This window comes from Staurois parvus, unplaced genomic scaffold, assembly GCF_062004578.1.
Source record: "Staurois parvus isolate SC_StPar_1 unplaced genomic scaffold, SC_StPar_1.0 ptg000023l, whole genome shotgun sequence".
Lineage (NCBI taxonomy): Eukaryota > Metazoa > Chordata > Amphibia > Anura > Ranidae > Staurois > Staurois parvus.
In genome coordinates this window covers 4,024,373-4,168,551 of record NW_028317819.1, presented here as the reverse complement: position 1 = coordinate 4,168,551, position 144,179 = coordinate 4,024,373, and the positions used below count along the sequence as shown (strand labels likewise).

At 42.7% G+C, this 144,179-nt stretch overlaps 2 protein-coding genes across 5 annotated transcripts; one reads left to right on the top strand and one right to left on the bottom strand.

Annotated features, from left to right (window-relative positions):
* Positions 1-32,527: 32,527 nt before the first annotated feature.
* CSRNP2 (cysteine and serine rich nuclear protein 2) lies at positions 32,528-109,860 on the top strand. Of its 2 annotated transcripts, none has more exons than XM_089692878.1 (5): positions 32,528-32,851; positions 84,214-84,388; positions 89,793-90,052; positions 93,180-93,476; positions 99,616-109,860. In XM_089692878.1, the coding sequence occupies exons 2-5, from the start codon at positions 84,229-84,231 to the stop codon at positions 100,450-100,452; spliced, it is 1,554 nt and encodes a 517-aa protein (XP_089549004.1). In that variant the 5' UTR covers positions 32,528-32,851; positions 84,214-84,228; the 3' UTR covers positions 100,453-109,860. The 2 variants fall into 2 exon arrangements, with proteins under 2 accessions (XP_089549004.1, XP_089548997.1); XM_089692871.1 differs by lacking the exon at positions 32,528-32,851 and adding an exon at positions 66,032-66,152.
* A 5,413-nt stretch (positions 109,861-115,273) lies between these two features.
* Positions 115,274-139,924, bottom strand: LETMD1 (LETM1 domain containing 1). 3 transcript variants are annotated; one of them, XM_089692851.1, is made up of 9 exons: positions 139,794-139,924; positions 134,352-134,503; positions 133,869-133,984; positions 133,071-133,153; positions 127,898-128,084; positions 126,737-126,838; positions 125,016-125,168; positions 121,031-121,127; positions 115,274-119,531 (listed from the first exon to the last, which is right to left on the bottom strand). In XM_089692851.1, the coding sequence occupies exons 1-9, from the start codon at positions 139,856-139,858 to the stop codon at positions 119,458-119,460; spliced, it is 1,029 nt and encodes a 342-aa protein (XP_089548977.1). In that variant the 5' UTR covers positions 139,859-139,924; the 3' UTR covers positions 115,274-119,457. The 3 variants fall into 3 exon arrangements, with proteins under 3 accessions (XP_089548977.1, XP_089548985.1, XP_089548969.1); XM_089692859.1 differs by lacking the exon at positions 139,794-139,924 and adding an exon at positions 134,895-135,075; XM_089692843.1 differs by lacking the exon at positions 139,794-139,924 and adding an exon at positions 134,639-134,769.
* Between the last annotated feature and the right edge of the window lie 4,255 nt (positions 139,925-144,179).

Here is a 144,179-nt window from a genome sequence, read left to right as displayed (position 1 = left end):
CGTGAACATTTTGCCTGTTGGGCCATACTGCCTGCAAATTCAACAGAGACCTACACTAGTAAGGAATATAGCCCAGGAGCACTATAAGCATTGGCAGCTTGTATACTTCTGATGTGATGGGTTAACTTTAAAATATAACTCCAGTTGTTTATATGAAAAACATAGTGATCTTTTTATTAAATTGTGAGCTACATTTATTGTAGACCTTGTATGTGTAGGCCTTTCCAACATACTTTTTACAGGGTAAGTTTAGGTATGGTTATTTTTTACCTAGTTACATTGGTCCAGCTTGGATCTATGTATATGCCATATTTGTGGGATCCACATGGAAGCTGGAAATTATTTTAGTAGGCACGTATTACAATGACCTCCAATAGCTGAGTCCTGTGCTCAGTTGCTGCTTACTGAACACAAGAGGTTGCTTGCTCAGGATGGGTGCTGTTCAGAGAACACTGCATTTTCATTATTGGTGCAAAGTGTTTTCTGATTGGACAAGGAGGAGATTGTGACATCACCAACTCTCCTTTCCACCTTTTCCAGTCAGAAAATGCAAAGTATTCCCTGAATTGAGTTTGGGCTGAGCGGGTGCACACCTGTTTTTATGATGCAGCAGGGCAGCTGCTTGACGCAGGACCTGTAAGCTAGTGCAGATCGCTGTAGTAGTGCTGTCTACTACAGTGATTTACAGCATCCATGACAATCCTACAGATGTATACCATACATACTAGCTTTGGCCCATGCTGTTTGTATGTGAAAATTGCTATACCGACACTTCAGCTATGAAGAAGTAGGCGTCTTTGCCTTCCCTGCTTTCTCATGACCTGTATGACAACCTGCAGCTTAAAGTCCTCTTGTGAATGCAATCTGTATGCAAGTATCTCCCAAAAGCAGAATCATTGCAGAGGATGCTTGTAATTTGATATACAGTGCCTTGAAAAAGTATTCATACCCCTTGACATTTTCCACATTGTCATGTTACAACCAGAAACGTAAATGTTTTATTGGGATTTTATGTGATGGATCAACACAAAATGGCACATAATTGTCAAGTGGGAGGAAAATTAAAAATTGTTTTTACAAAAATCTGAAAACTGGCGTGCATTTGTATTCAGCCGCCCTGCGTCAATACTTTTGTAGAACCACCTTTCGCTGAAATTACACCTGCAAGTCTTTTGGTTATGTCTCTACCAGCTTTGCACAGCTAGAGAGTGAAATTTTTGCCCATTCTTCTTTGCAAAAGAGCTCAAGCTTTGTTAGATTGGATGGAGATAGTCTGTGAACAGCAATTTTCAAATCATGCCACACAGATTCTTGATTGGAATTAGGACTTTGATTGGGCCATTCTTACACATGAATATGTTTTGATCTAAACCATTCCATTTTAGCTCTGGCTGTATGTTTAGGGTCATTGTCCTGCTGGAAGGTGAACCTCTGTCCTAGTTTAAAGTCTTTTGCAGACTCTTAAGAGGTTTTCTTCTAAGATTGCCCTGTATTTGGTTCCATCCATCTTCCCATCAACTCTGACCAGAGTCCTTGCTTAATAAAAGCATCACTACAACATGATGCTGCCACCACTATGTTTCACGGTGGGGATGGTGTGTTCAGGGTGATGTACAGTGTTAGTTTTCTGCCACACATAGCGTTTTGCTTTTAAGCCAAATAGTTCCATTTTGGTCTCATTTGACCAGAGCACCTTCCACATGTTGCTGTGTCCCCCCACATGGCTTCTCGCAAACTGCAAATGGGACATCTTATGGCTTTCTTCTTGCCACTCTTCCATAAAGGCCAGATTTGTGGAGTGCATGACTAATATTTGTCCTGTGGACAGATTTTCTCACATGAGCTTTGGATCTTTGCAGTTCTTCCAGAGTTACCGTGGGCCTCTTGGCTGCTTCTTTGATTAATGCTCTCCTTTCTCGGCCTGTCAATTTAGGTGGTCGGCCATGTCTTGGTACGTTTGCAGTTGTGCCATACTTTTTCCAATTTCAGATGATGGATTGAACAGTGCTTAGTGAGATGTTCAAAGCTTGGGATATGTTTTTTTTTTATAACCTAACCCTGCTTTAAAGTTCTCCACCTCTTTATCCCTGACCTGTCTGGTGTGTTCCTTGGCCTTCATGATGCTGTTTGTTTACGATTGTTCTCTAATGAACCTCTGAGGGCTTCACAGAACAGCTGTATTTATACTGAGATTAAATTACACATAGGTGGACTAATTTACAAATTAGGGGACTTCTGAAGGCAGTTGGTTCCACTAGATTTTTGTTAGGGATATCAGAGTAAAGGGGATTGAATCTAAATGCAGGCCACATTTTCTGAGATTTATTTGTAAAAAAAAATTTGAAAACTGTTTAATTTTCCTTCCACTTCGCAATTGTGCCCCTTTTGTGTTGATCTATCACATAAAACTTACGTTTTTGGTTAGAACATGACAAAATGTGGAAAATTTCAAGGGGTATGAATACTTTTTTCAAAGCACTGTAAATCTCTGCTGATATCTTCAAGTAGGCAGGCAATCCAGGAGTCAGGATATCGGGGAATTTATAGAAGAAAATGTGAAAATGGACTTTCTGGGCACAGAAGCTTGGTACACAAGACAGTAAAATCAATGTTCCTTTATTCAAAGGAACATCATATCTAAAAAGTATCTAAGATGTTGTACAATTCAGCCACAGTGAATATCCCAAAACCCACCAGTCGCAATGATGGCAATCAATCGTTACAGTGTAGAGAATACCAACCGAATAATCCTGTAGAGGGGTAAGGGACATTCAGATAATGTAGGTAATGCCGACATGTTTCGCGACGACAGTCACTTCCTCAGTGGCTAGTAATATTTAGAAAAAATACATATACTTAGACAACAAGGATACATATCAAAATAACACAATATAATATAACATTTAGCACTTACAAAATAGACCAATATGTACAGGGCAATAGTGGACTCCTCGAGACGCTGGGGAGGGGGCCTCCTCTTGGGGCAAGGCGGGGAGAAGGAACTCCAGAGGTCAGGTATGAGGGTTCAAGGACACACAGGGCAGGCAGGGGACCCACAGGTATCCTCAAGGGGCGGAAATCCCACATATTGGAAAAGAGGAACCGAAAATGCCTAAGAAAAGACATATACATAGACGGAGAACGGCCTTCTGAGCAATAACACTTGCTACATTGAAGCCTAGCTTTCCAAGAAGTATTTCACCTTATAATATGGTAGGACTGACATACATGTGTTCCTTCACCGGAAAGTGGGAGATAACCACATCAACTTGCAATCCAAAAGAAGGGCTTGTCACCAAAAAGAGAACAGAAAGGGGGGGCCTGTAAGCCTATAAACGGCAAAATATATAATCACCTCATTAATTTAAATGTCCCCCAAGATTGTGATCTAAAATAACATTCCTCTCAATAAGGGGTAACCTACTGGTCAAAACAATTTGTATGACCACAGCCAAAGGCCATTAGATTAAAATGGGGTCCGAAGAGGCCATAACCAGGTCCACACCATACAATTAGATCCCACACTAGCGTTCCATTGCCACGTAGCATAGGTAGGCCTGTAGGCCTAGAAAGGGAGACAGTTAAAATGTCCATGTTAGTAATAGTATCCCATAAAGAAAGATGAGGCAAAAGCCTCCCCACAGTTGGAAATTACGTACCAGTAATTAGTGATAAAAGCCAAAAGTGGGGCCACCATCAAAGGCTGCTGTACCTCCAGGAGTCACAAGGAGCCAACAGCCAGCCGGTGTTGTTAAATACAGGAAATCGGAAGTCCTGCACACAAAGTACTGTTGCTGTGGTTACATGGAAGAGTATTTTAAACTTTGATATCCTTTAATTCCCCCCCCCCCCCCCCCAAATGCTTTTTCCTTTTCACAGATGGAGAATAAAAAAGACACAGTGGCAGTATTGGGGAAAGCTGCTAAAGAAATTTCTTCCCCAGATTGCTGCTATATTGAAGAGGGAGTTTCATGCAACATGGTTGCTGGTGCTGTCCGCAAACGCCTTGGCATCATGCAGCTTGATTCACCTGTGTCTTGCCATGCTTCTTGGGTACAAAAGGACCTTCAAGCATTACTTTCCCTGTTTTTGAACAGATATAATGTGCAATGTATGACAACTGGATCACTGCAGAAAAATGTTCAATCCTTCCAAAATCTTTGCCAATATCTATCCAATGGAGAAGGCTCATAAAAAAGCTGCTTATTACTGTGCTTGATCCTGCTGTGTCAGTCTTCAACATCTCGTGGTACCTACTGAAATTGTTTACTGTTTCAAAGATTCTGCAGATATAAAGTTTGGGATGCTATTAATGGCTCCCTTTTTTCTTTTGCAGGCCCAGCCTGCAACCAGCTCTCTGCAATTTCTGTATGTCAAACTGCAGCTAACTGAACTAGGGCAATGAACAACTTACATGACCTTGTTTTTCAGGATTGTGCTTTAAATGAGCAATTACAGTAATAACCAATCTCTAAAACAGCCCTAATCTCAATTCACATGTGCAGAATCTTGTGGTTTAAAGACTGGAGAGCGGAAGCTGCCAGTTTAAAAAAATAAATAAAGTGCCTCACAAGTATACCTTTTCAAGATAGACTATCTGTTTAGACAGACATGTGACCAATTTCATAAAGATGTCACAGAAGGGAATGTTTTACTTCCACAGCAGAAGGTCCCAAAACCTGCTTCAGGAGCCTCTACCTTTGAAAAACACAGAGCACATAATTGCTCTACCCAGGTTTCAGCTTCCTAACTTAAGTTCAGCCCTTACTTTCAGCTCAAGCCACAAAGCCCAGTAAGTCTTCCCCAGAGCCCTTTTTCCTGATGAAGGGGTGCCCACACTCCTAAGAGTGGGAAGGAATCTGTTACTGTTTGATTCCTTTTGGGTCACAGACATGTGAGTCCAATCGGTTATTTCAAGGGAGTACAAAACAGAGTTCAGAACTCCCACCCCATCACTGCTTTATTCAATCAAATCATCCTAAAACTGTTCAAGGACAATCAGATTTGCAAAATTCTTCGAACAACCTTATGCCCCAGGAAATAGTTATAGCAGTACCTCCACAAGACCAGTTAAATAGATTATATTTAAACCTGATCATGGTATCAAAGCCCAACTGGGATATTAAAAACTTGGACTTAAAATGCCTACACAAATACCTTCAAATTCGCAAATTTTGCATGTAATCCACAAGACTGAGACAAGGGAAATACATGGCATCTGTAGACCTCCAAGATGCCTCTACATGTTCGAATTTTTCCACCTCATCAATGCTTTCAGCGCTTCAGTGACAGTCACTTCCAGTTTGTCGCACTACCCTCCGACCTGTCCTCTGCTCCCAGCACCTCTTCTTGCTCTTCTCAAAAATCGGGGTATCCAGATCACAGGTTATGTGGACAACCATCCTGTTGTTGGCAAATATTCACAGGACAATGCTGATGCTCCAGGCTTTTGGTTGTGTGATCAATTTAAGCAAATCTTCTCTCCAGCCTTCCCTTCACCTGGAATACTTGAATCTGGTCCTGGACACATCCCAAGCAAAGGTTTTCCTTCAAGAAAAGAATTCTTTCAGCCCCTGCTTGAGAACTGAGGTCAAAGAGACATCCCACAACAAAGTTCTTCATAAGAGTTCTAGGCCTTATGGTAGCCTCCTTTTTGAGGCTGTACCAATTTCGTTCAAGAAGTCTCCCACACATTGAGTTGATGTGCAACAAGGAAGTTCATCCTTCTCTAACACTGAAAAATAACAGATGCCAGTCTTTCAGGCTTCGGAATCGTGTCACTGTCCAGATATCCCGATCAATGTCCTGGAGCTCAGAAAAGTTCAGATTGCTCTGCAACACTTTGCCCACCTTCCGTGTGGACAATCTGGGTGCAGTCAGACAATACCACTGCTGTGGCTTATGCACTGCTCAAAAAAAATTAAAGGAATACTTTGAAAACATCAGATCTCAATGGGGATAAATGCTTTATATCTATACTGATCTGGACTGGGTAATGTGTTAGGAACATAAGGATGCCCCACTGTTTGATGGAAATGAAAATTATCAACCTACAGAGGACTGAATTCAAAGACGCCCCAAAAATCAAAGTGAAAAAATGATGCAGCAGGCTAGTTCATTTTGCTGAAATTTTGTTGCATCAACTCAAAATGGTACTCAGTAGTTTGTATGGCGCCATGCGCTTGTATGCATGCCTGACAACATCAGGGCATGCTCCTAATGAGACGGTGGATGGTGTCTTGGGTTATTTCCTTCCAGATCTGGACTAGGGCATCACTGAACTCCTGGTCAGTTTGTGGTGCAACCTGGTGACGTCTGATGGACCTAAGCATGATATACTAGAGCTGTTTTATTTTATTTAGGTCAGGCAAGTGTGGGGGCCATTCAATGGTATCAATTCCTTCATCCTCCATGCCTGCATACTCGCGCCACATGAGACCGGGCATTGTCGTGAACCAGGAGGAACCCAGAACCCACTACACCAGTGTAGTGTCTGACAATGGATCCAAGGATTTCATCCCAATACCTAATGGCAGTGAGGGTACCATTGTCTACCCTGTAGAGGTCTGTGCGTCCCTCCATGGATATGCCTCCGAAGACCATCACTGACCCACCATCAAAACGGTTATGTTGTACAATATTACAGGCAGCATAACATTCTCTATGGCTTCTCCGGACCCTTTCATGTCTCCTCACGTGAACCTGCTCTCATCTGAAAAGCACAGGGCACCAGTGCCGGACCCACCAATCCTGGTGTTCATTGGCAAATTCCAATCGAGCTCTATGGTGTCAGGCAGTAAGCACAGAGCTCACTAGGGGACGTCAGGCCCTCTCGCCACCCTCTTTCTGATTGGTCACAGAAATTCACACCAGTGGCCTGCTGGAGGTAATTTTGTAGGGCTCTGGCAGTGCTTGTGTTCTTTCTTGCACAAAGGAGCATATACCGGTCCTTCTGTTGGGTTAAGGACCTTCTACGGCCCTGTCCAGCTCTTTCAGAGTAACTGCCTGTCTCCTGGAATCTCCTCCATGCTCTTGAGACTGCTGGGAGACGCAGGAAACCTGGCAATGGAACGTATTGATGTGCCATCCTGGAGGAGTTGGATTGCCTGGGCAACCTCTGTAGGGTTCAGGTATCGCCTCATGCTACCAGGAGTGACACTGACCCTAGCCAAATGCAAAACTAGTGATAACAGTCAGAAATGAGGAGTAGGGAAAAAAATGTCAGTGGCCTCCACCTGTAAAACTATTCCTGTTTTGGGGATAGTCTCATTGTTGCTCATCTAGTGCACCTTTTGTTAATTTAACATCAAAGCAGCTGAAACTGATTAACAATTTAACTGACCAGATCAATATTTCAGGAGTTTAATTGACTTCATGCTATACGCTAATTAAAAAGTGTTCCTTTAATTTTTTTTGAGCCTGTGTATTAACCACCAAGGTGGCCCCAGGAGTCTTGCAGGCTCGAAAAAATTAAACCAGATTATTATTATACAGGATTTATATAGCGCTAAAAAGGTTTGCTCAGTGCTGTACATTATAGTGGGGGACAGAACATGAGACAATACAGCAAAAAACAATACATGAGGGGTTCAAGGGCCCTGCTCTTTCGAGCTTACAATCTAGGAGATAATCATATGTATGGAAACTCGCTGTCCAGAAATCCCTGCAGTTCACAGGAGTGGAAAAATAGAAAGTCAGCTACTACAAACATCTGTATCAAGAGGAATGGGCCTTTCACCTATCTGATATATCAGAAATGGGGGACTCCAGATGTACACCAAACTACCTCTGTTGCCAGGACAAGGATTCTGCAGTACTAGCCTCAGATGCCTTGATAATTCCCTGGTCTCAGTTCAGGCTAATCTATGCATTCCCACCAGTAAAAATTATGCCTTGTCTGCTCAAAAAATTAGAGTAAGAGGAAAATGGTGATTCTTACTGCAAAGAACTGGCCCAGAAGAACCTGGTACAAACATACCCAAACTTCTAGCAGTTGACCCCTGGCCTCTTCTTCACAGGCCAAATCTTCAATCCTAGGCCACCCTATTTCATCCTGATTCTTAGTCTCAGTATGACTGCTGAAGCCCAGGTCTTACAAGATAGAGAGGTTTTACTCTGTTATTCCTTCTTTGCTAACAGCAAGAAAATCCACTCCCAGAAAGATATGTTACCCAAAAGTCCTTCTTTCTTGTGAATTGAGGAAGTTCAGTCCCAGAGATTACTCTTTACCTTAATTAGGTCTTTACCTTGTCCATCCTCTTTCAAAGACCTCTAGCTTTGCTCGCCATTGTATAAATGTTTCTCGAAAGCATTTTTGAAGACAGCAGTTTGAGAGAAGCTCCTCTTCCTTTTTCTTCCCAGGAGACACTACACCTGTCCAGTTTTTAAAATGCTTCCAGCCAGACCCTTCATTATTTATTTTAGCATTTCCTTTCCATTTTTTTTCTTTTTTTTTTTTGTAAGTTGACCACTCCAACGTTCCCTCTGACAAGTGGTAGGGAAGAGCAGCCTGGCCCTGTTTTAATTGCTGGTGTTTGTTTCCCACATGGTTTTTGGTGGTCACAGACCTGTTTCGGACTCAAGGGTAGAATCCAGATCCCTAGGAACTGAGCCCAGTGTCTGAACACTGAAGCGGAGGCCAATGCTGGAACTTGTTCCGACACATTGCTTCAGCAACTTGCCTAGCAGGGGCGTTCTGGTGTTGGCACCAGTGACACCTGCCTGCAATATTTAACGTGACGGACAGAGGGCAGATTGTCAGTGATTCTGGAGGGGGGGCAGATTATATATCCTGCCCCCTTCTAGCATAAGTCCTCTCCCCTCCCAAAGTGCCCCCTGGCACATACAGTATCCTCTTCTCGTCGTCGTCCCCCCCTCCCTCAAAATCAGAGATGCTGGCTGCTACTACAGAGGAATCATGGCATCTGGGACCCCAGACAACTCACTAGAGATTTGGAGCAATTGCCCCAGGTGCTCACACTAGTGCCCCCTGCCTGGCAAGTTTCCCACACCACTTGGGGGCTGCAAAATGCACCATCGCCTGTTTAGATAGCAATTCTTACATTGGCCCTGGTGTTGTCTTGCTTTTAGCTGATGAAAGTAAAAACGATTGAATTTTTTTTTTTTTAGCTACGATCTGAACTGTGGTCATCCACCTTTACTCGTTATAACAGCTGGTTTCACCAAGTGGAGCACTGTGGTGGCACAGAGCAGTAGTTTTGCAGAATCTGATAGCTGGACCCTGAGTTTTATGTGTTGCAGAAGCCTGAAAGAAAAGTAAACCACATTCTCTGGTGGTTAAGTGGAAGCGTGCTGCTTGCAAAATAACTTTAAAGGAATCCTGGAGCAAACCCTTTTGTTGTACTTACCTTTGCAGGTCAAGTTAGGGAAGAATATTTTGGCTCATTGTAGTGATCTTGTTTCTTCTGTCAAGCAAGAGTTAACTGTTACTTTTCAGGCATTTGATCTCTAGTATTCCAGTTCATCAGTTGGCCACCCTTTTTACCAGTTCAGGGGGCTTGCTAGAGTGGGAGGAGGAAGGCACACCAGTAGCCTTTTCCCTAGCCAGATTCAGGTGAGGAAGAGCTAGAGGGGGATAAGGGTTCCTTGGAATACAAGTTAACACTGGAGGATGTTGACAAGCTCCTTTTTAAGACAATTTACACCACATTGGGGATTCAGGAAGAAAAGCTGCTTTCTCTTCGTAATCTGATGTACTAAGCGTTGGATGAGCAGAATGGTAGAGCGTTGTGGTGCACAAGGTTCTTATGGATTCTCTTAAAAGAGTGGTGGATCCAGAGAGAAAACTTTTTTTTTTTTTTTACCAGGTCCCTGAAACACAGGTTTTTATTTGATGACTATTTAGCTTTGGTATGGAACAAAAGTCCAAAGCTAGATGTAGCCTTCTCGTAGGTCTACAAAAGCACAAATGTATCTTTTGAAGATATAAGGGCACTTAAGGATGCAAAAGAGAAAAGGATGGATGGATTCCTTATTGAAAAGAGCTTGGGAATCAACTTTTTTTTTAACCTTAAACTAGCCACAATTACTACAGCTGTTGTAAGGGCTCGTTCACACTTGACTGTTTTTCCAACTCTTGCCAAACGCCCCTATAGCATTTGACAAGGGTTGGTCCAGTGTTTGCGGAGCGTTGTTAATGTCCCACAAACGCCGCATGTGCGGTTCAGCGGCATTTGCCGAGCGTTAAAAATGCCCCACAAACGCCTGTAATGAACCTTGAATGATGTTAACACTCCGCAAACTCCCCGCAACCGTGTCACAACCGCACCGGAAATGCTAGAGGCGAGTCAGGAGGCTTCAAGTCCTCCTGACTCGACCAGAGGTGTCCGTTTTGCCGCGATGCATTGCGACGCTAACGCTCCCGTTTGAACAGCACTATGTGCTGCAATATGCAGAATTTTCCCAGGCGTTTGGGAAACTGTAAAAACGCTTCCCAAACGCCTGCCTGCCTCTTGCTAACAAGGTTACTGTGAACGTAGCCTTAGGTACATGGAGTACTGGCTTTCTAAGCTGAGAATACGCATTGAGGGGAGGATTCTATCTTCATTCCCAACACTCATGAGTTATATTGCAAATGCCTCAGCAGAGTCAGTTCGCATATCAGCAAGGTCATCCACTCTAATTCAGCCCGTAGGGTCTCTGTAGTTAGACCTGGTGGGAGGGTTCAGCATCTAAAGTCAAATTATGTGGGATTCCCTTCTCTGACAACATTCTCTTTGGGCCGAAGTTAGAGGCGGTCTTTGACCGTACAGAGGACAAGAAGAAAGCTTTTCTACTTGGGTGAAAGACTGGGACTCTTGGTAAAAGCAATTTTCTTCCTCCAAAAGCAGCTTCAGACCAATACAAAGGGTAGTTAGAAAAAGGCTATGGAAAGGTAATGGAAGGGTCTTTTTCCAATCATCCTGACCAAACTCCAAAAGTGATGGTGTCCCAGCGGAGGGGGTGATTGGGGTTCTTCCTCCCACAGGGGACCCCAGTGACTTCCAATCCCTTTTATTTTTGGGACCTTCGAGAGATTACAAGCTGTTTTTTTCTAAGAAGCCTAGGGAATACTTCTGGTCATGGAGCTTCCAAGAGATCCAGAGTAATCTGTGGCCATGAAGAGAGGGGAGACGAGATCAGCACTGTGCACAGCTTCATCTCTCCTCCCCTTGCTTCCTCTTCACATAGGGTCTCGAACAGCAGCAGGAACAATTGGCTCTTCCTGCTGTCAATGACTGAAGAGAAAGTAGAGGGGTGGGGGTTAAGTCCTTCTGTGTGTATGTCTAATGGAGCGCAGCTCTGTAGACACACAGGTCGGGAGTGAGCATGCAACGCTTGTCCCCATAGCAAACGGCTTGCTATGTGGACACACAAAGAAGAGGAGAAGTCATGGTTGCTTAATGGGGGACCCAAGAAGAGAAGGATCAGGGCCACTCTGTGTAATACATGTTTGCCTTTAGTAACACTTTAACCAGAAGGGACAAGTATTTTGTAATTTCCAGCTTCAGTCTAATATAAACAGACCATTACTAGCTAATGAAAGCATCAGATTAAACTGGTCTTGGTTGGATCTGATGAAGGGAAGAGGAGAGATCTGTCACTGCTCCAGCTATCGCAAATAATGTTAAAAATAAAAAATGTAAATTAAAACTAAAGTGACCCTGTCTTTGCAAATACATACAGCTTCAGAACCTCTTCACTGCACTCCAATATTATGCAGTTCCTAACTATATAAATTTTGAGAGCCTCTATAGTAGGAAAACATGTATCATAATGGATAGACTGAGGGCAGGTGTGCCTAAGGGAGCTCACCCCAGTCATATCGAGTGCGACTTTGCATTTGAAAATTGTATGCCAAGTTTCACCCTATTGTCCGCTATTAGAGCGGTCATATCGGTGCGGTTCCAACTTAATCGGAGCTGCACCGATTTCTAAAGTAGTGCATGCATTACTTTTGGTGAGATTTGCATAGACATCTGTGTCCGATGTCTTGCAAATCGCACCTAGAATCAGCAAGTCAAAACGCTGCAAGATGGATATACCCATCTGGAAAGCCACATCCAGACGTTGACTGCACCTATCACCAACTCCCAGGGCCCGGCCTCCCCTGCCCCATCCGGGGAATCTCCAGGACCATCCACAGGAGCTTTAGCCGCACTGCCTACTTCCGAACCCCGCGTTCCGTTACCAGAACGCTTCCGCGGGGACCGAGCACGTTTCAGGGCCTTCCGGAACGCATGCCTCCTCTATTTCAACCTGCAGCCACGCACGTTTTCCATGGAGTCAGTCAAGGTGGGATTCATAGTATCCCTGCTCCAGGATGAACCCCAGGATTGGGCTCACTGATTGATGGAGAACCACGATCCCCACCTAGAAACAGTAACAGATTTTTTTGAGGCGATGGCCATACTTGGATGACCCGCAGCGGGCAGCCTCCGCAGAACCAGCCCTATACTCCCTTAGACAGGGCCGCAGGGCAGTGGAGGAATATGCGTCGGAATTTAGATGGTGGATGGGAGATACCCGGTGGAACGCCGCCGCCCTACGCCACCAACTTTGCGTAGGGCTCTCCGAAGCTCTTAAAGACGAGCTAGTCCAAGTAGGTCTACCCGAGTCCTTGGAGGATCTTATTGCCTTGGCCATTCAGATAGACCGCAGGCTGCGGGAACGCAGGTTTGAAAGAACCAGCCAGGGTCAGAGAACAACATGGGCACCTTTCCGGGAGCAGTCCAACTTACGCTAGAGGGGAACTGGACTCCAGAACCTGTGGTTACCCACGAGCCCATGCAGCTGGGACTGGCTCGGTCATCCCTATCGCCCGAGGAACGCCAGAGGAGACGGTCAAAAAACCTCTGCCTGTATTGTGGAGAAGCCGGTCACATGGTGCGTTCCTGTCCGCTAAAAGCGAGTAAGTCTGCCTCTATTTTTTCTTCTATATCTGCTGAAAATATTAAACAGTCCAGTCACTTAGCCATACCTATTTCCTTCCAGCTCCCAGGAAGAACCGTGGAGGTGACGGCTATAATTGATTTCAGAGCATGCAGTTGCTTCGTGGACTTAAACTTTGCCCATCAAAAAAAATTCCCCTCTAGACTAGAGAACAGGGCCTTAACATATTTTTGGCCGACGGATCACGAATTAAGTCGGGGTTGGTGGATCAGGAGACTCCTCCTATTTCTACTACGGTAGTGGGTCATCATCGGGAGTTCCTCCGACTAGACGCTATAGCCTCCCCTCTTTTCCCAGTCATTCTGGGGCTTCCTTGGTTGCGGGCCCATAACCCCCATATTGATTGGGAAACCGGTTCCGTTCAGTTCCTATTCCCATATTGTGAGGAACGCTGCAGCTCAGCTCCCCAATTCCTCTTATGTTCAGATGGAGACTCCCATCTAAGGCAGGTCGTCCCTTCGGCCTACCACAGTTTCCTGGATGTCTTCAGCAAATGGGGGGCAGACGTCCTGCCTCCACACCGAAGATATGACTGCCCCATTGACCACCTACCTGGCTCAGAGATTCCGTTCGGTCGAATTTTTCCCCTGTCAGAGTTAGAATTAGGAGATTTCAAGGAGTACATTGACGAGAACCTCCAAAAGGGGTTCATCCGCCCCTCCACTTCTCCAGCAGGGGCCGGAATCTTCTTTGTAGAAAAGAAGGATAAGTCCCTAAGACCCTGCATTGATTATCACGAGCTAAACAAGGTCACGATAAAAAATCGTTATCCACTGCCCCTGGTCCCTGAACTCTTCCAGAGACTGAAATCTGCAGCCATTTTTACAAAGCTAGATTTGAGGGGTGCATATAATCTGGTCCGTATAAGGGAGGGGGATGAGTGGAAAACGGCATTTCGTACTCTATTTGGCCATTTCGAGTATTTGGTCATGCCATTCGGACTCTGCAATGCCCTGGCCACGTTCCAACATTTCATTAATGATGCATTCAGAGACTATTGATATTTTCGTGGTTGTCTATTTGGACGACATATTAATATTCTCTTCCTCACTCGAAGCTCATAGGGGTCATGTGACAAGTGTATTGGAACGATTACGCCAACATGGTCTGTATGCCAAAGCTGACAAGTGCAGCTTCGAGCAGCAGTATTGCATTCCTGGGACTGATCATCTCCACCACGGGGGGTCGCGATGGATCCTCAGAAGGTCTCGGCGATCTTGGATTGGCCAGTACCCATGGATAAGAAAGGCATACAATGCTTTATTGGGTTTGCTAACTTTTATAGAAAGTTTATCAGGAACTTCTCTGGTCTGGTCTCCCCCATTACCCCGTTGACCAAACAAGGGGTCCGCTTCAAATGGACGCCCGAGGCTCAGGCAGCATTCGAGTTTCTAAAGAAGTTATTTACCACCGCTCCCAACCTCCGTCATCCTGATTCCTCTCTGCCTTATGTCCTGGAAGTAGATGCCTCAGAAAATGCAGTAGGGGCCATCCTGTCCCAGAGAAAGGGCACCAAGGAACTTCTACACCCAGTGGCGTTCTTTTCGAGGAAACTTTCACCGGCAGAAAGGAACTACGACATTGGAGACTGAGAACTGTATAAAGACTGCATTAGAGGAGTGGAGATACCTGCTAGAAGGAGCCACACATCCTATTCTGATCTTTACCGACCACAAGAATCTAGAGTATTTGAGAACAGCAAAACGCTTACGACCACGCCAAGCGAGGTGGGCACTCTTTTTCTCCCAATTCTCCTTCCACATTACGTACAGACCAGGCTCCAAAAACACGAAGCCCAACGCCCTCTCACGCATGTTTGAGGATCCTGAGGAAGTTCCAAAGCCAGATACCATCTTGTCCTCAGGGAACTTTCTTGCCCTCCAGATGGATCCTTGCATCCCTGGGTATGCCAACCCTACCTGGGGTGTCCTTCCAGAGCAAGGGAGGACTCGTATGGAAGAAAGGACTAATCGTGGTTCCAGAAGAGGTCTGAACATTGGCCACCAATGATCACAAATGACCCACTTTCTACCCTTGAAGAATACGCCAACAGCTCTTGAAACTGCGCAAATCTTTATACGAGAAGTAGTGACGCTGTACGGAGTCCCGGAAGACATCGTCGCGGATCGAGGAGTCCAGTTTACCTCGAAGTTCTGGAGAGCATTATGTGAAGCATTGGGTATCAAATTGTCCCTCTCCTCCGCTTACCACCCACAGACTAATGGACAGACAGAGAGGACAAACCAAACACTGGAACAGTATTTGAGATACTACACGTCCTTCCTGCAGGATGATTGGCTGGCATTCCTACCGCTGGCAGAATTCGCCTACAATAACGCGAACCATTCAGCCATGGGGCAATCTCCATTCCTTGCAAACTATGGGTTCCATCTGTCAGGAGCCATCGCGACGCATGGGTCTACACATGCGTAGGTGTCTGCCGAGACATATAGGTGGCAGGGCACTAGGACCCAGCCGCACCTATCTGGACAGTACTAGGCAGGTACTGGGACCCAGGCTACGCCTGTCAGGTGCAGGGCAGGCTATTTAAACTAGCCCTGCACAGACACTTGTTGCCGAATGGTCTTTGTATCCTGTTACCTGTGTGTGAGTACTTATGATCTGGATTGTTTTGACCTTGTTGCCTTCTCCCGTCCTGACCCCTTGGCTTGCCTGACTCTGCTCCTGGATGTTCCCGTTTAGATGTGACCTCCTGGTATTGACCCTGCGTGTGACCCGACTATCCTTTGCCTACCGTTTTGTACCTTACCGATCCGCTAGTTACCGACCCGGCCTGCATGACTCTGATTTAGCTCATCCATCCACCCACCCCGCAGGGATCACTAGGCTCCCTTACATCACACTCCTAGCTCTCTGGAGCCCCTGTTAGACTCCTCTACCCCTGTTGGAGATACCTGGTAGTTGCGACCTGGTACCGGAGCGCTCCAAGTCCATCCCCACCATCAGGGGCCCTGGTGAACAAGTGCTCCGGTGCTTAGACTCCGCACTCTGGGGAGGCTCTACCGGGGGACTGATAGAGGTGCTGTCAGGCGGTCCCTTACAGTACCATTCGGCCATGACTGAGTCTGGAGGGTCGCCTTCTCCATGGGATGAGATGTGCCGACATTTGTCCATACTGACCCAGGCAGTAACTAACCTGCAGGACAAGTGTAGTCGGTTAGAAAATCGATTTGACACCCTAACGGTGTCTGGAGTGTCCCTTCAGAGTCAGGCCTCCGCTATTGACACTAGGGTGGTTTCTGAATCTCCCAGTGGGGCTGTGGCTGCAGCTCCACCAGCCGAACCCCGCGTTCCCATGCCTGAATGTTTTCAGGGAGATCGAGCACGTTTTAGAACGTTCAAAAACGCATGCTACTTGTATTTTGAACTGCAACCACGTGCGTTTACCACAGAGTCGGTCAAGGTGGGATTTGTAATTCCTCTACTACAGGACAAGCCCCAGGACTGGGCCCTTAGACTAAGGGAAACGCAGGACCCTCAGTTACAGGGCCTAAAAGATGAGTTAGCCCGGGTTGGCCTCCCCGGGTCTCTAAAGGAGTTGATCGACCTGGCGATTCAGATTGATCGCAGGTTAAGGGAACGCCGGCCTGAGAGGACAGGTCAAGGCCAGGGTCAAGGAGCTACCTGGATACCCCCCAAAGGCACAGGTCATTCCGTCCCTGCTACTGTTCCACCAATTGTCTCCACTGATGTGCCAGAACCGATGCAGCTGGGTTTGGCGCGGCAGACCCTTACTCCAGAAGAACGCCAGAGACGGCGGGCCAAGAACCTGTGTTTCTATTGCGGGGAAGCTGGACATGCAGTGCGAAACTGCCCAGTGAAGACATGCAACTCTCGATCTTCGGTTCCTGTTTCTTTGAGTAATATAAGTCAGTCCAATTACTTAGCGGTACCACTTTTGTTTCAGCTGCCAGAGAAAACCATGGTAACCACTGCAATCATTGATTCGGGGGCCTGCAGTTGCTTCCTGGACCTTGACTTTGCCCGCCAGCAGGAGATACCATTACAGGCCAGGAAATGGGGGCTCAATTTGTTCTTGGCTGATGGTTCCCAAATAAAATCAGGTTTAGTGGACCAAGAGACCCCTCCCATACTCACCACCATAATGGGCTCCCTTCGGGAATTACTACACTTTGACGCCATTTCATCACCCCTTTTTCCAGTGATCCTGGGGCTTCCGTGGCTGCAGGCCCACAACCCCCAGATCGACTGGAAAACCGGGTCCCTTAGTTTTTCTTCAGACTATTGTCAGAAAAACTGCCAGGCCTCTGGGCCCCGGGCCCCCAGATCCTCTTATGTGCAGAAGAGGACGCTAACCTAAAACAGATTGTACCAACCGTATATCATGAATATTTAGACGTGTTCAGTAGACGAGGGGCTGATACACTACCACCACATCGACCATATGATTGTCCCATTGACTTATTGCCAGGTTCTGAGATTCCTTTTGGCCGTATCTTCCCGCTATCTGAAAAAGAATTAGGGGTACTGAAGGACTATATTGAGGAGAACCTCCAGAAAAAGTTTATTCGCCCTTCCACATCTCTGGCAGGGGCGGGTATCTTCTTTGTGGAGAAGAAAGATAAAACCTTGAGACCCTGTATTGACTATAGGGAATTAAATCGGGTGACCATAAAGAACCGCTACCCTCTACCTTTGGTCCCAGAGTTATTCCAAAGTCTGGGGACAGCGGTCTGCTTTACGAAGCTGGATCTGCATGGGGCATACAATCTGGTCCGTGTCAGGCTCCGCCCAACGGGATCTCTAGTGGTCCACGGCACGGGGTTTCCCAGGACGCGGAGTCTAAGTCCCAGTCTGCCTTTTCACCAGGGCCCCTGATGGTGGGGATGGACTTGGTGCAAGACTGAAACCAGGTCGCGTCCCTGGGCACCCCCGGCGGCGGCAGAGGGGTCCCGCTGAGGGTATGTGCCCGGGTTGAGCCTGCTGTGAAGGGGACGACAGATCCCGATCCGAGCGGGATGGATGGGATGACAGATCCCGATCCGAGCGGGATGGATGGGATGACAGATCCCGATCTGAGCGGGATGGATGGGATGACAGATCCCGATTCGAGCGGGATGGATGGGTAACTATCAGGAGTAGGCGAGGTCAGACTAGCCGGGTCAGTATTGTGCGGGCAGCGTGGTACAGGGGGAGTAAGCGGAGAATGGTCGGGGTCACAAGCCAGGTTCAGCAGGTAGCGGGCAGCGTGGTACAGAGGGTCAGGCAGAGGGATGGTCAGGAACGAGCCGGGGTCAGAGCAGGAGAAGGTCAGCATAAACAGAACAGGCAGAGTTTGGCAACAAGGAAGCGTACTTACAGGACAGGAACAAGACCTTGCGGCAACTTGGAGATGCACAGGGCAGCTTTAAATAGAGCGCCCTGCTCTCCCATTGGTGCGGCCGCGATCGCTACTGCGCATGCGCGGCCGCCGCGATCGCCGAGGACTCTGCGCTCGCGGCTGGGACGGATCGGCGGTCTGCGCATGCGCGCGCCGCCGAGGACCCGGGATCCCTGACATTGCCCCCCCCTATGGGCAACCTCCGGATGCCCAACCGACCCCTACTCAACGGCTGATTCCGAAAAAATTCCCGCACAAGCCTTGGGCCGGCTCCCATGAATTTTCCTCCGCCCATATCCTTTCCATTTAACCAGAAACTGAGTTTGGCCTCCCCTCTTCCTGCAATCTAAGATAGCTTCGACTTCAAATTCCTCCTCCCCATCCACGTCTACTGCCTCCGGTGGTTTAGACCTTCGATCCGGGAAGGGGTCTGGAGTTGCTGGTTTCAACAGGGACACATGGAAGACCGGATGAACCTTCATAGATTCGGGCAGTGCCAGCTCGTATGCCACCTCGTTGATCTTACGTTTGACCCGGAAAGGCCCCCAAGAACTTGGGAGCCAATTTCTTCGTAGGGCAGGACATTTTTAAATTTGCGGTGGACAACCAAACCTGGTCCTCTGGCCACAAACTCAATTCCCCTCTTCTTTTCCTATCAAACGCACTCTTATTGTCATCCTGGGCCTTTGCCATTGCTTCCTGCAATACCTTGCTATTGGTTGACAGAAAGGTCAACATATCCTGCGTGGCTGGGACTGCGACCTCCGGGATTAGATCTGGCAGGAATACAGGGTGGAACCCATAGTTCGCAAAAAACGGGGACTGTCTAGTAGCAGAGTTTATAGGGGTGTGTACTTGTGAGCTACTATGGTGACATAAAAGTGCTTGCAATTAATTATTTAAAATATAATGGTGCATCAACACATAAAACACATACTCAAATAAATGTGTGTAAATAAGCAAAATAAAGTATTATTTGTGTCGCGCGCCTCAAAATATAATTTGGTGATATATGATGTGTTGTAAAATATAATAAATTAGATAAATAAATATAAATGAAAATAAATGAATTTTATCTCATAATAATATAACTTAAATTAAATCATGCCCAGTGCTGCAAATTAATAATAAATAACTAAAAATAATGTGTTTGATATTATAAAATATATGGTATAATGTGCCTCAAATCAAGTGAATCAAAGAAAAGCCTCTTTGTTCAAACCATAATAGAAAAAAATATGAAATGTGCAAAAATTGTGCATGTGCAAAATGTGCAAATATTGCCCAAAACAGTGAAAAATATATATATGATAAAGTGCAATGCTTAATTATATCTAAAAAAATATATAATGATGCAAAACTGTGCAATTAATATATAGTAATCACTACACTTGTGCAACCTGAAGCGGTGATTAGGACTATATACTTCTAATCCTTATTTGAAATAAGATAAAACGTCCCAATTCATGCAGATGTATGGAAAGTCTATTGTTGTTATAGTAGACTGCGGTGTTGCTTTCCTTCCACTAGATGGCCTCCCAGTTCCTTCCGAATTGTGAGGGCTGGATGGATAGGTATGGATATCTCCCCTCGTGTAGTGTGGGGTCTATCCCTTATCACCTCTTCCTCCCCTTTTGGTCCTCCGTTTTAGGCCATGAAAGAGAAAAGAGATCCCCACATGGTGCTTATATCTTTCAAAAAGGTTTTAATGCGTCTCCTGACAAGTTCAAACTCACATTTCCAAAATCAATACAGAGCGTTTGTTAATATGTGTGCCCTCGCACAAAGACAGTACTCGCCGTTCCGCTAGTTGTGGCGTCGTGACGTCAGAGCCCCTCCCCTACGAGGGGAGATATCCATACCTATCCATCCAGCCCTCACAATTCGGAAGGAACTGGGAGGCCATCTAGTGGAAGGAAAGCAACACCGCAGTCTACTATAACAACAATAGACTTTCCATACATCTGCATGAATTGGGACGTTTTATCTTATTTCAAATAAGGATTAGAAGTATATAGTCCTAATCACCGCTTCAGGTTTCACAAGTGTAGTGATTACTATATATTAATTGCACAGTTTTGCATCATTATATATTTTTTTAGATATAATTAAGCATTGCACTTTATCATATATATATTTTTCACTGTTTTGGGCAATATTTGCACATTTTGCACATGCACAATTTTTGCACATTTCATATTTTTTTCTATTATGGTTTGAACAAAGAGGCTTTTCTTTGATTCACTTGATTTGAGGCACATTATACCATATATTTTATAATATCAAACACATTATTTTTAGTTATTTATTATTAATTTGCAGCACTGGGCATGATTTAATTTAAGTTATATTATTATGAGATAATATTCATTTATTTTCATTTATATTTATTTATCTAATTTATTATATTTTACAACACATCATATATCACCAAATTCTAGTAGCAGAGTGACGTGCATTATTATATGCGAATTCCGCAAGCGGCAGGAGAGTAACCCAGTCATCTTGGAGGAAGGTGGTATAGCACCTGAGGTACTGCTCTAGGGTCTGGTTTGTACGCTCCGTCTGGCCATTGGTCTGTGGGTGATAAGCTGAGGAGAACGATAACTTAATTCCCAGGGTTTCACATAGAGCTTTCCAGAACCTGGACGTAAACTGAACCCCTCTGTCAGATACAATGTCCCTGGGAATTCCGTGGAGTCTTACCACTTCCTTAATAAACACGCGTGCTGTCTCAAGGGCCGTAGGTGTGTCCTTTAGAGGTACAAAATGAGCCATTTTGGACAGGCGGTCTACAATCACGAAGATTGCTGTGTGGTCCTGGGAGGGTGGAAGTTCCACGATAAAGTCAATGGAAATCATGGTCCATGGCCTGTCGGGTATGGGTAATGGGCACAAGAGACCCCAAGCTTTATTCCTAGTGGGTTTGTTTCTCTGACAAACGGGACAGGTCTTTATGTAGGTTTCGCACTCTCTGGCCATATTAGGCCACCAGAACGTACGCTGCAGCAGCTCCAAGGTCTTACGTACCCCAAAGTGCCCGGCCAGTGGGTGATCGTGGCAGTATCCTAATACCAATGTACGGGCCTCCTCAGGAACCACAATCTGATCCTCCTTCCAAAAAAGTCCTTCCCGATTTAGTAAGGGGACACCAGGTGGACCTTGCATTCCTACGGACGCGGTCTGCAGTTGAGAATGGAGCTCCGATTGGAGAACTAAGAAATTTCCTGGGGACAGGATAGTGTCTGGCTTGGGATTCGCTTCGGGATCCCCAAACATGCGGGAGAGCGCATCTGGTTTTGTGTTCTTAGACCCTGGCCTATAGGTTATATGGAAAAAGAACCGTGAAAAGAACAGCGCCCACCTGGCTTGACGTGGCCTCAGACGTTTAGCTGTCCTCAGATACTAGGTTCTTATGATCCGTAAAAATCAATATTGGGTGTACCACCCCCTCTAACAAGTATCTCCATTCCTCTAGTGCCACCTTAATCGCCAAGAGCTCCCGATCCCCGATATCATAATTCCTTTCCGCAGGAGTTAGTTTCCTGGAGAAGAAAGCCACCGGGTGCATGAGTTCTTTGATGCCCTTCCTCTGGGACAGGATCGCCCCGACCGCATTCTCGGATGCGTCCACCTCCAAGATATATGGCAAGGACGAATCAGGGTGGCTCAGAATAGGAGCTGCCGTAAACAATTCCTTTAAGGCTTCGAAAGCCCTCTGTGCCTCAGGTGTCCATTGGAAGCGAACCCCCTGCCTGGTCAGCTGGGTGATAGGGGACACTAGGCCCGAAAAGTTCTTAATGAACTTTCTGTAGAAGTTCGCAAAGCCGATGAAGCGTTGGACTGCTTTCTTATCGGTGGGGGCTGGCCAATCTAAAATGGCCGAAACCTTTTGGGGATCCATGGCTATTCCCGTGGGAGAGATGGTTAGACCCAGAAACGAAATGCTACTCTGTTCAAAGCAGCACTTGTCTGCCTTGGCATATAAGCTGTGTTGGCGGAGCCGTTCTAACGCGCCTCACGTGACCTCTATGGTCCTCCAAGGTTGGGGAAAAGACAAGGATGTCGTCCAGGTATACGATGACGAAGATATCTAGGTAGTCCCTGAACACATCGTTTATGAAATGTTGGAAGGTGGCAGGGGCGTTGCGTAGGCCGAAGGGCATAACCAAATATTCAAAGTGTCCGAATCTGGTACGGAATGCTGTCTTCCACTTGTCCCCCTCTCTGATACGAACTAAATTATAGGCAACTCTCAAGTCTAGTTTAGTGAGGACAGATGCTGACTTCAGCCTCTGAAAAAGCTCGGGGACTAGTGGTAGCGGGTAACGGTTCTTTACTGTGACCTTATTCAAGTCCCGGTAATCTACGCAGGGCCGGAGGGACTTGTCCTTTTTCTCCACAAAGAAAATGCCCGCCCCGGCTGGTGACGTGGAGGGTCTAATAAACCCCTTATGGAGGTTTTCATCGATATATTCTTTTAGTACCCCTAACTCCCGCTCGGATAAGGGGAATATCCGCCCAAATGGGATTTCCGACCCTGGGAGGAGATCAATTGGGCAGTCATAAGCTCGGTGCGGGGGGAGAGTGTCCGCCCCCCGCTTGCTAAACACATCCAAAAAACTATGGTAGACTGGCGGAATGACTTGTGCCAGCTCCGCATCTGTCTCTAGACACAACAAAGTCGGTGGAATCGGGGAGATCTTAGGGAGGCAATGCTGCTGGCAGTATGGGGAGAGGAACTGCATAGAACCCGCCTTCCAGTCCACCTGGGGATTATGGGCTCGTAACCACGGGAGCCCCAAAATAATTGGAAATAGTGGGGATGCTATGGCGTCCAACCGAAGGAGTTCTTCATGATGGGTCGATACGGTAGTACGGATAGGTGGGGTCTCGTGGTCCACCACCCCTGACTTAATACGTGATCCATCTGCTAGAAAAATATTCAATCCCACCTCCTTGGTTTGTAGGGGAATTTGTTGCTGAACTGCAAAGTCTAAATCTATGAAGCAACTACACGCCCCAGAATCCACAATAGCCGTGGTCACCACTGTTCTCCCCGGCAGCTGAAGTGACACAGGTACCGCTAGATAATTAGTGTTGCCCACACTGTTAGAAGTGACTGTAGAGAAAACAGCAGAACACTTACCCCTCTTGGCTGGACAGGTACGTACCACATGGCCTGCTCCCCCACAGTAGAGGCAGAGATGGTTGGTAAGACGCCTCTGGCGTTCCTCAGGCGTAAGTGTCGGCCGGATCCTTCCCGATGGCCCGATCTCGGGTGTATCCATAGCATCCTGATTCTGGCTTGCCGGCTGTAACTGGGTTGAGGCCTGAGGGGGTGTTCCAGTAGATCCTTGTCCTTGGTTGCATCTTTCCTGCCTGCGCTCCCGCAACCGGCGGTCAATTCGAATAGTCAAAGCTATCAAGGCCTCCAAAGTGCTAGGTATGTCTATTCGGGCCAATTCGTCCTTCAGGGATTCAGCTAACCCTACGCGGAACTGGTGGTGCAGAGCCGCCTCGTTCCATTGGCAGTCACTATGCCAATGCCTGAATTTGGCGGCATAGTCCTCCACTGTCCGGTGACCCTACCTGAGTGTATATAGGGCCCTCTCAGCCGTTGCGGTGCGCAGCGGGTCGTCATACAAGAGGGCCATAGCCTCAAAAAATACCGTCACTGACTTCAACAGTGGGTCTCGCTTCTCTCTGAGCCGGTGGGCCCAGTCTTGGGGTCCCCCCTGTAGTAGGGAAATAATGAACCCTACCCTCACCGATTCGGAGGAAAAGGTCTGAGGCTGGAGGTCAAAGTATAGCTGACAGGAGTTACGAAAGGCCCTGAATCTACTTCGGTCTTCGGAAAAAAGTTCCGGTGTGGGGACACGGGGTTCTGGTGCGGGTAACAACCCCGGAGTCTCCCTAGTGGGTTCCCCAGACCCCCTGGTAGAGGTAGCTAAGGTCTGCATGCGACTGTCCAATACCGTATAACCTTCCTGTAGGCCCCTAATTCCCAGTGTAAGGGTCTCCATCTGTTGGCAGATGTCGTCCAGAGGGGAAGTTCCCCTTCCAGGCTCAGTCATGGCCGCAAGGTACTGTCAGGCTCCGCCCAACGGGATCTCTAGTGGTCCACGGCACGGGGTTTCCCAGGACGCGGAGTCTAAGTCCCAGTCTGCCTTTTCACCAGGGCCCCTGATGGTGGGGATGGACTTGGTGCAAGACTGAAACCAGGTCGCGTCCCTGGGCACCCCCGGCGGCGGCGGCAGAGGGGTCCTGCTGAGGGTATGTGCCCGGGTTGAGCCTGCTGTGAAGGGGACGACAGATCCCGATCCGCGCGGGATGGACGGGATGACAGATCCCGATCCGAGCGGGATGGATGGGCAACTATCAGGAGTAGGCGAGGTCAGACTAGCTGGGTCAGTATTGTGCGGGCAGCGTGGTACAGGGGGAGTAAGCGGAGAATGGTCGGGGTCACAAGCCAGGTTCAGCAGGTAGCGGGCAGCGTGGTACAGAGGGTCAGGCAGAGGGATGGTGAGGAACGAGCCGGGGTCAGAGCAGGAGAAGGTCAGCATAAACAGAACAGGCAGAGTTTGGCAACAAGGAAGCGTACTTACAGGACAGGAACAAGACCTTGCGGCAACTTGGAGATGCACAGGGCAGCTTTAAATAGAGCGCCCTGCTCTCCCATTGGTGCGGCCGCGATCGCTACTGCGCATGCGCGGCCGCCGCGATCGCCGAGGACTCTGCGCTCGCCGGCTGGGACGGATCGGCGGTCTGCGCATGCGCGCGCTGCCGAGGACCCGGGATCCCTGACAGTCCGCATCCGGGAGGGGCATGAATGAAAAACAGCTTTCTGTACTCTATTTGGGCACTTCGAGTACCTGGTCATGCCATTTGGACTTTGCAGTGCCCCAGCCACGTTCCAACACTTTATAAATGACGTGTTGTGTGATTTCTTGGACATTTTCGTTATCGTCTACCTAGACAAAATTCTGATCTTTTCTCCATCTCTAGATGTCCACAGAAACCACGTAATCAAGGTTCTGGAACGGCTGCACCTGAACGGCCTATATGCCAAGGCCGAAAAATGCAGCTTTGAGCAGCAAAGCATTGCATTTTTAGGAGTGATTATCTCCACTGCAGGGATCGCAATGGATCCCCAAAAGATCTCAGCAATTCTTGATTGGCCAATTCCAGCCGATAAGAAAGGCGTCCAAAGGTTCATTGGATTTGCCAATTTTTACCATAAATTCATCAGGAATTTTTCAGGTCTGGTTTCCCCCATAATGCAGTTAACCAAGTCAGGAAATCGCTTCAAGTGGACACCAGGAGCTCAAGAAGCATTTGAGACTCTGAAGCGACTGTTCACCACCGCTCCCATTTTGGGCCACCCGGATACGGCTCTGCCTTTTGTGCTAGACGTAGACGCATCCGAAAACGTGGTTGGATCCATCCTCTCCCAAAGAAAGGGTCCCAAGGAACATCTACACCCAGTGGCGTTCTTTTCCAGAAAACTAACCCCGGCAGAACGCAATTATGACATCGGGGACCGGGAACTATTGGCCATCAAGACGGCATTGGCAGAATGGAGATATTTACTGGAAGGAGCTGCTCACCCAATCCTGATCTTCACAGACCACAAGAACCTTGAGTACTTGAAAACAGCTAAACGCTTAAGACCACGCCAAGCCAGGTGGGCCCTGTTTTTCTCGCGGTTCACCTTTCACATTACATATAGGCCCGGTTCAAAGAATACAAAGCTTGACGCCCTGTCTCGCATGTTTGAGGACCCTGAGGAGGAACTCAAACCGGATACCATCCTGTCTGCTGGAAATTTTTTGGCTCTGCAAACGGAACTAAGGGCTAGGTTGCAGGACGCATCTGAAACTTGTTCCACAATGCCAGACTTGCCACTCTCCTGCCAGGAAGGGTTAATACGGAAAGAAGGACTGATTGTGGTTCCAAAGGAGGTGCAGACACAGGTGTTAGGGCACTGCCATGATCACCCCATGGCAGGGCACTTCGGAACGGCAAAGACTCTGGAGTTACTCAAACGCACCTTTTGGTGGCCTAAGATGAACGAGGATTGCAAAAGATACGTGGAATCTTGCGAGATCTGCCAGAGGAATAAACCGACCAGAAACGAGGCCTGGGGGCTGCTACGCCCACTACCCATTCCTACACGATGCTGGCAAAAAATTGCCATGGATTTTATAGTGGAGCTACCCCCATCCCAGGGCCATATGGCAATTTGTGTTATCGTGGACAGATTGTCAAAAATGGCCCACTTCATACCGCTAAGGGGGACCCCTTCAGCAGAAGAAACGGCCAGGATCTTCATCAAAGAAGTAGTTAGACTACATGGGGTTCCTGAAGATGTGGTATCTGACCGTGGGGTGCAATTCACCTCAAGATTCTGGAGAACCCTGTGCAAAGCTCTGGACATTAAGCTTTCGCTTTCCTCCGCCTTCCATCCTCAGACGAACGGGCAGACAGAGAGAACCAATCAGACGCTGGAACAATACCTGAGGTGCTATACATCTTTTGTACAGGACGACTGGCTGACACTCTTACCCATGGCGGAATTCGCATTCAATAACGCGAATCACTCGGCTACAGGGCAGTCTCCGTTTTTTTTTCAAATTACGGGTTCCATCCCACGTTCATGCCTGACCTGTTGGCAGAAAGTACGGTGCCAGCCACTCAAAGCATGTTGGAGTTCTTCTCGGACAACAACAAACGGCTACAAGAAGCTATGACGAAAGCCCAGGAAGACAACAAGGAAGCATTCGATAAGAAACGAAGGGGAGACTTAATTTTGCAGCCCGGAGACAAGGTCTGGTTGGCAACAACTAACCTGAAACTACAGTGTCCGTCCAAGAAATTAGGACTAAAATTCTTAGGTCCCTTCCCGGTGACACGCATGATTAACAAGGTTGCTTATGAGCTGATCCTTCCTGAAACCTTTAGGATCCATCCTGTGTTTTACGTATCCTTGTTGAAACCAGTAGCCACAGACCCATTTCCAGATCGAGAAGCCAGACCCCCAAAGGCTATTACAGTAGGGGATCAGGAAGAGTTTGAGGTGGAAGCAATCCTGAACTGTCGTAGAAGGGGGGGCCAGACCCAAGTCCTGATTAAGTGGAAAGGTTATGGTCCTGAGGAAAATTCTTGGGAACCTTTTCAAAATGTTCATGCTCCTAGACTTATGCGGGAATTCGTGCGTGGTCACCCGCAGTGGAGAGATCAATTGGGCACCCGGAGGGTACCCATAGGGGGGGGGCAATGTCAGGAACCATCGCGATGCATGGGTCTACACATGCGTAGGTGTCTGCCGAGACGTATAGGTGGCAGGGCACTAGGACCCAGGCGCACCCGTCGTCTGGACAGTACTAGGCAGGCACTGGGACCCAGGCTACGCCTGTCAGGTGCAGGGCAGGCTATTTAAACTAGCCCTGCACAGACACTTGTCGCCGAATGATCTTTGTATCCTGTTACCTGTGTGTGAGTACTTCTGATCTGGATTGTTTTGACCTTGTTGCCTTCTCCCATCCTGACCCCTTGGCTTGCCTGACTCTGCTCCTGGATGTTCCCGTTTAGATGTGACCTCCTGGTATTGACCCTGCGTGTGACCCGACTATCCTTTGCCTACTGTTTTGTACCTTACCGATCCGCTAGTTACCGACCCGGCCTGCATGACTCTGATTTAGCGCATCCACCCACCCACCCCGCAGGGATCATTAGGCTCCCTTACATCAGACTCCTAGCTCTCTGGAGCCCCTGTCAGACTCCTCTACCCCTGTTGGAGATACCTGGTAGTTGCGACCTGGTACCGGAGCGCTCCAAGTCCACATCCCCACCATCAGGGGCCCTGGTGAACAAGTGCTCCGGTGCTTAGACTCCGCACTCTGGGGAGGCTCTACCGGGGGACTGATAGAGGTGCTGTCAGGCGGTCCCTTACACCATCCCACATTCCTGCCCGATCTGGTTGCCAAAAGTTCAGTCCCTGCCACTCAAAGCACGGCTTATCCGGGAGTTCTATCGTAGTCACCCACGGTGGAGAGTTCAGTTGGGCACCAGAATTCTTGCTGTTTCTTAGGTGTTCAAATACTTATGTTCAGCAGTGCAAGACAAATAAATTCTTTAAAAATCATACAATGTGATTTCCTGAAATTTGTTTTTAAATTCTGTCTCTCAGAGTGGGAATGCGCCTACGATGCAAATTTCAGACCCCTCCATGATTTCTAAGTGGGAGAACTTGCAAAATCGCAGGGTGTTCTAATAATTCTGTCCCTCACTGTATCTACATGGGAGACACATCTTGCTGCTACACCGGACCCACTCCAAGAAAAGGTAAGTTGTAAAGAAAGTTGACAATTACCGCAAGATGGATCGGATCTGCGGATTGAGCATAATGTATCGGAGTCCAATCCATTATGCTCAATCCGCAGACTGATCCATTCTGCGGGGATCGTCGGAGGGGGTGTCACCAAGTGTTACCGCAGCGGGTGACACCAACCCTAGGGACGCCTCTGTCGCTTGGTCCCCACAAACAAATCTGGTGTTAGGTTATTCCCACCTGTGTAGCCTAGGCATTAATTTTATATTGTTCTATGATGGTACACAGAACAAGCAAAAGATCAGATCCAGTCTGTTTAATGATCAGTTGTCCCAGAAATCTCAGTCCACACGACTGCCCCTCATGGTCAGATCCTTGCGATCAGTTTGTTTGCACATGGCAACAGGTCTCCCCAGCTTGGGTTCAAGACACAGCAACAATCTCTGTGGCTCAGTCTCTCTCTAAAGTTCTTGCAGATGTAAGGGTGTGACGCATGGATTAATTCTAGTGTGTAATGTTAAACTGCACTATGCTCTTTGGTCAGTAGATGGCAGCACAGTACAAGAATCAATTTTGTAGTGACTTTTGCTAAGACAAGATAAACACTTATTTACCCTATAAAGTTTAATGAATACTAATTTAGGGGCTGAGTAGGACCCTCAGAAGGGTCATAGTGAACTGTAAATGCAGGTTTGAGGCTGCAATTAAATGACTTACTGCATCACAAACTCTATGGGAAGGGGAGGAGTTCCTGTGCTGAGGAGGAAGTGGAGTTTGGGTCTGGCTCATGGATGCTGAGAACGTCTGGAGAATCTGTGTGGGGCCTGGAAGAGGATTTATGGCTAACAGAGGAATCTGGCGAGGGCACCTAAGGAAGATCCACAACGAGGCCAGGAAATAAGTAACTGTATGGTCCGGGGCTGGAGTGGGTCAGGAGAAAGCACCAAGAGCCTGCCAGGGAACCGTAAGTGGGGCTTTGCCGCAGCACATCGCACCACACGTGTTCAGTGACATTTTGGATATACCAGAAAGTTACAAGAGACACACTCCACTTTCCTTTGGATTACAAATAGTATTGCGCAATACTTAGGGTGCACCCCAACGTTACACCTTGCTCAGGAACATTCAGGCGCAGCCAGGCTGCTTTCTGGACATGGGGGAAAGTCCACAAGTATGGGGTTAGTGTTAGACAGTATTATTCTTACTGTATGGTTATGCGCTGTTATCATTCTGTTCACGTATGCTCAACTACATGATCACTATAACTGTTCAGTAAATGTAATTGTTTTAAAAGAACCGCTGTCTGTGTGGCATCATGTACCCTCTGAATCTGTGGGCCCAGCCCTCGGCTTTCCTTCACAGGCTCTGTCCTCATGGATGCAAGACACAGACCTCACCACAGTTCTGTCTCTGTTCACTCCCCACGCTAGTCTACCTGCGATCAGCTAATTTTGCCTGGGAAAAACACTATCTTTCCTCCTCTGTGTGCAGGGAATTGTGTGCCTGTAGCTCTGCTGCCATTAGTCTCCATTCACTTGTATGGAGCAGTGCCCCTTTAAGGACTATTTATCTCATGAGCCACTGCTGCACAGCAAGTCCTATCTCTGATATTCCCATTGGCTCAAGCTCATTGCCAGGAGAGGGTGGGATTTCAGAGAGCCTATTCTGCTCACACAGTAGGGAAGCTAAGGGTGAGAGGCAGCTGCTGCAGCCGAATGATGATAGGGAGAAGGAAGTGAAAGGAGAGCGGCACATGCAGTCAGCAGCACAGCCCACTACACCTTCAATGAACACAAGACAACTCGAATTTCACAAAAAGTTCCCTTAGCCTGATTTACATTTGTAAGTATGGCAAGCCATAGATTATGTGATTGGTTTGAGGAAAGACAATTGTTTGATTCACCTATCCACACAGGAACCTTCCCTGCCAGAAGAACACAAGGCTCACTGCTGGCGGCTATAGCTGCATGCAAAAAATCCAAAAGGGTGCTTGCACTGAAGCCAATCAATGGATTGACTCCAGTATAAATAGCCTGCCCATAGATGGATTGAATCTTGGCCATTCCCTGCTGAACCAGCCAAGGTTAGATCCATCTATGGCAGGGTTATGACTAAAGCTTTCCTGGTCAAACTTCTCTGCTAGGTCACAGAGGTACACTTACTTTTGCTCGCCTGTGACGCAGAATCAGCCGATGAAAGCCCACTGTTAGCTGATGTCACAGAGCAGCTTCAGCCTCTGGAATGTTCCTGACCATATGTTGGGATATACCTAGCGGCCTGATTGACACTTGGGTCACAGCTTGGGCCAAAGTCAGCTGTGCCTGTCCCACTACAGTTACACTGGAGGGGCAGAGTGGAGAACAATGACCAATAGTCACTGTTCTGTGCTCCAATTAGACTGAGAACTGAGTGATCAACTGTCATGGGATTGCTCATTTCACAGAGATGTGGGACAGCTGCAGCCTCATACTGATACTGCACCCCAACCTCTCCTTCAAAGTGGTTGTAAAGCTTTTATTAAAATAACAAAAATGTATATACTTTCCTGCTCTGCGTAATGGTTTTGCTCAGAGCAGCCCCAATCCTCTTCTCGAGTCTCCCACTTGTGCTACTGGCCCCTCTCCCGTCTAGTGCCCCCGGAGCAAGCTGCTTGCTTCGGAGGCACTTGTGTGCAGTATATGAGACACAAAGAGCATGGCTTAACCTTACCCCCTTCTGTGATTGACAGCAAATTTTAAAACACTTCCTGTGCTTTATTGTGGATGATAAGGGATAGAGCCTCCGCTGTCTGGGATCCAAACCGGCTTACACGCTTGGAAGGTAAATCCTCTTAGTCAGAGCCAAAAAATGGCTGTGAAGAAGAGAGCTTGCCCTTGAAACGTGTAAGCTGATTTGGATCCTTGATGTCATCTCTCTGGCGTTGGCAGACCCTGGGCCTGACGAGTTGTGAACCTGCCTTGTTTGTATGTTTTTAATGAAGTATCCATGGGATAATGCAGTAGGCTGGAGTACCCTCTTTTTGTGTTTTTGCTGTGATTGACAGCAACAGGAACCAATGGAGGAGAGGGAGAGTTGGGAGAGCCAAGGCTCTTGTGTATAGTGCTGGATGGAGATGGGGCATAGGGAAGTATTGGGAGGGCAGCAGCATCCAGCAGGTTTTTCCCCTTCATACTAAGAACACGTGAAACACCTCCAGACTTTCCATATTGGCTGCTCATTAGACGTTTAGTGAGGGCATGGCTCAGCCAATGACAGTGCAGAGCAGCCTTCTTCTCCTGCCATTCTATCCTTGTTCTCTCCTTCGCCTACAATCCATCTCTCTGGGCTGATAGGAGGGGAAAATTCAAGCCTTCTCTTATTGCAACCAATCACAATTCACGTCTGATACACCCATACCATGGAAGGACAGCCCTGATTGGGTTATTTCGGGTAATCATTTCACTTTTGTTTCCATCCCCCCCCCCCTTGAATCATTGTCTCACTAAGAAAACAAAAGCATCAAATCCCCCCTGACCACAGCCAGGACCTCAAAGATCGCGAGACTTCCCGGCCATGGCTACGCCCCTGTACAGTACAATGACGGTGATCCCCGAGTCCTGGTCGGGTCAGAGCCGTACTCCAGGCGGACTCCATCCCTCGTGCCACCCCACCATGTCACTTCATCACACCCAGACCGTCCTCGACCCCGCCCACACACTGCACCATCTCCCATCATGCCCCGTGTCCGGGGGCGGACTACATTTCCCGACAGCCCACATGGCTCCAGTGACGTCACAATGCCTATAAGTGGTTACATTGTAGCGAGCTCAACCCATTGTTACCGATGTATGGAGCCGGGGCGGACAGGGCTGGACGTGGCTGCTCTCCCCCATTGAGCTCAGTGTCCCCCAGGCAGTAATCATCCCCCGCCCTGTACTGTGTGTGTCCGAGCAGATCGAGGAGGACATGAGCCCGATCTGACCCCCCATGTCATTGATGTGGCCGATCGCGTCTCCCTTCCGCCCCGGCTTCGATCAGGATCGTTGTTGACCAATGCTCCATCCGTGCTCACCCAGTCATCGCCGCCGCCTGCCCACCGACACCCCCCTACACACAGCCTGGTGACACCCACAGCTCGGACTCGCCCTGCACTAAGGCGATCTGTACGTCTGGGGCCCCATCGGAGAGGCAGCCTGGGAGGAGGACTCCCCATCCTCGCGGACACAGTACGTATGGTGAATGTGGATGAGCTGTGCTGACACTGGATGGACATTTAAATCCCCAGCTTGGGAGGATGGCCTCTCCTCCAATACACCATCCATGGCTGGTCATGGGGCCCAGGCTGCTGGGGAGATCCCATCCTCCCCTACACGAACCCATCTCCCTCCATAGACCGATCATAATACATTTCTATGGTATGATATAGGGGGGATCATGTGTTCATGTAGTCATCCCATAATAGTCTGCTGGAGGCTCCTTGTATTGGTGTACACAGAGCCTGCCTGGCCTCAGCTTTGTTTCTGTATTATTGTCCTGATCACAGATCTGTGCTAATGGCAGGCCTGCCTGAGTGTCAGCTGCTGCAGAACCTCTTTTTACTGCCCGTCATCTGAACTTCTATCTACTGGATTCCCAATAGGAGACATTCACATCACTGCACAGACCTGTGTCATGTCATCATCAGTCAAGTCATGGTGAGCCCTGTCATTACAATGACACTGAGCTGCAGGGGATCCCCCCACCATCTCCCCCAGTTACTGGAGTTGAATGTAGTTCTATGATATGTCATGGACTGGAGGGAGGATATGGGGGGGGGGGGATTGTGGATGGATAGCGGGGCTCCTGGAACACCAGGGGGGGAAGGATTCTGTGCCGGACTGACATGGGTGACTCCCTTTTTATTGTTGAAATAATGATTTATTGTTAGCTTACCTTGTAATTACCTACTGGACAGGAATGAGAGCGCCTTTCCAACTGCATGACTGGTTAGGCAATGTCACAAAGTTTATATATATATACCTACCTATGTCTTTAAAAATGATTGCTGAAGTGGAGGAATGTGAGAGTCATACCTTAGATGGGAATTATTTGATTCGGGGTTCCTCCTAAGTACAGAGTCACTTTTCCATCTTTATAGAAAAAGAAAAATATCCTTCTTGGTATTGTGTAGTAATTGGCTGCTGAATAAGAATGAAAAATCCCATCTGTTTGACTGTTTTCCATGTTTTAAACAAGTTTTTAGTATATACAGTGGACAGGCTATACAAATAAATATGTGGGTATAAAATGTACTGCTTGCTTATTTTGTACTTGCCTATTAGACAAAAATAAAAGCTGTACTGAAATTTAAAGTGGAACATCACTGCATTGGACCACCACAAACCAAAAAAACACTGTTTAATTCATTTGTAATATTCAAAGGAAACCCCTCCGTCCATCCATGTCGCCATGCTTTATTTTACGGAGAAATCACTTTGAAAAATACCCCTGGCATTTTTGGCCATGGCCATCTTCAGTAAGGGCAGATGATTCATAAGGCATTTACTTCCTGGAATCCATCTGCCCTTAGCTCAGGCATACATGCAGCAGGGTGTACTTAGCTGAGAAACCCTTCCTCCCCTCCTGAAGACTCCTGGGATATATGATATACTTTCCTATCTATTTACTAATGCTAGCAGCATAATGATTAAAATAGTCAATGATGATTGACAGAGTGAAGTTCCACTTTGTAAGGTTTGGTATACAGATCTGATGCATGGATCAAATTAGATATGGGGCAGATATAAGATAACATACTTGTGTATAAAAGTAGGATCAATGTATGTCTCTGACAACTGGCCACTAACACCAATGATCTTTTAGGTATCCCAATGACCACTAATGTACAGGGCATTTTCCTCACTGATCACCAATGTACAGGGCATTCTTCCCACTGAACTCCAATGTGAGGAGCATTCTTCCCACTGACCTCCAATGTGAGGAGCATTTTTCCCACTGACCTCCATTGTGAGGAGCATTTTTCCCACTGACCTCCATTGTGAGGAGCATTCTTCCCACTGACCTCCAATGTGAGGAGCATTCTTCCCACTGTCTTCCATTGTGAGGAGCATTCTTCCCACTGACCTCTATTCTGAGGAGCATTCTTCCCTCTGACCTCTATTCTGAGGAGCATTCTTCCCACTGACCTCTATTGTGAGGAGCATTCTTCCCACTGGTCATCAATATGAGGAGCATTCTTCCCACTGGTCATCAATATGAGGAGCAATCTTCCCAAGGACCACCAATGTGAGGAGCATTCTTCCCACTGACCTCCAACATGAGGAGCATTCTTCCCACTGACCTCCAACATGAGGAGCATTCTTCCCACTGACCTCCAACATGAGGAGCATTCTTCCCACTGAGATCCAACATGAGGAGCATTCTTCCCACTGAGATCCAACATGAGGAGCATTCTTCCCACTGATCACCAATATGAGAAGCATTCTTCACACTGACCACCAATATGAAGAGCATTCATCCCACTGACCACCAATATGAGGAGCATTCTTCCCACTGACCACCAATATGAGGATTATTCTTCCCACTGACCACCAATATGAGGAGCATTCTTCCCACTGACCACCAATATGAGGAGCATTCTTCCCTCTGACCACCAATATGAGGGGTATTCTTCCCACTGACCACCAATATGAGGAGCATTCTTCCCACTGACCACCAATATGAGGAGCATTCTTCGCCACCGATCACCAATATGAGGAGCATTCTTCCCACTGACCTCCAATGTAAGGAGTAATCTCCCAAATGACCTTCAATGAAAGGAGCATTTCACCCACTGATACCATTGTACGAAGTATGCAACCAATGTGTGTAGGTGTATTTTTTTTACTCCAAACCTTTAACTTGTCATTTGCTATCGTTTCTCTTCATGGACTATTGGAGTTTTTGCTTTGTAAGGCCTAGTAGCAAAATGGCTACACTCCCAGCGCTGACATGGGTCCTTATCAAGACTGTATCCTCATAGCTGTTCTTTTTTAATCTGGTTGTTCTTGTAAATAAATGTCCATATGAATATTTTAGGTCTTTTTAAATTCACCAAATCCCCCTCCAAATTTGTAACCGCAATTAGTACTGGTTTCTGCTTGACCAGTGGTCCTTGTCAAATGTGGCCTCAAATCATATTACTCCGGAATTTAGGATATTTCTGGGACAGATGCCAAGACTTAAATGTATAGGATGTGACATTTTCTTTGCCACCATGTGTCTCCAGTAAATGTTTCTTTGTAAATTTTGCAACATTGTGGAGAATAAAGATGAAAATGTTTCAGTATTTATTTGGAGTGGCATTTTCTTGTAATTCTTGCTGCTGCTGTTTAGTGTAAGATGTTTTGAAATATCCAGAGTGCCCATTGGGATTGTCTAAATTTTGCATGTTGCCTTAGAGGAATTGCAGCAACAGATGGATGTACAAAATAAATGTAACATCTCACCAGCAAATACTCGGCACTCTGAGCGTATAATGGGCTCGAAATTATAGTCGTCATAGCTAACTCTGTAATTCTCCATTAGCGACAAGCAAAGCAGTTATGGGCATCAAGAGGCTGTACTAATATTCATGACCAGGATAGGTATTATGCTCACAGATGGTATTTTTTTTACAACCCTGCTTTACCAAATCTGAAAAGTTCATGTTATGTGTGGGTGTCTGTAACCTATAAAGCAGAGCTGTGGGTAAATAGATACATTATATTGCCAAAAGTATTGGTACGCCTGCCTTTACATGCACATGAACTTTAATGGCATCCCAGTCTTAGTGAGGTCAGGCACTGATGTCGGACGAGAAGGTCTGGCTGGCAGTCTCCACTCTAATTCATCCCAAAGGTGTTCTATCAGGTTGAGGTCAGGACTCTGTGCAGGCCAGTTCCTCCACCCCAAACTCACTCATCCATGTCTTTATGGACCTTGCTTTGTGCACTGGTGCGCAGTCATGTTGGAACAGGAAGGGCCATCCCCAAACTGTTCCCACAAAGTTGGGAGCATGAAATTGTCCAAAATATCTTGGTATGCTGAAGCCTTAAGATTTTCCTTCACTGGAACTAAGGGGCCAAGCCCAACCCCTGAAAAACAACCCCACACCAAAATCCCCCCTCCAACAAACTTTACGCTTGGCACAATGCAGTCAGGCAAGTACCGTTCTCCTGGCAATCAACAAACCCAGACTCGTCCATCGGACTGCCAGACAGAGAAGCGTGATTCATCACTCCAGAGAACACGACTCCACTGCTCTGGAGTCCAGTGGTGGCGTGCTTTACACCACTGCATCCAACGCTTTGCATTGCACTTGGTGATGTAAGGCTTGGATGCAGCTGCTGGGCCATAGAAACCCATTCCATGAAGCTCTCTACGCACTGTTCTTGTGCTAATGTTAAGGCCACACGAAGTTTGGAGGTCTTTAGCCATTGACTCTGCAGGCAGTTGGTGACTTCTGTGCGCTTCAGCATGCACTGACCCCGCTCTGTCATTTTACGTGGCCTACCACTTTGTGGCTCAGTTGCTGCTGTTCCCAGTTGCATCCACTTTGTTATAATTTGTTATAATATTTAGTATCAAGAAAATGTCACGGATGGACTTATTGCACAGGTGGCAACCTATCACAGTATCACGCTTGATTTCACTGAGCTTCTGAGAGCGACCCATTCTTTCAAAAATGTTTGTAGAAGCAGTCTGCATGCCTAGGTGCTTGATTTTATACACCTGTAGCCATGGAGGTGATTGGAACACCTGAATCCAATGATTTGGAGGGCTGGCCCAATACTTTGGGCAATATACAGGTGAAACTCGAAAAATTAGAATATCGTGCAAAAGTTCATTTATTTCAGTAATGCAACTTGAAAGGTGAAACTAATATATAAGATAGACTCATTACATGCAAAGCAAGATAGTTCAAGCCGTGATTTGTCATAATTGTGATGATTATGGCTTACAGCTCATGAAAACCCCAAATCCACAATCTCAGAAAATTAGAATATTAAATGCAATCAATAAAACAAGGATTGTACATAGAACAATATCAGACCTCTGAAAAGTATAAGCATGCATATGTACTCAGTACTTGGTTTGGGCTCCTTTTGTAGAAATTACTGCCTCAATGCGGCGTGGCATGGAAGCTATCAGCCTGTGGCACTGCTGAGGTGTTATGGAAGACCAGGATGCTTCAATAGCAGCCTTCAGCTCTTCTGCATTGTTCGGTCTCATGTCTCTCATCTTTCTCTTGGCAATGCCCCATAGATTCTCTATGGGGTTCAGGTCAGGCGAGTTTTTTGGCCAATCAAGCACAGTAATCCCACGGTCCTTGAACCAGGTTTTGGTGCTTTTGGCAGTGTGGGCAGGTGCCAAGTCCTGCTGGAAAATGAAGTCAGCATCCCCATAAAGCTTGTCTGCGGAAGAAAGCATGAAGTGCTCCAAAATCTCCTGGCAGACGGCTGCGTTGACCCTGGACTTAATGAAGCACAGTGGACCAACACCCTCAGATGACATGGCTCCTCAAATCAACACAGAGTGTGGAAACTTCACACTGGACTTCAAGCATCTTGCAGTGTCCTTGGTTTCCAAATGAGATGCAAAAGTTGCTGTCATCAGAAAAGAGGACTTTGGACCACTGAGCAACAGACCAGGTCTCTTTTTCTTTAGCCCAGGTAAGATGCTTCTGACATTGTTTGTTCAGGAGCAGCTTGACAAGAGGAATTTGACATTTGAAGCCCATGCCATGTCCAGGATCCATCTGTGTGTGGTGGCTCTTGATGCACTGACTCCAGCCTCAGTCCACTCCTTGTTAAAGTCCCCAACACTTTTGAATGGCCTTTTCCTGACAATCCTCTCCAAGCTGCGGTCATCCCTGCTGCTTGTGCACCTTTTTCTTCCACGCTTTTCCCTTCCACATAACTTTCTATTAATGTGCTTTGATACAGCACTTTGGGAACATCCAACTTCTTTTTCAATTACCTTTTGAGGCTTTCCCTCCTTATGGAGGGTGTCAATGATGGTTTTCTGCACAACTGTCAGGTCAGCAGTCTTTCCCATGATTGTGATTCCTACTGAACCAGACTGAGAGACCATTTAAAGGCTCAGGAACCCTTTTCAGGTGTTATGGCTTAATTATCTGATTAGAGTGGGACACTTTGAGCCTAGAATATTGCACCTTTTCACAATATTCTAATTTTCTGAGATTGTGGATTTGGGGTTTTCATGAGCTGTAAGCCATAATCATCACAATTATGACAAATCACGGCTTGAACTATCTTGCTTTTCATGTAATGAGCCTATCTTATATATTAGTTTCACCTTTTAAGTTGCATTACTGAAATAAATTAACTTTTGCACGATGTTCTAATTTTTCGAGTTTCACCTGTAGTGTATATTCACATTTGACATACATTTGTGTGGACTGTCTTTCTCTTTGATCTCGGGTACCATGCCATTAAATATAACTAGGTACCGGACCTAACTGGTGGCAGGGCCTAGTGGTGCCTGCATTTATGTTTTTAAAGGAAAACTTCAATTACACTGAAATTGTGGTGGGGTAGCACAGTAGCTAAGTGGTCCGCCTAGCAGCACTAAGGTAATCTGTTCAAATTCCAACCATGGCACTACCTGCCTGGAGCTTGCATGTTCTCCCTTGGCCTGCATGGGTTTCCTCTGGGTGCTCTGGTTTCCTCCCACACATACACATACTAGGGCCAATTTAGACAGGAGCCAATTTCTGTGGGACTTTTACCCTGGAGGACATTGACGGCGCCTGGTGGGTGCTGTGTTGTTTTAAGGATGCTTTATGGTGTGCCAGGAAGCGCCTCATCCACCAGCGGAAGAGGATGTCCTTTGAGGTCTTTCGCAGACTGATCCTCAGTCTGCTCAGAGACTATAACTTGATGGACTTTGAGGAAGAGGACGTCTGAGGGTCTCCCCTTCCCCCTACTCTCCCTTGCGTGTCTTTGTCCTTTCAATAAATCTCTGGGCCTGTGAACTCTGTCCCCTTTCCCTCTGCCCTCCTTCCTACCCCCCCCCCCCCAACACACCTGATGCTTGTTTGAATTTTTTATTCTGTAATGTTTCTGCATGTTATAATTATGTGGCGGTGCCTCTGGTGGAACCTAAGAGGGCCACAAACAGTCTCGGGGTAAGCAGCGTCATGCATTGCGTGATGCTCTGGGGAATTTGTCTGCCGTGCACATCACGTTAGGCATCATACCGTTGAGTGAATGTATTTATTGTATGATTGGAACTGTATTGTCATGTGGTGTATTAATCGCTGTGTCGCAGTACAGGGTGAGATGTACCCCAACTAAAGTATCTTGTTTTTTTATACTTATGTAAAAAATAAAGTGTATTTTTCAACAAAAAAAAAAGAAATGTGTATTTATGAATGTGAGTTAGGGACTTTAGATTGTAATCTCCTTGAGGGCAGGGACTGATAGGAATATACGATATATATGTAAAGCATTCTGTAAATTGACAATGCTGAAATAAATTGTCCTTCAAATTCCTCCCTTCCCTATCCTCAATATAGTGAAATACCTACCTTCAACCCCAATATCATCACTGTACAGTTCTGTCCAGCTTTTGCACTAAAGTCCTGGATATGCTCTTCACCTTCTGCTCATGTGCACTAAGGCTTGGTCTGTTCTGCTGTGTTGGATGGCATTGTCTGCTTTGAGTATGGCCCAACCTTAGGATTGAACTGAGAGAGAAATTGTTATTTAAATGTCATATTTTGCATCCCAGAAGTCCCAAATGCTGAGATTAACTAGTGGATTAATAATATAAGTCCCTAGCCTTGGCGTTATACATGTGATCAGCTAAGACCCACCTCTATGACAGTTCGGTTTGAGGGCTAACTGGATCTTGCCAAGTGGTGGCTCATACCTTCTCACACCTTCCAATTGGCCCATCACTATTATGGATGGCCAGAAGGAAGGTGTAAGGTGCTGGGGGCGCGCAGGAGGGCACGTTCTGTGAGGATGTCATATGACGCCCTCCCAGATCTTGCCAACCGCGCTGTAGCTGTCATTCGGCTATAGCACAGTTGGCAAGTGGTTAATGACTTTTAGTATAGTCGTTAGACTGGCTTTTTACAAGTGTTAAAAACGCTCCCCAAATGCCTTATGTGTAGTGTTGAAGCTTTTTACAAGCGTTAAAACCACACCACAAACTAAGTAAAGTGTAATGTTATTAAAGCTCCGCAACCACACTGCAAATGCCCCACAATTGCCTACCAGTGCGTTTGAGGAACGTCACCATAGACTTGAATGAGAGGTGTTGAAAGGCTTCAAAGTCCTGCTGACTCGACATGAGACTTCAGTTTTCAAGCAACGCTTCATGCTTTGATAATGTGCTGTCCAGAGCATCATTTGCATAGGCATTTAAGGAGCCTTAAAAATGCCCCTCAAACACCTGCTTTCAGTGCCAGTGTGAACTGGGCCTAAAGGATAGGAGGGTTTTGCTCCTCTTAAGACAGATTCAGGTACTTGCTATGTTGTTTTTTTAAATATATTTTTTGTTACTTTGCTGATATGAACTCTGACTAAGCCCATAAGGGTGAAACGTCATGGGGGGTGGCCTCCTGGCGGGGATGAACTAGGTTGCTTTTATGGACTAAAAAAAATTGATTGAGCCGAGTGATATCAGAGTGCAGCTTCTCCTTTTCTACATGTTATGGCTATTTAAACATTTCCTAATTGGATTGGTGGGCCTAAACAGGAATGGAAATACTCAGAAATTGCAAAATTGTGTTTTGTGGTTTTTTTACAAGGTCTAACAGCTGTTGTTCATAAATACTGGCAGGACCTGAGATTCTCTGACTTGCGTAGTTTCAGCTCTTCTAGCTGCATAGCCCGGTGGTCATAGGTTTACCACACCTTCCTCTTAGGCTTAGTACACATTAGCATTGAAAGCAGGCATTTGTGGGCGTTTTTAATGCTTTTCAAAGGCCTATGAAAATGATACACATGGCAGCACACAGTGCTGTTCACACTGAAGCATTAGCATTGTGTCAAAATTGATGCCTCATCATGTCCAGTCAGGAGGAGTTTGAAGCCTTTCAACGCCTCCCATTCAAGTCTATGGTGATGCTCCTCAAACGCCTTGCAGGTGTTTGCGAGGCGTTAATACCATTAACTTCATTATAGGTGTTTGTGGTGCGGTTTTAACGCTTGAAAAATGCCTCAAAACCATGCATAGGGCATTTGGGGAACATTTTTTACACTTGTAAAATGCCTGTCAAATGCTATAGGGGCGTTTGGGAAGAAGTCAAGTGTAAATAGGCCCTTAGTATGTCCATATTATTGTAAAAGGGGCAGAAACACTATCATTGCACAGAACAGTGTTCCCCCTCCCCCCAGTTGTGCCATATGTTTTCTCTTCTAATTTGATAGATTGCTGCAGTTTTTTAAAACCCAAAATAAATGGTTTATAAAAGATTGGGAGGAACAGATAATTAGGGAGGCATTGAACCACCTTATTGCACACTATTTCTGGAAAAGAATGAAAGTGGTACCAAAAGCCCCGTACACACAATGGGGATATTGGACAAACAATCGTCTCGTTTTTTTTTGTTTGTTTTTTTGCATGCTATTTTCATATGGAAAGAGAAGAGGTTACTAAAATTCTTATACAACAGAATACAAAATTAAAAGTGTAAATTAATGTATTTGTATTGTATTTTCAGATGAAAACTGTACTGCTTAAACAAAAATCGAACAATCTGGTATCATATGAGAAAAATTTCATGCTTGTCCCGTCAAATAATATGGAATGAAAGCTGTGTACTAACGATCAGATTATCGTGCGATCGCTTCGAAAGCGGGATTTTTTTTGTACGATTTTCCGATCGTGTGTACTAGACTTAAAGAGAACTTATGAAGGAATGCCTACATCGCTTTTGTCAGATCTCAGCACCATCCTCATCACCTCCCAATTATTCAGAGTAGGAGACTAGGCAAGATGGCATGTGGATATTAAGAATGCATAATGCAAAAGGTAACAGTAGCACGGATTAGCTAGCATGCATACATAAGTCATTTTACATTTCTGAGAAAAGGCTGCAAACAGGAAGGTTCAGCTACAGTGTGAGTTTATGTACATTTTACTTTATAAAAATTTGGACAGATTGGATGATTTAATGTATGAGTTGCTTACAAGAGAAATGAGCGTACAGCAATTATGTTTGATTCCCAATGGCCTTGTCCAGTGATTATTGTTTTCATTCTGATAAGCCGAAAATGGAGGTGGCTCTCCCACTTCCCTCCCTCTGTTCGTGGTTGCAGAAGGCTGGGTGACGCTGATGCCAGAGAGTGTGGCAAGGTCATGGTTGCATGTGTGATTGCCCTCTCAGGTCTATGGACAGTATTGGCATCAAATACTTTCATGCCACAGAGACCACCTGCACACCATTCTTATAGTCATGGAATAAATATGTTGGCTGCCATTGCAGTCGTGCTTTTGAGTCCTCATGCAAACTGGACGTTTTTAACCCCTTCACGCTGGCTGCACGCGAATTTGTGGCCTCCCGGTGTCTGGGCCTAGACGCCGATCCGCCGCACATTTGCTCTCATGTAACAAAAAACATATGTGCTGAGAGTGCGCGCCCTGCATGCTCCCAGCACACATGTGCGGTACTCACGGAAAGGTCCCGGTCCTCTCTTTCGATCATGTGACCGGACGTGACGTCACAGCGTGACGTGAAGGGGTTAAAGCTGCTGTTTTTTACTTTTTTTTTCTACAGCTAGTAAACCCCCCAGCATGTTATCCTATGTGTCCATGCACACATAGACTGTAATCAATGTTTTTTGGCAGGGACTTTTTTTGGCTGTAAAAAAAAACCCAGGACTAGTTTGTTTTTGGAGGAGTCTTTTAGCTGTAAAAATGCTCTAATGCTGAAAAATGCGGTAAAACGCCGCAACCGACTTTTTGGACGTCCCCCCCCCCCCCCCATTTTTTTTTTGTAAAAAAAAAAACTCTAAAAATGCAATGATGCTAAACATAGCAAAACGCCGCTAGACGCTAATGCAGAAATGCTTCAAAAAGCTGAGAAACTCACATTTTTTATGTAACTTACACAGCTAACGTTACCAGTGTTATCAAAACACCCCGTGTGCATGGAGCCTGCAATTGCTAGATGTTATGGTTTTGATACTTTTTGTTGTTGACCCTGACAACATACATATGAGAATCGAAGTTGGAGAAACGTTGTCTTCCTATTCTGGTTTAGTGACTCTAAATATTGAGTCTAGTGGATTATCATGACAGCCAGGCCACTAGCATTTTCAGCAGAATAAGGTCAGCAATCACTGCCTCTTTCTTTCTCTGATGGGTGGTTTGGGGACACTAGAAAGGCCATATATGAGCCAATATGTTCAACCAATTAGCCTGTTAATATTCCTGCTCAGATATCGACCTTATCAAAATATATGTACTTGGTGCTGCCTTACAATCCACCTTCTGTTTGTATAAATATGTAGAGCGCAATGTTCAGTCATTTTTTTAACACCCATAAATCTAAAAATAAAAAAAGTGCTACAATACACCTCCCTCCTATACAAAAACGAACGGTTTTCTTCAAAATGGAACGCACACACTACTAATACACATGATTATACAAAAAAACTCAAAAATTGCACAGAAAAATAACATGTGGCACTACAATACACCTCCCTTTAAAATTACCCTAAAGTGTTTCAAAGTTCATAGAACTGTTCCCCTCTGCTTAATTACTAATCACACCAATGCAAGGAAAATGCACATTCTTCTACACATCTTTTATTTTTATATTTAGGTTTTTTTAATGTTAAAAACGGCTGAACACTCTACATATTTATACAAACTAAAGGTGAATTGTAGCACAGCACCAAGTTCATATATTATTTTTAACTTGTGCCCCTAATTTAGGGGGATACAGGCGGTGCTTTTGCTGCTATATTTACAACATCCACCAGCTTATATTTCCATAGTGTGGTAATTTTTATAATAAAGATCAGGCTTGTCATACTGGAAGGTGCTGTAGTACATAACATGATTGGCTACTACAGTAAATGCTGCTCTTATGCCATCCTTCCTTTTAATATATACAGTACTAAAACCTCCCACAGAACCCAGCCCCACTATGTACTGTAAGCACCTGGTACCCTGCAAAACACATGGTTCTTCTGGCAATGCAGCAATGGGTGCCTAAGTCCTCATGCACACTGGACATTTTTACAGCAGCTGTTTTTGGCTTTTGGCATTTTTTTCTACAGCCAGTAAACTCCCCAGCATGTTATCCTATATGTCCATGCACACATAGATTGTAATCAGCATTTTTTGGTCAGGGCGTTATTTGGCTGGAAAAAAAACCCAGGACTAGTGGGATTCTAGAGGAGTTTTTTAGCTGTAAAAACGTTCTAACGCTGAAAAACACAGTAAAACGCAGCAAGCTGGCGTTTTTGGGCGTTTACACAGCTAATATTACCAGCGTTATTAAACGCCCAAGTGCATGGAGCCTATGTGGGCACAGTGCTGTCACAAGAAAGGGGGTCAATTAGAAGCATAACATTTTTAGGCAAAGTTGATTGTTGCCCATCTTCTCATTAACCGTTGAGAAGGAAGACGTAACTATAAATATATAGACTTGGCTATCACTATGGATAGTTCTGTAGCCCAATCTCCCGTATGTATGTCCAGCTTTAGTTACAATTGTTGTTGCTTGTGGCAGTTTCTTAGCAACTTATGTGTGAAAATGAACTTTTTTTTGTTTGTTTTGTATTGTTTTGTTTTAAACTGCTTCAACAATAAAATTGGTAGTTAAAGGATGAGACTAGAAAATTAGTTCATCAAACGTTTTCTAATTTATTTTTAAATGTTAAATGCTGAGCACAGAGAAACTCTAGAGCAGTGGTTCTCAACCTATCTAATGCCGCGACCCCTTAATACAGTTCCTCATGTTGTGCTGACCCCCAACCATAAAATTATTTTCGTTGCTACTTCATAACTGTAATTTTGCAGTGGGAGGAATAGTGTCCCATCACTGATGTCAATGGGAGGAATAGTGCCCCATCATTGGTGTCAGTGGGAGGAATAGTGCCCCATCATAGGTGTCAGTGGGAGGAATAGTGCCCCATCATAGGTGTCAGTGGGAGGAATAGTGCCCCATCATTGGTGTCAGTGGGAGGAATAGTGCCCCATCATTGGTGTCAGTAGGAGGAATAGAGCCCCATCATTGGTGTCAGTGGGGGGAATAGTGCCCCATCATTGGTGTCAGTGGGAGGAATAGTGCCCCATCATAGGTGTCAGTGGGAGGAATAGTGCCCCATCATAGGTGTCAGTGGGAGGAATAGTGCCCCATCATTGGTGTCAGTGGGAGGAATAGTGCCCCATCATTGGTGTCAGTAGGAGGAATAGAGCCCCATCATTGGTGTCAGTGGGGGGAATAGTGCCCCATCATTGGTGTCAGTGGGAGGAATAGTGCCCCATCACTGGTGTCAGTGGGAGGAATAGTGTCCCATCACTGGTGTCAGTGGGAGGAATAGTGTCCCATCACTGGTATCAGTGGGAGGAATAGTGCCCCAACACTGGTATCAGTGGGAGGAATAGTGCCCCATCATTGGTATCAGTGGGAGGAATAGTGCCCCATCATTGGTATCAGTGGAAAGAATAGTGCCCCAACACTGGTGTCAGTGGGAGGAATAGTGCCCCATCATTGGTATCAGTGGGAGGAATAGTGCCCCATCATTGGTATCAGTGGGAGGAATAGTGCCCCATCATTGGTATCAGTGGGAGGAATAGTGCCCCATCATTGGTGTCAGTGGGAGGAATAGTGCCCCATCAATGCTGTCAGTGGGAGGAATAGTGCCCCATCATAGGTGTCAGGGGGGGAATAGAGCCCCATCATTGGTGTCAGTGGGAGGAATATTGCCCCATCATTGGTGTCAGTGGAAGGAATAGTGCCCCATCATTGGTGTCAGTGGGAGGAATAGTGCCCCATCATAGGTGTCAGTGGGGGGAATAGTGCCCCATCATTGGTGTCAGTGGGAGGAATAGTGCCCCATCATTGGTGTCAGTGGGAGGAATAGTGCCCCATCATTGGTGTCAGTAGGAGGAATAGAGCCCCATCATTGGTGTCAGTGGGGGGAATAGTGCCCCATCATTGGTGTCAGTGGGAGGAATAGTGCCCCATCACTGGTATCAGTGGGAGGAATAGTGCCCCAACACTGGTGTCAGTGGGAGGAATAGTGCCCCATCATTGGTATCAGTGGGAGGAATAGTGCCCCATCATTGGTATCAGTGGGAGGAATAGTGCCCCATCATTGGTATCAGTGGAAAGAATAGTGCCCCAACACTGGTGTCAGTGGGAGGAATAGTGCCCCATCATTGGTATCAGTGGGAGGAATAGTGCCCCATCATTGGTATCAGTGGGAGGAATAGTGCCCCATCATTGGTGTCAGTGGGAGGAATAGTGCCCCATCAATGCTGTCAGTGGGAGGAATAGTGCCCCATCATAGGTGTCAGGGGGGGAATAGAGCCCCATCATTGGTGTCAGTGGGAGGAATATTGCCCCATCATTGGTGTCAGTGGAAGGAATAGTGCCCCATCATTGGTGTCAGTGGGAGGAATAGTGCCCCATCATAGGTGTCAGTGGGGGGAATAGTGCCCCATCATTGGTGTCAGTGGGAGTAATAGTGCCCCATCATTGGTGTCAGTGGGGGGAAGAGTGCCCCATCGTTGGTATCAGTGGGAGGAATAGTGCCCCATCGTTGTTGTCAGTGGGGGGAGGAATAGTGCCCCATCGTTGTTGTCAGTGGGGGGAGGAATAGTGCCCCATCGTTGGTGTCAGTGGGGGGAGGAATAGTGCCCCATCGTTGGTGTCAGTGGGGGGAGGAATAGTGCCCCATGATTGGTGTCAGTGGGGGGAGGAATAGTGCCCCATGATTGGTGTCAGTGGGAGGAATAGTGCCCCATCACTGGTGTCAGTGGGAGGAATAGTGTCCCATCACTGATGTCAGTGGGAGGAAAAGTGCCCCCATCATTGGTGTCAGTGGGAGGAATAGTGCCCCATCATTGGTGTCAGTGGGAGGAATAGTCCCCCATCATTGGTGTCAGTGGGAGGAATAGTGCCCCATCATTGGTGTCAGTGGGAGGAATAGTGCCCCATCGTTGGTGTCAGTGGGAGGAATAGTGACCAATCGTTGGTATCAGGGGGAGCAATAGTGCCCCATCGTTGGTATCAGTGGGAGGAATAGTGCCCCATCGTTGGTATCAGTGGGAGGAATAGTGCCCCATCGTTGGTGTCAGTGGGGGGAGGAATAGTGCCCCATCGTTGGTGTCAGTGGGGGGAGGAATAGTGCCCCATCGTTGGTGTCAGCGGGGGGAGGAATAGTGCCCCATCGTTGGTGTCAGCGGGGGGAGGAATAGTGCCCCATCGTTGGTGTCAGTGGGGGGAGGAATAGTGCCCCATCGTTGGTGTCAGTGGGGGGAGGAATAGTGCCCCATCGTTGGTGTCAGTGGGGGGAGGAATAGTGCCCCATCATTGGTATTAGTGACACCAATGATGGGGCACTGTTCCTCCCACTGACACCAATGATACTTACCTTGCTGACCCCTGCTCCAGCCTGGGCTCGCTCGCTCCCTCCCTCTCCCATGGTAAAGACACTTACCGGTCAGATGTCTTCCTTCTCCGGCCGCTCTCCTCCTCTTCACTCGCTCGATCTTTGCGTTGTTCCTCGGCTCCTCCTCTCCAAGCTCCACCTCCTCACCGGTGATTGGTCGCCTGTGTGCCTCTCCTGAGCTACAGTTCCGGCGGCCAATCACCGGCGAAGGATTGATCCCGGGGGTGTGTCCAGATGACAGGGATGGCATGTCATCCCGCCCACACCTGGAGACGGATAGAGGAGCGGTGTCTCGGTTCCTAAGGCCATCGGAAATATGTGTTTTCCGATGGTCTTAGGCGACCCCTGTGAAAGTGTCGTTCGACCCCCAAAGGGGTCGCGACCCCCAGGTTGAGAACCGCTGCTCTAGAGGTGTGTGTTTTTGGTTTTTTTTCTTTATATATCCTCCATGCCTTATTATACACTGTCTTTGGAGGTGGCCATCTTGGTAGAGGCAGGATATTGCTATTTCATGTCAGAGCTGCCCCCTTAATGGATGTTCATGTAATAAGCAGCCTCAAGTGAGGTGCAGAAATCACAGATCCACAGAATGAATCTAACAGAAGTCAGTAGATCTTGCACTGTAGGTCCTCAGATACAGCTTTCTCTCCAGCAAGGAGAACGGTAAGTAGCACAGCCATGGCATCACCATAGCTCATGAAAACTGTAGAATTGCAGTGCCATAGAGGATTTCACACTGCAGATCTACAGCTGTTATTTTTCTTGCCCTGCTACCACTGTGAAGACCAAGGATGCTGGCTAGTGGGGTGTTGTGGGTCAATGCTCAGGTCTATAGGATTTGTATCCGAATCTAAGACCCAGGCCCCCTCCACCCATTGAGGTAATAGTAGTGGGGGTGATCGCTGTGACATTTTCTGTTCAGCTACTTGTAACCCCTACAGGGCTCACACCAGGAAAATCAGACTGGCTTAGAATAAACTGACCCATCTTCTGCCTTTCGAAACCTGTTTATTTTAGGGAAATTGGGTAATGCTCAAATGTTGTCTTCTGGGCAATAGATTAAAAAACTAGGAGCTTACTTCCCGACCAGCACTGTGGTCACAAAAGGCATTGTCTGGGAATGATTGCAGCGTGTAGCCATTTCAGCCTGTGCAATGTGTCTGAAGAACAATGAGTGGTTTAGGGAGTATCAGGGTTGTGTCTCTGCTCTGCCCATGACACTCGTATATCTATGCATGATTCACATCTGTATAATCCTTAAACAAGAGGCTTGAGAGGCAATCATGTACAATTGAAAAAAATCTCTTATTGGTCTAAACCTGGAGTAAGAAAGTACATGCAGATAGTTTGTGAACTGCTACAGTGGTGGCTTCTATAGATCTGGAAGGTCTAAAGGTGCCTAGTGCATGCTCCACCAGGCCATACTACACCACTCTTATCATACTATGGGTAAGTGGGCTCGTTTCAGAATGTTATTAACTACTTATTAGTTCTCGCTGCTGTGCAATCTTAGGAGACTCTTATGTAAAGAGGTGGGAGTTTTTAAAGAGTAATTCCAAAACTTAAATTTTTGGATAGAGAGCAGAATGGTTAAAGTGATACTAAAGTCTTGAGTTTTTTGTTTTAATAGCAAACATGTCATACTTGCCTGCTCTGTAATGGTTTTGCACGGAGCAGCCCGGATCTTCCTCTTCTGGGATTCCCTGCTGGTGCTCTTGGCCTATCCCTTCTGTCGGGCGCCCCCATAGCAAGCGGCTTGCAATGGGGGCACCCGAGTAGGCGAGCTCCCTCTCCTGATTGGCTCACTGGCTGCGATTGGCACAGCGGGAGTCAATGCTGCTTCAGACAATCAGGAGTGAGAGTCCCCAGAGAACCGTGGCTCTCGTGGACATTGCTGGATTGGGATGGGGCTCAGGTAAATGTTAGTGAGGCTGGGGGAGATGCTATACACAGGTTATTTACCTTCATGCATACAATACCTGACGGTAAAAAAAAACTTGAGCCTTTACAAGCACTTTAAGACCTGTTAGTTTTTTTTCTCTGTCGGTTCTTCTGGGGACCCTTCACTTCCCAGACACATAGCAGGAAGTAAGTGGAGATATCTTCTCAGACATGTCACTTGAATTGCCTCACCTATTGGAATGTTTCCACTTTGTTCCTGCTCTAGTGAATCTTCCCTTTAGCCACGCCGATGACAGAAAAAAAAAAAAACGCAACGGTTTTTAACTCATCTGCATTGTTTTCAAGAGAAGAGTTTTGGCTTTACATACACTTTAAGCAGTTGACAGGCTAACAACTGTTCAGCCTCGTCCACGTAATGAGAATAACAGACAAATGATTGTCCATTATTTTGTCCATTATTTTTTTTTTTTTGTTTTTGCATGCTACTCTCTTATTGAAAAGGTTACCAAAGTTACGAAAATTCTTGAACAACAGAATACAAATTTGGAAGTGATGTACTGTAACGTATTCATCTGTTTCCGAGTATGCGTGGTTTTGGTCACTCGATTTTATTATGGACTGATACTGTACTGATTAAACAAAAATCATTTGTTCTGGTATCGTACAAGAAAAATTTGTGCTTGTCCCTTTGGATAATTTGAATTGTTGTGATTGGCTCTCGAATGTTGTGTACTAACGATCAGATTATTAGACGATCAATTCAAAAGTGGTGTTTTTCGTCCAGTTTTCTCATCGTATACTAGACATTAGTCGTTTTAGGTGATTTCTAACCCCTGGCAATTGATCTGAAGCATCAAATGTTAAGTACTGTAGATAAAGATAATTAAGGGGGTATATACACATTATTCATGGGAAAATACTGCAAATTAGCATAAGATTGAATATTCATAAGCCCAGGTATGTCTAGTCCCTTTTAAATACTAGAATATAAACTACCAAATTGTGATGCAAGTGAATGTAAAATGCTTATATAATATGGGAGAAGGATGAGACATTTGTATCCGTTGAATTTCTTTGGCTCACTGATCCCTACTGTGAATACATTGTTTTAATATACGTTGTAGTGTTTAAAGTGGAGCTTCACTCTCTCAGTCAACATTGACTATTGTTAATCCTTATACTGCTAGCATTGGTAAATAGATAGGAATCCATCTGCAAGGGCAGATGGATTCCAGGAAGCAAATGCTACATGAATCTGCTCGTATTCAATATGGACACAGCCAGAATAGCTAGGGGGTGTTCAAAGTTATTTCTCTGCAAAATAAAACATGGAGACATGGATGGATGTGTTGTTTTTGAATATTAAAAATAGATTAAATGGCGTTTTATTTTATGGTGCTATTATCTTACGGCTTACCAATTTTTAGGTGTGATGGCTGCATTCGTTTTCTTTTTTTCTTTCCAGCCTGCATGTCTACTTGTCCCTTCTATAATTGACCAAGCTGTCCAGCAGAAGTGGCAATTAGAGGGTTTTGGCCAGTGTTTTTCAACCTATTTTCAGTCATGCCACTCTTTAGAATTATGTACAATATTGAGGCACCCCACTCTAAAGTGTAAAAAAAACTAAACTAATATTTTTACTTAATCCAGCAGCATACTCCACATTAGAGGTGATTTATTCTCACAAAGCAAATATGTTTTGCACACTGGTAACCACTAGAATTCCAGCATTTCTCTTCTCCTTCACTTTTTTCTCCCTCACTCAGCTAACCTGACCCCAGTGCTGGGCGAGAGGGGCAGGCAAGGGGGAAGAAAGGTCGTTCTGAGGTGCCCAACATCCTTATCAACCTATGACTTCATTGGTTGTTAGGATGCTGGCAGCTGCTGCCCAAGGTTGTAATGCTGTACAATAAAAATCTGTGGTTTTGTGTAACAAAAAAGGAAAGCTTGACCCTACTGCTGGATTCTTGTCTACTTTTGGGCATTTGAAGCAATTTTTAGATATTTTGCCTACTTGTAGTTGGAGGGGGGGGGGGGGGGGTGTTAATCCAGCTAAAAGTATTCGCAGGTTCCTTCAAATATTCTTAGGTCACTACTTGAGCTCTTTTAGCACAACTTCTGGTGCGGAAGGCTAGGTGAGGCTGGGTTCACACTGATGCGGTGCGGTACATCGCATTTGATTTGCATGGGAACCGCACCGCATTCCTGTGCAAATCACATGCAATTTGTGTGTGGTGCGATTGGATATGGCTTAACTCGCACTGCGCCCTCACCAAGAAGGTGCAGGACCATTTTTTGGGTCCGCACTAGAATCGGATCGCATAGGTTTTCACACCTATGTGATCCAATTCTGCACATTGCACCACGTTTTGTGGACCAATTTTGGGGTGTTGTTAACGTAACATACACACCCTCAGTGGTTCGCGTGAATGGGGCGCAAATTCCGCATTGCATCAGTGTGAACCCAGCCTCAATGGATGTAGAAGAGACCTGACTGTGGTCAAAACGCATTCACAGGCTCTGGCGTGACCCACAATAATATAAGCTTCAATAACAAGTTACATGAGACCTTTATTTTTGGGTTTCTGCACAATATGTAGACACAATACATGTATGTATATGTATGCATTTAATAAGTGTGTGTTACTTTCCAGAGGTACCATTAGAGCTGAGACACACACTGCAGTACAGTATTATTATTATACAGTATTTATATAGCGCCAAAGGGTATGCTCAGTGTTGTACAGTACAGTATGTCATGGTAACAGTAACACACATACCCAATGCACTAAGGCAATGCAGCTTTACCGGAAATGCATTGCAAAGCCCCTGTGCTGCATTGGCAAATATGGTGCCTATTGGGGTGTTTTTTTTTGTTTGTTTTTTTATGTTTCAGTGCATTGCTAGCCCATTCAGTTGAATGGGTGCTATACTATTATATTCTTAAGGGGACTGTTTGCTGCTCCTGTCCTTCTGAAAACTGGTGTTGATCCATTTGCTGCAGCCTTCATAACTGCCACAATCACTTGGGGACACTAGAGAGCAGAAAGTGCTTCTTTACCAGGCTGCCAGGAGCTTAATCTGTGGTTGCCAACACATTGCAGCAGTTCCAGCAGGCATTCATTTTTAACCCTTGCTTCAGCCTAGGTTGGAAGCTGTGCCAGCCATCTTTAATAAGGGCCTGTTGATACAGGAAGGGTCACTGGGGAGAAGGGATGGTCTTTCCCTTGCAAGTGTGCACACTGGCCGGCTGCTGTTACCAGAACAGAAGGGGGGGGGGGGCAGTAAATGCACCCCTTTTTGTAGGTCAGTTGTCCCAGACTGTTGCAGGCTCAGCAGGAGGTTGTTTGAGGCAGCATGTCAGAGGACTGGCAGGACAGAGATTCCTTCTTGTGTTTCACTTGCAGTATGGCAAAGCAGGGGGCTGCAGGGAATCCATGTTGCAATGCCTGCAACTAGCAGTATTTCTCCCATTCTCTGCTTCCCCATTAGCAGCCTGGGGTATTTCAGGGCCATTCTCTTTCCTAGACTCCCTGACATCCACTGTGGAGGGTTCCATCATGGGTAGAATGCGCTTTTTCTTAGAAAGGCCCACCTTCTTCTGAAGAGTCCAAAGAGGAGTCTTTGCAGGCAGTGAGTTCAGTCTCAGCACCTAATGAGTTGGATGAAGGGGCACCCTACCTGGGGAGGAACAGCAAACACCCATATCAGCTTTACTCAGGAGGAGGAAGAGTTGGTGTTGGCACCAGAATGGCTGTCCAGACACTTTTGTACAATATATATTTTAAACCTGCAAACTCCCTTGGACTTCATGAGATTACTAAGGCAGGAGGTATAATACGATGTTGATGTCGCTTATCCCTGCAGAATGTTTTGCTTGCTATTCATTATGAGTGATGAGTACATTGTAGGCTTCGGCTAATATTGTATAGCAATCATTCATTAAGTGTCTTTAATTGAACTGCTTTTTTGCTGCAGGATGTTTTCAACTGCTGTTTGTTTTTGTGCTCTGACCTATGGACAGAGCTGTCAGCATTGCAGGCAGAGATTGGGGTAAAAGGAGGGGAGACTGGAGAAGTTGTAAGTCATGGAGGCCATGAAAGGGATGGGAAAGACGGGATGTTATTGAAGCAGAAGTGAAACGAAATCCTTGGCTGTTCGCACAGGAGCATATTTCTGAAGCAGGTTATTGCGCACATGTCCTTGTCTAACCCTTCTTCCTTGAAGCTTTCTATGCCTCATTATTGTGCTGTTTGGCAGTCCACAATGTCTGTACAGACTGCAGTGCAGGTGTAAAGTACTGGCAACTGGAATTGTAGAAGGTGATGGGAGTTTGGGGAAAGTTGTTTTCTATAGAAGCTAATGTTTCCTGACTCTTAAATCCTTGTTGAATTTTACATTAATATGACCATCCAAATATGTACTTTATGACATATCTAGCCAAGTCCTAATGCTGTGTTGATTGAATTCTGGGGTCTCCAAGCTTTTCAGTATGAGGGCCACATTGCATATCTTACAAATATTCGTGGGTCAAAAAAAAAAATCAGTTTTTTTTAATGAATAAATTAATTTAAATGAGTTTTTGTAGCTTCAGCATTAGATTTAGAACAGAAAAACTTCAGTAAAACAAAGCAAAGAAATTGAGCCCCTCAGTCCACCCCTTACTTCAGAGTCCCCAACAAAGTCCCCCTTACATTGGCTTCCCCCTTACATCCGAGTCGCTCCTTACGTCTGTGTCCCTGTCAGAGGGCCACATAAAATCTTGCAGTAGACTACAGTTTGCAGACCCCTGTTCTAATGGGACCCTATAGCTTGCTGTTGTTTATACATTCAATTATTAACTGTAATTAGAAGTCAATTTGCAAGTTTTTCTGCATCATGGAAAAACCCTGTTCTAATGGGACCCTATAGCTTGCTGCTGTTTATACATTCAATTATTAACTGTAATTAGAAGTCAATTTGCAAGTTTTTCTGCATCATGGAAGACCCTAGTATTAGTGGGAGAGGACACAATTTTGCCAGTGTGTTGTGCATTTCCCATAATAATGTAGGTACAAATGGTAGGACATCAGTATAATAGAAGGATGTAAAGAGGTAAGTGGCGAGAGGGGTGAGATCCTGATTCATGGGTCCACCAGCTTTTTTACTGTCCTTCAAATCATGTAGGTACTAAAACAAACTAGAGGAAGATATAAGAGGACAAATAATAAATGGCTAGATCTCTAGAAATGGAACCTTAAAATGGCAAATTACAAAACATAAACCATATCCTGATATTCATACTGTAGGTACTTCACGTGCATGAAGCCCCTTGGTTTTGCCATCTATACTACAAGGGCTGGAATAATGGGTTGGGTGTTTCTAAATAGCTTTTTGTTTGGCTGTAAATGCTGACTAGTTCATTTTTTCATTTAACTAGCATCAAACTGTGCAGCAAGTTGTCTTCTATAAGCCGAAACTCTGATTCAGGAAGGTATGACAGTATAAGAAGGTATAAGAAGGTATTACACAGTTAATTAGACCTGTATAAAAAGTGCAATGCTGTCCTATTTATACTACTTCCAAATGGAGCAAACCTCTCTCAAAATGTTTTACCCCAGAAATAACGCTTTCAATTTTCAGATCTTGGAACTCCTGCTTAAAATTGTAGCCACAGCTCACCATATACAGTGCTGTAAAAAAACCATATATGCCCCCTATATTTTTTTTTCAGATCAAACACATTTTTAAATATAACCCAAGCAAATACAAAATGCAGTTTTTCGATGATGATTTCATTTATGAAGGGAAAAAAGCTGTCCAAACCTGCCTGGCCCTATGTGAAAAAGTAATTGCCCGCTAATCCTAATATTTGGTTGTGCCACCCTTGGCAGCACAACTGCAATCAAGTGTTTGCGATAACTGGCAATGAGTCTTTCACATCACTGTGGAGGAATTTTGGCCCACTCTCTGCAGATTTGTTTTAATGCAGCCACAATGGAGGGTTTTCGAGCATGAACAGCCTGTTTAAAGGTCATGCCACAGCATTTCAATCAGATTTAAGTACGAACTTTTACTAGGCTATGCCAAAACCATACTTTTTTTAAATTTGATTTTATTTTTTTTAATAGCCATTCAGATGTGAACTTGCTGGTGTGTTTCGGATCATTGTCATGCTGCATAACTCAAGTGCGCTTGAGCTTGAGGTCAAGAACTGATGGCCGGACATTCTCCTTCAGGATTTTCTGTTACAGCACAGAATTCAAGGTTCCATCAATTATGGAAAGTCGTCCAGGTCCTGAAGCTGCAAAACAGCTCCTTGCCATCACACTACCACCACCATGTTTGACTGTTGTTTTTTTATGAAATGCTGTTAGTTTTACGCCAGATGTAACGGGACACACACCTTTCAAACAAGTTCAACTTTTGTCTCATCAGTCCACAAAATATTTGCCCAAATGTTTTGGGGATAATTTTGGCAAATGTGAGACGAGCCTTTGTGTTCTTTTTGGTCAGCAGAAACTTTTGCCTGGGGAACTCTCCCATGGATGACATTTTTGCCCAATATTTTTTTGTTGAATCATGAACACTGACCTTAACTGAGGCAAGTGAGGCCTGCAGTTCTTTAGATGTTGTTCTGTGTTATTTTATGACTTCCTGGATGAGTCATCCCTGTGCTCTTGGAGTAATTTTGGTAGGACGACCACTCCTGGGAAGGGTCACCACTGTTCCAAATTTTCTTCATTTGTGGATAATGGCTCACACCGTGGTTCTCTGGCGTCCCAAAAGACTTAGAAATGGCTTTGTAACCCTTTCCAGACTGACACATGTTGATTACTTTTTCTCATCTGTTCTTGAATTTCGTGGCATGATGTGTTGCTTTTTGAGATCTTTTATCTTTCTTTACTTTGACAGACAGCTTCCATTTAAGTGATTTCTTGATTCAACTGGTCTGGCAGTAATCTGGCCTGGGTGTGGCAAGTGAAATTTACCTCCGATTTCCAAAAAATGTGGTTAATCATAGTTCATTCATGATTTAGCAAGGGGGGGGGCAATCTCTTTTTCACATGGGGCCAGGCAGGTTTTAACAGCTTTTTTTTCCCTTAATAAACAAAATCATCATTGGAAAACTGCATTTTGCATTTACTCATGTTGTCTTTGTTTAACATTAAAATTAGTTTGAACTGAATAATTTAAGTGTGACAAATATGCAAAAAAAATCAGGAAGGGAGCAAATACTTTTTCACTTTTGTGTATATGCCTGATCGTTCTTCTCTTTAAATTATTCTACAACTTAATGAAGACTGTGACTACCTAGAATGCTTGTTTGCCCAGTGCAAATAATTTTAACAGCCTCCTGCTGTTTCTGACAAAACTATTTTCAGCAATAATCCTAATGGCTTAGGCAATGAAAATTGTGGCTTCCCCCAACATTAGTGGTCAATATACAGTAGCTGTAACCCTTTATATTGGTTGTCATTGGAAAGTTGCCCCTTTGCATTGGTGGTCAGTTTAGGCGAGAGATAAAGTTGCCAATACTTGGGAAACCCTAGTTGAGAAGCTGCTCTAGCCTTACTACTACCTCTGCATAGAAGATATGGTGAAAATGAACTATTTCAACTCAACTGTTGTAGATACAGTAGTGGTCCTTTCAGTCTACCCAGCCAGCAGCACCAGTTGTTTAAGTTAACATTAATACTCATAATGTGATGGCTACTGCATAGAAACTGATTTTTTTCACCCGCCTGGACTAGCATCTTGGACCCAGAAACAGATGCTTGCTCTTCATGATGCCTAAACAAAGATGGTGGCATCTTTTTGGAAGGAGAGGGAGAATAAATATCTAAAATGTTAAAAATTACTTAGTATGCATGCATATGCTTAAAGTGGAACTTTACCCATAACTTAAAGTGTTACTAAACTCAAGACCCTGCATTCACTATATCCACTCTCCCACAGTACATACAACATGGAAGTGCAATTATTTTAGTAAATATAAACTGCTAAATACCTTTTCTCATCAGCAGTTAGAGCAGTCTTGTGACTTCAGCTGAGCACTGGTTAAAGCTTGCAGGAGGAGTTTTCTCTAAGAGGTTGGAAATCCCCTGACCTCTGTCTGGACAGCGCTGATTGGCTCTGTGCTGATCACATGCACTCTCCAAGAAATGCAAGAAAAAATAAAAAACTCTCTAGCAATACACACTAAACTGAGCATGTGCAGAAGGGCACAGGTTCATCAGTGTGGGCATTTGAACAAGAAGAGGGGAGAGAAGAAATCAAACAGCCTTTTTATACAATGCAGAGGATTAACCCCTTAGGTTCCACAGTGGGTATATCAAGCATGCTTTACTGCACATACAGACCAATTTTACTGTTGTGGGTTTAGTAACACTTTAATGTTCTTTTGCAAGGGACATACATTCCACATTAATAATCATGCTACCAAAATTTGTATGCATTATAAATTGCCCCAGCATTGTTCCTGTTTCTTCTTCCTGGAGGTCATTTTGTTGAAGCCCAGAGACCCAAGCAGCAATAGGCCCTTTTCACACGGGTGGACCGATCGGGTCTGTTTGTCCGTTTTTCAGATGTACTCGATTGGACTATCCATTGCCCTCTACTGTGCGGTGGATGTAAATGGACATGTGTCCGTTTTTACACCTTCTTTCATAAAGTCCAGTACACTAAAAACAGACAGATGGGGGATCCATTCCCCATCCACCTAGCGAATCGGATGACAGGCGGTCCATTTGCATCCGAACACCCTTAGAAAAACGTGCCGTGTCCACTCTGCATGAGCTGACGCGGACCTGTCATCCGCCTGATCAGCAGACAGATTACCCCTTGAACACGTGGCTCCGCTGGCAGAGTCCACCCGTGTGAAATGAGCCATAAATCTGTAGGCTGTCAACAGATCAGCCTTTACAAATTCGGCACAGTGCCTAAAAACAGAGAGTAACTGAGCATGTGCAAAGCAAGGTGAGGCAGTGTATTACTGGATTTTAAACAGTATAGGCACTTATTTTTAATGTTTTGTATATCTATACCTACAAAAGGGCCAGTTTGAAGTGATCTAGCAGGACTTAATTTTCTGCCTAAAATACCACTTTAAGTAAGTTTCATGTTTAGTCCATTTTTATGTATAATGTTGATGCCTATGATCTGACGTTTTTATTATAGGTGGATATGGTTTGTAAAATACATGTCAAACACTGACATCACCAAAGTAGAGTAAAAGGAACTACAATATTTGCTGAAATGGTATATTAGTGCATCCACAAACATAATGTCAGTAAGAACAGTGAATAGACAATAATTAGTTATCCCCAGTCAGTGCCTGCTGATGTCATAGTTGGCACAGGCTGCCAGTGAGATGGCCTAGCAAATGCATTTGCACTGCTCTACAGAGTCATCCCCTTGGCAGATTTTTCCCTCATCACAATGAGAATCCTGATCAGAGTTAGATGAACTTGTTTAGAATAGAAGAGGAGATGGGTAATTAAATGGGATTTGGCAGGCAGGAAACTATCTATTCCATCACAGGCCAGCACTATGCAGAGTGGTTATTTCACTTGCTTCTATCAATGCCATTCATATGTGGTCATGCTTTTCGGAAGTGTTGCTTATGTTTACCTAACGTTTTTCAGTAATTAATAGCAGTTAACAGTTGTCATTTGTCTTTTAAACTTTAAATTGTACGTATTTACTCTGTTTTTCCTAAAATCATTTTATGTTTCTAAAACATTTAAACCGTATCCAAATATGTTGATTGATGGTCAGTTTAAAAAATATAATATTTCTTTGGAATAAACATTTAATGCATGAAAATAAAATCCTGGAGCACCCTGGGTTAGCTAAAGAGACAGTATGTCGGGGCTGTTTCATTTGAGGCACAAATCAATGGAAACTTTGTACTGAGCCATAGGAAAAGTCATGAAAATGAGCAGAAAGCTCTACCTAATGGGTAAAAAGTAGTTGGAGCTATACAGTCCCCTTTTAAGGCAACTGTCAAAGATAAGGAAAACTTGCTCTTTGGGATAAAGTGCAAGATACATAATGATGACTAGATGAACATGGTGCAGCTTTTCAATCTCCACTATGCCAAACTTATAAAGTTTAGCCTGTATTAGTTGTACAGCTGTGTTTCTTTGTATTAACCCATTATGCAATTTATTCCTCCAAGAGAGAAACAGAGTTCACACCAGCTTCTCTTGCAGAGTCCGTTTACTGACTCACAATGCAACAAGTTGTGGGCTTTACCGCAGACTATTCCTCTGCCAGTGCAGTGCAACTAAAAAAAGTAACCAAAAGATCTGTTCTCTAAATGTGCCAGCATTTGGCGGCTATTCTGTTCATATAGATACAGTGTATATCAAGATAATATAATTGTACACTTGTAACAGTATAGCAGAGGTGTAGAATTGTACACCTGGAGCACAGTATAGCAGAAGTATGGAAATGTACACCTGGAGCACAGTATAGTAGAGGTATGGAAATGTACACCTGGAGCACAGTATAGTAGAGGTATGGAAATGTACACCTGAAGCACAGTATAGTAGAGGTATGGAAATGTACACCTGGAGCACAGTATAGTAGAGGTATGGAAATGTACACCTGGAGCACAGTATAGTAGAGGTATGGAAATGTACACCTGGAGCACAGTATAGCAGAAGTATGGAAATGTACACCTGGAGCACAGTATAGTAGAGGTATGGAAATGTACACCTGGAGCACAGTATAGTAGATACTTAGACTGGGAGGGAATATTGGCATGGATGAACACAACACAGAAATGGTAGTTCTTCAAAAAGACTGAATGTGAACACACTGCAAAATATATATATAGTTTAAAAGGCTAAAAATCAAACCTATGTGGCTTATGGCGAAAGTGAAAAAAGCTATAGACAATAAGAAAAGAACTTTTTTTAAATATAAAAACATTACAAAGAATATAACAGAATATGCAAAAAGGAAATAAAGGCCGCAAAAATTGAAAATGAACGACAGATTGCAAGAGATAGCAGGACCAACCCCCAAAAATTCTTCAAATATATTAATAGTAAAAAGGTGCAGTCCGAGCATGTAGGCCCTTTACAAAATAATCTAGAGTGGGTGACTGGGGACAAAGAGAAGGCAAATTTATTTAATACCTTCTTCAGCTCTGTGTATACAGAGGAGCCTGGGGGAGCTCTTGTCCATAATGGGCATGGTATTGACACAGCTCCACATGATGCACATTGGCTCCCAATTGATATGATCCAAAAAATTTTAGAAAGTATAAAGGTGAATAAAGCATCTTGAACGGATGGCATATACCCACGGGACCTTAAAGAATTGAGCTCTGTCATTTCAAAGCCATTGTTTCTCATTTTTAGGGACTTTTTTATGACTGGCATAGTACCACTTTATTGGCATAGGGCCAGTATGGTGCCAATATTTAAAAAGGGGTCAAAATCTTTACCAAGTAATTATAGACCTCTTAGTTTAACTTCCATAGCTGGGAAGATACTGGAGAGTTTAATAAAAGACCACATAGATTCACAACAGAGTTCTTGCTGGAAAAAATATATTTTAAGCAACAGACAGCATGGATTCATGAAAGACAGAAGTTGTCAAACAAATCTGATTTCTTTTTATGAGGAGGTATAGACTCCAGAGAGAAAGAGATATAATTTTACCCCTGTAAAGATCATTAGTAATACCTCATCTGGAATATGCAGTTGAGTTTTGGGCAATAATTCACAAAAAATACATTGGGGAACTTGAGAAAGTACAGAGAAGGGCAACCAAACTGATAAGAGGCATGGAGGAGATCAGCTATGAGGAAAGATTAGAGGAACTGAATTTATTGTCTGTTGAGAAGATGAGATTAAGCGGGGATATGATATAAATACATCAGTGGTTCATATAGTGAACTCGGTGTAGAGCCATTCACCCTGAGGTCATCACAGAGGACAAGGGGGCACTGTTTACATCTGGAAGAAAAGAAATTTAATCTCCAAACATGGAAAGGTTTCTTCACAGTGAGAGCTGTGAAAATGTGGAATAGACTCCCTCAAGAGCTGGTTCTGGCCAGTTCAGTGGATTGCTTCAAAAAAGACCTGGATTCTTTCTTAGATACACAGAATATAACTGGATACTAACATTTATAGGTAAAGTTGATCCAGGGAATATTCAGTTGCCTCTCGGGGGATCAGTAAGGAATTTTTTCCCAGCAGGAGCAAATTGGGTCTTGCTTTGCTGGGGTTTTTTTTTTGCCTTCCTCTGGATCAACAGTGGGTATTGGATTATAACGTTTTTGTTTTTTTTATGGTTGAACTGGATGGACTTTTGTCTTTTTTTCAGCCAGACTAACTATGTAAGTAGATGTATGGAAAAGTTCACCTGGAGTACAGTATAGTAGAGATATGGAAATGTTCACCTGGAGTACAGTATAGTAGAGGTATGGAAATGTTCACCTCAAACACAGTATAGTAGAGGTCTCGAGCACAGTAGAGGTCTCGAGCACAGTATAGTAGAGGTATGGAAATGGTCACCTGGAGCACATTATAGTAGAGGTATGGAAATGTTCACCTGGAGCACAGTATAGTAGAGGTATGGAAATGTACACCTGGAGCACAGTATAGTAGAGGTATGGAAATGTTCACCTGAAGCACAGTATAGTAGAGGTATGGAAATGTACACCTGGAGCACAGTATAGTAGAGGTATGGAAATGTACACCTGGAGCACAGTATAGTAGAGGTATAGAAATGTACACCTGAAGCACAGTATAGTAGAGGTATGGAAATGTACACCTGAAGCACAGTATGGTAGAGGTATGGAAATGTACACCTGGAGCACAGTATAGTAGAGGTATGGAAATGTTCACCTGGAGCACAGTATAGTAGAGGTATGGAAATGTACACCTGGAGCACAGTATAGTAGATATATGGAAATGTTCACCTGGAGCACAGTATAGCAGAGGTATGGAAATGTTCACCTGGAGCACAGTATAGCAGAGGTATGGAAATGTTCACCTGAAGCACAGTATGGTAGAGGTATGGAAATGTACACCTGGAGCACAGTATAGTAGAGGTATGGAAATGTTCACCTGAAGCACAGTATAGTAGAGGTATGGAAATGTACACCTGGAGCACAGTATGGTAGAGGTATGGAAATGTACACCTGAAGCACAGTATGGTAGAGGTATGGAAATGTACACCTGAAGCACAGTATAGTAGAGGTATGGAAATGTACACCTGGAGCACAGTATAGTAGAGGTATGGAAATGTACACCTGAAGCACAGTATAGTAGAGGTATGGAAATGTACACCTGAAGCACAGTATAGTAGAGGTATGGAAATGTACACCTGGAGCACAGTATAGTAGAGGTATGGAAATGTACACCTGAAGCACAGTATGGTAGAGGTATGGAAATGTACACCTGGAGCACAGTATAGTAGAGGTATGGAAATGTACACCTGAAGCACAGTATGGTAGAGGTATGGAAATGTACACCTGAAGCACAGTATGGTAGAGGTATGGAAATGTACACCTGAAGCACAGTATGGTAGAGGTATGGAAATGTACACCTGGAGCACAGTATAGTAGAGGTATAGAAATGTACACCTGAAGCACAGTATAGTAGAGGTATGGAAATGTACACCTGAAGCACAGTATAGTAGAGGTATAGAAATATTCACCTGGAGCACAGTATAGTAGAGGTATGGAAATGTTCACCTGGAGCACAGTATAGTAGAGGTATGGAAATGTACACCTGAAGCACAGTATAGTAGAGGTATGGAAATGTTCACCTGAAGCACAGTATAGTAGAGGTATGGAAATGTACACCTGAAGCACAGTATGGTAGAGGTATGGAAATGTACACCTGAAGCACAGTATAGTAGAGGTATGGAAATGTACACCTGGAGCACAGTATAGTAGAGGTATGGAAATGTACACCTGGAGCACAGTATAGTAGAGGTATGGAAATGTTCACCTGGAGCACAGTATAGTAGAGGTATGGAAATGTTCACCTGAAGCACAGTATAGTAGAGGTATGGAAATGTACACCTGGAGCACAGTATAGTAGAGGTATGGAAATGTACACCTGAAGCACAGTATGGTAGAGGTATGGAAATGTACACCTGAAGCACAGTATGGTAGAGGTATGGAAATGTACACCTGGAGCACAGTATAGTAGAGGTATGGAAATGTACACCTGAAGCACAGTATAGTAGAGGTATGGAAATGTACACCTGGAGCACAGTATAGTAGAGGTATGGAAATGTTCACCTGGAGCACAGTATAGTAGAGGTATGGAAATGTTCACCTGAAGCACAGTATAGTAGAGGTATGGAAATGTTCCCCTGAAGCACAGTATAGTAGAGGTATGGAAATGTACACCTGGAGCACAGTATAGTAGAGGTATGGAAATGTACACCTGAAGCACAGTATGGTAGAGGTATGGAAATGTACACCTGAAGCACAGTATGGTAGAGGTATGGAAATGTACACCTGGAGCACAGTATGGTAGAGGTATGGAAATGTACACTTGGAGCACAGTATAGTAGAGGTATGGAAATGTTCACCTGGAGCACAGTATAGGGGGGGTATGGAAATGTTCACCTGGAGCACAGTATAGTAGAGGGATGGAAATGTACACCTGGAGTACAGTGTAGTAGAGGGATGGAAATGTACACCTGAAGCACAGTATAGTAGAGGGATGGAAATGTACACCTGGAGCACAGTATAGTAGAGGTATGGAAATGTACACCTGGAGCACAGTATAGTAGAGGTATGGAAATGTACACCTGGAGCACAGTATAGTAGAGGTATGGAAATGTACACCTGAAGCACAGTATGGTAGAGGTATGGAAATGTACACCTGGAACACAGTATAGTAGAGGTATGGAAATGTACACCTGAAGCACAGTATAGTAGAGGTATGGAAATGTACACCTGAAGCACAGTATAGTAGAGGTATGGAAATGTACACCTGGAACACAGTATAGTAGAGGTATGGAAATGTACACCTGGAGCACAGTATAGTAGAGGTATGGAAATGTTCACCTGAAGCACAGTATAGTAGAGGTATGGAAATGTACACCTGGAGCACAGTATAGTAGAGGTATAGAAATGTTCACCTGAAGCACAGTATAGTAGAGGTATGGAAATGTTCACCTGAAGCACAGTATGGTAGAGGTATGGAAATGTTCACCTGGAGCACCTAAATAAAGGAAGATTTTAGAGCAGCATCAGTTGTGTGGATCATCTCTATGGACAATGTTGCTGTCCAAAAGTTTCTCTGTTGGTTCTTCAGGCAGAGTGGGGGCACTCTAATACAGGAGGTATGTTACTGGCCAAATCACCATGTGAAAATAGAATGGAAAAAAAGCCTAAAAAAAGAAAACTAATGCAGCCACCATATCTATCATGACTGGTATACTGCAATATAATACATTTTTGTTTTGGGTTTAATATTGCTTTACACAATTGCTTTCCCTTGACTGTCAACTTGTTCTGCGTCTGTTTTCATAGCATTGAAGCCAAAGACAGCTAGGCACTTTGCATGTTTAAAAGGAGGTCAGCAATGGTCACCTACGTATCAGCACAGGTTTTCTGATATCTTTGTGTCAATATATTGTAACATGGTCTGAGTGCAGTTTAATAATTAGTTGCCAAGGAGCCTGTTATTGATTAATTTCCCTAAACCCAAGCTGTAGGGACCTTTCATCTTCATCCAACTATTATTTCCGCTCAGATTGTGAAGGTGTAGTAAGGAGGCGGTGATGTGATATTTTTTTCCCTCTCACTATGAGCCCCCTTTCTGGATTATCTGTTGCTGGTAACGCCAGACTATGCTGCTGTTTTCGGATGCAGTCACTCACTGTTACATAATTTGCTAATTCTCCCCCATCTGCTTCCCCCGCCTGCCTAATATCACGAGAGGAGACGTACGCTGGATCCGAGCAACACTGCTCTGCATTTCCCCTCTGAGATGTGGCTTGTTCCTTTGTACATTGGGAAGCCATTAAGGTACAGTTTCAATGCACTCCAAAATCGATGATCTCTAGGATGCTGTATAGTATATGTCCAATGTTCCATAAGATGAAAATTTTTGCCTTTAGATTGTAAGCTCCTATGATCAGAGCTCTCTTAATGCTTTTCTCTAGAATTGAATTGTTACGGTGCTGTCTCCCTTTTATTTTGTAAAGGGCTGTGGAAGCTGCTGTCACTAAATTAATCCTTTATTATAATATATACAGTGGAGATTGTTGACTGTATACTGTGCTGGCTGTGATTTCTCACCATTAAAGGTTTTCTGTAAATTAAATTCAAATAATGCATTTAGGAAACCCTATACTAAAGTATGGAGGCTGCCATCTCTGAAATTGCGTATTTCCTGGCTGTCATGGGGATCTGATAAAGACCTTTTGAGTCAGATATGTTCTTTACCTGCTTTGATATTTCTTTATAGATTCCAGTAAAGGATGATTTATCTTGTGTAAAGAAGCAAATCCTTTTGCACATTTAAAGTAATTCTAAAGGTTAATTTTTTTTTTGGTGGGGGGGGGGGATAACCAACATGTTACTTTTACCTGCTGTGTGTAATGGTTTTGCACAGAGCAGCCTGCATCCTCCTCTTCTCGGGTCCTCCGAAGGCTATTCTAGCCCCTTGCTCCTGCTGAATACCCCCACAGAGAGCAGCTTGCTATGGGGCCCCCTCTGCTCCTTGTGTCCATTCACACTTGTATCCGTGGCTTGGCCCTGCCCCTCTCTCTCCTCATTGGCTGACTTGCTGTGATTGACAGCAGTGGGAGCCAATGGCTCCCGCTTGCTGTCTCAGCCAATGAGGAGGCAGAGACCCGGGACAGCCGAGGCTGTTCACATAGTTGGATCGTGATAAGGCTCAGGTAAGTATTGAGGGGACTGGGAGAGCTGCTGCACACAGAAGGTGTTTTACCTTCATGTACAAATTGCGTGAAGGTAAAAAACCTTGAGCCTTTACAACCACTTTAACCCCTTGGCGCCTACGCCTCCCGGCCCTTTAAGGATTTCAAAAGCCAGGAGGTGGGGCGGGGTTTTAGGGTCATGTGACCATCGTGATTGGCTGTCACATGATTGGGAAAGGTCCCGATCGCAAGAGTAGATCAGGACCTTTCCGGGAGTACCGGACATGTGCGCTGGGAGCGTGCAGGGCGCGTGCTCTCAGCACACACGTATGTTTTTCTTAATTGCACACAAATGTGTGGACGCTCGGCATCAAGGCCCAGACGCCAGGAGGTCACACATTTGCTTGCGGCCAATGCCAAGAGGTTAAAGTACAACTGAAAGCAAAATGTTTTTAGGTTTTGGGTAGAGTGGAGGTGGATTAGAACCTCAGTCAAGTTTTTATTGCTGTCTGTGCCCCCATTAGGGAGAGTCACCCTTTTCTTTGGCATGTTTACCATTATCATTGATGGTAAAAGAAAATCCCAAATTTTGGGTTGTCCCTAGAAAAGTAATAGAGATAAAATTATCCAAGGGGCACACTAGATCTGATAGCCTGGGGGTCCCCAAAGGGTTCCCTTAATTTGCAGGGATTTCCTCCCACTTCCTGTTTTAGCTATGGGACAGGAAGTGAAGGAAAATTTCCCCAATGAGACACAGTTGGCAAAAGTTAAATGGACATGGCTTATAACCCTCTCTTACTTTATTCATAATGGAAAAAAAAATGTTTTGCCTATAGTTCTCTTTTAATGCTAATCTGTCTACTTCCTCAGCTTGCTCCATTCTTCATCTTGCTCAGTGATGAGTACTGAAGCCAGAGGTGGCCAATCAGCTAGCAGTTTCTTAGGCTAAGCAATAGCAAACTCTCATATGTTTACTTTCAAGCCCAACTCTAGGTAAAAATTAAATGTAAATAGTACATTGTGCATCATTTACCTTGCTTGTCCTGATTCCAAACACTCATTCCTAAGCCATCTTGTAGTATAATGGATCATAGTCATGGTTTCCTTCATAGGCCAAGCTCATTTCCTGTGCTGGGGAGCAGACGTTTTCCCTCCTCTTTATCTCAGCACTAGTCCCCTCACCACCCACATGAATTCTCCTGCCTCCAAAGCCTATGAGAGGGGACTTCCCATGAGTGGGATGTATATGTGATGTAGACATCCCAAGCAGGACCCCAGGAAGTTAACGGAAGGGTCATTACTTAATCTTGGTTTCAGGTAAGTAAAATGGGCACTTGGATAGTGTTGTGTTTTTTTGTTTTTTGAAAGTGCTAGTTACCTGGCTGTGGCTGGTTTGAATACTTTACAGTGGTTCTAAACCTAAACCATTTTTTACCATCATGCCATTCTGGACCCACAGGATCATTCTGAAAAGAGCATCATCTTGTAGTTGGGCAGACGAAACCTGGAATAATGTATATAGATACAAAGGGGGGCAGAAATTAGGGAGGGAAAGGAGAGCAATCAGGAGCTTTCTGTTGGGCACTGCTATCTGCACCAGGAGCGCGCAGGTTGTGAGCTCTTGGCACAGGTTTGTTTACTTGTGCCAAGAGGTCTCTTAGCGTCAAGACCCAACCGCCAAGAGGCTGCATATATGCGTACTGGCGGCAAGGAGTTAAACGTTTATTGTACATTTTCAGCATCTCTTTATATCATGCCCAGTTTTCAGTGGTATTGAAAAATTTGCTAAACCTTTTGAACTTTTGGCAGTGAATAGTTCAACAAAACCAAAGCTGTTGGTGGCCTGTGAACAGGTGTTTCCTTTTAACTGTCGTATAGCAGTTTGAAAAGGGACAGATGTCTGTGAGGCTTTCTAAACAGTGGCAGTATACTAGAAGTAGATTAAAAATCCAAACTTTTTTCTTGCGCAATAACCCTTTATGGTAGAGTCATCCTTTTATTTGTCCGAATGACCGTGTGAATCTGCCAAAAAAACACTTTTTTTTTTTTTTGCTAAAGTTACACTTTAAGGCTTTCATGTACACAAGCAGCTCCTAAACTCAAGTTTAGGAGCTTTTGGCATTTTTTGCCAAAGCTCCTAAACTCAACTCCATAAAAATCTGTGTCCATGTACACGTAGGCTTTGAGCAGAAATTACGAGCTGCCACGTTTAGGTGCGGTTAAACCTCTCTCTCCTGAATGCGGAAGAATCTCGTTCAGGATAGGAAAGTTTTGACCACCGACCGTGGGAAAACTCAAATCGGTGTAAAAATGCGGCAACCGCGGAACTGCAATTTTGCCGTGATTTGTGTTTTCCTGCGGCCGGCAGCAAGGGTAGCCTCGTGTACATGGTGCCTAAAGCAAATCTATGGTCACAGCATATTTCTAACATCCGCATCATGATAACAAAACAAAAAATAGTTATCTTTGACAATCCAATATTAGCTTCCTTGAAAAAAATCTCCTTTAGGCTACTTCCACACTGAGCAGTTTTTGAAGCATTTTTGCGTTAAAACAAAGTGCCTGAAAAGCTCAAGAAAAATGCTTCCCTATGTATGTCTATGTATGTTGCACTTCCGTTGTGGTGCAAAATCTCCTGCTTGCAGCATCTTTGAAGCATGTTTGTTCAGTTAAAAAAAAAAAAACGCCTCTACCCACTGAAATAAATGAAAAATGCCTCTGAGACGCATTTTTAGTGCAGTTTTTAAGCCATGTGTCCTTTAGAAAAACCACTCAGAAAGCAAGGCAAAAAACGTATGCGTTTTTCTTGTGTTTTTGTGGTGGATCAGTGTGAAAGTAGTCTTAGTGTTATGGTGCTGCCCAGGGGCAGACTGACAACTCATGGGGCCCCCGGGCAATAGGGGATCATGGGGCCCCTGTGTCCTTGCCAAAACTCAAAAAAGCCTATGAAAAAGGTACCAGGGGCATCTCATGGGGCCCCCTACTGACCCCGGGCCCTCGGGCACTGCCCGAGTCTCCAAATGGTCAGTCCACCCCTGGTGCTGCCTATCTCCTGACCATCTCTTTCCACAATTTCCTGGATTCCCTGCATGCTTTGCAGCTTTTCCTCTGCTGTTTACTTTCAATTTCAAAGAACTACATATCCCATGGTACCTTGCTGCTTGCAAGCACTGATTCCTGTACTGACTGCTTTCTGAAGCTCCTTCTCTCAGCATGTCTATAGTTCAGAAGGCAGGCTCTGTGAAATGCGTGACACAGCAGTGCCTACACACAGGGCATAGTGACTATGTGTCACAGAATTCAAGGAAGTCAATGTTTAGAGATCTTTACAAAGGAAGTTTACAGACTTCAAGATTGTTCCACTTAATAGGAGTAGGATAAAAATAATTAAAATGTAATGTGGGAATACATTTATGATTTTACACTTTGACCATAGATATGCTTTAAAAGATGTTCCTTGATTGGTTGCTTTGGATTAGTGTACTTTGCACATCACTAACACACACTGCAATAGAAATCCTAAGCAAAATTTTCTAACAAATGTTCAAATGGTCAGAATTGGACAAATGTACCATCCAAGGTTGTATTCTTCTTCATATTCATATCAATAGGAAGAAAAATACATTTTTGGAAAAGGAAATAATGGGAGGGGGGGGGGCACAGTAGGGGCAGCTGGGTGACTAAGAGGTTGTGGGGTTTGTTAAGCTGGCCATAGAGGAGTAGTACTAAGGTAGACATAAAACATTTTTTGCCCTTGTATTAGATGTTAGGAAAATACATTGGTGTGTGCTACTGTGAAACCGGAATTGAAAGGACACATTAAAAGCAAATGCAAATATTTATGTAAATTTTGCAAAGCATTTTAGTGTCAGGTAAATGTGACGGATACCTCTTCATGCCATCTTCTATTTTTATGGTGCTTCCGTAATTTTAGTAAATTATTTTACTGGAATAGGATATGCACTGGTTTACATATGAATCTTGGAAGTCTGGTCAGAAGTTTCTACTTTAGGTAAAATGTGGACGCAAATCAGATAGGTGTGTGTGGCCACTATTTTCCTTATTTCTGTCTTTTTTGTTGTTTTTTTACTAGAGGATTGCTCAACCTGATATAAATCTGATCAAAGACTGCTAATTTGTGTTCATAATTTTATTAAAAATGCTTGAATATTTGTCTCTTAAAGTGTTTTGTATAGGCAAATTTGCCTTCCCATGAAAATTCCATGACATAAATCTGAAGGTTGCAGGGGACTGCAGCTAATAAACCCATCCTATAACTGAGAACCAGAGTTAGACTTCCCAGTAACTCTATTTCCAGGAATCTTCCAGGACAGCCCATGAGATATAGACACCACCTCGAACAGGAAACAAATCACCAAAAGTGCTTTAAAAGGAAGTCCTTCTGCTATACTGGTCAGTTTTAAAACAAGAACCAATGGAGGAAACCTGAAAAAACAAACAAACAAACAGAAAAAGAACATAACACAAGGGCAGGAATCTGGCTGTTCTGGAACACTCCTGAAAAGAGTTACCAGTAAGTCTAACTCTGGTTTTCCCAAATCATCTTTCAGGACAGTCCATGAGATGATTAGCAAGAACTCACCAGACTAGAGAGCCTGGAGACTTCCCCTCCAACAAGGCTGACCATAAATATCACAGATATGGTGGACCCTGCTATAATTCTCAACAGAGAGAAAACTAAGGCAGTAGACCTAACTGCCTGGAAAAGTCTACCTTGTGATCCCCCACCAAAAAGTGCCCTACAGTGCAAACGTTGAAAGTTCCCAGACACCTTGACTGGAAACCCATGCTGTCTGTGCTGGTCCTTGTCAAGGGGGTGTGCTGCCTCAAGACATGGCCTTCACTAGGCACAGAAGGAGAAAGCCATCTCCTTCCTGTACAGAAGAGGGGTCCTGGGGGGCAATCTACAAGAGAACCCTAACAGCTGCTCTCAGGAGAGCCAGGTAGGTATAAGTGCGGGTGGAAGAAAAGGATTGCCAGAGAAACAGATGAGTCCCTCACCTAGGTTCCAGTTGATGCATTTCCTTGAGGATACAGAATAAACTAACCAGTTCAGCAGAAGGACCTACTTTTAAAATGCTTTTGGTGATGTGTTTCCTGTTTCGGTTGGAGAAGGTGCCCATATGTCATGGATTGTCTTGGAAGATGAATTGGGAAATACACATTTTGAGTTGTTTGTCCTAATGGATACAAATTGTGCCTGTGGGTACCCTGGAATTCTTCTTTAAACCAGCCACATATTGCAGTGTTATGTGGCTGTCTGTGAAAACACTTGCTGAGGACTCAGATTGTTCAAGCAGTATTTTCTATATTGTGATTTATCTTATAACCAGGGAAAGGGATATCTCTCACTGGCCATTGTTTGACCCCAATTATTTCTTGGCCACCAGCTAGTATTGTGACGGACGCGGGCTTGCTGCCACCAATATGCAACGATCCCACAATCGCTGTCACCAATATGTGACGACCGAAGCGTCAGACCCCAGCCCTTCTCACCAAACTCGTGACCTTAGGACTAGCCAATCTAAAACCATGCACGATTTTCCAGCTAATTGGCCCACAATCGATGTACCGGCAGCCTGAGTGATTCTTACTGGGTCAGGTTAATTACGCAATTAACCCTTCACACTGCCACCGCCTCCTTTTTGTACAGAGAAAGAGGAAACTCGGTGATATCCGCCATAACACTATAATGGTTGAGGTAATTGTCTGTATAACACGGTCACCGCAGGCCGGTTAAACAAACACAGTAGCGTCTCTTTTAGAGGAAGGAATTTGTAAATTGCAATTAAGAGCTATAGTAACAGTTCAACACTTTCAGAAGGAAAGATTTATTACCTAAAGGTCAAACGGGTGCAATAAAAATATATACAGAAAATATGTAACTAAGATATATATATAAATATACAGAGACCAACAGCAAAGCAAAGAGATATCAGAGAGAGGTGAAAGGGTTATGGTACTTCCTGGTTAGCAGATCCAAGTTTCTGAGCGAAAGGGCACGAGTCTCCCCAGGTGGTACTGATGTTGAAAAGGGAGACGTCTTCAACTTACTCTCTTAGGCCTGACAGCCCAATTTTTAGTTCCCCAGCAGGGGGTATCTCTGAAGTCAAGGACCAATACCCCGTTTAGGGCGTGGAGGTCTGGGCGTAGCCCTAAACTAGAACCAAAATCTCGTGTAGTTCATATTTTGGCTCATAACTTTTCCTATGCACAAGTGACACTCCACCCGCGTGTAGATTATTATGCAGACACGTCTGAAGATTGATTAGATATGAATTATGAAATTATACACTGAATGGTTCACAAGATCTACTTTTCTGCTTTCCTATGTATTCGAGACAAGGCGAGTGACCTACCAAACTGTTTGCCTCCTCTTGGCCAATCTGACGGTATGCCTGGTTTTTATGTAAGTCTCTCATATTCCAAGACATAGGGGAAAAATGGATTGTCAAGAAGGTTATCTGGTTCAATGTCTTTTGAACTCCTGGGAAGGCTGCGTTATCTTTTTACAACGTGTTAAATTGCACAGGTTCTTTGGACAGAGAGGCCCCAGCTCCCTTGTGGACTTTATAGCTCCTAGCCCCATGCTGGGCCCTGGCCTCCTGTGACACTCCTAACACACATACACACACTGGCCAAATGTAGCTATGACTCTCAGAGAGGGAGGGGGATAATGATGGGTAAATATGTTTGTCAGGATGGCTAACCCCTTTGCCAAGATGGAGGTTGAAGCCAAAATGGTTGAACCGCGTCCATCTCTGTGTGTACGCTTGCTACAAGTATATGTGGTGGCTCTGATACGGCTATATTGTAATCTAGTACAGAATCTAAAGGCTCCACTGTTCATTCTCTATAGAAACTATTTGTAATATAAAAAGTGTAAACCTATTTCTAGAACTTGTTGGTTATAATTAAAAAGCTAACCTCTGAATTTTCCATAATTTACGATAGTCCTGAAAAAAACATTTACACATGTGCATAATTGGGCTTTCCTTGTGTGTTGTGTTGCATACATGTTTGAGCGTGTTTTTACATGCTTTGCTAAGAGAGATCAACATTATTTGTTTAACGTGTCATTACATTTATTTCAGTGGGCCCTAACATGCCCTAGCATGCATTTATCATATACAGTAGATAAGCATTGGGCTTTATTGCACTTGTACTAACATAGTTGAGTATGTTAATAAGGAGAACAACACGTGCATGTAATTTCATAGGAATCCCAAATAATACAACTAAATTCATATTTTGGTGTCCATTGTTGGTTTCTATGAGGCACAGGTTCTCAGAGCTGATAGCATTCTCTGCCCAGGTTGGTATTGCTCATTATAATGCCTAATCCATGTGTGGGCTGCTTAATGTGTTCCAGTTGTATCTTGTGTCCATTATCTGTCACCAAAGCATAGTCATATGTCTTCCCCTCCTGTAGACCAAAGGTCATCTGAAAGACTTGTTAAGACAAATTTCTAAAAGCGATACACTTTAGTATCCTATTATCTCTAGCTAAACAAGCTTGGCATATCTTCATCACAAAATCCAAATAAAATTAGATAAGTGTTTGATTCATTGTGATCTTGTATTATGGATTTTATTTTGAAGCCATTATGTAGGCATTTCTTTTCCTTCAGTAGGGTTTTCTATACTGATGTCTTCAAACAATAGCTGGTTGGATCCTTGCTTGGCTTTTTTTTTTTTTTTACTTTAACATCTCTGAGCTGATTCTGATCTAGAGCAGTTGGAAAACCAGTGTCTCAAGCAGGAAAAGGTACTTGATATCATGCTGGAATTTTTCGTTTTGCGAAAACATCGCTATATACAGAGCCAAGCCTTCATCTTTCTAGAAAGGAGAGTGAAGAATACAAAGTAATGTGTATGTTGAATGAGGATCACTGCAGATCTGTAGCTTTGTAAGCCCCTGTGGAGACGTCTCTTTTATGAAGAGATTTCCCAGTCTAAAGCTGATCATTCACGTGTAGATTTTCAGACGAGAATATTTGTAAGAAAATCGTACGAAAATTCTAGGAACATTCGATGAATGGACGAATGTCGTTTGAAAATTGTCTTTTGCTTTTAACATTCGATTTTAAAATGAATGTAATTTGTTTGATCAAGAAAAGTTTTCCTTCGAATTTTCCCATCACTGCTGTCCAAAACGAACATCAGTTTGACCGCACTAACGATTAGAAAATCATATGAAAATTCTCGAATGAAAATCTATAACTGTATGGACAGCTTTAGACCCCATCTTAAAGGTAGATAGAAGGTTCAGCAAGTCATGGCAATTACAAAATAAATGGGTATCTCACTGGTGAACAACTGAGATACAGTTATTGGATTATATTGCAGTCACAGAACCTTGGAGCTCTGTAGATTGGATGTATAAGCCAAATAGGGAAGGCCAATTTGTGGTCATAGTAAAACTTGCAGCTAATTGTTGCTGATAATATCAATAGTGTAATGAATACCTAATAGTCATTTTAACCGTTGCCCGTCAGCCTTATAGCAGAAGTACTGCTACAGGGCGGCACAGGTGCGCAAAATCGTGTGTGTATATATATATATATAGAGAGAGAGAGAGAGAGAGAGAGTTGTGTTCAAAATAATAGCAGTCAGACATCACTAACCTGATCAATCACTGTTCTTGGTAGAAATGATATTTCTACGTGGCAAATAATTTACTAGCAGGTATAGTAGAGTAATAGAAATCCAAGAGACCCAACAGTCATGACATGCATGCTGCTGATTCTGTGTAATTGAATCACTAATTGAAAGGGGCATGTTCAAAATAATAGCAGTGTGGAGTTCTACTAGTGAGGTCATTCATTCTTTGAAAAACAGGTGGCAATTATTGCCCTTATTTAAGGAAGAAAGGCAGCATATGTTGTACATGGTGGTTACAGTGCATTTCTCTCTGAAATTCTGAGGAAAATGGGTCGTTCCAGACATTGTTCAGAAGAACAACGTATCTTGATTAAAAAGTTGATTGGAAAGGGAAAAACATATAAAGAAGTGCAGAAAATGATAGGCTGCTCAGCTAAAATGATTGCAAATGCTTTAAAATGGCAACCAAAACCTGAAAGATGTGGAAGAAAGCGAAAAACTACCATTCAAATGGATAGAAGAATAGCCAAAATAGCAAGGACTCAGCCAACAATCAGCTCCTGGAAGATCAAAGAAGGTGTAAAGTTACCTGTGAGTACTGTTACAATTAGAAGACGCCTATGTGAAGCCAAGCTATCTGCAAGAAGCCCCTGCAAAGTCCCACTGTTGAAAAAAAAGACATGTGCTGAAGAGGTTACAATTTGCCAAAGAGCACATTGACTGGCCTAAAGAGGAATGGTGCAACATTTTGTGGACTGATGAAAGTAAGATTGTTCTTTTTGGGTCTAGTGGCCGGAGACAGTTTGTCAGACGACCCCCAAACACTGAATTCAAGCCACAGTACACCGTGAAGACAGTGAAGCATGGTTGACCAAGCATCATGATATGGGGATGTTTCTCATACTATGGTGTTGGGCCTATTTATCGCATACCAGGGATCATGGATCAGTTTGAATACATCAGAATACTTGAAGAGGTCATGCTGCCTTATGCTGAGGAGGAAATGCCCTTGAAATGGGTGTTCCAACAAGACAACGACCCCAAACACTCCAGTAAATGTGCAACATCTTGGTTCCAGACCAACAAGACTGACGTTATGGAGTGGCCAGCCTAATCCCCGGATCTTAATCCAATAGAAAACTTGTGGGGTGACATCAAAAATGCAGTTTCTGAGGCAAAACCAAGAAATAGAGAAGAACTGTGGAATGTAGTCCAATCATCCTGGGCTGGAATACCTGTTCACAGGTGCCAGAAGTTGGTTGACTCCATGCAACACAGATGTACAGCAGTTCTCAGAAACAGTGCTTATACAACTAAATATTCATTAAGTGATTCAAAGGAAAGCAAAATCTTCAAACATTTTTCAGTTTATATAGTGAATGTTTGAGTTTGTAAAGAAGAATACAAACACTGCTATTTTTTGAACAGTCTAATATTCACTTTTCTTCCATTTTGTTTTAGAGGAACAACACAAATTTGATATATTTTTCTTCATGTTTTGATTTGGAATAGAATGTGTAGTGTTCCCAATGCATTTGTGTGTATGGAAATAAAAGCTATTAGAAGGATTTTGAGCTTTATTCACTTTGTTCAACACACTGCTATTATTTTGAACACAACTGTGTATGTATATATATATATATATATATATATATATATATATGTGTGTGTGTGTTTGTGTGATTTTGCATTTCCGGGTAAGGGGCGTGCGCCCTTCCCGCGCTGCCATTCATGGCCTCGGCTGTCAATCACTAGGTCCCGGCAGGTGATTACTCGCCGATGCCTGGTGATTGCTGAGCATCTCTGATGGGAGGGTGGGGAGAACTGTTTGTAAACAAAACAGTTCTCTCCCTTTCTATCTCCTGCACACTGCTTTGCATGGCTGTGCATAGCAGAGCCATGCAAAGCAGTGTGCTTACAGTAAAGCACACATGCAGCACACAGTAAAACAGCACACAGTTAACCCTTTGATCACCCCAGATGTTAACCCCTTCCTGCCCCTGCCATTAGTACAGTGTCAGTGCTTTTTATTAGCACTGATCACTGTATTGGTGTCACTGGGGATGTCAGTGACACCATGTCAGTTCCCCCCAGTGTCAGAATGCCCACCGCAGTCCCAAAATACCTCTCTGATAGCTGCCATTACTAGTAAAAATTAAAAAAAAAAATCCCAGTATATGTACCGCCATTTGTAAATGCTTTAACTTTCACGTAAACCAATTAATTTACATGTATTGGGATTTTTTTTAAGCAAAGACATTAGCAGAATGCATTTTGGCCTAAATGTATGACAAATTTGATCTTTAAAATTTTTTTACTGGACATGTTTAATAGCAAAGTCAAGAATATAGGTTTTTTTTCTCAAAATTGTTGGTCATTTTTTTTCTATAGCGCAAAATATAAGATGCACAGGTAATCACATACCACCGAAAGAAAGCTAAACTCGTGGGAAAAAAAAGGACTAAATTCCACTTGGGTGCAGCATTGCATGACTGCGCAATTGTCAGTTAAAGTAACGCCGTGTAGTATCGCAAAAAATGGCCTGGTCAGGAAGGGGGGTAAATCCTCAGGAGGGCAAGTGGTTAAAACCCAACATCTTTAGAATGTGAACTAGATTTAAGCAACACTATTGCATGGTTATCGCTTGTTTTTTATATTATCTTTTAGAATGTCTTTCTTGTATCTAACTTGTGTAACTGATCAGTTTTTGCGTTGTTGCACTAGGTACTGTCTGATTAAAAAATACACAATTCAATGGTTTTAGGACTGGTGTATCTCTGTTGCATGCACTTTATTTACTAATTTGATAGTTTTGTACTTGAATCCAGAATGAATTGACATTTATAGCAATCATGAAGTTAAAAGGGGGTTGAAGAAAACTTAAAAAATGCAGAGGAAAAATTGGTTTAACTGTGATCATTATCGAACTATGGGTGGTATTAGTAAAAGAACTGGTATTTTAGGACTTCTTGTCAAATTCTAAATGGTTTTCTTGTGCTCATTTGAGGTGGTTTATTGCATTTGTTTTTGGTTTCCCAATTTAATGATAGTAAGGCAATGGGCATTCAAAGAAATGTATGGCAATGTATGGGACAATTAGCACTGGTGGTAAATAACAGAACTTTGGATTAATATATAGGACAACCTTTTACAAAGCTATGCATAGTCTAGTGTCAGATGATAGTAGCAATCACTAGGGTATGTTTTAACATCTCTTCTCTGAATATCTCTGCTTTCAAACATAGTAAAGTGACGCTCCATAGTAACTCTAGTGGTCCATCGAGTCTGTCCATTTTTTTTTGTTTTACATGTTTTTTTATTTTATTTTTAGAAAAAAAAATTTTCTTTGTAACTTTTTTTTTTTCTTCATTTTTTGATTGAAAGTACTTTGTTACAATACACATAAACGAACAACAAACTTGAAAAGGCACAGTTAACGTTATAAATTTTTTTTTTTCCGGAGTATAGGTCTATGTTTTTCGCAAGCATTTCTGAATCAACTTACTGTTGACTGACTCACTACCTAATTCATGCAACAATGCTTTAAATGAAAAGAGAAATCGGTTTTCGATCATTAATTTAAAAAAAAAGAGAAATGCATGGTAGAAACATAGAAAAGTGACAGCTGAAATAAGACAAGTGGTCTATCGAGTCTGACTTTTTTATACATGTTTTGCAAAAGTTTGTTTCCCCAAATCTAGATCTATACCAGGCATGTTTGAATCCACTTACTACCTCTGCTGGAAGTCTATCCCAAGCATCAACTACTCTTTCAGTAAAATAATACTTCCTTAGATTAGTTTTGAACTTTCCTCATGCTAGCTTGAGGTCATGTCCCCATGTTCTTGATCTTGGTTTCATATTGAAAATTCTGCCCTCCTGAACCTTATTCGCCCCCTTGATGAATTTAAAGGTTTCAATCATGTCTCCCCTTTCCCTTATTTCCACCAGACTGTACATGTTAAGTTCTGAAGTCTCTCCTGATGTGTTTTATCTCCCAGACCTTTCACCATTTTTGTTACCTGTCTCTGGACTTGTTCTATCTTCTCAATAGGTTTTTGTATGTGAGGTCTCCAGAACTAGATATAGTATTCTAAGTGAGGTCTAACTAAAGATCTATATTTTAGGGGCTTTGCTGTTCTTTTTGAGGCTGCTATTGCTTTTATTAGACATTGACTTTGAGGCCAAAATGTTGGAAGAGGAATGAATGGAGAGGATGCTTTTAGGATCTATCGAGATGGAGGGAAAAAGCGTACATATTTGGTTGCTTTGTGGATTAAGTGAGATCCAGAACTCTCAGGCAGTATAAATGAGTGGTAGTCATGGTAAGAATGATTAGCATTTGAGTAGTGTAGAGAATGCTCAGACAATGTAAGGCCTCCTTCACTCCATGGTGCAGAGACATCAGGTTTTTCTGCATGTGTTCTGCAAGGACACAACAAAACAAATTGTTCTTTATGTGACCTGTTCACACCACAACACTGGTATCACGTGCAGATTTTTTCTGCACAGAAATCTGCCATGTGTATTAAACTCATGGAAGCGCGTATGAAAACTGATGCAAGTGAAATCTGTGCGTCAGTTTTCATGCATGTATGGTGTGAACGAGCCCTCAGCCTGGGTGCGGTATATCGCAGGTGATTCGCGCAGGAACTGCACCACATTCCTCTGCAAATCACATGCAATTTGTGTGCGGTGCAATTGAAGCCATACATTTTGTATGGCTCTAATCGCACCATGCCCGCACCAAAAAGGTGCAGGACCCTTTTTGGATCCACACTAGAATCTCATGGGTATTCACACCTATGCGATCCGATTCTGCACATCGCACTGCGTTTTGCGGACCGCTATCGGGGTGTTGTTAACGTAACATACACACCCGCAGCAGTTCGCACGAATGGGGTGCGATTCTGATGCGGTGTGGAATTCGCACTGAAAATGCTACGAATTGCACACCGCATCAGTGTAAACCAGGGCTCAAGGTTGTAATAGTGGAGATTATCTGGTTACGGTTTATGAAATGCTGATCTAGACAAAGCTTTGTTCATTTTACCCATTATGAGGTCAGAACTTCTTTTGACAGCACAGATCTACAGGAGAAATATATGCCTCAATGCTCTAGTTTTTCCTGCTTGTCATTTAATTGCCAAAACATTACCTTTTGTACTAGATGTACTTGATTTTTGCATGATAGATGTACTACGTTTTTACATTTAACATGGTCTGTTTAGATTTCTGCTCTCTGGGCTGGCTCAGTTCTGCAGGCCCATGCTGTTTGCCTGATATCTTTCTGCTTCTACAAAAAAAAAAAAACCCAGGAAGTTGCCATGGCAACCAATCCAAATGACAAGGGTGGGGGAGGCGAGATGCATTCAACCTGCTGAGGAGCAAAAACATAAAGACCTAGTCAGTCAGGAGAGAGGAAGCGGAAATCAGAACGTTACAAATCTTGCTGGAGAAGAAGCGTTTCTATTAAGCCTCTCATTGGTGAAAGCAGTACTGTGTGTGTTGCTCTGGCAACCAGTCATATTCCAGCTATTTGACTTATTTTCAGTAGGAAATTTAGAGAGAACCCGGTTGCTATGTAGAAAACCGTTTTACTTTCACACAACCAATCTAAGCAGTTGGCGAGATATTAGGTGTAGGCCTTCACAAATTCTTCTACACACATTGTCAATAAAATCCTTGTTTTAAGAAAAATGTGTGAGTGGAAACGTGAAAAGAAAAACAATGGCTGTTTAATGACTGACCCACTGTTAGCTTTACTATTTGAAGTGATACTGAAAGTCATTTCTTTTAAAGTGTTACTGAACCCACAACAGTAAAATCAGCCTGTATATGCAGTAAAGCATGCTTGTTATACTCACTATGGAACCTAAGGGGTTAATCCTCTGCATTGTGTAAAAAGGATGTTTGATTCTGACTTCTCTGATCCTCCCCTTCTTCTACTGCCCCCCATCCATCTGCTAATAGAATAGAGACTTGAGGACAAGCTGCACATGCTCAGTTTGGTGTCTTAGAGAGTTTTTTTTGCCTTGGGAGAGTGCATGTGATCAGCACAGGGCCAATCAGCCAATCAGGGTCAGGTGTTATGCAGCCTCATTGGATAATCAGGGGAGAATAAAAAAAGCTGTAACCAATGCTCAGCTGGACACTGATAGAAGTCACAAGACTGCTCTTAACTGCTGATGAGAAAAAGTGTTTATATTTACTAAAATTATTGCATTTCCATGTTGTGTGCACTGTGGGAGATCAGATATAGTGAATGCAGGGTCCTGGGTTTAGTAACACTTTAACTGCTTCCCATCTGCCCTATAGTAAATACCGTATACTGCTATAGGGCGGCACAGATGCACAAAATCACTTATATGTACGTCATTTTGCATTTCCGGGTAGGGGGCACGTGCTCGCTCTACCCGCACCGCCAATCACGGCTGAAGCTGTCAATAACCGGGTCCCCAACAGTGATTACTCGACAGCGCCTGGTGTTTACCAAGCAGCACAGTGGTTAAATGGTTAGCACTTCCGCCTGGCAGTACTAGGGTCGTTGGTTTGAATCCCAGCCACAGCACCTCCTGCCTGGAGTTTGCATGTTCTCCCTGTGCCTGCGTGGGATTCCTCCGGGTACTCTGGTTTCCTCCCACACTCCAAAGACATACTGGTAGGTGAATTGTCTCCTGTCTAAATTGGCCCTAGTATGTATATGTATGAATGTAAGTTAGGGACCTTAGATTGTACGCCCCTTGAGGGTTAGGGACTGATGTAAATGTACAATATATATGTATAGCACTGCGTAAATTGACGGTGCTATATAAGTATCTGAAATAAATTTTAAAAAATCTCAGTCGAGGAGAACTGTTTTAAACAAAATGGTTCTCTTCCCTGTCAGCTCATGCACACTGCTTTGCATGGCTGTGCACAACACAGCCATGCAAAGCAGTGTGCTTACAGTGAAGCACACACCCAGCACTTAGTAAACCCTTTGATCGCCCCTCATGTTGACCCCTTCCTGTCCAGTGCCATTAGTACATTGATTGCTTTATTGATGTCACTGGGGATGTCAATGACACCAAGTCAGTTCCCCTCAATGTCAGAATGCCCACCGCAGTCCCACTATAAGTCGCTGATCGCCTACATTACTAGTAAAATTCCAGTATATATACCGCCATTTGTAAACGCTATAACTTTCATGTAAACCAATTAATTTACATGTATTTGGATTTTTTTTTAGCAAAGACATGTAGCAGAATACATTTTGGCCTAAATATATAACTGAATTTGATTTTTTTTTTATTTTTTTGCTGGACAGCAAAAAGTCAAAAATATTTTTTTTTTCTCAAAATTGTCGGTCTTTTTTTTTATAGCGCAAAAAATAAAAAACACACAGGTAATCAAATACCACCGAAAGAAAGCCCAATTAGTGGGATAAAAGGACGTAAATTTCATTTGGGTGCAGCATTGCATGAAGGGGGAAGGGGGGTAAATGCTCAGGAGGTGGTGCCATGGTTGGGATTTGAACCAACGACACCTAGTACTGCCAGGCGGAAGTGCTAACCATTTAGCCACGGTGCTGATATACAAAACCTTTGGTAGCTAAAATGGCTCCCATATATATTTTATCTGTGTATTTGGCGGTTTGCCTGAAGTTGTGCTATAAATTAAGTTTTTACATCAAACTAGAATGAATGCATAATTTGTCTTTTTTCAAGCCTCTTGTAATCCCATGTACAACAGCACTCAAACTATTAAAGGAAAGGCCAGTACTAGGAGTAAACATGCATACAAGTGGGAAAATGAACAGATGACCACATCAGCACTGCTGCCTCTGTATTGTCCTATCATGGGCTGACAGAGCCTTGGTGACCACATTCTAATGCTATGATGCAGCAGAAAAGGTGAGGTCATTGACCTATGCTGTCAGCTTGGGTTGCCTGGATGACCAGACTGGCTGCATACAATTACAAATCTTTTGTTAGGCATATTTTATGCATGTTAAGTTCAACTATGTATGTATCATTTTATGTAAAGTTCAGTTTTTAGTTAGCAAAATGTAAGGAATATTTTCCCAGCATTTCATATTTCTAATATGTGCCTTCTGTACCATGTCCTTCTCTGAAAATGTATCCTGTTCTCTTTGTATTGCTTTCTTTGTGTGAAATACTTGGTGTTCCTGTGAGTGCCATTGTTTTTCCTAAAACTGACCACACTAGACATGAGAGCACAGCGTGGCCAGTTTTCTGGCTGTGCTGGGAACTTGGCCTGCTCTTTTCCAATGATTACACTTGTGCTCACTCCCACCTCCACACAACCATTCACTGGAAAGATCAGTGTGCTGCTGTTTAACCCCCCCCCCCCACTCTTTTTATGTGTGCACAAACATTTTACCTTTTTATTTCTAATTTAAATTGAATTGATTGTTGTACAGATGAGGGTTCATGTATACTTTTATGTGTGCACAAACATTTTACCTTTTTATTTCTAATTTAAATTGAATTGATTGTTGTACAGATGAGGGTTCATGTATACTTTAACTGCAGCTATAATTTGCTGATATGTTCTTTTTTCACCCTGGTTTGCAGGCCACCATTAAACAAATGGATGCTGTGACGAGCCGAAGCCTGAAAAGAAAATTTGAAGATGTTGATGTGGGCTCTCCTATCTCTACCCCAAAAGATTCAGATGATGAAATCTCAAACAGTGACAGTGCAGAAAGCTGTGACAGCATTAACGCTCCCACCACCACTGAACTTATCCGTAAGTTACTGTTTTCGTGCCACCATGTCAATGTAATTAACCCTTCCATATTTTCAGAGATCCTGAAGTGAGCTGGTCATGTCTCTGCAACAATGTTGGCCATTTTTTGTGATGGAAGCAGTTTTTGAGAAAATGCAGTTACTTGGGCCTCTGAAATTTTTTTTATGCCTCATTCCCCAGTGATTTCAATAGTCGCTCTTGATAAATGGGTACTATTTAAAGGGATTCTTAAGGAAGTTTTTTTTCTTTTAAATAACACGTTCTACTTATCTAGTTTGTACAATGGTTTTGCACAGAGCAGCCCCAATCGTCTTCTTTTTCAGTCCCCTGCTAGCGGTCCTGGCTCCTCCCCCCCGCTGAGTGCCCACAATAGTGAGTGTCTTGGTATGGAGACACTCAAGCAGGCTTCTTCCCGAGCCAATCTCCTGTGAGTGGACATTGTCTATTCATACACAGAACCTGGCTCAGCTTTGCACTCTCCTCATTGGCTCAGTGGCTGTAATTGAAAGCAGCAGGAGCCAATGGCAGGTATTAGAGGGGATGAGGGGGGAGATACACCCAGAAGGTTATTTTACCTTCATTCTTAGAATGCATGAAGGTAAAAAAAAAACTTGAGTCGTTAGAACCACTTTAAGTAGGAAAGTAGTCAATGTTATTCTCCCAACTATTGCCTGGTCATGCAAATTTGAACGTACCCAATGCAGAAAACAATATTTTTTGATTTACCCCTAATCTGTATCCACTCAAATCCCACTTTTATCAAACACTTGACATGCATATTTTTATTTTTGTATGTAGTTAGGTGTATTACTGTGTTAGCAATAGGTTATAAAATGACTGTAAATGAAAAGTGATCTTACTTGACTGCTGAAAGTATTCGTAGTTGTCTTCTAAGGAACAATAAGCTCCGTTAATATAAATTATAATGAAATACTTTTTTCAATCCCATATATAATATTTGAACCTTTTTATAAGAATAGTAGGTGAAATAATTATTTGTATAAGCCATGGCTGCAATAGCAAATCTATTTCTGTACAGTATGTACAGTATCTCCCAGACGTGAGTACACACCTGACATTTTTTTAAATATTTGATTCTATCTTTTCATGTGACAACACTGAAGAAATGACACTTTGCTACAATGTAAAGTAGTGAGTGTACAGCTTGTATAACATTGTAAATTTGCTTTCCCCTCAAAATAACTCAACGCACAGCCATTAATGTCTAAATCGCTGGCAACAAAATTGAGTACACCCCTAAGTGAAAATGTCCAAATTGGGCCCAATTAGCCATTTTCCCTCCCCGGTGTCATGTGACTCGTTATTGTTACAAGGTCTCAGGTGTGAATGGGGAGCAGGTGTGTTAATTTGGTATTATCGCTCTCACTCTCATACTGGTCACTGGAAGTTCAACATGGCACCTCATGGCAAAGAACTCTCTGAGGATGTGAAAAAGAGAATTGTTGCTCTACATAAAGATGGCCTAGGCTATAAGAAGATTGCCAAGACCCTGAAACTGAACTGCAGCAAGGTGGCCAAAACCATACAGCGGTTTAACAGGACAGGTTCCACTCAGAACAGGCCTTGCCATAGTCGACCAAAGAAGTTGAGTGCACGTGCTCAGCGTCATATGCAGAGGTTTTCTTTGGGAAATAGACGTATGAGTGCTCCCAGCATTGCTGCAAAGGTTGAAGGGGTGGGGGGGGGGGGTCAGCCTGTTAGTGCTCAGGCCACTGCATTACTGGAACCATGTCCTGTGGTCTGATGAGACCAAGATAAACTTATTTGGTTCAGATGGTGTCAAGCGTGTGTGGCAGCAACAAGGTGAGGAGTATCAAGACAAGTGTGTCTTGCCTACAGTCAAGCATGGTGGTGGGAGTCTCATGGTCTGGGGCTGCACGAGTGCTGCCGGCACTGAGGAGCTACAGTTCATTGAGGGAACCATGAATGCCAACATGTACTGTGACATACTGAAGCAGAGCATAATCCCCTCCCTTCGGAGACTGGGCCCCGGGGCAGTTTTCTAACATGATAATGAACCTAAACACACCTCCAAGACAACCACAGCCTTGCTAAAGATGCTGAGGGTAAAGGTGATGGACTGGCCAAGCATATCTCCGGACCTAAACCCTATTGAGCATCTGTGATGTCATCATGGATGAGTGAAAGAGGACTCCAGAGGCAACCTGTGCAGCTCTGGTGAACTCCATGCCCAAGAGGGTTAAGGCAGTGCTGGAAAATGATAGCCACACAAAATATTGACACTTTGGGCCCAATTTGTACATTTTCACTTAGGGGTGTACTCACTTTTGTTGCCAGCGGTTTAGACATTAATGGCTGTGTGTGGAGTTATTTTGAGGGGACAGCAAATTTACACTGTTATACAAGCTGTACACTCACTACGTCACATTGTAGCAGTGTGTCATTTCATCAGGGTTGTCACATGAAAAGATAGAATAAAATATGTACAAAAATGTCAGGGGTGTACTCACTTCTGTGAGATATTGTATGTCACTCTGAAGCTTCCTATAACTTGGCCTTGGGTATGATACATTGGATTTAGCTGTGGTTTAGACTGCACCTATCATATCTTCTAGTGTGCACACTCTTATCAATACTACATTACGGTATGAGGATTAGCATAGAGGTCAGTCAGCTGCAATCTGCACTGTTTTTCTTGGGAAAGTGCATGTGATCAGCACAGGGCCAATCAGTACTGACCAGACAGAGGTTGGGGGCTCTGCATTCTCCTAGAGCAAAATGAAGACTCCTCTTACAAGCTTTAACCTGTGTTCGGCTGGACACTGATAGAAGTCACAAGACTGCTCTAACTGCTGATGAGAAAAGGTATTTAGCAGTTTATATTTATGAAAATAATTGCACTTCCATGTTCTATGTACTGTGGGAAACCAGATATAGTGAATGCAGGGTCCTGGGTTTAGTAACACTTAAACTATATGTTCTTAAAATTTCAGGCATCTATGCTACACCCTGTTCCAAATTATTATGCAAATTCTATTTAAGTGTCACAAAGATGAAATATTTTGTTTTTCAGTTTAACTCATGGATGGCATTGTGTCTCAGGGCTCTTTTGATCACTGAAAACAATCTCGGACACCTGTGATAATTAGATTGGCCCGTGAGCCCAATTTAAGGAAAAACTGCTAAAGGAGGGCGTTCCACATTATTAAGCAGAGCACCATTTTTAGGCAATATCGGGAAGAAAAAGGATCCCTCTGCTGCCAAAAAGAGTGAAATAGTTCAATGCCTTGGACGAGGTATGAAAACATTAGATATTTCACGAAAACTTAAGCGGGATCATCGCACTATTAAGAGATTTGTGGCTGATTCAGAGCACAGACGGGTTCGTGCAGATAAAGGCACATTGAAGAAGATTTCTGCCAGATCCATGCATCGGATCAAGAGAGCAGCTGCTAAAATACCTTTACATAGCAGCAAACAGATATTTGAAGCTGCTGGTGCCTCTGGAGTCCCACGGACATCAAGGTGTAGAGTCCTCCAGAGTCTTGCAACTGTGTATAAACCTTCTATTCGGCCACCACTAACCAATGCATGAAGACTAATTTTCAAACAGTCCTGTTCACTGATGAGTGCTGTGCAACCCTGGATGGTCCAGATGGATGGAGTAGTGGATGGTTGGTGGACGGCCACCATGTTCCAACAAGGCTGCGACATCAGCAAGGCGGTGATGGAGTTGTGTTTTGGGCCAGAATCATGGGAACAGAGCTGGTCGGCCCCTTTAGGGTACCCGAAGGTGTAAAGATGACCTCTGCAAAGTATGTGGAGTTTATGACTGACCACTTTCTTCCCTGGTACAGAAGGAAGAACTATGCTTTCCGTAATAAAATCATCTTCATGCATGACAATGCACCATCTCATGCTGCAAAGAATACCTCTGCATCAATGGCTGCTACGGGGATAAAAGGAAAGAAAGTCATGGTGTGGCCTCCATCCTCCCCTGACCTCAATCCTATTGAGAACCTTTTGAGCATCCTCAAGCAAAAGATCTATGAGGGTGGGAGGCAGTTTACATCCAAACAGCAGCTCTGGGAGGCTATTCTGACATCTGGCAAACAAATTCAAGCAGAAACTGTCCAAAAACTCACAAGTTCAATGGATGCAAGACTTGTGAAGCTGCTATCAAATAAGGGATCCTATGTTACAATGTAACGTGACCTGTGAAAATGTTTAAAAAGTTAAAATGTTCTTAAAAGTTTGATTGAAATAGCTTTTGATTTCAGTAAATATGCTGCAAACACAACAAATGACAATTTTCAGTTCTTTACAACCTATAAAGTGTTTTGAAACTTACTGTGCGTAATAATTTGGAACATTGCATTGTAAGTTCTTTATGTTTAAACAAAATACTGTTATCGTTAGGTTTGTTCAATAAAATTTGAATTGTACTCTTAATAGTTGATAATGAGAATTATGCTGACTATTTTTTACATCAATTATTTAGGTAAATGAGAAAAATATCATTTTGCATAATCATTTGGAACAGGGTGTATAAATTGTGTATAAAATAAATGGAATTTACAAAATACAAGAAAAATGGTATTGCTTACCCAATACAGTTTTTAGACTATTTTTTGACTTTACAGGCTGATGAGCTTCCTCAGCCCAATTATGCACCGTTCTACTGGGAAAATGTGTTACAATGTAGAGGCAGCAAGGGGTTGGGTAGGTAGTGATAGCCTCCAGGTTTCTCTCATCACAACATTTTTTTAAAATGCGATAAAGAGTGAAGGATGCTTCTCCATTCCTCTAAACATAGACACAACAAGGTTAAACCAAAACAATATATGCCTTGTGAGCTGCTATATGACCACTTAATTGAAGTTGCTATCACCCTTTCTGACATGCGTATAAATGTGTCCTAAATACCACAATGGTAGCTGACTGTGGCAAAGGCCAAACTGAATGATTTTCTTCAAGACATCTCTCTATACACCCCTTTGTTGACATCCTTCAAAAAGCACCTTGGCCTTTGTAGTCAATGGCTTGCAACTAGCATACGGCAAGTAAAGTTAGAACACCTGATTTGCATAGTTGGTCCAGGTCAGTAACCCAGGAAGTATTGAAGCCCTTTCTAACTTATTCTCAGTAGTTTCCTTATAGAATTAATAGTTCATAGATTTTAGCTGGTTGGCTGACTGTTACTGTTTAAGACTTTTGAAACTATGTTTTTTTTTTTGTATATTTTATGCTTCATTAGCAAACACGCATTGCTTTCAGGAAATTAAAAATCGGCTGTATTTTATGTCCTTTTAATGTTAATCTGAAGGTGTAAATTAAATCTAATGTTACTTTGTATTTAACAGGATCTTTTATAAATATATTCAAATAAATTTGTAATTTAAATCTGTTGTGGTTTGTTCAGCGACATCCATCTTGAAGAGGCAGAAACTCCTGAGACAGAAGAATGTGCGCTTCGACCAGGTGACTGTATACTACTTCTCCCGGCGACAAGGTTTCACCAGCGTGCCAAGCCAGGGGGGCAGTTCCCTAGGTATGGCACAGCACCACAATTCTGTGCGGAAATATACACTGTGTGAGTTTGCACAGGAACAGGAAGTGACACATCGAGAAATCTTACGTGAACACTTGAAGGAAGAGAAACTTCACACAAGAAAAATGAAGGTGAATGTCTTGTCCTTCTATCTGTTATCAGGTAGCCATCCGTACTTTCTGAGCCAAGGTGATCCTGTATATAAGTGTTTTGAAGGAAGATCAGTTATTGCCAAAAGCACTGTGGCATAATGAAACTGAATATTTTGTGCTATTGGCAACAAGAACTGTTTTTCCTCTAACCATACTTGTCAACAAGGAACTTTATTAACATTCGTGAAAAAAAGTGTCCCAGATATGTCAGCCCCTTCAACCCTTTTTAGTGCATTATTCATAGAATATAGAAACTTTCACATTACAATTAATGTCCCTCTTAGTCGTACTTGATAGGCTAGCTTGCCGAGCAGTATATTTGGAGTGTGGGAGAAAACTTGCATCAGTATAGGGTGAACATAGAAACTCTATGTAGGTAGAGATATGAGAAGAACTGAAGCCAGGATCCACTCTTCCTGGGCCACCAAGCCTGCACTCTTTGAGGCCATTCATGATTGTAAAATGTAATATACTGTTACAGCTTTTTTAATGATTTTTGAATTAACAAAAAATGCTCTAGTCATGTCACTCTTATACCATATTCTAAGGCTGAGTGTATATGGGCCAAATATCATCTGGTTCAACAGAAACCGGCTGACATTCAGTACAGCTGTCTTTCTGATAGAAGGATGTCAAAGGGATATGCTGGAAAACCAGCATCCGATCAGCACTCACAGCCAGTGGCTGCGAGCACTGATCAGTGTGTTCTGGTGGGGGGCAGCCCCCTGTTAGAACACAAAGGCACAGCGGGGGAGATTGCTGCACCAACATGGCTTGTGTTAGTATGGCAATCTATTTTTTTTTTTTTTTCTGTTCAGCTCGCTGAGTTGAACGAAAAAAAAAAATCTTTTTGTGTGTACCAGACTTATATAAAAAATTACACCAGTGTAGACCAGACTTTTCTCAGTTCTAGTAACCAAATTACTTTTAATTTGGAATCTGATGGATGTATGTTTAACAAAGTATGAAAGGTACATTTTTTGGACATGGAGCTTCAAACGAACAACTTAGGCATCCTCCAAGGTGCACCCAGAGGTAGCTTAAGGCTGATGTACATTAAATGCACTTGCATCACCTTCACAGCCTCCTTTTTCTCTGGTCGCCCTTGGGGTGTATGATGAAACCTCCCTTTGGAGAATTATGATCTGTCTGGTATCATTCTCTTTCTCCAAATAGCCCCATACAGTAACTTATCCACCCTGTTTACAATGTATTTCCCTGCTAGTGTATGGTGACATTTAGGGCCAAACGTTAATAAAAACAAACCTGTTTGCCATTGAAGTTGATGGTACAACAATACTGGACCCGAAGGTTAAAGGTTGCAGTAAATATCAATATACTGTAATGCAAATTTTGCAAGTCTCTAGTGTACTGATGATGATCTTTCTGCTTGTATACTGTCAAATCTGAGAGGCTACTACATGTTAACTTAAATACATTTAGGCTCAATTTAAAATGCAATTCAGAATCGTAACTGTGCAAAGGTTGGAAAGCTAGTTCTAGTTGCCCTAATCTTTAATTCAACTTTAGGTTCAATCAGAAAAATACAAAATGTTGCAAAAAAAATATACCCCTGACTGATATATGACTGATCTTATCCTCATTTTTTTAGCTTTATGCAATATTTTAGCTCATAACTTCACTCTAACAATTCAATGCACATACATAAAACTTGTATGCTGGGAATTATGTAATATGAAATGGAGCATTTATCTCTTAAGTTGACAACCACTGCTGAAAGCCCTTATATCATCAAGGAGCTGCAGATAATGATCAGTCCTGCCACTTCCACTGCAGACTGCTGGGGTCCATGGGCTGCACAAGCCCCAATAAATTACAGACTGGGCACCAGAAATGAGAAATCCATTTTTGATCTTTTAAAAAAAAAAAAGAGCACTGCATGGTATTTTTCTTGAAAGTCAAATATTTTAACTGAAAATGTCATGTGTCTCAGCAATGTCTTTATGTGCTGTTGTGTTAGTTTTAATGTGGTTTTACAAGGGGTGTTCAAGTCAAACGTGGACTTTTAATTTTTACAGGTATAAAAAGGAATGCTAGCGTGGCGGTACTACATGTAGTAGTAAGTGCCAAGTATGTCCTATTACTGATAGGCGGCGCACATGTGGCAGTCCAGTCCACATGTCGCAGTCTGTTAATAAAGATGGCAGACAACAGTGTTAGTGTGTGCATGGAACAGCGTGTGGTGATGAAGTTTCTTGTAAACAATGGCGTAAAATCCATGGATTTCTGCAGAAGACTTCAAGCACAGTACTGTGATGAGACACTCAGTTGCAGCAAGAAATTTGAATGGTGTAAACGTTTCAAAGATGGCCGTACGTTCATGAGTGATTATTCCAGCTGTGGTGGTTCACAGCCCTCAGCATTCACTCCTGTAAACATTCAGCGTGTGGAACGCCTTATCCTGGATAATTGACACATAACCTGTCATGAAATTGCACAAGACACTAATCTTTCTGTGGGAAGGATGAACACAAAGATGAAGTGAAGCAGGCTGTCCTAGGATGGTTCAGGAGTACTGACAAATCTTTCTATTCCAAAGCTTTTCAGCATTAGTTAAACACTGGAATAAGTGTATAAATGTAGCAGGATAGTATGTTGAAAAATAAATGCAGTTTCCAGTCCTTGAAATTTGTTCTTTTATTATAAAAACTCAAAGTCCTGATTTGACTTGAACGCCCCTCATAGTACAAACCTTTTAGTTTAGAAAGAGACTATATATGGTATTCCCTTTATCTTGCAGTTATGTATATGCAAAGAATTTAGTATCCACCCATTGTCCTTTAAAATTTCATAGCATTATTATTATTCTAAGTCTTAAACAGGACAGGCAGAGATGCAAAAAATTCTTGTGTCTGTTTTAATATCATATAATTTGCAAATTCCCAACCTGACTAGCTGCTACTTTTTGTGTATTCTGATGGCATTTTCATTTGCAATACACTTCCCACATTCCACATCTCCCACCATATATGGGCCATTGGCCTGACTATCCACTATGCCCTTGTGCATGCCTGACCATTGGGTTTGTTCAACATGTTTGTCTACTATAATAATGTTTTGGCTTTTTCCTTATCTCCATGGGCAGCTGACAAAAAATGGTACCATAGAGTCTGAAGAAGCTGATGGCCTCACCTTAGAAGATGTGTCAGATGAAGATATAGATGTAGATAGTGTGGAAGTAGATGACTACTTCTTCCTTCAGCCGTTACCAACTAAAAGGCGTAGAGCTCTGCTCAGAGCAGCTGGAGTACATCGTATAGATGCTGAGGAGAAGCAGGAGCTTCGTGCCATCCGTCTCTCCAGGGAGGAATGTGGATGTGACTGCCGCCTTTTCTGTGATCCAGAAGCTTGTCCATGCAGTCAGGCTGGGATCAAGTGTCAGGTGGGTTATTGAAGTCTACTTTTAATGTATTGACCCCAAAGGGAAAAAAAGCTCTGTTATTTTACAGGGCATTCTAAAATCTATGCGAAGTCCTCCTTCCTGTTTTGCTGTGTCTCTAATGTGGATCTCCTCCTTTGCCATTTCCGAAAACATTGCACTTTCTGAAAATGACTGCCAGAGCCCAGTAAAGTAGACATTTTGTGGTTTAATTTGCCATTCTGCAGTACCTGGGTAGCTGTCACTGAGCAAACATATTGCACAACAAAGCATATGTTCACAAAGGGAACTTGTACGTGTACTAATGGTGAGAGCAAAGTTTTTGCACAGTAGTAGATTTCTACTTTTGATTACCAAAGGTCATCACTTAAGCCCCAATCACACCTATGCAGGTACGATGGTGCATGTGCGTATGTGCTATTGGGTGCATTGGGCTGCCCTGGGCATGACAATTGCACAAAAGGGTGGGTATTTTTTTTTTTTTAATCTCATTGCATTGGAATGCATACCAATAAGTTACCACACATGGTGTGACTTGGTACATGTGCTTTGGCTTGCTTGTTTAGGGTGTCATTAAGTATGAATGGCACCACAGTGAGCCGGCAAGAAATTTGCTACCACACATGATCCCTCGTTGCGTAAGTGCAAACACCTTAAACAGAATGCATAGTGGTTTTGTACATATTTTCTTTATTATATTTAGGATTTAATTAAAATAACGTTTTATAAAAATTTATTTTTTAGCCTATAAATATCCACTTGCCCTCCTAAAGATTTACCTCCCTTCATGACCAGGCCATTTGTTTGCTATACGGCACTGTGCTACTTTAACTGACAATTGCGCAGACATGCAACACTTTACATAAATGAAATTTATATAATTTATTTTTTCACATGAATAGGGCTTTCTTTTGGTGGTATTTGATCACCACTGTGTTTTTTATTTTTAGCGCTACAAACAAAAAAAAATTAATTAAACAAAAAAAAAACAATAATTTTTGCTATAAAACATATCCAGTAGAAAAATAAAAAAAAAATCACATTTCTTTATAGATTTAGATCAAAATGTATTCTGCTACATGTCTTTGGTAACAAGAAAAAAATCCTAGTAAGTGTATATTAATTGGTTGTGATCAGGGACTTCCAGCGGGACCGTGATAGTACGGCGAGCATTCTGACACTGACACTGGGTGGGAACTAACTGTCACTGACATCTCCATTGACATTAATACAGTGATCAGTGCTAATAAAAAGTGCGCCCTCTATCCAGAAATGCAGAATCACGTGTATATATACATGATTCTGCACAGAGCGGCCACCCTGTAGCAGTAAAACTGCTATAGGATGGTCACCAAGCGGATATAAATGATTGTATTTTAACTTTTTTTTTTGCCAGCAGGTGGAGCTGCCTGCTGCTTTTCATGGTCAGATGTTATTTCATTACAGCCTGTTATAGCTGCATTCACATGGCAGAATCGGTGTGATTCCGCCCCTAATTCCAAATTGCATTGCAATCGTGGCAAAATGCCCCACGCATGTTTGGGTGCCTTTCATACTTAATGGTAACTCAAACACTGTGCGATTTTGCTGTGATTCTCACGTGACAGTATCATGTCATAGTTCAAAGCTTGTCATCCACAAAGGTGCAGGAGCTGCTTCTTCGTGACAACTTTGCATGATGCATTTTCCTCAGATTGTGATGTGATTCTGTTGCTCGGCGAAATTGCACCACGTTTGAGGTGCCATTAAGAGTGAATGGTACCCAAACATGCCTGGTGCATTTTACCACGATTGCCGTGTGAAATGGAATCGCGGGCATAATCAAAGGGGTTCTGCCTGTAATTCAAAATCACAAAATGTAAATGCAACCTTAGAGAAACCAGTGGTAGGGATGGGCAAATCTGCCTGGCCCTGCCAATCTTGTTCAAAGTTTACGTGTTTTCAAGGGTTACATTAACAATACACAAATCTTTCAATCTTTACTAAAAGAATTAAGATACTGCAGCGGGCACAGCAGTATAGATTGAGTCAGCTTCAGGATCGATTTATTCAGGGATAATAGGCCAAAATGTACTAGAGACATAGTAAAATGAAGACACAGGCAATACAGGTGTTTAAAACTGCCCAGCAACAGGACTGTTTAAATGAGCAGGGCTAGGCCCAAATTTACTAAAGACAAAGTAAGCAGGCTGGGGTTTTACTACATGAATTAAGACACTGCAGAGGATACATCAGTGTAAAACTGGTCAGCAGCAGGACTGTTTTAATTAGGGACAGTAGGTCTAACTGCCGTTTACCTGATGTTTATTTTATCTATGGGGTAAGTTTCTTTTAAGGGATGATTTGTGCTTACAATGGTTTGGGTTAAAGCGTAGTGAAACCCAAAAACATATTTAATGGAGCTTACTATTTTTTTTAGATTAGGTGCTTGCATACGGTTTTTTTTTCACAATATATAAAATATTTGTTTTTTGGTTTTATATATGCTGTCTTAACTTTGCATTAATTTGAATTTTGTACCTTTTCAGCTTATTTTAGATAAAAGAGGGTGTACTGCATATCTTTCCGTGACACCTTCATAGTCCTTTATGGGCATTTTGAGGGCTTTTCAGAGCATGTGTGTCTCAAGACCACACATTCTGCATTAAAGTAGGGCTCCATGAAAAGGGGAAGTTTTGCTTTAAGGAGTCTTTCCCCCACTCCCCATTTATTATTGGCACCTTTGGGGAGCAGGGGGGAGTTGGTACCCAATTTTGACAGGTACCTTCTCCACTTCCAGTCCGACCGCCAAGGCAGTTTTTGTAGCTTCTTTTTTTTCATCGCAGACTGGAGCGCTGCCTTAGGCTTCCAACATTAAAGTAGAATGGCAATTTCAGAGTCTATTATGGTAATGAAGCAACTTTTCAAAGTTATTCTGTTAACACAAATTAATTGACCTACCATACTACATGAATTGTGCTGTTCCAGCATGGCTTACAGGACCTTTGGGTAGGCTATACAACTACATCACTCAGCAGTTTTACATATGTGAAAACACTCTGCTTCGATTCCTTTTTTTTTCTATATATATAACCTGCCAGCAGATTCAGTTGACAGCACAGTTTGTGGGAAAAGATTTTAAAGTAGAAAAATGCTGCTCCAAAGTCAGACAAAGGGGAAAAAAGTGCCCATCTGACTTTAAGCTGTAAATCAAGATTATTTCATTTGGAATACTCTATAAAAAAGAAAGTTTAGGCATACTCTAGATTGGCCTGCATTTACTAGCTGTTTGGAGGAACAAATGTACCAAGTAATTTTAGGCCATTGTCCAGTGACAGAAAGTATTACATAAACTATTTACTGTTGCAGGTATCACCGACAGCAAAACTGCAGGGGGGGAGAGGTTGAGAGGATTCCTGAGATTCTCTGTAGCAGAAATATCATGCAGTATTACGCTACATTCACACTGTCCTCCTGCATTAATTTAAATGCCGGGGAAACTATATGGGATGTTTAAAGGAATGTCCCTGATGAAGTTCTCCAGCCTTTAAGTGCACATGGGTTTACATGCATTCAGTGTCTAATCTGCCATTGCAGGCAGAGAATTCTATTGTCTTTAAATGTAGCTAAACTGAATGCACAGTGTGAGCTATACATTTTAAAATCTTGACATGCATTTATATTCATTTAGTTACTTGAGTACTTACAGCAGTCAAGCAAAAGCAAAATTAAAAATCGGATTACACAGGCAACAATTCATGATATAATTGAGGCAACAATTCATGATATAATTGAGGCAACATTAGTGGATAAAATTAAAAAAGACATCACAATTTGGCAGCCTTGGATTGATGAATGCTTGCTGCCGGGCTTTGATAACATATTAGAATCTAGATTTACTCTATGAATATACACCAGTGACCAGATAAAGCTAAGAGGCCCTATGCCTGCCCACAACTCCCCTGGAACCCCCTCTCCCATTGTTACCCCCTCTCCCATTGTTACCCCACCACACTCACCCAATCCACACTTTTCCTAGTTACAAAGTTTGTTTCCTCAACCAAACCTACAGTCTGATCCTAAACCTGTGAATAAGTATATTCTAACGCTGCTAAATAAATCTAAAATCCCATCCCCAAATCTGTATAAAACCTAATGGCGTATATACCACAGTGGTAAATCAGATTATAGTTCAAAATAAATCCTTTAAAATACACTTTCTCAATCTCCAGAGCTTCTTCACCATAATCACTTGTTATAAAACACTTAGTGGAATGTTGGATTTTTCTGGCAGCTATATTAGAGATATTCAACTTTGTGGGTGGGTGGTTATTAGAGCGTGGGTTTTTTGGTTTTTTAATCCTCAACATGATGTAGTAGTACTATTTCAAATTATTTTTCAAACTTTAATTACTTTCACTCTATTATTTGTACCTACCATTTTACTGTCATTACCTTGTGATATGATTGTACCTGTACTTTGGCATTCTATCTTGGAAACTAAATACATTTTGTTAACCATTGCATGCATTTAGAAATATCCTATTTCTTCTATCTAATTGCCAGTGTGGAAAAAGGCCTTATGGATTTTCTCATAAAGTATATATATAACCACAATGTTTGTTGTAAAGTGATTATTATGTAAAAAAAAAAAAAAAATCTGAACCTTTACAAATGTCCTATATACCTGCTCTATGCAATGGTTTTGTACAGAGCAGCCCCAATCCTCCCCAGGTGTCCCGCAGTGCCTGAGAGAGACAGTACGCAGCTCAGTCCTGCCCTCCACACCATCCTCAATGGCTGTGATTGACAGCAGTGGGAGCCAATGTCTCATTCAATGAGGAAGCAGAGACTCGGGAGAGCTTCGCTCAGTTGAGTATAAGGATGGGGCTTAGGGGGAAGCTGTACACTGAAGGTTTATTTTTTTACCTTCATGCATATAATGCATGAAAATAAAAAACCTTCAGCCTTTACAACCACTTTAAAATTTGGATGGAGTGGGAAAAGATTAGTCTGCCAGGATTTTGTGTTCTGTGAGGGAGATTGCACCTCTTATTTGTCATATTATTAATTACCAAAACAAAAAGAAAGGTGCAAAATCCTAAATTTTATAATTGTTACAAAAACAGGAGGGGAAGGGGGAAACCTTCCAATGAGGATACCTGTTCAAGTTGACAACAGTCTGAGAGGGAGCTTCATTCGCTTTGTAGAAATTTCCTCTGACCTCCTGTTTGTTCTTCACAACAGGATATCAAGGGACATTCTACCAATGAGATGAGGTCCGCAAAAAAAAAAGGATTTTAATCCTTGTTGGCGTAGTGTGTTACCAATTGTTTTCTTGGTGACTGTGGTCCCAGCTGCCTGGAGATCATTGACAAGATCCTCACGTGTAGTTCTGGGATGATTCCTCACTGTTCTCATGATCATTGACACTCCATGAGGTGTGATCTTGCATGGTGCACAGGACCTAGGGAGACTGACAGTTGTTTTGTGTTTCTTCCATTTGCAAATGATTGCACCAACTGTTGTCACCTTCTCACCAAGCTGCTTGGCGATAGTTTGGTAGCCCAGTCCAGCCTTGTGTAGGTCTACAATCTTGTCCCTGACATTTTTAGACAGCTCTTTTGGTCTTTGCCATGGTGGATAGTTTGGAATCTGATTGTTTAATTGCTCCTATGGACAGGTGTCTTTTTTTCAGGTAACAAAATGAGAATAGCAGCACTCCCTTTAAGAGACTGCTTCTAATCTCAGCTTGTTACCTGTATGAAAGACACCTTGTAGCCAGAAATCCTGCTGAATGATAGGGGATCAAATACTTCTTTCCCTCATGAACATGCAAATCAGTGCATAATTTGTTAGACATGCATTTCTTTTGAATTTTTTGTTGCTATTCTGTCTCTCAGTGTTACAATACACCGAGCATTCGATTTTTACACTGATCATTTCTTTGTGAGTGGGCAAACATTCAAAATCGGCAGGGAATCAAATACTTATTTCCTTCACTATACCATTCGATTTTTAGACTGATCATTTCTTTGTGAGTGGGCAAACATTCAAAATCAGCAGGGGATCAAATACTTATTTCTTTCATCACTGTATATAAAAAGATGTGCATTGCTCCCTACTCAGTTTAATCCTTTTATCTTTTCTCTGAATTGAATAGGTGGATCGTATGTCATTTCCATGTGGGTGTTCCAGGGATGGCTGCAGTAACGTAGCTGGTCGCATAGAATTCAACCCTATTCGTGTGCGAACTCATTACCTCCATACTATCATGAAACTTGAGCTTGAAAATAAACGCCAACAGCCACGACCTCAGCCACCAGAACATGAGATAACTCCCGACTCCCTCACTGCCCAACAGCATCAGGAGACACAGGACTTCCATGAATTTATAGCTGAGAACTATCACTTGGAGAATGAGGCTGCTGTTCGGCACCTGCAAAGTGCAGAGGAGCGCCAGAGGCTGCTTGATGAAGGTGAAGAGACCTCTAGTGGCTCTAGCCTAAGTCTAGACTCCAGTGTAGAGAGTTTAGAAGTCTGTCTTCTGGAGGCGCCTATTTCGCTGCCACCGTCCGATTGCCATTCCTCCGACAATCCTGTCTTGCTGTCTTCTGACTCTTCTGTTCTCTGTTACACTGATGAAGACTCTGGGAGGCCAGCCTCTCCACCGGACTACACAGATGACAGCATGGTGTCCATTTATGATCAGAACTCAACCAGCTTAACTCCAGGGTCAGACATGACAGAATCGATCGCCTCTGAGACTACAGAGTCCAGTGGCTCAGTCCAGATAGATGCAGAGGATTACACAGTGATGACTCCTTATTGTAAAGAGGAAAACCTAGAACCAGAGCCTGCTGGGAATTCCTCTGACTTGGTAGCACAGACAAACAGGCAACTAGAAACCTCTATAAGCGAAGGAGGGAGGTTGCAGGAAAAGTCTGACAACCCCTGGTCAGGCCAGCACTTTTCTGCAGAAAGTTCCCTGACCATGTGACACTTTTGGCAAATGTTTTGCACAAGCTTCTCCATCTACTTCTTTCCAATCAAAGTCCTTTCCATGTGTGTACCTGTGGGAGATCTATTTATATTAGCATTGTCTTCATTTACAAATGTCTTTTTAATATGCGTGAAAAAACGTGGATGTGCGAGAAGGGGGGAAAAAAATCTAAAGATGGTTCTGGGCCTTCTTACAACTTTTCTGAGTTTGCCTAAGCCAATGAAATGCCAGCTCACCCTTGGGTATGTTTAGCTTTATAGGGAGGATGGTTGCCATATTGCTGGGTTGTGTTGCAATATTATCCATGTTTCAAATTTGGTGACCACTGTAGAACTTTGCAATAGGCACACTGCTCAAACCATTGTCTGATAAATTCAAGACTTTTACTTACAAACTAACAGCGCTCTATCTGTAGATCTACCACCTTCAAACACGTCTGTATGTGGTTTGGCAAGATTTGCTTACCATTTGGCAGGCTACCTTTTCCTTTGCATGGTTCCTTACTTTTTGGATTAATCTGTTGTGGCTCCCTAGCATCCCGTGTCTTCACTCCAACAGTCAATGTAGAAGGAATGGGAGCCTAACATTTAGACGACACAGATATACCCAGACATAGTATGGTGCTATTGAATAGGCTTAACTTTCAAATGATGGTGCAGAAGCACTTTAACTTCAAGACAAGACTAACCTACAGGACTTTACTCAACTTTACAAAGCTGCTAATCTTCAACGTGGACTATTTAAGGGGACAGTTGTACTGTTTGTGCATTCAAATGTGCTAGTCTTTTATTGAAATGAGTTACGGTATTAATTTTAAGCACTGCCCTCCCCCCACCCAAGCATTAAGGGGTTTGTGCGATGTACAGTTTTTATTTTTTTATGTAGATTTTTACTTTGAAATATTTGTGTTAAATTATGAGATCACCAAATACGCCAATGAAAAATATTTATTTATAGGTAATAAGTCAACCTGTTACATTGTGGCAAATATTTTAAAAGCATACTGTCACTGCAGTGTTTTTAGTAAACTGCAGCTTTTCTTCCTTGGAGTAATTGAAATACAGTCCTAGCTTTATTGGCAAAATTCAGACATTTCTAAGACTCATTTTACCCAAGGACTAAATTAAATAAATCAGCCAATAAAGTTATTGCCACATACAGCTAGGCTGAAACGTATTTGTCTGTTGTCTTTCTTTGCTGTTGACATACTTGTCTTATTGTTTGCAGAATCCATCATGCATTATCCTAATGATAACTGTTTAAAGAAGTATTAAACCCAAAACAAAATATGTTATATATTACAGCTTACCAATCCTTAGATGCCTTAGATGTGGTGGCTGCATTAGTTTTCTTTTTGTAGTTTTTTTTTTTTGTCCCTCTGTTTTTTACCTTGTGACCAGTAACCAGGGAAAGTCTGGGGGGAAAAACAAAAATTGGGAAACCTTTTTTTTTCTGTTTTTTTTTTTCCAAAGCCAGTTTCTTTTTTTCCAAAAAATTGAAAAAAAGGAGTGTGGAGCATATTTTTACAATGATAAATAATGTATCTATGACATGGTATTCAGACTATATATCCTGAACACCCTCATGAAAAATTTCTGAGATTTCATGCAAAATCCTAAATTATTGCAAGTTCTCTCATCTGAATCCTGTAATACAATTCAAATAATACTGTACTTCTCAATGCAGTTCTGAAACCAGAGAAATATACATTTCTGTCACTAGGGGGCACTGTAGGGGAAAGGCTCCAGTTTTGTTTGCTTGCAGGCTCCATCTTATACCTCCTACAGTTGGGTGATTGTTGGGATACAGTAGATAATTTCTGTCCTTAATTGGCCTTAATTGACAATTAAGAAGGTACATTTGTCTGACAAATTAGTTTATCTCTATAAGCTTTAGATGATTCCTAATAATGTTCTCCACCATCACAGCATACTGTTTACCTATAATCTGATGAGTAAATTGGTTTTTCTTTTCCTCCTCTCAGTAAAATGGGGAGACCAACATATAGAGTTTGGAAACATTTCCACAGTGCAATTTCTGTTGAGAGCAAAGATGCAATCTGAAAATATTGTGAGAAGAAATATTCTTCTCCAAATGCTACATGGATAGCAAAACACATCCTGGCATGCCAGACGTGCCCTAAAAACATTAACAAATACTTTATGGAATTAAATGATGAGGACCAGAAACTCTGCTATTGGTGCTAAGGGGCAAATCTTAATTTTTTTTTGGGGGGGGGGGTGTTGCTTTTGAGGGAAAGGGAGGTGGTTACCTGTTCTCATGTATAGTTTAAATGTTCTTAACATATACAGTCCTTGTTATTCCATTTTGTAATAAAAAAAAAGATATAAAAAACAACTTTAGTTTATTTACTGAATAAGCTGTACTTGTAATTCAAGCATAATACCTTTATATACACTGCATTTCACCCTCGCAGTGTAAAAATTGAGTTTCAAAATTGTAAAACTACTCCACACTGAATTTGTTTTCAATTTTTTCCAGAAAAAAACAGGGGAAAAGTTTTTTTCCCATGGCTTCAAAATTTACAGAAATTTTACATCTCCACCAGTGACAAACCTGCTTTTATTAGTGCCCCCATTCAGGAGGCACCTTTGGACAGCTGCACTGTCAGTCTGGGGGAGGAAAGTGTTGGATGAACTAGTATATTTAGATACACTAACCAATTGAAGTCTAACACTTTATAAGCAGTTACAGCAACACTTTTTTTCCCTTTTAAGATAAAGGTTTTATGTAAAAAAGCTGATTATTGCAAGCACGCCTGTCAGTGGTAAACGGTTCATCTTACATCTACCTAAAAAAGAAAACTGCCAGCTACCACATCTAAGAATTTGTAAGCAGCAATATAATGTTTGCTTTTGGGTTTAATACTGCTTTACCATCTAATAGCAGGAGTATACAGTACCTTGTGTAGTCTGGTCTGGGGAAAAAATTATTTTCTATGTACCCTCCAGGAGGTGGCTTTTAAGAAAAAAGATTGACTACAGCCTGTCTACCAGATATAAGGTAGTGAGGATGAAAGTAGACAACTGCTCTGTAAGTGGTGCTTCCACCCTGGTACCAGCGTGCTGTCAACTCTGTATATTGTATTCAAGATTTTATAGCTCTCTCCCTATGTGTTGGGAGAAACATCAAAAATACCTGTTTTTGGCCAGATATACAGTGCCCTGGGCCCTCTGTACTCCTGCCAATAGACTGTAACAAAATATGTTTTTACTGGGCCAGTGACCTGGCTAGATTGATAGAGGTCATGGCTAGAAGTTTAGCTATGCTTTATTTTTGGCTGTAGACCGTTCCTACAGCAGTTTCCTTGTCCTGGCCTATTCCCTCCCACTGATAGAGGTCCTGGCTTATCTATGAGCAGTTTGCAGTCCTAGACCTGTGAAAATGTAAGCCCTAATTGACTCTTCAGCTATAGTATTATGTATAGATATTGACACATGTGGCGTTTATAAGAGATGATACCTATAAAATACAATTGTATTTCTTCAAATGTAGCCTGTTTATAACAGGTGAGTATTTTTCAGAGATGTATAAAATGTGATATGAAGTTGCCTAAGGGGACCTTCAATGTGGCTTGGCACTTGAAGTAAATCTCGGCAACTGCCTTACATTTCCTAACGGGCACAGATTGGGTATGTTTAATACTGTGCATATTGTCTTACTTGACAGCTGTGTGGTTATCCTGTTTATTTTCTACCTGTTAATGTACATGTTTTTCTTCCCCTAACATGAGTGTTGTCACCAGTTACCAAACCTGATCACTATAATGAATATGAGTAAAGTATGGCCATTGTTATACTTTAGCCATAGCATGGCCTAAGTGAAAACATACTTTGCTAAAATTACTATGCGGCAATTGAAAGTCTTAACTGGCCCATAAACAGAAAGTGCAAATTATTCTATAGAGGGCTTGATCACAAGAGCCAGATTCCTCAATTGTATTCAACAGCAGCAGCTTGAAACTGGTTGCTACTGGTGATATCACCTTTAAATGTTCTGTGTTAGGTAAGGAACCTATTTTGGTCTATTGAAAGATGAGATCAATTCTATTCAAAGACCATTCCATTTTAGGGGGGCTTAACTGTGTCACAGATCTTGAATTGGTTCATTTTCATATTTGCATAAAAAAATGTACCATCTGCTTAGTATAGGCAAGCAAGATTAACTTCTGAAATATTTGTAAAGTAGGCCTAGTATTAAGAACTGTGTTTTTCCCCAGTGTTTGCTTTTCATATGGTAGAGCATAAACATTATGAACCTTTTGGAATTGTATCTGTAACACACATTTAAAGGATAAGTTCACCTATTTTTTTGTCTTGGGAGCCTGTAAAGCATTGTACCCCCGATCAGCATATTGCGGGTGCAATGTCAAGCTCTTGGGAAGGCAGTTAGAGAAGATCAGGAAGCTCAATGGACTGCGAGAGCACTCACCAGCACCTCCGAAGTTCAGTGAGAACTGCAAGCTGTCAGCCACCATGGCTGACAGTACTTGTAGACATTCATTTACAGAATTCTGTGAATGAATGACGTGACCATGTGGACAAAGCCCCACATGCCTGTGTTTTTCAAATTGTGACAGTGGGTGCAGGGAGAAGATCCCCTGTCTGCTGTCACAGGGTGGGGGCGGGAGGGGTGGATGTTCAACATATTGCACCCTAAATATGGGTGTAACATGTTAAGAAGAGCGAACTTATCCTTTAAGGGTCATTTTTCTGAATTTGATGTAATACAGAGATAGCAAACTGATTACTCTGTATAGAAATGACACGCTGATACTCGGGACCAAAACACAAGAACAAGCGAATGCAATTTCCAGTACATCATGGTCTGTTATTTCTAGTCCCTTTCTATGACAACAATTTGCCTGACCTGTTTTCTAGCTTCAGTACTTTATATCAATGACCTGGATGGGTCCAAAGTAAGAATGCCTAATCGACATAATTGTTTCATGTTAATGATTCAAACTACTTTAGCCACTGGATCAGTATGAAAACCAGGCAGCTTGCTTTTTCATAAAGCTAATTCAACACTGGCAGCCTCAATCTTTCTGTACAAATTTCCTTTAAAAAGGATCTTCCCAGTCAATTTTGGGTTTGCCTTTCAAAAACGGATATATATGGGATCACAGTGTCATACCTACACTGGAAAAAAGACAGGTGGGATTGTGTAAGATGAATGCTAATTAGTGGTTTGGGGGGGATACAAGTTCTTAACACAAATGATCAGTGTGCTATATTTCATATTGATAAAATGAGCCCCAAGAAGCATTGCCACACCAGGCTTCACTTGAGATTATATTAGTTCTGTTGACAGGTTCCTCATTGGCAAAAGCCCTGAAGAAAAGTTGAGAATAAGGGGGTAAATGTCTTTCTAAAATTTAAAATGTGTATAGCCACAGTTTAAAAGCACAGCTCCCATAAATGTTCTATTGGTTGTCAAGACCTTTTTTGCCTTGCGACCTAAAAGGAAAGCTTGCCTCACTTGCTCATGTTGTATCCACGTTACAGGGCATTCATGCTAACTGTACAGTTAGATCTGGATATGGCAGCCTCTAGGACTTGGTGAAATGCCACAAACTTACCAACTGCACTTTGAAGTTGTATTCTTTATCAGCCAACAAACCCTTTAAAAAAATCTGCCAATCTTTTTTAGAGGCTGTTTAATTAGACAGAGTCATCCCCAAGATTGAAGTTGGGGATATACTTTTGGCATTAAAGAGGAAAAAAAAAAATTGCTCATTACGGCAAGGAAATGTAATTGTGTTAAATTATGTAGGCAAATATCTCCATTCTTCATTTGTATACTTGACTGATCATTGATATATACTGTGTCTCAGACTGGATTATTCTTAACCAACTTTTTTGTTACATTGTTTTTAAAAGCATCTTAGCCATTATGTCTTGGCTATGTATTTTATACTTGCCTAATAATGCAACGAGCAGTAAAGATATCAATCAAATGCTACGTTGCAATGCATCCCTACAGTAAATGGAAAACAAACCGTTCCCAATAATTACTTTTAGTTAGGCATGTCATGCTGGTGTTAATCGGTATACACATGGCTTTTTTGCTTGCTATTTTTTTTTAGAGACTGTTTTAAGAATTTAAATTTAATGAGATCCTAGTCACTCTATGGTTAAAAAAGGCTACACTCCCTTATAGAAATTTACAAATGAATGCTTTGGAAAATGTTTTCTATAGCCCCTCTCTCTGGGGTAAAATATAATATACTATAATTATTAGTTGTCAGTATAATAATAATTACCAAAGTGCAATAATTATTTTCTCAAATTAAGTAGGCAAGGCCATCAGTAGATGTGATGTGGCACTTTGAAGATTCTCACACATTTTTGACCATATTCATTTTAGTTTGATTTGCTTGCTCTAAATGTTGCTTATAACAAGCATTGACTGCCCTCAATTAGAATCATTAAAGTGGTAGTAAACCACAGAAAGGAAAAAAACAAAACAAATCCATGCAAGGTAATGTCATAATGTGCTAGTATGCATCGGATACCAATCCTTACGCAACCGTGAGCTCCGGCTGTCTGACTGGCCACGATGACATCATTCCCACGCATGAGCATGCGGGGGTCCCAGGCCACGGCACAGTACTCTGAAGGAATGGCATGGGTATGACGTTCCTTCAGAGTGCATGCATCAGCTCTAAAAAAAAAAAAAAAAAAAAGCGAATATCTACTAAACGGTGCACGTTTAGGAGATATTCATTTAAAAAAAAAAAAAGGATTTACTACCACTTTAAGCTTGTTTAGGAGGGACCTCTGTCAGATAAGTGACATTTCGAGGAGGCATACCATTTTTTCCTTATGCCCTCGTTATATTTGTGATATCTGTGATTCTTGACAATTTTTTAAAAAATTTTTTTTCGTTACACTGTGCACTAGAGAATAGGGGAAGCAAACAAAATTCTGCCTGGTTCTGTGTGTAGTATGAATTGTCTAATTTGTCTGTAGTACAAAATGGTGCCTAAGCCTAGGTTCACATATGCGCAGGTCAGGAACGCGTGCATAATTTCACGCATTCCTGTACCACACAGAAACACGCTGCTCTTCAGCAAACACGTGGGGGTGCGATTGATTCTTAATGGCACCCCCACACATCGGCACCTGTGCTCATAACCATATGGTGCCCTAGCACCATGCAGTTCTGTGTAGCACACTTGGCCTAAATTGGACATGGTCTTGCCAAAATTGAGCAAAGTTTGTACTAATTGGGTGTTTATTTTGGTATGAATTTCCAAAACACAAAGTTGGCAAGCATACATTTAAAAATTGAAAGTGTTACTAAACCTACAGCAGTAAAATCAGTCTGTATACACAGTAAAGCATGCTTGTTATACCCACTGTGGAACCTAAGGGGTTAATCCTCTGCATTGTGTAAAAATGCTGTTTGATCCTGACTTCTCTGATCCTCCCATTCTTCCAGTGCCCCTCTTTTATATCCTGATAAGACATATATTGTATGGAGTCTCTCTGCACATGCTTAGTTTGGTGTGTATTGCTAGAGAGATTTTGTGGTTTTTGTAATGGGAAAGTGCATGTAATTAGCAAAGGGCCAATCAGGACTGTCCAGACAGAGGTCAGGGGTCCTGCATCCTCCTAGAGAAGAATTAAAAATCCCCCTACAAGCTTTAATCAGTGCTCAGCTGGACACTGATAGCAGTCACAAGACTGCTCTAACTGCTGATGAGAAAAGGTATTTTGCAGTTTATATTTACTAAAATAATTGCACTTCCATGTTGTGTGTACTGTGGGAGACCAGATATAGTGAATGCAGGGTCCTGGGTTTAGTAACACATTAACACTAAGATTTAAGAAAACAAATGTCCCATAAGCTTCCTCATTTCTATCCTGAAAGTTTAACTTTTCACTTTCAGATTTTTGTCTAAGTGGGTATAGCTGATATTCTATCTACTCTTTATCCTGAATCATACTACATGCCAACCAAACACTAAGGCCTGCGTCAGAATGGGAGAGATGTCTTACCATAGGACCAAAAATTGCTAAATGGCTTTAGTAATTTGTAAAAGTGCAATGACATGACTGTAGTTGTTTTTCTAGCTACACTATGACAACAAAATTGCTTTTATGCTTTCCTGGTGTCAGAAATATAATGCCCACCAGCTCAAGGATCCGTGGGCATCGGGCCCATACAACCCTGCTTGGGTTGGACTTTATTGAAGTTCTATAGTGGTATATAGTGTGGGTGCTTTGATCAACTGTAGGAAAAAACTAGCCTTTAAAATATCAGTTTGGCTTGGAAAATTTCAGATACATTCACAATTGTACTCCTATATCGTTTCCTTTGACTTGGGGCACCCAACAGCATTTCACAGACTTTGATTTGCTCACTCTTGATGGGCATAATGGTGCATTTATTTATTCAGTGACACAGGATCTTTCAAAAGCCAACTTTATTCCATTTCTCTGCACTTCTGGCTGGTATGTGATGCACAGTCTGCCTGATCTATACTTGAAATAACTAAGATGTTAAGACAATGGGGTGTGTTTGTTTTTGTTACAACACAAATACTATATGTTAAAAGAATATAATGTGCCCTCGGTTAAGCAGTAAAAGACTGGTACATGACTTGCACAGCTGGATTATTATCCAGGGTTACATTGATAGGGGTCGTGCAAGAATTTAATACTTTATAGACTTTTCTGTGTGTTGCTACAACAAGGTGCAATGGCAAACGTATATATATTCATGCATTATTTATGGAGAAGTAATGCGTATATATCTTTGTTTTTATGACCATAACAGGATATAAACGGTGCTGTGAACAGCTTGGTTATGTGAAAGAGAAAAGCAGGGTGGTTAGTGGTGTACAAAAATGTCCATAGAATTTCAAAAATGAAATTTTTATCAATTTTATATAGTTAGTATGTATTTAAATTTTTTTTTTCTTTAATTCTTTGCTCATTACCACATCAGGTGACTGCATTCTGCTGATGTTGACAACAAGAACTCCCAGCAAGCTCAGTGATTGGCTGAGAGTTCACATCTGCAGAAACTGGGTTGTCAACACTTGACCTTTCCCATGCAGCCACCTAGTGGGAGATGTGACTTATTACATCTTGCATAAACATGCCTTTCGCTTACATGACACAACTCTTTTAATTTTTGTAGTGTTAGCTTAATCTAATTCCCTAGCTTGTTCATCATTGTAGCACATTATTCGACTCTAACCCTTTCCTTTATGATGCTGTGCACAAACGTAGCATTTCGGTGTAACTTCAACGCTTTGCCATGTTTTTTCCGCAGCCTTTTCATTTACATTTTTAGGATTTCTGAATTGTGGCAATTCTGTATTTAAGAGAATATTTAAATGTAAAAACAAATAAAATTATGCTAAAACTATTCGCTCTGATGTCTGTGTTTTTTTAAGTAATTGTTTTTTTAATTTCCGCATTAGTCAAATCCTTAGGGGCTTTTTCTTTTAAACTAGATAAATGGTTCCATTGTCTTCATGCCATAAAACTTGATCTATTCATTTGGAGATGGATTAATGTGGTTTAAAACAGTCTGTATTTAAATGAAGTGGTCACAAATGAAATAATTTGTGAAACGGGAACATTGTGGCTGCAAATACGCCCGTATATGAAAGTGAATATACCCGTGCAGTTCTCAATACAACATGTAAAGTAAAGCTTACTGCACTCCTAATTTAAGAGATTGTAGTTGTTGGTTTGGTTTCTGCAATGCCTGAAAAAAGCCCATCGTCTGCTAAAGCTGAACTTCAGGCAAATGGCTAAATACATACAAGAGAGCTGTTTTACCTGCATTGTGCTGCTTCTCCCCTAGTCTGAGTTCTGCTGTACAGTAGTTTGCAAGTATTTGATACCAGGTCAAAATTTAGACATTTACAATACTTGAATCAGAAATATAAATGTAAGCATATACTAATGAATACAGAGCTGCTATTAAATAATGTCTTGTGGAGCTCAGCTTTATTATGCCTGTGATCATTTTACCCTTTAAAATCACACACCAGATTTTTAATGAACATTTATGCCCTGAAATGTGTATCCTCGTGGATTTGTTTTCTCCTGTGTATGCGTATACTTAAAGTATAACTAAAAGCAAAACCTTTTTTTAGTTTTGGCTAGAGGGGAGATGGATTAGAACACCTTTCAGTTTTTATTGCTGTCTGTGATTCACCCTCTCTGTTTTTCCTGCTTACCATTATTATTGAAAGTAAATCACATTTTGGTTTGTCCCCAGAAAAGTAAGAGGGGAAATCTTCCAATGGGGACACTAGTTCTAGTGACCTGGTGGGCCCAAGGAATTCTGTTTAATTTGCAGGGATTTCCTCTCACTTCCTATTTGGCTATAGGACAGGAAGTGAAAGGAAAACTCCACAATGGGACACAGATGGCGAAAAAAGTGACAGGAGTTAAAACTTTCCCTTACTCTATGCAAAATGAAAAAAACCTTTGCATTTAGTTCTACTTTAACTCTAGTAAATTTTACTTTAGTAAAATAGTTTTAATATTCAATTTCACATAGTTTGAAACTGCAGCAATCAGAGTAGAGAGCCTATTCTTACAAAGAATTAGAATAATAGGTTCAAAGCAAGAATGTTAAAGGCAAACTCCAACTTTTGCACCCATATTTGGGGTGTAATATGGTTGCAGGTAGTGGTTTTTCTCCCTTTTGAATTTTTGCAGCTGTGTGGGGCCCTGCCTGCACAGCCATGTAATTCATTTACAGATTTGTGAATAAATGAACTACAACTCCTGTCTGCCACCAGTAGTTATCAATGGAACACAAGTATGGTGATTATTACAGCTGTAGTCCATTGACACGTCCTCCAGTTCAGTAACTGTGAAAGTCCATACCTCAGAGAGAGTCTGTGGGAGACTGCTTTTACTGGAGATCCACCAATCGTGGGTGCAATGCTGTGCAGGCAAAATAAATAAACGGCCATATTTTTTTATTGCCTATAGTTATGGGTGCATTTATTATGTTTTGTAAAAGGTTGATTTGGCCTATAAGACATCCTAGCTATTGTAGTTTATCTTTGATGCATATGCTGCCTTATCCCTCACTAACTGGAACGTTTTATATTCTTGCCAAGTGTCATGTCACTATTTTGGTTTTTGTTACTCTGTCTACTTTCTGACAAAACTTTAAAAAAAAAAAAAAAAAGTTGGAAAAAAGACATTCTAGCTGCTACATTGTCCCTATAGTGGTTGTAAAGCCTAAACATGTGTTACCTTAATGAATTCACTGCATTAAAGTAAAGTAAATGTTGGGTAATTATCTCCACCTCACCTTATACTTAAGCTGGCCATACACGTGTAGATTTTCGGATTAGAATATTCGTACGAAAATTCTTTGAACATTTGGTGAATGGACGAATGTCGTTTGAAAATTGTCTTTTTTGCTTTTAACATTTGAGTTTAAATTGAATGTAATTTCTGAACGACAGCCAGATATACTGGCCGAAAATTTGATTGAGAAACGTTTTCCTTCCCACCCCTTCGAATTTTCCCATCACTGCTGTTGAAAACAAACATCAATTTGACCCCACTAGCGATTCGAAAATCAAACAAATATTCTTGAAATGAAAATTTTCGAACGAAAATCTATTGTATGGCCAGCTTAAGTCCTCATTCAATCCAGCACTGTGCCGGTTTGTAGTGGCTCTCCCATTGGCTCCTGCTGCTGTCAATCAAATCTTCTGCCATAGGAGCAGGGTGAAGCCATACTGTATATGTCTATGGGTGCAGGCAGCATAGCTTTGGTGCAAGCCCATAGGTGGTACCCCATAAGAAGTGGCTTCTTATGGGGTAAAACCGAGGATAGGGGGAACCAGGAATCTCAATAGGGGACCCGAGAAGAAGTTCCTGTCCGCTCTGTGCAAAATTATTGAAGTATGACAAGAATTTTATTTAAGAAAAAAAAAAATTACTTTACAACCACTTTAAGGAAGGCTAAGCTTTAGTTTATCTATATCTCATATCAAGAAAATGTATTAGATTGCATTACTTCAGCTGTATTCATTTCTGGATTAATGCAATTTCAATAAATCTCTGATACATTTTTTTCATTGTATGTGTAGTTTGCTTTGTAACAGGTTTATTTTAAAAGGATACCACAGTCATTGAATTCCAGGCAGATAAGAGTCCAGTTCCGTAATCATTTAAATCTCTAATTGTAGGACAAGAAATTGCATGCCTTGTACTTTGTAGGGAAAAAGACTTTTTGTGATTAGGCATGGTATGAGGAGGGAGCATTGTGCGACCAGAGCTCTTTATTTCCATTAGCAACTGCTCTCACGACTGTAAAACCCAGTGGAGCCGGTGTGTAGGTATGATTTTTACTACTATATGGCAACACAACATACATATTACCTTTTTCCGACAAAGCTTGTGCATAATCCATACTATGGAAATAAGACAAAATCATTTAGTTTTTAGTCCACACTGGTGTCATAAATGTGTAGTATTGTGCTCAGAAGAAAAAAAAAAAATGTAGACCGCTACTTCAGAAAGATAAAAATACTATTGTTGCTCCTGGCTGGTAGCCACTATCACCTGTGCTTTGTGAATGGAAGTCATTCCAATGACAATGGATATATGCAGCTTACATCTCTGCTTTATATTACACTGTGTTGTGGAAAGAGAAAATAAGACATCTGTATTCATCCTGTTTTACTTCCCTGATAATACTAGTTTATATGGAAGTCAAAGCTAGCGAGGCACTTAGCATGTTCAGAAGGAAAATAATGACAGTAACATCTCACCTATGATAGGTGTCCTCATCACTATGTACAACTAGATGTCATTCGCAGGAAACAATGCCCGTTCTGTAAGAACATTCCTTATTACAGCAGAGAACTAGTTATGCACACTCCTAGTTCTCAGACCCCCATTGTAAAATGGACACATTTTCCACAAAGTATTTCCAAAAATAAAATTTATTCAGTGGTGACTGAAGAGATGAGCACAATTATACTTCATAAATATTCAATATTTGTTAAATAAGGCCCCTTTATTACATAATAAAGATAACATATCAGAGATGTAATAAAAAAAGAAACTGATAAAAGGGTAACAAACATGAATGCCACATGTGAACTTTTTTTTCCCTGCCATCTGCAACCCTGCTGGGACACTTGCCCTCACTTCCTTTCCTAGAGACACTGATTTTTAGGAACATAATGTAAGGCCTGTTTCACACAGGTTTCAGCTTGCATAAGAGCAGTGTGAACAGCAATCTTTGACAAAGCATTTGTAGAGTTTTGTTGCAGCTCAGAATGGGCTCAGATCGCACCCTACCGAATTGCATAGAAATGCGGTGCAGTTTCTGTGGGATTCATATGTGGTTCATAGTGTAAACAGGCTAAAACATTCCAGGTAAAAGCTCAGAAAAAAAAGTTGCAAATGCTTAATTGCACTGTTTTTCCTCAACACAAATATTGCTTATTTACCTGCAATGTGCTTTTGAGCTTTGACTATTTCAGAAAGAATCAAGTCCCTAAAACAACCCCTCTTTCATTATCATAACCCTCTGCTCTTCTAGGAGTACTTATAGTAATCTCTGTGCTGGCCCAGCTCATCCACTCCCTCCATAATCTTTTATGTAGCAGCCCACAGAGGAGTGAAGCAATGAGTGTGAATCTGCTGGGGCCACTGACATCTCCAAGATGGCAGTGCCCAGCAATAATCTCAGGAATTTTGGATGTCTACACAAGGGAGGCATTTACAGGTAAATGACATACAGAAAATACCTTACATGCACATCTCTTATGGAAATAATGTTTAAATGAACAATTTGGTATCTTTCAGAAGCTTACAACCATATGAATAAAAGCTAATGGTTGTAAGCGCCCTTTCCCCACGCAGTAATCTATTCTAACTTATAACTTGCTTTTTCTGAAAAGCTCAGTCTTCATGTAAAATGTGGAGAAAAATTATATGATTATAGGTAATAACCTCATACAGCTACCAGAATACAATATTTGTCTCTAGAATTGTCCTTTAACCTCCTTAGCGGTGTTCCCGAGTGTAGCTCGGGGTAAAATTTCTATACCAAGAGCGGTATCCCCGAGCTACACTCAGGCTTACCATGCGGCGGTCTCTGGGGGTCCCTGCAGCACTTACCTTGTCCTTCGCTCGGAACCGGTGGGAAATTTGAATTTTTTAAAAAATTTTATTTTTGCTGTCATTGCTATTTCAATGCATTTCACATACATTTTGTCCGTACTGCTTTGTCCTGTGCCCTGCCTGCATTTTGAATGTTCTTTCTGCCTGGAAACGTCCATGGCGTCCAAAAAGCGTCCCTTTACGTCAAAAGCGGTTTTAGAACAGCGATGGTAAATCAGAACTACTTGCAGAATTGAGTGATAACGATTCGTGGGGAAATTTGTCATCAGACACTGAAAACAATTTTGCGACTTTGCTCAGTGATGTGCGAATTTGCCTCTGTATTTCAAATTTCAGTGTTTTTGGTTTGATTATATTATTGAATTAAATGTATTATATTATTTTTATGATTATTAAATTATAATTTATGATTTCGTGTTTCAAATTTTATCATATCCGGAATGTTTACTAGACTCTTGTTCGTACAGATTTCAGTGAGTTATTCCTAAAAATTACAGCCTACAATAAAAAACTACATATTTCCATGCAAAAAAATGGTACCGCTTTCAGCACAAAAAAATCGGAAAGAATCATACCGCCAAGGAGGTTAAATACACCCATCACACCCTTTTTATAATCTAGAATTAAAAAGTGTTTGTCAATGGATTAGAAGGCCAAACCACAGTTTAAACAAGTTTATTTAAAACAATCATTCTTTCCATAACATGCTGTGTGCACCATAAAGGCTTAATATATAATATTTTCTATCATTTACACATATACAACCCAGACCAACAAATATTCACAAACCCGTAATATCATACATAAACAATAAAAAAAAACACCTCTTCATACAAAGATCAATGTTTCTGAAATATCCACTACAATTCTAAAATATTATAAAGTGGTTTGTATAGAAAATGCCACTAGTATAACAGAAATGTCACTGGAACTAAAAGGGTAAGTGCAGTAAGGTGCAACGCAAGGTATGTATAGATGTACATGGGAAGCGTGATTATAAGACGCATATTGGGCTTATTTAATCAACAGGGTAAAGTGCACAGATCCATAGCAACCAATCTCAATTAAGACCAGTGAAAGTTGTATTCTGATTGGTTGGGTACTGCACTTTGCCCATTCTTACTGAAGAACTAATCTAACAGGATGTCAATTATGTATGATAATTCAGTAAGAAACCCATAGCAAACTTCATCTTTCACAAATCGGATTGAAAGACTGTTATTTTGCCCATTTAGGGAAAAGCATATATTAGTTCAAACCCACTGTGGCCCATATATACTCCACCCACCTCCCCCTCTACCCTTTTATTTATTTCAGGTACTTATATAGCACTGGCAATTTACATATATATTGTACATTCACATCAGTCCCTAACTCTCAAGGGGTGTACAATCTATAAAGTCCCTAACTTACATTCATACACATACTAGGGACAATTTAGACAGGAGCCAATTAACCTACTCACATGTCTTTGGAATGTGGGAGGAATCCGGAGCACCTGGAGGAAATCCATGCAAGCACAGGGAGAACATGCAAGCTCCAGGCAGGTGATACCATGGTTAGGATTTGTACCAACAACACTAGTACTGCCAGGAGGAAGTGCTAACCATTTAGCCACTGTGCTGCCCACCTGTTGTCACAGTTACTGCACAATAACAGAGGTTTTTAGGTATAAGGACATACATTACCTCCTCCCATGATGCAGTACTCAGGCCAAACAGCCAATCATCAGGCTCAAATACTGTCATGTGAGGAGGACCACACCATCAATATAAGTGGATTGGGAAATGGGCTTCACTCCTAGTCTCTTTAAAGTGTGACTGTGTTTAAAAAAAAAAAGAAAAAACAACATATATGATGAAGTCTGTAGATAACATTAGCACAGCTAATTTCTGTCCTCCTGTACAGTGTTGTTCTACCTTTTGATCCTGCCAATAATTCTGTTTTCTGCAATAAGCAAAGCTGTCCAGCAAAAGTGCTTAGAGAAATTGAGAAAAAGCATGCAACACAGGCAGGAGTTCCTATATTGGGCAGCTTTAATTCAAGCCTAAAACTTTCCTCCTCCCAAAAAAGAAAACAAATAGCTGTAACTGCTCAAAAAACGTTAGCTGGAGTTGGGGTTAACTTGTTTTTCTTTCTTACTTAAAAAGGAACTCCACTTTTGCTGAGAAAAAAAAAGCATTCCCTCTGGGTAACCTATGCACATTGCAAGGATTTTAACAAACATTGTTGCAATTTCCTACCTTTTGTTATTCTGAAAAAGTAGCAGTTTGTCTGTGTCCATGTGCTGAGTCAATCTGTATGGGAGTGGTTTTGGAATTATAACTCAGCTTCTGCACGTGCATGGATCTAATGAGGAAATTGGCAAGGTCTGCATTCCTTCGGACATGCTTTCACTCTGGCATTTCACCAAAAATTGCAAGGGAGGCCCACAATCTCACTTTTATCTTAGTGCAGACTTCTGGGAAAATCAATAGGCCAATCACACAAGCAGAAAATGACATTTAGGGGGCTGTTCTGTACACCATTACAGAATTCCTGTCTTTCTGAGTCCTCCTGTACAGTGTTGTTCTACCACTTGACCCTGCCAGTAACTCTGTTTTCTGCAATAAGCCAAGCTGTCCAGCAAAAGTGGTTAGAGAAGTTGAGAAAAAGCATGCAACACAGGCAGGGTTTCCTACATTGGGCAGAAAATGACATTTAGAGGGCTGTTATGTACACCGTTACAGAAAGCCTCCAGGTTGCCATATTGCATTTCATTTTACAGAAACTAACAGCACTGCAGATTGAAAAGGAAAAAATATTTTTAATAACATTCAATTACAATATGCCTTGTAGCAATTGTATATGCTATATTCGTTTTTTTCACAGAAAAGTGGAGTTTACCCTTTAAATCCCATTTAAAACTGTAGGGGAGATTCGCAAATACTGGAGCACACAGAACCTGGTGCAGCTGTGCATGGTAGCCATTCGGCTTCTAACGTCAGCTTGTTAAATTAAGCTCTGACAATAAAACCTGAAAGCTGATTGGTCTCTATGCAGAGCTGCACCAGATTTTGCACTCTCCAGTTTTAGTAAATCTTCCCCTGTGTGTCTATCTACAACTATAATGTGTCCCTAACAGATCTACTGGCAGGCTAAAAAATAAATAAATAAAATAAAACTTATGTAGAGATGGCTGTTATTGCTACTAAAATATTAAATCTTATATGCAGTTTTTTTTTTATTTTCACATCGTTAAACTTGAAATAAAAAGGCATGTGACTGCTTTGGGTAAATGTGCGTTGCACTTCTGTACTGAAGTCTACTACAGAAAGTAATACTGATAAAGGATATCGCTCTAGAATCACTGCTGGTAACTAAGTATAAAAGTGAAAGACATACATTCTTGAGCATCAGTTATTAGGCACCCTGAGTACTTTAAGGCTGTATATACCAAATGACTCTCATTGTCTGTGTTACAGACAAGCTATATCAACAAAGCTCATACTATAAGTACAATAGGAATGGTGGCTGGACTGGTTTCATTGAAGATACTGCACCAAAAGGATAGTCATTCAGTTAAATCTGGCCCAGGTAGATAATTGCAGAGCTGGCAACATGCATGCAGCTGGCCAGTGAGTAAAGATGACACATTGCTTATGTATATTAAGACCAATCGCATGCTGGTGTTGAGATTTTTTTCCCCCCACTTCAAGTGGGTTTTTTATTCCCATACAAATTAATGGGAATGCAAAACTTGCATGAAGCAGGTCAACTGAAGGTCAAAGTTCCCATCAATGAATTCTGAATGATTTCAGAAATGTCTTAAACTGATACCATCGGCAGAAGCCCAATGTCTGTTGGCATAGACTGTTTGCAATGCTGTAGGCTCTTCTGTTATGTTTTTGATTCCATGAATAATAGGCCTTGAACAAGAAAGGACAGAGATGGATCTCCTGACCACATTACCTCTGAGGCTCAGGAAAATACCATGGTACACCATCAATGGCATCTACTGCCATCTTTCACAAAACACAATGGGTCGGGTAAAGAAAAAAATCAAAAAACAGATTAATGGCCGTGTGAACATAACCTAAACTGTACTGGTCCTTTAAGCGGAGTACCAGCCATTTTAGTGTTTATTAAAAGTCAGCAGCTACAAAACCTGTGGCTGCTGACTTTTACTAAACACGCATTTACCTGTCCCAGGGTCCCACCTGCGCGGTCCCTTCTCTAAGCCACGGCGCCATCATCTCAGCTATGGGCACCAGGCTGTAACAGCTTGCGGCTTCACAGCCTGGTGCCCACTGCACATGCGCAGGCTGTGGCAAACTGAGCCGGAAGTGGGAGAGGGTACCTGTCAAATCGGGTGCCTGCTCCCCCCCCAAAAAAGTGCCAAATATGGCAGTGGAGGGGGGGGGGGGGGGAGGAGACAAATAAGGAGCTTCCACTTTTGAGTGGAACTCCGCTTTAAATTTTTTTTTTTTTTTTAAACTTTGCTGCAGTGGAGTTTGGACCACAATGTACCATCTATGTTTAGAACTCATAGAACATATAATGAAAGTCTGCAGATGGTTAATTCAAATTGATTGGGTCAGTTGTGAAGATAAGTTAACAGAACCAAAACACACCATTTGTTTGGTCCCATTGATCCACCTTTCAAGTACTTGTCCAGGTAACGTGAGATATCCTACAAATAGTTCCACAAGTCCGAGTGAAGTATTCCAACAACATCTGGCTAGAATCATTAACAAAATAAAGGAAAAAAACCCTCCATGGTGCACACTTTATGTCATCGTGTCTCAGTCTCTGTAGCTGCAGCAGAAGGAAACATTCAGACTGTTAATGTTTCAGAGAATGATCAATCCTTAAGGAACTGGTGGTAGTTTGTAGATAGAAGGACCATACTGTGCAACAATAAGGATGCCTCAGACACTGTAAAAGGGAAAACACACCTAATATATTTAGGCTGCTTAAGGGAAACATGACAGCATTTAATATATGTTAATACATAGCAATACTGATAATTATTCATGCAAACTTGAAACTCTTCAATAACATAATTCTTCATAGCAGGTAAAGTGCAAAGTTCTTAAGGTGCATGCAGTATCTTTGATGTATCTGTATCCAGTATGCCTAAACAGCCTCAACCCTAGTTGCATTGACAAAATGGCTTTGTTTTTTCATACTAACAAAGATGATAGTTGATCCCTGATCTCTGGATGCTGCATTTAAATCTTAGTATTTGTATTAACTGCTGACACTTGTCTACAGTGACAACAGCACTACAGACCTCCTGTCAGTTTGGACAGCAACCTGAAAATATATTGCATCTCCAGTCAGCCCCACTCATGCTATCCCTGTGATGACTATCTGATTTATGTTGCTCACCTTAAAAATTAGTAGCCCATGACTATTTAGTACCTGTGCAGCTACGTAGCTAGGAAGGGCGATAGTGTGACTTAGGACGGAGAGAAGCTTTATATATGTATTATAAATTATCATATATATTTTCTTTCATAAGCTATTTATTTTGATTTGTAGTGCTGATACTTTATTCTCAACACTTTATAGACAACACTGGATCATTCCTGTTCAAGAAGTGTCGCTACCCATCATTCCCGCAAGCATATACAGTAGGGCAAGTTTAGGTGGAAGCCAACTACTCTATTAGAAAGCAGGGGAAACATACACAGTGTAAGTATAGTGTGGGAATGCAGCAAACCTGGTGAAAATCCAGCACTGCAAACTAAGAGTCCTAGCCACTTGGCCATATAGCCACCTGTTAGTTATATTTATGTTTGGCTGAACAAACAGTTCAGCCACTGACTCCCATATGTGCAAGGGAAATATACGGCAACTGCTCAATGACAGCAGGCCAAACTTTACATTAACATGGTGAAGAGTTTAAAGTGTTACCAAACCCACAACAGTAAAATCAGTCTGTATATTCAGTAAAGCATGCTTGCTATACTCACTGCGGAACCTAAGGGGTTAATCCTCTAAATTGTGTAAAAAGGATGTTTGATCCTCTCTCCTCTGATTCTCCCCGTCTTCCAGTGTCTACTAAATATCTCCTGATAGAACAGAGGCTCTGGGGCAAGCTGCACATGCTTAGTTTGCGGTGTATTGCTAGAGAGTTTTTTTTTTCTTTGGAGAGTGCACATGATCAACACTCTCCAGACAGAGGTCAGGGGTTCTGCATCCTCCTACAGGAGAATGAAAACTCATCCAACAAGCTGTAACCAGTGCTCTGCTGGACACTGATAGAAGTCACAAGACTACTCTAACGGCTGTTGAGAAAATATATTTAGCAGTTTATATTTACTATAATAATTGCATTTCCATGTTGTGTGTACTGTGGGAGACCAGATATAGTGAACGCAGGGTCCTGGGTTTAGTAACACTTTAATAAGTATACAGTAGTGTCTTACCTTCCAAGTCTCTAGACAGCTGGATCCAGCAGCTTAACCACCTTCTGCAAGCTTCTGTACCAAGATGAGCAGAATTCAGCCCTCGGATGTAACACGCCTGATGATTGCAACAAGCAAAGTCACACAATTATCACATGCAGCAGAATAACCTGTAACACTTATTCCCAGGCTACTGCTGCACCACTTTCTTACTTTCTTAAAAAGAACTCATCTTTGAACTGCCATTACTGACTTTTTCAAAGTACATGCTAAGGGACAGCTAACCTTTTCCTTGTTGCATTACCAAGTGAGTCATTGACCTGCCATTTTGTGGTCACGACTGTCATTCATGAACACCTTTCACAGTATATGTGACAGGACTGCACAGCTTCCAAATCCACTAGGACAGTGGTGGGCAACCTTTTTTTTCAACTGAGCCAAATCTCGCCAAAACCACGATTGAAATTTATTTTGAGAGCCACATTTTTAAAACTGAAAATACATAGGATGGTACACTGTTTTTAGTTTCAATAAGTTTTTATAGTAATTCATCCCCCATAGTAATTCATCCCCCATATAGTAATTCATCCCCCATAGTAATTCATCCCCCATATAGTAATTCATCCCCCATAGTAATTCATCCCCCCTATAGTAATTCATCCCCCATAGTAATTCATCCCCCATATAGTAATTCATCCCCCAAATAGTAATTCATCCCCCATAGTAATTCATCCCCCATAGTAATTCATCCCCCATAGTAATTCATCCCCCCTATAGTAATTCATCCCCTATAGTAATTCATCCCCCCTATAGTAATTCATCCCCCTATAGTAATTCATCCCCCTATAGTAATTCATCCCCCATAGTAATTCATCCCCCCTATAGTAATTCATCCCCCATATAGTAATTCATCCCCCATATAGTAATTCATCCCCCCTATAGTAATTCATCCCCCCTATAGTAATTCATCCCCCATATAGTAATTCATCCCCCATAGTAATTCATCCCCCATATTAATTCATCCCTCATATAGTAGTAGTAAGTAAGTAGCAAGTAGTAAGCCAAGTCCCCCCTGTGTCAATTTACTTACCTTTGCTCCGCGCGTTCCTCTCGCCGTGTTCCCGCGCCGTTCCGGTCTTCAGGGCGGACTGTGAGAGGAGCCTAGCTCCTCTTACGTTCGTCACGCTGCCCCGCCTACACACATCCTGACAGCCAATCACTGGCTATCAGGATGTGAGTGGCAGCGAGACTGGCCAATCATTGCATTTGAGCGCGCTGCCCTGGCTGTTTTTTTTTTGGATCACGCTGCAGAGTCCCTGCCGCCCGAGAGGAGGGAGGGGAGCGGGCGCCCGGCACACAAGAGCCGCATTAAAGCGTGTAAAGAGCCGCATGTGGCTCGCGAGCCGCGGCTTGCCGACCACTGCACTAGGAAGTGCAGAGCTTCAACAGTGCATGTGACAGCTCCTGGACTCTCTATGGAAACATCTGCTCGGTAGCTGACAATGGAAGCTCAGCTTAAAAAAAACAAGAATGGCCTGTCAATGTCTGTCTCTAGAATGTTCTCCAAATATAGAACTTTGGTTTGAGTGGAGTTGCTATTAAAAGTATTCATTTGTAAGCTCCAAACCATAGGGAGACATCAAAGCAGGCACCTACACATACATCAAATGCTTATTATTACTTGTGAGCGAATAAGGTGAATTTCTATAAATAGGTGAAATACAAAAATTATAAATAAAATAAAAAAATGAATAAATGTGTCTTGAATCAAAACTAATAAAAATTAAATCACCTTATTATAAAGGCACAAATAGGTTCGCAAACACATCACACCAACTCATAAATAGTGTCAGAATCTATGTAAAAACAAATAACTGTGCTGCGCTCCTATATTGATGTAAATAAACTATAAAAAACAGTGTAAGTCCTTACCATATATAATCCAAACAGTACACAAAATTACTTAAATGATCCCTTTAGGATATAGAGAAATATTGTGTCCAATATCAAAAATAAAGTAAAATCCTCCTTTTCTGAGAGATGGGTACAAATAGGTGAATTCACTCCAACATATAGATGTTTGCGGTATATATGAAGCTCAATTATGCGCTCACCTCCATTTTTAGCCCAAAAATGTAGGCTAAACAAGCTGTTTATCCTAAAAGGATAAAATGTGCACTGATGTTCACCACCTTCTTTGAATGTGTTCACAGCGTGATTTCCTGATTATCCACCTGGTGCCTCTCCTCTCATTACTATCCTATGCAGATCTGTGGATGTATGGATGGATATTTCCTCCTCCTCACCTCCAAGGGGAATAATCCTCCTTGATCCACTCCAGAAGTCTCCACATATATAATGCCAAAGAAAGAACAAAAGATAGTGCTTTACCCTTATAAAACACTTTATTGCATAGCCATTATATTGCACTCACATTTTCATAATTAAAACAAGCCTTAATGCATATCTCCTTGTGTGCACCGCACACTAGCAGTACTCGCCGTATGAAAGCCGACTGGGCGTGGTGACGTCAGAGCCCCTCCCCTATGCGCTACGCCACTGGTCACGTGGCTTCATCAGGGGGAATTGATTCTCCTTTTAGAATAAAGTTTGTTTAGCCTGTATTTTTGGGCTAAAAATGGAGGTGAGCGCATAATTGAGCTTCTAATATACCGCAATCATCTATATGTTGGAGTGAATTCACCTATTTGTACCCATCTCTCAGAAAAGGAGGATTTTACTTTATTTTTGATATTGGACACATAATAATGTTATTACACTAATATTTCTCTATATCCTAAAGGGATCATTTAAGTAATTTTGTGTACTGTTTAGATTATATATGGTAAGGACTTACACTGTTTTTTATAGTTTATTTACATCAGGCATGTCCAAAGTCCGGCCCGGGGGTCGGTTTAATACGGCCCTCCAACAGCCCTCCCTGCTCTGTGTAATGTGGCCCTCCCACAGCCCTCCCTTCTATGGCAGACAGTCTTCTGCTTGAGAGCAGTGCGCATGCCTGACTGCGGCGCGTTCTCCCTGGTCTGTGTAAATGCGGCTGTCGCACGGCCCTCCCTTCTGTGGCAGACAGTCTTCTGCTTGAGACCAGTGCGCATGCGTGACTGCGCCGCGCTGGGAGCGACAGAGGGCGGTGACATCAGGGCCCGGGCTTCCAGCGTGAAGTGTGTTTCTCTTCCCCTCCCGGCTGCCGAGCAGAGACTTCAGCTCCAGCTACCTTTTTCACCCTTCACATTAGTGCAGGTAAGTTTTTTTTAAATTTATTTTCAATACATTGTGAAAACTCAGCTGTCAGTTGATCTTAATGTTATGAAATGAAAAGTATGTCGTTTGCAATTAACTTGGCATAAAATAATTTATTTGCATTTAATTGTAAGGGTTCAAAGAATGTTCGAAAAAATGTTCGGCCCTCCACCATGTTCACTTTATCCAATCTGGCCCTCTTTGAAAAAAGTTTGGACACCCCTGATTTACATCAATATAGGAGCGCAGCACAGTTATTTGTTTTCACCTACACATACATACTAGGTTTTTTTTTTTTTTACAAAGAATAGGTGCAGGTATTCAATGACCTGGAGGAGAGTAGTAAAGGATGGGTGTGGTCAAACTGCACTGATAATAGAGCATAGTTAAACTCCGGAAAAATGTGTTTTTTATTCCCCCTGCAGTGGAGCTGTGCCCACACTGCCTGGCTTAACTGCTTGTTTTTGTCTAGGGGTTTGCAGAGATATACTCACCTAATCCGCCATTTCTCCACGCACAAGACTGGTCCCTGCTGCTTCTGCCCCCCACTAGGGAGTTTCAGTGAGTGAAAGCAACGGTTCACTTCAAACACCATTACACAGTAAGGAAAGGGTTTGCTGATGCCACGTCAGCATGTGAAAAAAAAATCACTAACAGCAATATAAAAAGTGCCTTTTGTTTGAAACAAACTTTGAGCTAATTTAAATTTTGAAGAGCTTTTGTAGAATGAATAAAATTATCTAACCCTTTTTACTTCCTCATCAGTAAGTTCATCGACCCCAAGTTGAAGCAGCGAAGTGTCCAGGTGCCAAATCTCTAAAATGTGCGATCTGAGACGGCGCTTCAGGAAAAAGCCTGGGAGGTGTGGTGTCAGGAACATAACGCGGCTTAAAGCTTTCTGCAGAAAACAAAAGGCTGTATCAGATATCCACATCATGTCATAGGACACTACTTCCTAAACCTGCCCTGGCCTCAGAAACAAGGCAGGCTTTGTGGGCTTCCCAGGAGCACAGGTGTTACACTGGCTGCTTTATGAAGTATGAAGAAAGATCCAAAAGACAAGCACTGCCAGAGAGACCCAACCAACCATCATGAAAGCATAACCACATTCAAAGGGGAACATTACATTGTGTCTACAGGTAACAGAATAGAAACATTCTCCTCTGAAAGGTCTGCAGCATTCAGCACCTTTATAAGGGCAAATATGTACCATCAGAGGAGAATGTAAATACAAGAATATTCCTGCAGTTCTGTGGAAAGTTGGAAAATGAAATTATATTATAGCAGGATGATATATGGTTTACAGGTTGCCCCTAGCAACCCTAGTGTGGTACACACCATTAGGAAATCTGAAGAAAAATTCCACACAAGGAATAATCATTCGATTTTGGTATAGTGTGTAAAAAAACTTTTGATTCAGACTTTCTAAACAAAAATTTCCGAAGGGACAAACTCCAAATTTTTTTTCGTACGTGAACAGAACAAACAATTTTCAATTAACGTGTACTGTTTTTGTACGAGAAAAATCAAATACGAACAACTGCACATGATCAAAAATAACAAACAATAACCTATGCTACGTTTCTACATCAAACAAAAAAAAAATAGCCTTTGTCATTTGAGAATTTTTATACAATTAGTACCATTGTCGGATTTGACTTGATGTGAAACATTAAGGAAACTGAACGATCATTCACCCAATTTTCTTATAGTGTGTATCCAGCTCTAAGCTGGCCATACATTATACAATTTTCTTGTTCGATTTCCTTCACATTTACTCTCATCTATGTAGTACAAGGGCCTTTTTGATTGGATACAAATTGAAAGTGTTTAGGTTTGATGTCAAATTATATGGTTTTGATAAATCTAAAGGAAAAATTGTACAAGATTGTATAATGTGTTGCCAGCCTTATTCTATGTTTATGTTCCACACTGGCCACAGTTCAGTTTCCTGGGATTCATTTATTGTAAATCAGCCCTAATGTGTCTCAAAATCTACCTACTCAAATTAATGTTAAGATCTTGTTTAGAGAGCCGTGGCCAAGCAGCCAATGTGAGAGGATGCTGGTCTCCTCACTGCCGCCGAAACTCTGCTATACATCAGCTTCACCGGCCTCCTCTCCCAATGGCTCTCCACGGCGCATTCCACTTATTTATACCCGCTCTCCCTCCCAATCCAACCTGCAGCAGAGAACAAGCACCACAGCCATGACTAGGAAGAACAGGGAGGAGGATGAAGGGCTGGACTGGAGCAGCCAAGAGATGGGGCCAGTCCGCTCCCTCCTCATGCTCACCAGAGGGACAGAAGCACAGATGCAGCTGCCAAACTGGAATGCCTTGCTGGGGTGCCTGCCAAGGAGTCTCAGACATCTCCTGCTATCATCTCAGCTACCTCCCCTACTGCTGGCCAGGAGTTGCTACTATTAGGATCTTGGGAACCAACAATATTTTGCCACCAAATAATACCATTTGAGGAATATCCAATTCTGTCATACACAGAGGGGGGCCTGAGAAAGCGGCTTTGATTGCTTCAATGTCCACCAACTGGGGATGAACTCCATTCTGCACCTGGAATAGAAAGGTTTGTTATACAACTGGGAACTATGATGTACACTGCTTTATAAAAATGAAATAACATTACTGAGTAAACTATGGAGTTGTATTGCAGAGCTAAAGGTCTTCAGTTCAATTCCCACCCAGGATGTTAGTGTTATTTACATTGAATCCATATGTTATCCCTGTGGGGTTTCTCCAACACAAAAAAAACATACTGGCAGGTAATCAGTTTTCAATCAATCTGTCTCTGGGGTTTTTGGTTTTTTTTTTTTTTTACACATCTGTCTTCCTGTTGAATGGACCCTATATTTAAAGCTCCTACAGGGTAGAACTAATGGAAATCTCTTCAAAGTACTATAGAATATGGTGGTTCCATATAAATGCAATAGGCAAAAACACATAGTTTAAGCACTAAATCTTAATTTCTCAAGCAGAAGCCAGAAGGAGGTATCTGTAGAGTTCCCCCATCACTTCAGGTATACATAGGTACGCCTGTCAATTCTGCTATCCCCATGAGCTTTTAGGAGTTTTATGAGTTGGCTATGGGGAATAAAAGACATTGCTCAGGCCCGGTTATGATAGGGAGGCAGTGAGCACCCCTGTTACTGCTCAAGTACAGAGACAGACAACAGTGCAGTATCAGCTTGCTTATCACTGTTCTAAAATCAACACAGAAGCGGCAACTGTCACTCTTTGTTGTCTCCAGTGTTGCTACCCTGACTGGTGTTAGTGAAGTGGACTTAGAGCAAACTCAGCCCCATAAATCTACAACGGGATGGTGAGGAGACCGGTCACCCAGTGTAAAAGCAACCTGATCAGGAGAAACACACACAATGACATTTGCAGATGTCCCCTGATGTACCAAAGAGTATGCAAGAAAAAACATCTGTTGTAAATAACACTACCCATTTAAACAAATGTCTGCAGAGTTGTTCACTGTAAACTTGTAATTTTCTAATGCTGATGTTTTTTAAAATCAATATAAAGGCAGGCATGTACGATCAACATATATTCAGACTGTTCTTGATGTGGACCTGTGTATTACCATCTGTGATATAGTATAAAAATTACCTGTGTAAACAACTGGACCATATTATTGTGCAGAGGCTCCTCAGAGACTTTAGAAGTTGCAATTTGTAAACTTTCTAGTACATCCTCGTAGACCTCTTCTCTCATGCTATGGTAAATTTCCAAAAACTCCTGTTGTTGTTTGGGAGTCCAAAAATGCCGGATTAACATCTGGCGAGGAAAAAAATACCTGAAAAGAGAAGAAAGAGCGAGAGCCTTGCATTTACTATAAGGATTGCTGAAAACGCTTAAGATGTTTAAAAGGCAAAATATGAAAGTAGTGCTAATACATCAAAAGATATGTGCTTCACCCATTAGTGACTATTGTGTTGTTATTTACACACAACTGTCAGTCACTGTGCTCACACCCTGCAGCATTCACATAAAGATAAGGGAGAAGCTACAAAAATGTTTCAGCTTATGATGACACATGGGTACAAAAACAGCAGAAGTGAGCAAAAGCAATGTATTACATGCATCCTTTTCATTTCTCTCTCAATACACTTCAGTAAAATTCATCCAGCCAAGAGGAAAAGCCAATAATGTTTTAGCTTCTGCTGCTTTATACACCCAAATTTGTCATCTGACACAACACATCATGCCTCAACTAATTTACATAAGCTTAAAAAGGGAAAACACTAAAGCAGAGTCTTCATATTTCAGATATTTGCTTCTTTAAAATCGTAAAACAAAATCTAATCAGTAAAAATCCTTAATTTCAGGCACTGCAAGGTACCCGCTATTGCAATTATAAAAATAGTGCCACGCTATTAAAATGGTGTAAAATATATTAAAACTTCTAGTTTTAACATATTTTGCACCATTATAATAGTGCCGGCTGTTTTCTACACATATTTAAATATATTATTTATATTTATTTGTGTTTTCATTTTATCACACACACACACACATATATATATATATATATACACACACACATACATATACATACATATATACACATACATATATATATATATATATTTGTACCACGTTTCACTACTATATGTACACTAATCGGCCACTTTATTAGATTATTAGATACACTTGTTCAATTGTTTGGTAACATAAATTGCTAATTGGGAAATCACATAGCAGCAACTCAATGCATTTAGGCACGTGGTGAAGACAACGTCCTGAAATTTAAACCAAGCATCAGAATGGGAAAGAAAGGGGATTTAAATGACTTTGAACATGACATGGTTGTTGGTGCCAGACTGGCTGGTCTGAGTATTTCAAAAATCTACTGGGATTTTAACGCACAACCATATCTAGGGTTTACAGAGAATGGTCAGAAAAAGATAACATTTGTAGTGAGGGGCAGTTGTATGGACAAAAATGCTTTGTTGATGTCAGAGGAGAATGGGCAGACTGGTTGCTGCGACATTCAGATGGTAGGGTCAGAATTAGGCGTAAGCAACATGAAAGCATGGATCCATCCTGCTTTGCATCCACGCTTCAGGTTGTTGTTGGTGGTGGTGTAATGGTGTAAGGCAGTGGTCTCCAAACTGTGGCCCTAGGGCCAGATGCAGCCCTTTGCTTGCCTTTATCTGGCCCTTGGGGACTATTCCTCCATCAACAGTGGGGCATAATTCCTGCCGACACGAATGACGGGGCACTATTACTCCCACTAATATTAATGATGTAACAGCATTCCTCCCACTGAAACCAACAATGGGGCAGTATTCCTCCCACTGGCTCCAACAATGGGGCACTAGGTCTTCAACTGATACTATTTATGCCACGAATACCAATGATGATTACCCTAAGGTAATGTTTATTCTCATTGATGCTAGGTCAGGGGCATTTTCTACTCCTGCTAGCCACAATATGGGCCCTTGAAAGTCTGAAGGACAGTAAACTGGCCCTTTGTTTGAAACATTTGGAGACCCTTGGTGTAGAGGATTTTTTCTTGGCACTAGCATGGAGGTGGCCAGTGATTGTATATTGGTGAGCATTTTCTGTGCATCTCTGTACTCCTGGTTTCTCCTGGTTTAGCAGCACTCCCCACAGCTAAGCTTAGAGGGTGAAGTCAAAAATGATTAGAGGAGCACCCAGGCAAAGGTTTTCCAGTTAACAAAAGTAAAAACAGTCACCATAAATGTACTTTTAAAGAAAAAAATAAAATTATATATATATTTCTTTATTTAAAACTTCATTAAAAGATACAGTTTTCAGAAAGTGGATGAGTGTCTCAGGCTTAGCTGAGCAGTATTGATACAGCACTTGTAAGAAAGCCAAAGACAGTATATACATTTGCAAAGAACGGTGCACAAGATATAAGTTTAGTATTCTTATCCTGCTAAATCCACTTTTGGTATAACTATCATTCATTCTCACACTTGACAACTGCGTCTGGTCTCCAAGGGGCTAGTAAGCCGGTGGCACAGAAACACAATGGACACCTTCAGCTGCCTCTGTGCTCTTCCTGAGCTTCTAATGAGTCCCTGCACCATTAAGGAGGATTGAGCTCCCTCCAGGCATACCTGCCGTTAAAGTGGTTGTAAACCTAAAAAAAACGCACAAATCAATCTAATCCTACAGTTGAATAGCTTTTACCCTTACTAAGCATTTGAGCTTAGTTTGGTATCTTGAAGCAATCCCCTTCTCCAGAAATAACCCCCTGAAAAATGGTGTCGCCACTCCCCTTCTCCTGTGAGTGACAGGCTGTGCTGAAGAAAAGACCAGCATGAGCCTCCATGTAATACACTGCAAAGGGGTGGGGGAGCGGGTGTCCTCTCCATGCTGGTCTCTGCCTTCACAAAATCAAGAACTCAGTACCAGTGATTTATGACATAGATCGGCATCACTTCAGTAATGCTGTAGTTATCTAGGTAAGTCTGCTGACAGCTGATTACTGCCCTGCTCTAGTCACAGCACCTAGCTTGTGAATTGCTGTTTACAAAGTTTTACATGAGAATGTTTCCTGGTCCATATTGCCGCATTAGGCTGCAGGATTCCTAGGCATTTTACCGTTAACCCCTTCCTACCAACTTTCTCCTGATTGTGTGACATCATATCTCCGCCTACTATTCTCTAATCCTAAGCCACGCCCACAGACCAGCAGTTATTGGAGGGCTGAGACAAGCTAAGGGAGCATTTTTCTGAGGTACACTCACAGATGTATGCATGTTGCCATTAAAATGTATTCATTTATGGCAAAACGTAATTTTTTTTATATTAGTTTTTACAACCACTTTAAATCATCCATTGCTATATGTGCTCCAATATGGAGTCTATCAAATATAAGAATTAGGACCTCAGTGTGTACTGTACAGGTGAAACTCTAAAAATTAGAATATCGTGCAAAAGTTCATTTATTTCAGTAATGCAACTTAAAAGGTGAAACCAATATATGAGATAGACTCATTACATGCAAAGCAAGATAGTTCAAGCCGTGATTTGTCATAATTGTGATGATTATGGCTTACAGCTCATGAAAACCCCAAATCCACAATCTCAGAAAATTAGAATATTACATGCAATCAATAAAACAAGGATTGTACATAGAACAATATCGGACCTCTGATAAGTATAAGCATGCATATGTACTCAGAACTTGGTTTGGGCCCCTTTTGCAGCAATTACTGCCTCAATGCGGCGTGGCATGGAAGCTATCAGCCTGTGGCACTGCTGAGGTGTTATGGAAGACCAGGATGCTTCAATAGCGGCCTTCAGCTCTTCTGCATTGTTCGATCTCATGTCTCTCATCTTTCTCTTGGCGATGCCCCATAGATTCTCTATGGGGTTCAGGTCAGGCGAGTTTGCTGGCCAATCAAGCACAGTAATCCCACGGTCATTGAACCAGGTTTTGGTGCTTTTGGCAGTGTGGGCAGGTGCCAAGTCCTGCTGGAAAATGAAGTCAGCATCCCCATAAAGCTCGTCTGCGGAAGGAAGCATGAAGTGATCCAAAATCTCCTGGTAGACGGCTACGTTGACCCTAGACTTAGTGAAGCACAGTGGACCAACACCAGCAGATGACATGGCTCCCCAAATCAACACAGACTGTGGAAACTTCACACTGGGCTTCAAGCATCTTGCAGTGTGTGCCTCTCCATTCTTCCTCCGTACTCTGGGTCCTCGGTTTCCAAATGAGATGCAAAAGTTGCTCTCATCAGAAAAGAGGACTTTGGACCACTGAGCAGCAGACCAGGTCTGTTTTTCTTTAGCCCAGGTAAGACGCTTCTGACGTTTGTTGTTCAGGAGCGGCTTGACAAGAGGAATACGACATTTGAAGCCCATGTCCAGGATCCGTCTGTGTGTGGTGGCTCTTGATGCACTGACTCCAGCCTCAGTCCACTCCTTGTGAAAGTCCCCAACACTTTTGAATGGCCTTTTTGCTGACAATCCTCTCCAGGCTGCGGTCATCCCTGCTGCTTGTGCACCTTTTTCTTCCACACTTTTCCCTTCCACATAACTTTCTATTGATGTACTTTGATACAGCACTTTGGGAACATCCAACTTCTTTTGCAATTACCTTTTGAGGCTTTCCCTCCTTATGGAGGGTGTCAATGATGGTTTTCTGCACAACTGTCAGGTCAGCAGTCTTTCCCATGATTGTGATTCCTACGGAACCAGACTGAGAGACCAATTAAAGGCTCAGGAACCCTTTGCAGGTGTTCTAGCTTAATTAGCTGATTAGAGTGGGACACTTTGAGCCTAGAATATTGCACCTTTTCACAATATTCTCATTTTCCGAGATTGTGGATTTGGGGCTTTCATGAGCTGTAAGCCATAATCATCACAATTATGACAAATCACGGCTTGAACTATCTTGCTTTGCATGTAATGAGTCTATCTCATATATTAGTTTCACCTTTTAAGTTGCATTACTGAAATAAATGAACTTTTGCACGAAATTCAAATTTTTGAGGTTCATCTGTAAGTGTATTGGGAGAACTTTTGTTAGTTTGCAGTAGCCTGATGGTAACCGTGATGTTTGGATGATAATCAGTTTTTTCAAAAAAGAATTTCCTACCAGGAGAATATATGGAGTCACTTCACTACATAACAGAGTGATCTCCCATGACTAGGGCAAGCCCCTGGAGGTGAAGGAAAAGGGAAGGAAGGGGGGGGGAAGGTTGGGTCAGAAAAATTCAGCCATAAAGTTATGGCTGATCGGTGTACACTGTAATATCATGTCATTTAACAGTAGAAATGTCTGTACTATACTTACATGAGGACAAAGACAAAGTAATTGGCAAAGGGTGGAATTGAAATGATCATCACTGGTGCTGCTTTAATAATATCTCTTCGGAACTAAGGGAGACAGAGAAAGGCTATATGGAAAAAAAAACACAAATGCAACACAAATGCAGATTGAAAGAAGAAGACAAACACATTCAACAAAACAATGTGACTTGTAATTAGGTCACAAATGTAAAAATTCCATTTAAATACTTTCTATGACACACCTTTGCACTGCTTCCCTGCAGAGAGCTAGAGTTTCACACAGTAAGAATATGCACACCTTTTGTATTGATGTGCTTGGAATGTATGTAGCCAATTCAAACTGAAAGTTTATATGTCCTTTAACAACTTTGCTTTCAGGACAATTTTGTAATTTTTTTTTTTACACGCAAGCACGCACGCACGCAGGCACGCACGTTAAAAATCAGCATTGCTGAACATAATTTTAATACAAAAACACTCTAATGAATTTGAATGCACACAAACACAATAAAACACCCAATTTATGGTCCAATATAAAATAAATGGGGCTGCTTCAAGTAAATAGATACCATAAATGTCAAGCCTCTACAACACCCTTTATGAATTCCCCGAAGCTTTTCTAATGATGTCCAATACTGGGATGAAAAATAGCTACACTCACATTGCACAAAATTAGGTAAAATTGGTTCTCTTTTAAAGCAAGATCTGCCTTCATGTTAGTTTGGAGTTCTACTTTTTTATGCCCATGTGGAATCCTTGTAAATGATTATAAAGCTGTGTTGTATTGCGTATACAAACATACCTGCCTCAGTTTCTCCATTTCCCTGTAAGGCAGTTGGTAATATTTTAATCCTTGACTTATCATATTCTTCTTGATCACGTGTACTTCTTTCCCATCTAACAACACCATCCGAAAGCCTGTAGAGTAGAAGACAAGGGGGTTAAATTTACTAAAACTGTACGGTGCAAAATGTGGTGCAGCTTTGCATAGAAACCAATCAGCTTTCAGGTTTTATTGTCAAAGCTTAACTGAACAAGCTGAACTTAGAAGCCGACTCGCTACCATGCACAGATGCACCAGCTATTGCACTCTCCAGTTTTAGTAAATAATCTCCAAGATCACTCAAGCATTGTGACATTACCGGGTACCAGCAAAACTAGTATGAGCACCAAAGCCAAGGTATTCCAATAAATAAAGGTCAATTATTTTAGGTTGACCACACACTACAGGACAACAGTTAACACTTTCTTCCAGCAATGTCCTTAACTATGATTAGAATTTTACCTTTCATAAAAGTGGAATATAGCGTATAAAAATTGGGGAACTTTCTTTCCAAAAACTGCTCATATCTTGCATTCAGATGTCTGGCCTTCGACGTTAATATGGATAGAATGGTTCGTGGCTTCTGGTTTGTTGACAAATGGCATGGCTGGTAACTGGGAAAATAATGAATTGTATTTGTTGGTACCGAACACAGTGAGCACACACTTTAAAACATTTTTTTAAAATTTATATTGCATAGTTATGAGCCACTTGAGTAGCTAAAAGGTGGCTTATAAAACATCCCCCACCTGCCGTTCATTTCTCCATTGTTGGTGCGAAGAAATATACAGGACACAGCTTTTATGTCTGAGCTTTCCCATAAATACCCCTCTGCCTGCTTGCTGCTTGTTTTGGAGACGAATTGGTGAGGTTTTGTCACCATTCCCAGTGCAGGGTGCTTGATGCTTTTGGCAAAACCAAGGTAAGCATGGATTAAAAGGGACAATAAACTCTGGTTAAAAAAAAAATCTATTCAAACATGTTTCCTTAATTCCAAAAAAGTACCTTCTAGTGCTTTCACCCTCCTCTAAATCACCAGACTCTTCCTTTTTGCTGTTGTAATCTGTCATCTTGTTAGAGGGTGGCTACGTTCATTCTCCATGCTCCCACTGTACAGGAATGTAGCCACCTTCTCTTGCTCACTTCTGAGATGGACTAGGGACTATGGACTGTGGGATGTGTAGTGTGTTCCTTCCAAACAAACAGAAGGAAAGTAAAAGGAGAGGTTCAGGCGCTCATGGAAGACAATATAAGGAGGCAGAAGTCAATCAGCAAATATTTAAAGATGAACTCCAGTCAAAACTTTTATTTTCCCAGGCAGTGGGGCTGTGCCAGCACTGCATGGGTTAAGTGCTAGTTTTGTCCATGGGCTCAGGGAAAAGCTGTACTTACCCATTCCTCTGATCCTTAGGAAAACTGTGCTCCCCCCACGTCCAATGGTGGACTGTTCCTGCAGTCTTCACGTCCAAAGCTGGTCTATGGGCGTGATGACATCAGGAACAACCCATTCACAAGACGGCTAGCGTGCAAAGGGGGGGGGGGCAGGGACCGGTCTTGCGCTCAAAGGAATGGTGGATTAGGTAATTATAATTATCTTTGCTTTCTGAGACCAAAGACAAAAACAAGAATTTAACCCATGCATTGTGGGCACAGCCCCACTGCATGGAAAAATAATAATTTTGCCCGGAATTCTTCCTTAATGAAAAATAGTACTGCAAGATAATTAAATAGTAAAGCCATTGTTTAGTGTCACATTAAGAGGTTAACTTCAGTGGTATCACTCAGGATTAGGGTAAGGATTAAGGGATCTATGAATAAAACATTTGGTAGGCGAATGTCGCAAGCAATAAATACTATTATTTCATATGATTACCAGCTCTATCTGGTGGATAAAATGTGGAATATTTTTCCGGAATGCCTCAATCTGAAGCAGCCTGTGTCCCAGCAAACCAATGAAGCAAATTCAAAACACAATCATACAGATGACGCATAATCCCCCCCCCCCCCACCACCAACCCTCGTTTCTGATAAATATGGCCTGTCTCTATATGTCAACTTGAGTTGGTCTTAATTACCTCCAGTTATCTATGACCTGGCAGAAATTCTTTTTTTGTCACACGGACACCGTGAAAGTGGAGCAAATAAGACCAACCTGAAACTGTCACGTGACTGAAATCTTACTAAAACTGCCACAAGGCTTTCATGAATTCAGTGCAGAACTTTCTAATGGGCCAATACTGGCATAAAAGTGTCAAAAATACTTTATATTGAATTGTTCCCCCCTGTCTGTGCGAAAGCTGCAGCCAGATCTGTATCCTGGATGAGCGGTTAAGACCACGTTTGCATGGGGGTGCACAGAGGTTGCATGAATCCATGCCAGTAGTCACATAGATGTACACTGGAACACATGGCTCCACAGATACAGCTGTTGTGTCCCAATGTGACATCCACGCAGGTGCGGGTGCACGATCCTGAACACACCCTGGCTGCATTTGGGGCTGTGCACCTGCACCTGCATGGATATCACATTGGGAGCATGCGGCTGTGTGTCAAATATGCATCTATGGGACTGCTGGCACAAGGATGCACATAACACCTGTGCATCCCTACGCACCTAACACACAGCCCTTAACGAGACATTAACCAATCACCCAGTGTGGATGAGGCCTTTCATGTGATTAGGGACCCTGACCAACCCTGGACAGACAGTTTGCATGTAAGGATGCATAAGGAGAGCAGAAGTGTAGCACAATGGATTTATTTATGACAAGCAACAAACTGCACACTTACAAAATAAGTAAAAACAAAAAAAGGCGCTATCTGTTGTAGGTTCCGCCAGCCATGGCCACTTCACACTGGGAGACACACTGGTAGAAGGATCCTTGGTGGTGCTGGTGGCTTCCAGCACTTCCTGGATGATCCAGAGGCTCTGTGGGCATCGGGCATGATGCCAGTTCGTCAGGTACGTAGCATGCTCCTTCTTCAGGCCGTCAGCGGTTTTCCTTAATGAGTATCTGTTTTTACTTCTTATGTTGTAAGTGTGCAATTTACTGCTTGTCATAAATAAACCCATTGTGCTACACTCAGATCAGCACTGCTTCTCTCCGTATGCTTGTTTGCAGAGTCTCTTCTAACTCTATACAGCAGCAGCCTCTGGATTATAGCCCTGGAATACCCATATACTCTCTTCTCCTTGTATCATTGGGGACTGTGTTTCCCTTGCTGAGCGCTAGATTTCCTTACATTGTGTGATGCATCTCAGGATGGTGTTTCTGGCCCTATAAAAAACTGCAGCTAATGGCGTTGGGTCCAGATGCAACATTTGAACACAGTAGACTATCCACTCTCCTTCATCCATCTGAATGAGGCCTTATGGTGACCATAGTCTTAAGATCTGATTAACCACTTGCCCTCCTGAGGATTTACCCCCCTTCCTGACCAGGCCATTTTTTTTCATTATGGCGCTGCGTTACTTTGACAATTGCATGGTTATGCAATGCTGCACCCAAATGAAATGTACGTCCTTTTTTCTTACAAATAGAGCTCTCTTTCAGTGGTATTTGATCGCCTGTGCATTTTTAATTTTTTTGCACTATAATAATAATAAAAAAAAAAAAGACTGACATCTTTGAGAAAAAATACAATATTTTTGACTTTTTGCTATTAAACATGTCCAGTAAAAAATTTTAAAAAAATCTAATTTTGTCATAAATTGAGGCCAAAATGTATTCTGCCACATGTCTTTGCTAAAAAAAAAATCCCAATACGTATAAATTAATTGGCTTATGTGAAATTTGTAGCGTTTACAATTGGCGGTATATATACTGGGGTTTTTTTTTTTTTAACATTTTTACTAATAACGGCAGTGATCCGAGACTGCGGCAGGCATTCTGACACTGGGGGGAACGAACTTGGTGTCACTGACATCATTACAATGATAATTGCTAGTAAAAGCACTGACACTGTACTAATGGCACTGGCAGGAAGGGGTTAACATGTGGGCGATCAAAGGGTTAACTGTGTGTTTTACTATGGGGCTGCGTGTTCACTGTAAGAACACTGCTTTGCATGGCTGTGATAAAATACACCTACCTGCCTGCTCACAGTCTTCTACGGCATGTAAACTGAGCTGTGCGTGCACAGGAGTTACATCAACCCAAGGCAGCCAATGGAGATACCTGAAGATTGGCACCTGGGGAAATGACAGTGATGGCGAGGGACCCAGACCATTAGAGAGGAGGAAAGTTTAATGACATTAGTTCTGTTTTAACAATGATGAGCTCATATGTGTTCAGACACGAGTCCAAACCCAACTGAGCTATCCCACCGGGAAGTTGTCAAAGCTGACAGCCAATCATAGGCAACTGAGGCATTCCCCACATATGTGTGACCATGGGGCAGGGAATGCTTGAGATAGCTTTCCATCGGAATAGCACAGTTGGGTAAGGACATGTGGCTGAACACGTCTGAGCTCATCCCTAAGGCTAGGTTCACACTATTGCGGCTCTGTGAGTAAAGTTTGCGCAGGCTCATTTGAATGGGCTGCTGTGCTTGTGTTTCATGCAGGAAAAAGATCCCTGCACCATTTTTAAAATGCAACTGCAGAGAAATCGCATGGTACTTTTGCACCATGTGATTTCCTGGCAGTTCCTGCACCTGCAAATGTGCTGTTTTTAGATGAGGGTACTATTAAGAATGAATGGCAACCCTGCTTGTCTGTAAAGAGCAGTGCGTTTTGGCTGCGTGTACAGAAACACATGTGATTCCCACACCCACATTAGTGTAAACCTAATGTAGTACATGTACTACTTTTGGAAATGCATTGCAACCAGATTACATGGTGGCTTTGTATCATGCAATCCAGTGCAGGCAAACGCACTGCAACCACTGTTTGGGGTGTCGTTAACATTGCACTGACACCTGCTGCAGATCACAAGGGCAGTGCGTGTTGAACGCTGTGTGGGAAATGCTCATTGATCACAAGTTTCCCACACCGTGTTCTAGTGTGAACTGGAGCTGATTATGAAGTGTATGGTGCACTGGTCTTATCCGTTGCTGATTGTATGTCTTTGGACAATAACACCTGGTCACACTGATCCTGACTTTAAAATTGTGTGAATTACAGCGAAGTCACATGATTTCAAAGTTGGGCGACATACCAATTTGATGCATGATTTGCAAGATATCTGACACAGATGTCTATGCAAATCGCACCAAAAGTAGTACATGTACTACTTTAGAAATCGGTGCGGATCTGATCAAGTCGGAACCGCACCGATATGACCGCTGTAATTGCAGACAATAGGGTGTGACTTGCAATTCGCATGGCAGGCAAAGTCGCACCCAGTATGACTGGGGTCTAAGGCTAGGTACATGCTGTTGTGAATGTAATACAGCGTGTAAATCGCACCAATTGCTGAACCTGCGACCACCTGCAGCCAACATGTGCTGCTCATTTACAAATCCACAAGGCTGCCATTCATTCCAAATGGCACTCCCATGCATCTGAAAACACAGCGCGTTTCGGGTGCAGGAAGTTCACATGGTGCAAAAGCAACATGCGATCTCCCTGAAGCAGCGGTTTTTTTAAACGGTGTAAAGGACTTTTTTCCAGCATTTTCCACAGGTACAGCAACCCTTTTAAATGAAATGACTGCTGTGCCCACACAAACATTGCAGCAAACACATAGGTGAGAAGCGATAATTGCCCACCAATACGATCATATATAAAATCATTCTGTGTATGGCCATTGGAGAGATCTCCTGTCACCACACTGCCCTGCACACTGTTCCTCATGATGATGGTCGTTAGCAGCAGGTGCTGTCATGATGGCAACCATGTGACATCTAATGACACCCACCTACCCCTCCCCCTCCCCGGTCCTCTCATCCCCGGCTACTCACAGCGTTATAATACATTTCATGAGGCGCCGGTCCCCTCCATCCATCCCCAACCTGTACAGCGCCATGTTCTAGGAGGAGAGCCGCCTCGCTCATCTGCAAGGTCAGTAGTGCACAGGTCACATGACAGGACACGGTGACGGGGAGGCCATGTTTGTTGAGGGCACGGAGCCTCTTCCCTGCTCTGAGGAGGATGTGCAGTGGCTGGATCTCTGGGATGGGAAGACTCTGCAGTGGAAGTAGGAGGTCAAGGAAACTTCAACATTGCAAGGCTGAAGAGAGACCTGGGAATTAGAATAAAAGTGTAGGTAGTATGGAGCAGCTTGTATAGTTCTTGTCTCTCAGCACCATTGTGAAATGAAGTCTAGTTGTCTTTACCAGCCACTAGATGGCAACAGTGCCTTATGGGAGAACTATGGACTCTGACATTGCTGGGCCACTGAAAATGCTAATTATCTGGCACGTAAGGAACTGAAAAACATGTCTGAAAGCCAGTGAACACTAACAAAAGAAGATGTCTGTCTACATAACTCTGTCATGACAGGTGTACTGAATGGGATCCCATATCCTCCCCCTTCATAGCTATTATAGGCAAAAATAGATCTCAGATGCTGCCTGGCTCTCGGCGGACCCCCTGCGTGCCGCCTGGCTCTCGGCAGACCCCCTGCGTGCCGCCTGGCTCTCGGCAGACCCCCTGCGTGCCGCCTGGCTCTCGGCAGACCCCCTGCGTGCCGCCTGGCTCTCGGCAGACCCCCTGCGTGCCGCCTGGCTCTCGGCAGACCCCCTGCGTGCCGCCTGGCTCTCGGCAGACCCCCTGCGTGCCGCCTGGCTCTCGGCAGACCCCCTGCGTGCCGCCTGGCTCTCGGCAGACCCCCTGCGTGCCGCCTGGCTCTCGGCAGACCCCCTGCGTGCCGCCTGGCTCTTCGCAGACCCTCTGCATGCCGCTTGGCTCGCCACTGACATGGCTTTATGTGGATCCCCTAAATGCTGCCTGACTTCTTGTGGAACTTCTGTGTGCCATCTGTTTTTCCGCAAGCCCCCTGCGCCCCGCCTGGCTCTCCGCAAGCCCCCTGCGCCCCGCCTGGCTCTCCGCAAGCCCCCTGTGCCCCGCCTGGCTCTCCGCAAGCCCCCTGCGCCCCGCCTGGCTCTCAGCAGACCTTTGCACCCCGCCTGGCTCTCTGCAAGCCCCCTGCACCCTGCCTGCCTCTCTGCAAGCCCCCTGCACCCCGCCTGGCTCTCTGCAAGCCCCCTGCACCCCGCCTGGCTCTCTGCAAGCCCCCTGCACCCCGCCTGGCTCTCTGCAAGCCCCCTGCACCCCGCCTGGCTCTCTGCAAGCCCCCTGCACCCCGCCTGGCTCTCTGCAAGCCCCCTGCACCCCGCCTGGCTCTCTGCAAGCCCCCTGCACCCCGCCTGGCTCTCTGCAAGCCCCTTGCGCCCTGCCTGGCTCTCAGCAGACCTTTGCACCCTGCCTGGCTCTCTGTAAACCCTCTGCACCCTGCCTGGCTCTCCAACAGACCTCTGTATGCTACCTGGCTCTCCGTGGACCCCTGCGCCCTGCCTGACACACCGCAGACCTCTGTGTGTTATCTGGATCTCCACAGACCCCCCGTGCTGCACCTGGTTCTTCTCGGACCCTGTGTGTGCTGCTTGTCTCTGTGTGGGCCCTCTGCACCCCAGCTTGCTCTCTGGAGACCCTCTGCACCCCACCTTGCTCTCTGCGGAATCTCTTTGCACCATCTGGCAGAATGAGAGAACCGCCTTGCGTCTGTCATTACCTTATATGGCGGGCGGGAGGCGGTTAAAAGTTCTGCAAATACTTGAGTCTCATGAGGTGCAGTCCTTTGGAGTCTAGCTAGCCACTTCTAGATTTGAAAGTGGAACTAAACCCATCAATTTAAAAAAAGTTACATTCCTCTCTTTTATGCCAGGAATGCTAATTGTCACATTTGCTTGTGTTCTCAACTGAACTGTCAAACCATCATTACGGCTGAAGTTCTAACTGATCACATGTGCAGCACCATGGCAGATTAAGCAGAGTTTAAGATGGCAGCTTCCTTGGATGAAAATATAAGAGGGTTTAGTCCCTTTTTAACTACAGAGATGGGGCACTAAATGTGCATTTGCTTTAGGCCTGGTTCGCACCAGTGCAGTTTGCTTTTGATCTGTTTTTGAAGTGCTTTTTGCTTTGTGTTCTTACACCTGTTTTTTCCCGCATTTTGATACGTTTTTCAGCGTTAGAGCATTTTTACAGCTAAAAAACTCTTCTAGAAACCCACTAGTCCTGGGAGTTTTTTTGCAGCTAAAAAATGTTGATTACAGTCTGTGTGCATGGACACATAGGATAACATGCTGGGGGGTTTACTAGTTGTAGAAAAAAACCATCAAAAGCCAAAAACAGCCGCTGTAAAAACGTCCAGTGTGCATGAGGACTACGGGGTTTATTTACCAAAACTGGAGAGTACAAAATCTGGTGCAGCTGTGCATGGTAGCCAATCAGCTTCCAGGTTTTATTGTCAAAGCTTAATTGAATAACCTGAAGTTAGAAGCTGATTGGCTACCATGCACAGCTGCACCAGATTTTACACTCTGCAGTTTTGATAAACCAACGCTTAAGGGTCATTTCTCATGAACATTCAGTCTGGATCTATCTTTCAGTTTTTTCTAATGGATCAACATTGAACCCCAAAGTATGTATGGGAGCGGTGGGCAGATGGAGGTGGAGATACAGTATGTCTGTTTACATCCTCTTACATGTGTGTCAGTTTATGTCTGCAGGAAAAAAATGGAAAAGATTTTTACATAGTTAGTCTGGCTGAAAAAGGTCAAAAGTCCATTCAATTCAACCATTAAAAAAAAAAAAAAGTTATAATCCTATACCCACAGTTGATCCAGAAGAAGGCAAAAACACCCCAGCAAAGCATGATCCAATTTGCTCCTGCAGGGGAAAAAATTCCTTCCTGATCCCCCGAGAGGCAATCAGATATTCCCTGGATCAACTTTACCTATAAAAGTTAGTATCCAGTTATATTCTGTGTATCTAAGAAAGAATCCAGGTCTTTTTTAAAGCAATCCACTGAGCTGGCCAGAACCAACTCTTGAGGGAGTCAATTCCACATTTTCACAGCTCTCACTGTGAAGAAACCTTTCCGTGTTTGGAGATTAAATGTATTTTCCTCCAGACATAAAGAGTGCCCCCTTGTCCTCTGTGATGACCTCAGGATGAATAGCTCTAAACACACACACCCTGGACTGGACTTTATCATTGCTAATGGCTCTTTTGTCTGACTGCTCTTCCCCTGACTCAGGACTGTCTGACCACCTAGCTTTCTCTTCAATTTAGAATGAGCTGTTTCTAACACCTCCCTGTCTCGATCCGTAAATAATCACAACTGGGCTTATATTGATCAGCCCACATTTGCAAATTTTGTTACTTCCTCCCTATCCTGCATCTCCTTTTCTAACACACTTGGTGATAAAATGGATGCTCATAATCATGTGCTTTCATCTTTCCTTAACACCTTTGCCCTACAAAATCTCGAGTAGTCTCATTTTCCCATCCGGCTGTATATAATGACCACCTGCGATCAGTGAAGGCAGTGTTATGGAGACTTGAGCGTAGGTGGTGCCGTTCTGGCCTGACTGTTCTTTTTCAGGTTTGGAAGGCCCATTTTTGTGACTATAAAGGTCAAATTGAGACTGCTAGATCCAACTATTTCTCCCATGCCATGGAAAACAAAATCTTAACAACCCTAGACAACTCTTCTGCACCATAGATAAATTATTAAAACCTTGTTTTCCCTCCACATCAGCCTTTCTCAACCTTTGCAATGCAGAGGAACCCTTGACATAACTTTCCAGTCTCAGGGAACCCCTGCTAAAATGACTTTGTCTACAATTCATGATACATTAGTATGAAGGTCAGTGGGAAGAATGCTCCTTACACTTGTGGTCATTGGGAAAAATTTCTCCCTTACAGATAAAAAGATCAATGGTTTCAGTGGGAACTTACCTGAGAGGCAAAAAATTGCTCAAGGAACCCCTGGCAAGCTGTGAAGGAACCCTGGTTGAGAAACCTGCTCCACATTATCAGCCTCAACACAGCTTAGTTACACATTCTTATATTTTTTTTTAATCTAGAAAATTAACAAAATGGGGCATCAAATTCTTATAACACCACATGTTTCTTCTCATCACTTTCTGACCAACCCAGTTTTATCGATTCCTCTACTTGACTCTTCCACCTGCATACTTGATCCTATTCCCACCCATTTATTTAAATTTTGTGTTAGTTCTCTATGCCCCATTATTCTCAGTATAATAACCTAAATAACCTTAGCACCGGTTTTATACCAACGATCCTCAAAACTGCCGCTATTACCCTGGTACAAA

Excerpts from the sequence above, each read along its gene's own strand:
- CSRNP2 (XM_089692878.1), top strand. The coding sequence starts at position 84,229 with ATGGATGCTGTGACGAGCCGAAGCCTGAAAAGAAAATTTGAAGATGTT. Across the intron at positions 84,389-89,792 it reads CACCACCACTGAACTTATCC|CGACATCCATCTTGAAGAGG; the intron begins GTAAGTTACTGT and ends TGGTTTGTTCAG. Across the intron at positions 93,477-99,615 it reads AGGCTGGGATCAAGTGTCAG|GTGGATCGTATGTCATTTCC; the intron begins GTGGGTTATTGA and ends TGAATTGAATAG.
- LETMD1 (XM_089692851.1), bottom strand. The coding sequence starts at position 139,858 with ATGGCGCTGTACAGGTTGGGGATGGATGGAGGGGACCGGCGCCTCATG. Across the intron at positions 133,154-133,868 it reads AAATGGAGAAACTGAGGCAG|TTCCGAAGAGATATTATTAA; the intron begins GTATGTTTGTAT and ends TGTCTCCCTTAG. Across the intron at positions 119,532-121,030 it reads GCTGTCTAGAGACTTGGAAG|TGTCTGAGGCATCCTTATTG; the intron begins GTAAGACACTAC and ends TCCCTTTTACAG.